Source organism: Artibeus jamaicensis, unplaced genomic scaffold, assembly GCF_021234435.1.
Source record: "Artibeus jamaicensis isolate MK-2021 breed Jamaican fruit bat unplaced genomic scaffold, CSHL_Jam_final scaffold_474, whole genome shotgun sequence".
Lineage (NCBI taxonomy): Eukaryota > Metazoa > Chordata > Mammalia > Chiroptera > Phyllostomidae > Artibeus > Artibeus jamaicensis.
This window is the reverse complement of record NW_026522046.1, coordinates 33,361,403-33,505,581: the sequence shown is the minus strand read 5'-3', so window position 1 is coordinate 33,505,581 and position 144,179 is coordinate 33,361,403.

Below are 144,179 nucleotides of genomic sequence, written 5' to 3'. Positions count from 1 at the left end.
ATTTACCGCATAACAGCCACTACATAAAGAGTTCACTTCTACTTTCTATAATAAGAGTCACAAAAATCTAGGAGGCAGCTATTATTACCTTCATTTTACAGATAATATTACTGAGGCTTAAGGGTTTAAGTAACTTGTGTAGTATATCAGTAAGGACAGAAAAAAGATTACATTCAAACCTGTCTCATTCCAAAGTGGGAGAAATTTTAGAAATATGTTATAGTAGGCATTCTATCAAACTGGTAGATGAGAGGCTTAAAACCTAATTATAATTTTATTTGGATAAAGAAATTTGATGTTTCTTATAGTCAGATATTAAAAAGAAACAAATAGCTTGCATAAAATAAGTTTATTGAAGCTCAAGAAATTTAAGTAACTTAGTGAGTACGCACAACTTAAACCACGGGCCACATCCTGAACCCAAATTTCATTTCTCCCATGCTGCCACATTCTCACATTTTACTTTGCCATAATATTTCATTCGTTTAGAATACCTATTAAACTTCTTTCACAGTCACTGCAGACCTCATTTACCTACCTAAATCCCTACTTCTCCACAGATCTTTTTTTGTTATATTATATGCTTCCTTGTTACTTCTTTTTTTATTAATTTTTTAAATTTTTATTTTATTATATCATTACAGTTGTTCTATTCCCCCTTCATTCCCCTCCACCCTGCACCCCCACGCCCCCATCATTCCCCCCCTTTAGCTTATGACCATGTGTCTCAAGTTCTTTAGATTCTATGTTTCCCATACTATTCTTGCCCTCCCCCTATCTATTTTCTACCTACTGTCTATGCTACTTATTTTCTGTACCTTCTCCCCCCTCTCCTCCTCCCACTCCCCTGTTGCTAACCCTCCATGTGATCTTCATTTCTATGTTTCCACTCCTGATCTAGCTGTCCTTTTAGTTTGCTTTTGTTTTAGATGTGGTTGTTAATAACTGTGAGTTTGCTGTCCTTTCACTGTTTATCTTTTTTATCTTCTTTTTCTTAGATAAGTCCCTCTAACAGTTCATATAATAATAATAAGGGCTTGGTGATGATGAACTCCTTGAATTTGATCTTATCTGAGAAGCGCTTTATCTGTCCTTCCATTCTAAATGAAAGTTTTGCTGGATAGAGCAATCTTGGCTGTAGGTCTTTGGATTTCATGACTTGGAATACCTCTTTCCAGCCCCTTCTTGCCTGTAAGGTCTGTTTTGAGAAATCTACTAACAGTCTGATGGGAATTCCTTTGTAGGTGGCAGTCCCTTTATCTCTTGCTGCTTCTAGGATTCTCTCCTTCATTTTAATCTTGGCTAATATAATTATGATGTGCCTTGGTGTGTTCCTTCTTGGGTCCAACTTCTTTGGGACTCTCTGAGCTTCCTGGATTTCCTGGAAGTCTATTTCCTTTGCCAGATTGGGGAAATTCTCCTTTATTATTTGTTCAAATAAGTGTTCCACTGGTGGCTGTTCCTTTCCCCCTTCTGGTCCCCCTATAATTCGGATGTTGGAGCATTTAAAGATGTCCTGGAGGTTCCTAAGTCTCTCCTCATTTTTTTGAATTCTTGTTTCTTCATATTTTCCTGTTTGGTCATTTTTTCCTTCCTTCTGGTTCACTCCCTTGATTTGAGCCCCAGCTTCCTTTTCATCACTATTGGTTTCCTGTGCAATTCCCTTCATTTCAATTAGTTTAGCCTTCGAATGTTTCTCTAATTTGTGACTAAAATCAACCCGCCCCCACATACAGCGTCACAACCCAGCGACCCTGCTCTGGTGGCCCCACCCCTAAGTCTTTGCTCCTCATACTTAATGGGTGTGAACAGACCAAAAATGGCTCAAGAAGATTTCAAAGCCCCAGAGCCCATAACTCTAAGCGATGAAGAAATAGCAAAACTTCCAGATGCACAGTTCAAAACACTGGTGATCAGGATGCTCACAGATCTTTTTGTATTATGCTACATAACCATAAATTCCCAGAGCACTTATTCATGATACTACCCAATAATTTATTTGTGGTGACATGTCATGTATTACTCTAATATCATAGTGACGTCACTTTGATGAGTTTGATCATTTCAAGAAGATGTGAAGACAAAGAAGTCATACAGGTGACCAACATGTACATGAAAAAATGCTGAACATAATCACAATTAATGGTCAGAGAAATGCAAATCAAAACCACGATGAGATATCGTGGCCTATTTATAGAATGACTATTTAAAAAAACAAGAAGTAGTAAGTATCGGTGACAATGTGGAGAAAAATGAACCTTTGTGTACTGTTGGTGGGAATGTAAATTGGTACAGACATGAAGAAGAGTATGAAGTTTTCTCAAATAATTAAAAATAAAATTACCATATAATGCAAGAACTCTATTTCTGAGTATTTTACCAAAGAAAATGAAAATGCCATGTAATTTGAAAAGATATGCGCTTCCATGTTCATTGCAATATTTACAATAGTCAAGACATGATAGCAACCCAAATGACATACACACCAGGTAGCATTCTAACATATGTGTCATTTATATGTTTCAGCTATAAAAATAATGAAATCTTACCATTTATAGCAACGTGGATGGACTTTGAGGACATTATGCTAGTAGAATAAGTCAGACAGGAAAAGATAAATATTGTATGATCTCACTTATATGAGAAAAAAGGAAATTAAGTTTGCCTGGGGTGGAAGGTCATGGGTAGGCAAAAAAGGTAAAGAGGAGTCAAAAAATCAAAGAAAATATGGTCAATATTACCTATCTTTTACTTACCATAACACTTATGAGTGCGCCTTGTATGTGGAAGCTTATTAATGCAAGAACAGGAAGCAATCTTAAAATGATGATTTAGTCTAGCAAAAATTGCCTCAAGTACACCATGCATTAGTTTCTCAAAAAAAAAATACTGCAAGAGAAAGATAGATATTTTCAATTAGATACAATTACTTAGATATCTTATTTACACAAATTATGCTCTAATGTGCCATAGTGTTCTCTTTGAAATACATTCAAAATATGTATATAAAACATTGCAACAATATTAATTATAAAATACACATTTTAATAAATATATCTTCCCAGTGGTTTTTTCCCCTAAGGATTGCGCTCAGCACAAGTTACGAACAAATTTTACCTACTGCAAACAGTATATTATAGCAACTATTATAATTCTTTTCAAGACATCAGTTTGGTGCTTTAGAAAGACCAGCATATGAATGGAGTTTCACCATGATCATTTGAAGTATCTAGTTGAAGTTATTAGCCTACCTCATCAAGATCTTACCAGACAATTTACTTTAAATTGTTACATACATACTTCTAGGAAAAACCAAAAACTATTTAAACATATTAAAAATGAAACAGATCCTTTTATCATCACCCTCCAATGAAAAAAATAGACATTTCTTCATTAAAAATGCTTGCTTGGAAAATATTCTTAAAAATCATATCTTGGAAAATATTTTTAAATATGTCAAATTAATGCAATCTATTATTTTTTAAATATTTACTTTAGACTAATTAGACATATGCCAAAGTTCAGGATTGCCCCTTGGGTGCACATAAGCAGGTTTGGGGATATCTACACCAGATTGCATTTTTTAAAGTATAACAATTTATCCTTTAAATTCATATGACTCAAAAGCTACTTCATGTTTCATGGGAGTACCCCTTGTAATCTCTATGGGACTTGGACCATCATGACAGTTTTAAGAGCCGTTTAAATCATCCCCACATCAGCATTCTTAGTCCTGCTCTGTTTGATTGGTATCTTGCTCCTAGCTAGCTTCTTTCCCTATGGAACTCAGTTACTCTGCTTAGATTCTGTAAAATTAAATATTCAAAAAGTGAAAAAGGCCCATCCTTCACCCCACAACATAGAAGAAATAGTTAAGGTTTTGTTCTGTGGAAGCATTACTGAAATCATGGAAGATGGGAATCTGAATTACAATACAACAGAAGACATAATATAAAATCGGTTGTTTTGACAGCCATAATTCTTCCCATCCTCCCATTGCACTGCACCCTGCCTGCAAAAACACAGCATCTCCTTCCCAGTCTCTACTATTCCCCACCACACCTCCATTATCACCACCGAAACTGCCATTTCCCCTAAAGAAACTGGTTTTTTAAAAAGCTAAATAGAAATAAAGGGAAAGTTTTCTACTTTTGTAAGCAGAGCAGTTCGGCTCTTATGGGAATGTTGTACGTCACTCTTCTCTTTCACGTGGTGCCTGTGTCCAATCCTCTCCACACCTGAAGAGTACAGCAGCTGACTTCCCAAATCAATAATGTGCCTGCACTAGTGGTATCAGCTGTTAAGACATTTAAATGTATTTTTCTCAATTATATATATTGAACTGTACATTTTGTATGTGACTATATTGACAATAAATTAGGTATATTGTTTCTATATGGGTTTATAAAAACATTAATCCCATAACTTATTTCTTTAAATGTAAGTGAATTTCATCCGTGTTATTCGTGGTGGCACAGTATGCTTACTTTAATAGATTTCCCTGGGGTGATTGAATCTTCAAATATTTAATTAAATTCTTCTTGTATATAGAAATATATCCACAGGTACTTAGGTGAAAGATAATGGTTTTTCATTCATCAAATAGGGTTTCAAGGAAGAGAGTAATGGCTTAAAGTCCTGTTCATTGTCCAGAAAAAGGGAAGTATATGTTTCAACCCTGAAATCAGAGGAGTAGTATCTGTCCAATGAGGAAGAATATGTACAAAACAGTCTTTCTTGTATTTTAGCATCTTTTGTACAAAATATCTTTGACTACACGTGATTGATGTAGTACAATAGCTTTTTTTTAATGACACATGTTAATCTTTTCACCTTTCCATTACCTGAATATATCAGTATGTTTCCTTGTTAAAATAATTTGGGCTACTAATTTGCAAATTCCCTCCTACAGCACTCAAGGCACAATCCATTTCTCAAATCAGTAGGAGCCCTTGAAATGTGTTTTCACTGTGCCTGCTGAAAAGGAAACCAGGGAGGGACAAATGTGCAAATGCCCAGAAAGTCAGAAAGAAGGACTTTCCTTTTTTTCACTTACAGAGCATTGAGGGTTTCCTTTATTATTTGTAACCAAGGGCTATAAGGAAGTTTCTCATTTTATAATTATATTTCACAATCAGATTTTTTCTTCATCTTTCTATGCTATAGTTAATGAATTTGGACTAAAAAAAAAGAAAAACCGGACCAAAACTACATAATTCCTTTGAAATAAGTTTTAAAGTATTTCCCATAAACAGCAGTACATCAACATAAACTTTGACATCAGTGAGTGCAGGTGGGATAAAAAAGCAAAAGGCCCTGCCCACTCGAAGTGTGGAAGGGTAGTAAAGATTTTATTTTGTGACCAATAATGACAATGGCAGGTGCATGTGGCAAAGTATTCAATATGATTTATATTTTTAGAATTCTATAATAATATTTTATGACTTTTGGCCTTCAACATTTTTGTGTTCTTGAACTTCTGCCCTTGGGACATGTGCTGTCGAAACTAAACAACAGATTCTTATGTCAGACAATTGGGCAAATTTCTGCTCTTCTGTTTACTAATTTAGTAATCAATGATGTTGCTTTTGTTTTAACACATAGCCAGGTTTAAATTTTTCAACATTGTAATAATGTCTTAAGTGCCTGAGTAGTTACTTTTTTTTCATATTGTTTAATTCCAAAGGTCAAAGACCTTGAAATGCTCCGATGACTCAATGAGTCATCAGGAAACCACGCACCTTTGATCTGTCTGTCTGTCTGCATATCATCTATCCATCTATCTATCATCTATGTGTCATCCATCTATCCTTCAAAAATGAACTGAATTGCAAGAGGAAACATTCAACATAAAACCAGCAGAAGCTGTGTGCTCTTTTCTAACCTAGGATTATCAGAGAATGTCATTTGAATGCAATCTTCTCCTGCAAGCATACTGAAATCTTCCCAGATTAAAGAGAAGGGAAATTAGATTCCACAATAGTGGGGTAGTAGCATGTTCCTAGAAAATATTATGTTGGGGAAGATATGAAGTTATCTTAAGAAAATTCAATTTCCTACCTTTACAAGTGAGTTGCAGAAAATCTAGTCCTTTATCTGGATACACATTCTACCTTTGTAAAATTTGTGATTTGACTGCTTCTAAGAAAGGTGAAGAGAACAGTTACTCAACGATCTTTGAAACACCTCTGTTTTCCCATTTGTAAACTAAGTAATGTAATGATATCTTGCTCTAAATGTTGTTATCAGTGAAATGATGTCACCTATAATGTTGGTAATATTGTACAGTAATATGGAAACTCATATGATCCCCCACAGTCCCATCTTCACTCCATAGGAATACCATTGGTGACACATTGATTTTTCATTTCCCTGTACATCTGCCAATGTATTACCACAACCCAGTGATTTCCAACCTTCTTCCTATCATGACTCACATAGAAAGTGGTACTATTTATGGAAACTGGAGTGTCACAGGTAGTTCATGGCCTGATGTGTCAGAGCAAAGAACTCTGGGTCGCCCGGGGCCAACCAGGTCCACCTATTGGTTGAGGAAATCAAAACTTTTATATACCATTAACATGCTCAACCATTTATCAACCCTCAGTGAGCCAAAAGCCTTTAATCTATAAATTATTTTTTGTATTATTCTCCCTTTTAACTACAAGTTAATGAGCTACTTCATCAAATGTAAAATTTGTACTTAGGAATTTACGTCACCCTCTCCCTCTCTTTGCCCCAAGGGGACAGAGCAAAAAAGAGGCCTGAAAGCTACGTGCACCAGGTCTGTTGCTGAGATGTAGATCAAGTGCACCTGGCCCAAAACTCCAGTTCTCCTGGTGTGCTGAGCAGCTGTTCTTATTAACTTCATTTTTACATTCTGTGGGTAGAGCACTCTTGAATTCCAAATGGGGCTACAAGTGTCACCAATGGAGGTCTGATTTACAGATGACTGATGAACAGACTGGAGTGTAGAGTTTGTGCTTATTAATAATTTTGGATTTACATGTTCCTTTCATCCTTTTATATTTATGACATTCTTTTTGTGCCTTTATATAGATCATTTATTCTATCTTTTACTCTAAATTACTGGCTATCCATAACACACCTTATGAACTCTTCTGTCTCACACATTACTTACTTACTCTCTTTGTTTAACATCCTATGACTTTTAACCTTCCTCTTTTTTCATCTTTAGAAGAATTGAATATTTTTCAATAATATAGTAGACTAACAGAGCACTTCAATAATTGTTTGAAATATGACTACTTAGTGAGGGAGGATGTGGGAACCAAAAGGATCCTGAAGTTCAGATTGCCTTTTCTGAAATTCAACAATATTTGTCCTGTTTCACTTGCCATGGAATTCCATGCAATTACTTTTCAGTTACTAGCAATAAGGAGAATTTATGTACTTACTCCAAGGGCACTTCCTTGGTTCCTTAAAAAAAATCACTAACCCTTTTGTGAAGTTTGAGGGAGGGCCAATGCACCCTGTTGGGTAATTAGTCTAGTTCTAGATTTCCATTATTTTTTAGCAGAAAGCTAATGTGCAAGATACTTCCAGAAATGTAAGCACTTAATGTTTTCCAGCAACAATACATTCATTCCCACACATGCATTGACTACTATTCCTAGCACAGTAAACAAAGCTACTGTGTCTGAATGGGCAGAAGCAGCTATGGCAGGCCTGAAGATTGTCTCTTGGATGTCATTAGATCTCCATTCAGGAGGAGTGAAATTGCCACCTATGGCTGGTGCACTCCAAGAGCTGTCACTGAATTTGTGACATTTGAGGCCATGCTTTCTGTGTAAATAAATTTTCTTGTCAGTGACTGAGGCTGGAATATTTGGGTGCACCCATTTTTGGAAGATTTGATGCTATGCTGATGGACAATTTGGTCTAAGGCCTCCATGAAGGTTGTACCAAATTCTCTTAGGTGTGTTTGGCAGTCTAAGATGTTTTTACCTCTTCTTCCCTCTCTCCCCCTTTTTTCCTCCCTCCTCTTTTTCCTTTACTCAAAACCAACTGGCATCAAATTCTAATAACCTTTTAGATTCTCTGAGTTCCTTTTTATTTTTTCTCACAGGCATTGTCCCTCACAGACATCCAGCAATACTATTTTTGTCTTGTCTGTATCTCAGAAGAACCAGACTAATCCACAGAAAAACAATAAAGAGATAATGAAATGTATATAATCTCTTACCACAAATAACAGGTATTGATAAGGACATAAAGAAAAGGGAACATTTGTGCAATATTGGTGGGAATGGAGATTAGTGTACCCACTGTAGATAACAAAAAATTTATCTTGGGGAGGTTTTACAAAAAATTAATGATAGAATTGCCTTATGACCCCACAAATCCACATATAGGTATATATCAAAAGAAACCCAAGGCATTAATGTGAAATGGCATGCACACATCTATGGTCATTGCAGCACTGATTTCAATAGCCAAATTATGGAAGCAATGCAAGTGCTCATCAATAGATGCATGGATAGAAAAGCTGTGGCACATATATACAATGGAATATTACTCAGTCACAAAAAAGAATATGGATCAAACCTAAAAAGAATCCCAGGCTCCTCCTGCCTCGGTAAAAGCAAGGGAGGGAAAGCCAGTAGAGGATAGTGACATTACGTCAACAATACTCTCATTTCCCTTTCATATACTGGAATTAGAATGAAGGAAATTCATTGAGTGATCATGGCAATCTATTATAAATGAAGTTACTGTAAATGGTTTAGTGTATGTATAACAGATGGGGACAGCATACCTGTGAATGGGGAGCTAGTCCCTGTTTATTAAGCTATTCAAACAAAAGATTTTCCCTTAAAGCCAGAAGCAGAATTTTGAAGCCTGGACCTACTGTGCAGATAATGACCCAATCCCTTTTGTTTTCATTTCCCTAACTTTAATAAAATGGGATTTGTTCTAAATGATTATATACTACATGTGAAGAATTCTGAACTCTACCTAGCATATTATAAAAGCTAAACATACATTAGCTATTATTATTTAAACTACATGACTTTTAACAATCATGGACAAGAGATTTATCAACAATTCTAAAAGTATTGAAAGTTATTGCTTATTGAACAGCAACTTTCTTTACAATACAGTTGGTTCTTCAATTGAATTTAATAACCAAACTCAATTCAAATATAGATAAAAGTTGTAATTTTACTGTTTTATCCATTTTTATTGAATTTATCAAGGTTATAATGGTTATTAGTTTTTAAGTGCACAATTCAATAGTACATTCTGTATATTCTGTATATTGTATTGTGTGTTCACCACTCATAATCTTCGTTAGCAGAAACTCTCAGAAATATTTTATTGTGTATTTATTTTTTCTTTGCTTCTACTTATTATTTTAAATGGCTTTATAGTTGTATTGTGTGGATGACACTAGGTGTATGAAATAGTTAAGTAACAAAATTTTGTTAACAATCTGAACCATAGGTGAAACTAAAAGATAGAAACTCAACATTTTAATTTCTCGTAATTAGTTCTTCAGAAAATCAGTGATGTTCTCAAGTAAAACGACTTTTTAAAATACATATTTTAAAAGGAGGAGTTTTAAAATGGAAAAATGATGTATTTTATGACCATAAGGTTATGTTGAGTACATATTTATAATGTAAAGAGCAAAGATAATTTGAATTGTAGGAACATTCCCACTATTAATTTGTAGGACTTAAGAAAAAAGAAGTTTAGTTTTATTTTATTATTTGCAACATACATGTGGTATCATTGAATAAATTTTAAGAAAAAAAGCTCTCACAACATGATTCACTTTCCTTTTATTTTTAAGATTCTAGACAGTATTTAAAAAACTTAAAGTCTATGTATAGGAGAATATACTCTCCATACTAGAAGTTCATGACTTTTATATTTAGGGGTTTCTGGATAACAAGGATAGATATAGTCGTGTCCAATTATAATGAGCTAAATTACTGTGAGTCTTATTTTCTCTTAGTAACTGGTACTATTTTTTAAACATTATAAAAATATACAAATATTAATTTAAAATACATCTGGGAAGACCTGAAACTTTAAAATTCCTAGAAGAAAACATAGAAAAGAGCCAATTGACAGAGGTCTTGATGATGATTTTATTTATTTTTTAGATAAACAAAAATAGAAACAACAAAGGCAGAAAATAAGTGATTATATCAAAAAAACAATCAACAAAATGAAAGGTAACATATGGAACAGGAGAAAATGTTTGCAAATCATGCATCTGATATTGGGTCAATTTCCAAGATATATAAAAAACTCATATAACTCAACATCACATATAACCTAATCAAAAGATAGGCAAAGAAAATGAATAGACATTTTTCCAAAGAAGACATCCAAATGGACAAGTATGTAAAAATATGCTCAGCATCATGAATCATCAGGGAAATGCAAATCAAAACACATAGATGTCATCTTACACCTGTTAGACTAGACATCATAAAATAGACAATAGATAGTGAGCACTGGCAAGGATGGAAAAAAGGGAACCCCTGTGCACTGTTGGTGGAAATATATTTTGGTATAGTCACTATAGAAAATAATATGGGGTTCCTTCAACAAATTTAAAATAAAACTGCCATATGATTCTAGCAATCTTACCTCTGGATATAGATCCAAAAGAAAAGAAAATAGTATATTAAATAGATACACACATGCCCATATATGCACATGTTTACTGCAGCATTAGTCTTTTTTTAAGAGACTATCATTTTTTAATGATAATACCCCTAGCAAGTATAATTTATTAAATATAACTTTATTCTTAATAGTATTGGAAGCCAACTCAGCATCTGTGAGTGGATAAAATGATAAAGAAGATGTGTTACATACACAGAGCCTGGAATATTATTTAGCCACGAAAAAGAACAAACTCCTGCCAATTCTGACAACAGGGATGACCAAGAAGCCATTATTCTCATTGAAATCAGCCAGACATAGAAAGATGAGTACTGTAAGATATCACTTACAAGTAGAATCTAAAAAAAGCTGACCTTGCAGAAAAAGACAATAAATTAGTAGTTACCTAGGGCTATGTAGCCAGGCAAATATGGAGATGTTGGTCAAGGGGTACAAACTTTCTAACAGAAGATGAATAATGTCCAGGGAGTGAATGTACAACATTGAGATTATGGATAACAAATTTGTACTGTGTGAGGGAAGACCCAAAAAAGGAATTATCTTTTGGAAGGCAGGCCCCCTGTAGTACAGACCTCCTCTGCTACATGAGTGTTCTGTGAACCTACCTATATCAATGAACCAGCCAGCATTGTTGAGACTGTGCTCAGAGCCACAGAGACTTTGTTTGGAAGATTCTCTCGGTGTGTTTGCTCATTTTCTGATGGGTAATTTACATGTGCACCTGTCCACACCATGCTGAGTTTTCAGCAGTTTTTACCAAAAAGTGCCTGATTCTTGTACCCCACCTTCCCTATCATCCAATCTTGCCTACGGCAACTTTGTTTTGTTTCCCTGATGAAAAAAGCCTTCAAAGGAAAACATTCTGTTGATGTGGACAAAGTGAAACAAAAACCAGCAGAAGCACTAAAACATATCAAAATCAATGAGTTCTAAAACTGTTTTGAGCAGTGAAAAAAATGTCTTCATGGGTGTAGTACATCAAATGGAAAGTAATTTAAAAGCGCTTAAGTTTAACCCTAGCTGGTGTAGCTCAGAGGACTGAGCACAAGCCTGTGAAGCAAAGGGTCGCTGGTTCGATTCCCAGTCAGAGCACATGCCTGGGTTGCAGGCCAGGTCTCTAGTAGGGGACACATGAGAGGCAACCATACATTGATGTTTCTCTCCCACTCTTTCTCCTTCCCTTCCCCTCTCTCTAAAAATAAATGAAATATTTAAAAATAGATAAATAAATAAATGCACTTAAGTTTAAGCATGTAAAAATAAATACACATTTTTAAAATAAATAAACCTGTTTTATTGGTTCCCCCCTCATATACTTGAAAGTTCCTAAGAAATTAGACCTTAAATGCTCTCTTCACACAATACAGAAATGCTAATTATGTGCCATGATGTAGATATTAGCTAACGCTAAGATGGTAATCATACTTCAATATTAAATCAGTATATCAAATCAGTACCACATTGCACACCTTAAGTTTATACAATGTGATAGTTCAACTATGTCTCAATATAGTTGAGGAAAATGATCTGAATAGAAACATACTCTGAATAACCAACTCATCACTGAAGGAGAAGAACAATAGAGAGCAGACACTCTATGACTCCCAGACTTATGTACTATCTAGTTACAGTAATCAAGACAGTATATAATAGCAACACGATAGATAAATACATCAATGAATGGAAGAGTGAACCCAGAAACAAACCCACATAAATAGTAGTCAATTTTTGCAAAGGAGAGAAAATAATACAATGGAGAAAAGATAGGAAGTTCCACAAATGGTTCTGCAACAATCAACCATGCACATGCAAAAAAAAATTACTAAACATGACCTCAAACTCTCCTTTAGTATTAATCCCAAATGTATCATAGACTTAAATGTAAAACACGAAACTATAAAACTCCTGTAGATAATGAAAGAGTAAATGATCTTTAGCATTATGTCTTTTTTCATATAATATAAAATATATGATTCAAGACAAACGATTGATAACCTGAACTTCATTAAAATGTTCAGGTTATCAATTATTTCAGAACTCTTCTGTGAAAGACACCAAGAAAGAGAAAAGACAAGCCATAGACTGGGACAAAATGTTTGGAAAAGACATATTGGATAACAGACTTTCATTCACAATGTGCAAAGAACTCTTAAGACATATAAGAAAGAATAAGGAAAGGAACAGCTGATTAAGATTTTGGCAAAAACCATGAAAAGATGATATACAGATGGCACATAAGCACAGGAAAAGATGTTCTGCATCCTATGTCATCATCAGGTAAGTGCAAATGAACAGGATGAGATACCACTACACTTCTTTAGAACAATCAAAATCTGAAGCACTCACCTCACCCAATGCTGGTGAGGATGCGGAGCAAGAGCAACTCTCTTTCATTTCCAGATTTTGTAAAAGCATAGCCGCTTTGCAAGACAGCTTGTGATTTCTTCCAAAAACAGACTAGTTTTACCATATAATCCAGTCATTGTGTTTCTAAATATTTACCCAGAGGAACTGAAAACTTATGTCCATGAAAAATACCTGCAAGCAAATGTTTATATAACAGCTTTATTCATAGTTACCCAAACCGAGAAGCAACAAACATGTTTTTCAGTAGGTAAATACACGATGATAAATAAACTAGGGTGTACATGCAGTGGATATTATCAGGGATCAAAAGAAATGAGCTATCAGTCCATGCAAAGACATAAAGAAAACTTAAAACCACATTATTAAGTGGTTCCATGTGAGCTGTACCAGATTCTTTACTAACAGAAAGTGAGACAAAAAATATGTGATATTTTACCCCAGTGAGTCTGTGGTGCAGCAAGTGAAAATGAATATAATTGTTCAAAGGCACAGGAATAATTTAAGAATAATATGAAATCCTACTAAGTAGACTTTTACAAACCAAATCAGAAGTAAAAATAAATCCCTCTGATAACACAGGTGTGCCACATAGTATTATATTTTAATTGTAGGAAAATACCTGGGAAAGAGGTAATTCTTTTTTTAAGGTGATTTTTATTAGTTTTTAATTTTTTATTTATTTATTTTTTTAATGTTTTTTTTTTCGAGAGAGAGGGGAAGGGAAGGAGAAAGAGTGGGAGAGAAATATCAATGTGTGGTTGCCTCTCGTGTGTCCCCTGCCAGGAACTGGCCTGCAACCCAGGCATTTGCCCTGACTAGGAATCGAACCAAGATACTCTGGTTCCCAGGCCCGCACTCAATCCACTGAGCTATGCCAGCCAGGGCTATTTACTTATTTTTAGGCAGAGGGCAAGGGAGAGAGAGAGGGAGAGAAACATCAGTGTGTGGTTGCCTCTCCCTCGCTTCCCACTGGGGCCCTGGCCTATAACCCAGGCATGTGCCCTGACTAGAAATCGAACTGGTGACCTTTGGTTCACAGGCCAGTGCTCAATTCACTAAACCACACCTGCTAGGCCAGTAATGATATGGACAAAGATTACATATTGAAGCAATTAAATTCATTACTTAGTATAATTTGCCATGGGAAGGCAAGAATGGTTTGGTATTTAAAATCATAATTGTAAATCATCACATTAACTGATTAAAAAAAACTATCAGTATATACAAAAAATACACCTGATTAAAATGTACCAATTATGACAAATCCTAGCAACTTGAACAGCCTCTGCCAGGAATAAAGCAACAACATACTTAAGAGGGTAAAATGTAGTAATTTCATTTACTGTAAGCAAAGTGCCAGCTTGGTCACTAATAAAACTCATAATCAGCATAATGCTGGAGGAACTAGCCAAAAATGTAACCAAAATTTTTAAGAACAAAACTGGAAAATGAAAAAAAGTGTTTAAAAAAACCCTCCCGTAATTATGTGAAAATTCAAGAAAATAAATATTCACTTCTCTATAGCTGAGATGTACTTAGCAGAATAATTATGTCAAAATATAAAAACAATAACATTCAAATGAATCGGCAAAAACAAATAATACCGAATGGGCAAAAGTAGGTTTACAGTTTTATATAAAACTAATAGAATAATTTAAAAAATAATACAAGAATAAATTCTCACAATTTCACAACTGTTAACCTATTTTTCTATACCCTGTATATACATACATACAAGCAGCAAAAGGAATCATTGACTATGACGAGCAAATTAATATATTATGTAAAGGTACAAAACATTTTCAAAAATTAATGCAGAAATTTGCTAAATCCCATTACATATCACAATTTGACTATTAAAACTGTAAAATTTCTGTGATGCCAAAAGCATAATGAGTAATGTTAAAATAAAGAACAAGGAGTGATATGCACATATAAAAGCACAATTGTCTAATTTAAATATAAATTTTAAAAATAACCAGCTATATATTAAAAAGAAATAAACATCAGAGTCAGAGAAAAACAAAAAAACAAACAATATTTAACATAACAGAAAACCAGAGGTTAATGAACATGCTAATTTATTATATATACAAACATTGATATTTTATTCTAATATGGTTAGTAAATATTAGATGTTTTCCAAATTTCATGTTTTGGCCAGGATGTGGGAAACAGGAAATATAATAAACTGCTAGTGGGATTGTGATTTTTCTAAATATTTAAGAGATAATTTATTAAATAGTGAGATTTCAAGTGCTCACTCCCTAAATCCATTGAGAGTGCTCTGTGAAAATGAAGATACTATGCAGCATCGTTTTAAAAGCAGATATCTGCCCTGACCAGTGTGGCTCAGTTGACTGGGTGATGTCCTGCAGAGTGAAAGGTACCAGTAGGTCAGAGCCTCGGAGCTTATGTCTGGGATCTGACTGATTGACCTTTCTCTCCAACATCAGTGTTTCCCTCTTTTTCTCCCTCCCTTTCCTTCTGTCTAAAATAAAATCTTAAAGAAAAAACCTTGGAAAGAATTAGTTTTAAAAATGTAGTAGAATAGAGTGATAAATAAATGTAAATGATAATCCCATAATCATCATATACTATTCTACCTTTATATTCTTCTGGATAACTTATGTACTCCATAATATGCCTATAAATAAATAATAATAGTGAAGGTCTGGTCATGAAATTAAGCAACCATTTTTGCAAGTGATCATCTAAAATATTCACCTAAACATAGAAAGCTGAAATGCTTCTTGAAATATCAGGTTATAGATCCTCAGGTACAAAACCAAACCAATTTTCCTTTAGGAAAACAAATAAACTAACATTCAAGTTTAAGAAACTAGGAAATGTATGTTATTAAAGAAGAGCATAGCAAGTGCACATGAGACAGTGACGAGAAGTCCCTCAAATATATATGTTAGAATTCTTTAGGAAGAATGAAAGAGATAAAGTTCAAGCTAAATTTTAAAAGTTAATAATAACATTTTTCTCAGCAAATTTGTTTTCTAAAAATCTTCTTGGGCAAGGGAAACAAAAGAGAAATAAACAAGTGGGGCCACATCAAACGGAAATATTTTGCACTGTAAAGATAACCATCAATGAAACAAGAAAAAAATCCTACTAAATAGGGAAACATATTCACCAATGGTACACTTGATAACAAATTAATATCCAAATTTATTTTTTAAAAAAACACATACAATTCAACACCAAAAACTCAAACAATTCAATTAAAAAACGTGCAAAAGACTTGAATAGACACTTCTCCAAAGAAGACATACATATGGTCAATAGATGTATGAAAAGATGTTCAACATCACTAATTATCAGGGAAATGCAAATTAAAAATTCAGTGAGATATCATACCTGTAAGAATGGTTATCACCAATAAATCAATAAACAGGTGTTGGCAAGGATGTGGAGAAAGGGGAACCCTTTTGCACTGCTGGTAGGAATACACGTTGCTGCAGCCATTGTGGAAAGCAGTATAGAGTTTCCTAAAAAAAATAAAGATAGAACTACCTTATGGCAGAGACAGCGATTCTGCTTCCGGGCACATAAATGAAAAAATCCAAAGAACCTATGCACCCCTATGTTTATTCCAGCAGTGTTTACAATAGTGAGGACATGGAAGCAATCCAAGTACCAATCAATAGATTTTTAAAAAGTGGTGGTACATATATAAATGAAATATTATTCAGCCATAAAAAAGAATGAAATCTTACCATTTGTGGCAGCATGATGGATCTAGAGTGTGTTACGTTAAGTAAAATAAATTAGTCAGAGAAAAAGCAAATACCATATTATTTTACTTATATATGGATTCTCAAGAACAAAAAAAACAAAGTTGAAACATATTCATAAATACAGGTAACTGTCAGGCTGAAGTGGGTTAGAGAACTGTGTGAAAAAAATGAAAGAATTAAGAAGTACAAATTGGTAGTTACAAAGTAGTCACAAGGATATGAAGTACAACATAGGTAATATAGTCGATGATATTTTAATAAATTTTAATGGAGTCAGGTGAATACTGGAAATATTGAGGTACCACTTCGTAAAGTGTGTGATTGTCTAACTACTATGATATACACCTGAAACTAATATAAAAATATGGAAGATAAATTGTAATTGAAAAATAAAATTTTAAATAGATCATAAATTAAAATCCATCAAGACAAGTGGTTATAATAAAAATAACAAAGATCTGAATGAAATCTGTAGGAAAACCTAATTTTAAGGAGTGTAAGTAAAAATAGATGGTTTGAAGAAGTAAAAGATACACTCATTTATCTATCTGTGTGCTTGCCCTTTCATATGTATTCATTTCCTTAAAAGTTTTTTAAGCAGATATTATCTCATATCAGGATAAAATATTAGGCTTAAATAATTTAAAAGAGTTAAATGAGAAACTCTTGATGAAAAGACACAAACATAGCCTTTCATATAAACTTATCTTTGATCTTCTAAAAGATACTTTTATAAACATTACAGAAGTGTGGCTTTACAGAAGGCAATAAAGAAGGATACTCAAAAGGATTATAGAAAAAACAGCAATGTGAAATGAAAATTATATGGTTTGAGAGAATGATGGATGGCATTTATAGTATCCCTGAGACAGGCAGGAGGAAGTCAGGACTTGTTCAGTCTTAAAATGATTGAAAAGTGTGGAAGAAGAAATGCTAACTGTGCTATTTTGAGAGACTGCACTATGAAAAAAATGAGAGAATGTTCATTATAAAAGAATTATATGGATTTTTCATCTGAGAATATTTTATGGACATTTAAAAACAATATTATGGTCTACAAACATTCTGAAGGTCATAGACAGTGCAATAAGGAAATACAAATTTTTTAAAATGTGGCATGTGGTATGAGTACTGGAATGCAATACAAACCTGTATTTCTTATACAAATGACATCATTTAATACATATTAAAGAAAATATATAAACAAATCATAATATTAGAATTTATCAATGGCAAAAATACAAATGCCAAGTTCTCTATATGAGAAAAGCAATTAGGAAATGAAAGGTAAAGATCATATTTCTGGTTGCACAAGAAAGATAAAATGCATAGTAATAAATCCAACAGAAGAGGAGCAATAGCTCTCTCCTAAGAACTACAGTATGTGAATAACATTAAAGAAGATTTAAATAAATATGGCATTCCAGGTTCAAGATTTGGAAAAATCAATATTGTAAGCATGTTGAAATCTAGTCTAACTGATATATTGATTCAAAGCCATCCCGTAACCTGGCAGCCTGGGGTCCGGCTGCTGGCCACCATGCGGGTAAGGAGTGCGGTTTTTATTAACAGAGTATGCAGTTTGGGGGGGCAGTGTGCATGCTGGTCTGTGTGCATTTTCTCTGGAGCCTCCTCCTGCTGGAGCTGATGTGGTCTGCCAACTCGGTGTTTTCCCCTGCCCTTCTCCAGGGATGTGCAGCCTCTGTGCCTGATCAGGGTTCTCCCTGACTGGGGCTTCCTCTGCTCTCCAGCTACCTGACCTGACCACCCTGTTGCAATCCCAACAAACAACCAGCAGGTGTCTTAGCAAAACTTGATTTGCTGATTCTAAAATGTATGTGAACCACAGAGTCAAAAAGAGCTTGGCCAGAGACTTCCGCCAAGATGGAGGCATAGGTGAATACCCCTTGCTTTCTCACACAACCAAGTTTAGAGTCACCTAAATATTAGCAACAGAAAACACAGCCAGAACACAGAAAATTGAACTTTTTGGAAGTCTGATAACAACAAATTCTTCAGCCTGACCAGTAAGAGGGGTGAAACCAGCAGCTGGCTGAGTGGAGTTGCACAGGAAGGGGCGCAGAACCCAGGCACAGGGTTTCAATGGAAGGACCTAGTGAGCAACCCAGCGAGCGACCCAGTGAGCTACCACGGGCAACCAGCAAGGGAGCAGGGCCGAAATTTGACTGTGGTCGCGCATTTGTGCGCAGATACGCCAGCAAGGGAGTGGGCAGTTAGATGGGACCCAGCAGGCCCCAGTAGCCAGAGGCAGCCATTTCCCCGCTCTGACCCTGCCTCCACATACAGCGTCACAACCCAGCGACCTGGGAGTCCAAGGCTCCGCTCCTCACACTTAAAGGACGCGAACAGACCAAAAATGGCTCAAGAAGATCTCAAAACCCCAGAGCCTATAAATCTAAGCGATGAAGAAATAGCAAAACTCTCAGATGCACAGTTTAGAATACTGGTGATCAGGATGCTCACAGATCTGCTTGATTATAGCCACAAATTAGAGAAACATATGAAGGCGAAACTAATTGAAATGAATGGAATTGCACAGGAAACCAATAGCGATGAAAAGGATACTGGGACTCAGATCAATGGAGTGGACCAGAAGAAAGCAAATAATGGCCAAACAGAAAAGAGTGAAGAAGCAAGAATTCAAAAAATGAGGAGAGTCTTAGGAACCTCCAGGACATCTTTAAACGCTCCAACATCTGAATTATAGGGGTACCAGAAGGGGGAAAGGAACAGCCACCAGTGGAACACTTATTTGAACAAATAATAAAGGAGAATTTCCCCAATCTGGCAAAGGAAATAGACTTCCAGGAAATCCAGGAAGTTCAGAGAGTCCCAAAGAAGTTGGACCCAAGAAGGAACACACCAAGGCACATCATAATTATATTAGCCAAGATTAAAATGAAGGAGAGAATCCTAGAAGCAGCAGGAGATAAGGGGACAGTCATCTACAAAGGAGTCCCCATCAGACTGTCAGCAGATTTCTCAAAAGAGACCTTACAGGCAAGAAGGGTCTGGAAAGAGGTATTCCAAGCCATGAAATCCAAAGACCTACAACCAAGATTGCTCTATCCAGCAAAACTTTCATTTAGAATGGAAGGACAGATAACGTGCTTCTCAGATAAGATGAAATTCAAGGAGTTCATTATCACCAAGCCCTTATTATATGAAATGTTAAAGGGACTTATCTAAGAAAAAGAAGTTAAAAAAACATGAACAGTGAAAGGACAGCAAACTCACAGTTATTAACAATCACACCTAAAACAAAAGCAAACTGAAAAGAGCTTGGCCAATCTTGCAGAAGTATAAGAAAAGCTGAAGAGACCTTTTATTTTCACATAAAAAGATGAATTATAACTACATAAAAATCATTATACTATACGATTAGCTCAGAAAAAAAAAAACAACAGACAAGCAAGGAAAATACAATTGCCCCAAAAATCTGACATTAAAAGTTTGATATACAATTAAGTGGGGAAGAATTTGGGTTTGGTAGGAGGCCAACTGGTTATCCGTTTGCAAAAATACGAATCTTCAGTTGTTGGTGGCAGTTGTGCCCTGGCCTCACTCTGCCATGGGCCCTCCGTCCCTCACCCTGCTGCAGTCACAGCCACGTGACTGAGAGCACTGGGACCCACAGACAGAAGCAACAGCGTTAGAAAGCTCCAACAAACAACCCAGAGACTGAAGGCAGAACTACCTTGGGATAAGAAAGGCCCAGTGCTGCGCATCTATCTATACAGAGCCCTTTCCTTCCAATAGTCTTGAATGACATTGAATGACATTATGTTGCCCGAAGCCTTAAAATGGCTCCTTATGTATATGGCAATTGTCACTGACAGTTAATTTTTTTCAGAGAATTTCCTTTTAAACCTCCTCCTATTTACACAATACGTCCCGGTGGAAATTTTCTGTGCAATAGGAGGCAGTGACTTTCCATCCAGGAAATTCCTATTTCCGCCCAGAAACACAGAAACTGGCCTGATCCACCCCCACAATCCTGACAGGGTGTCTTAGTTTCATGGTGAAGAAGGGCCTCACCCTGGCATTGCAGACAGGTTGAACTTCATGAAAAGATAACTGACAAAACAAAGATTAGCAAAGTTATCTTTTTTAGTTATCTTCCAATATCATGGGAGACATGACACAAAAGCATAAAGCAAAAGACCCAGGTTCTCTACTTACCTACCAGATGTGGTTCCAGGCTGGAGCTGTGCCAGGGTCTGAACAGGTTCCAGGTCCACCACCACCCGTGACTAACACTGACTATTTTCTTAATTCCATGATGAACCAGGTTGTGATGTCAGATGATGACTCTATCAAGATTAAAGAATTTGAATTACAGCACATTCTATAATGTATGTCTAGTTGTAGAAAAGTTTACAAAACAAAGTATTAGGAAGAAGTTACTCTAAAAAGTTGAAGAGATGATTTCAAGTAAAAGCCATACATCTGCTTAAGTGTGACTCAGAAAAAAACAATTAAATAGAAATATGCTTTATCTTTCACATAAAAGATACTGTCATTTTGTTTGGGGCATAATGACATGATGCCTGAGTTTTCATATTTGGAGGTATTTCTTCCCTCCTGATATTATCCTTCATATTAATTTATTCAAGAGTAATACTATAAGGAATTAAACAGAATACACTTATTATCAATTGTCTCATCAGTAGAAATTATAGTGATATCTAATTGATAAAAATTGTTAATCCCACAGGAGGAAAATATTCTTCGTAATTTTGTGGTTAGTAGGTTGCCTTGTATATATTATTCACTGATTCCTACATTCATCCAGGCAGTCATTTGTTCTACTATTTCTTAATTTTTAATTAATTCCATAACATGTTCATTTATTGTAAAACTTTTTAGTGCCTATTTTGTATTTATTCCTGTATGTACAGGCATTAAACATGTTTACTTATATGTAGCAATTCAAAAAAAAAGTACCCTGAATGCTGAAGGGGATGGTCATCAAGTTCACTTACATCTGCACACACAAAAATTGGACTCAGTATTGATTTTGGAAGTTGTCAGTCTGAGATATGCTAACCATTGCAGAAAAACAGAAAAAAAAAACTTTAAATGAATATGGATGACCAATAACACTGAGTAAATACACTGCACAAATGGACACGACTTTTCACCAGCATTTTTACTTTTATGGAAATAATAAATGCTTTGTGCTTGAGTATATTTGATATATAGAGAAAATGAAACAAGTCATCTAGAAATTGTAAATACATTATTTGTATTTACAAAAAAATAAAAATTTGTATTCGATGTTTTTATATACTAAAATATAACTCTAAAATAAAGACAGTTTTTTAACATTTATTTCTGTTTTCAAAAATGGTTATTGTTTCCTTACAAGTAATAAATTCAAGAAAAGTTAAAGTACACCATTGAAGATGGTTAAATTTAAAAGAAAATTCAGATTTCTTAATATTAAACATAAATGATAGTTATCCTTTACTTCACATTCATTATACTCATTGTGTAGAACTTTAAGACATAAAGTTTCTCTCTCCAAGTCCCTTTTTTATTCTGTGTGTATTAACTTCTATTCTAGCAGTCACTTTTGATAACTTTTTGATGACATGTACTCTTTTTCTAGAAATTCCAAGCCTTCATTTAATAGTAGATGTCTGTGATAAAATGCCATTTTCACTCAACTGTTAGTTTCTTTCTTCAGATTGAGGTTGAAATTACTTTCCAGGTACACAGACATTCATAATCTAACTGTGTCTATAGAAATTGTCTGTGTTATTTCTCTCCTTTTTAATACAAAGTATCATGTTCCTCTATATTTTTGATATTTATAATTATTGTCTATATCAATAAGACATACCACTTTGTAATATCCCTTATGGTATACTGGCACAATTATTTTTAAATGTTACTAATTTTAAAGCTAACTTTTATTTCAATGTAACACAGTACTTACTTTGTGCCCGTTTTATGCCTCAACATTTTTTATTTTCCACTTGAAAAATTACTGTTTTGAACCCTAGGCCTTTCATCATGCTTGTGAGATATGTTTTCATCCCATTTCATATTCTATTCACAACCTTACACAGAGACTTGTGGAGAGCATTTGGGGAAAGGTGCTCTTTAATTCTGTAATTAGTTGAAGTGTGTCATTCCAAGACCTAAACACCTGTCCTTCTGATGTGATCTTATTTGGAAATAAGGTTGTCGCAAATGTGATCAAGTTAAGATGTGGTCATAGAGGAATGTGGTGGGACTCTAATCCAGTACGCCCGTTACACTTATAAATAAGAGATAATCAAGCATCACACACAGCCATGTGGAGAAGAAGACAGAAATTATGCAGAAGCCAAAGAGTGTCAGTAAAGCAACAGAAGCTGGACAAAGACATGGAACAAATTCTGCCTCACAGCCTCAGGGGGAACCAAACATGCCAATACCTCGATCTCAAACTCTACACCTCCAAAACATTATGATAGTAAAACTTCTGTTGTTGACGTTACTGATTTTGTGATACTTTGTGATAGTAGCTCTAGCAAACTAATACAGTTGTTATACCTTTAAAATCCCTTGAAATCTTCCCAATTAGTCATTTATAGAAATGTCATTTCAAAAGATTAGTATTAAATCAATCCACATCATGATTCTTACTTTGGTAGTTTATATGTGTGCTTTTTAATTAAATTTTGGTCCCAGATGCTCATTTCAATACCATACATCATTCTTCATAAGTATAACATGTGGCAAAAGAGGTAAATCTAAAATATTTTATATATCTTCTCTATCAGCCAATCTGCATGCAGTGGATTTATTACAGTAAAATATTTTCCCCTGAGTTAAAGGCTCCTGAACAACAGTGGAGGCTGGGGAGCCAGTCAATCTGTTCACTCAGAAACAGCAGAGGAACCTGCTGCTCAGCTCGCAGGTGATGCCACGGAACATCTGTGAAATCATTTTTCAAGAACCCACAAACAACTTGTAAAAATCTCTACAACTTTTGAGAGGGTGTTATACATACCAAAAACAAAACAATAAAAGTAATCATGAAAAGTAATAGTATCAGTTACGAGATAAAAACATGATTTCCAACTTTAAGCAAACACCAAAAAAGCAAATAAAAGCTGTAGATATTATATACAATTATTTAGAAAGGGCCTGTATATTAAAATAATATCTTGATAAAATACAGCAAATATATAAGAATATATGATAACAACTTTGGAAATAAAATTTTAGTATATGTAAAATATTAACATGCCATTGGTTATTTATAAGTTATATATGTCCCACTGATGTGAAGTTCAGCAAACACAAAGAAATGAAATAGTGGATATCTAGTCGTGCCCTGTGGACGTAAGAACATACACATTAGCCACTCTGAGGGGATGCTGATTTTACCACTGAAGTAACCAAAGTTTCAGATGTCTTACTATTGTAAAATAAGAAGGAAAAAACTGCACTTGCTTTAATAGTATTTGGATATAAATCTATTTACCAGTGACCTCTCTGTTGTGATTGTTACTCAGGAATATTGAATTCAAGTTCCATTATCTATAAAACTGCAGTTAATAATAACTGAACTAGAGGACAAGTGTGATATTTAAATGAAACAGTACACATAAAGTTATCTGGCAATTTTTTCTATCAGTAAATATGTGTGGAAGCTAACACATATAAATATATTATGACTGGATTACTGAGTAGGAGGAATAATTATTCAACACTGTGAAATTAACCTGTGGTCATTCTTATGCAGAAATAGAAAAGTAATAGTTTTTTGCTAACTGAATGTGGGTGCTACTAAAAGAAATATATAAAAGGTTGGAGTAGCTTTGAAAATAGAGAGTGTGTGAAGGCTCAAAGAATTTTGAGGAGTATGGTACAAATAATCCGGGTTGGCTTGAACAAATTATTAGTTAAAACATGGATGTCGAAGATGTTTCTGATGAGGGCTCAGAAACAGGTGAGGGACATTACAGTCACATCTGTAGGCACCTTAGAGAAAACTCGAACTGGTATGAGAACACTGTCAATAAAAATCTGGACTCAGAGAACATTGCCAGAGAGATCCCTGGAGTAATGAGACACATGTTATTTCTTCTGGTGAAAGGAGAATTGTTTATACATAGTTGAGAAAGCTTAGTGGAATTGTGTGAACTTGTAAATGACAAGTTTGAATAAAATAGCTAAGATATTTAAGAAAAGTATTGAGTATATTGCCAGTTTTTTAATTTGATTACAGTCAAATAGGAGAAAGATGAATTAAGCCAACACTTATTTAAAAAATAAACTAGGCTAATGATTTTAGAAACTTTAGCCTCCCCAGATAATGCTGAAAGTCTGAAATGACAACTGAAAGTGTGGCATAGAGCATTGTCACAAAAGATGAAAGATGCACCCTTACTCTCAATAAAATCTGAGGAATTCTAAGAAGTTTAAAATTTTGTTAAAAAGCTAGGATGGTAGAAGCCAAAGATAAAGAAAGTATTTTAGAAATACCTGTGAAAATGTCTCTTCTCTAATGGAATAACACTTAGTCCAATTCACACACAACCAAATAGTTTTTGATGAAGTTGTATCATCAGAAATATTGTCATCTTGTACTAAATAGGATAGAGAGAGTACCAAAATAAATGAAGTATGTAGAATCTCCAAAACCATGCTGGCAGATGTAGCACTGCTAAAGACATGTGCTGCTGTTCAGAAAAACAAAAGACACAGATCGCAGGAGCTAGAACTCAGAGGGCAGAACAGAGATCTCGGAGGGAGAAACAGAACCACAGAAGAATACTTCTGCTGGCATGAAAGTGAATGCCACCCACTGGTAGAGAGTTGCCAAAGAAACAGGGATTTCACTACCGCAAACACAGGGAGCTAAAATCTTCCTTAAACTTGAATGACTTTGGAAATAGATTCTTCCCCAAAGCCTCCAGATAAAAGCCCTGTTGGGTCCACATCTTTAGGTTTAAGATTCTAAGCATGGAGTACAGTCAACACTGCTTGGATCTGAGAAAAAATAGTTGCTATTTTAAGCTTCTATGTCTGGTGCAAGTTGTTATGCAGTAATAGAAACTTGAAACAAGTATCTTCCCGGTAGTGGTATGTTTGTAGAGCAACTCTACAATGTAGAGCAACATGAAGAAAGGTCTAATTTGTAGCATTTGCTGATTTCCATGCTAGTAATATGCCAATTATCAAAAGTTCAGGTAAAATAAAATCACACACACACAGGAGTAAGACCAATGAATCATTAAAGTAGTTCATAAAAATTTATTGTGTGAGCACCAAAAAAGACAGTTTGCAAACTGGGAGCACTCAAACCAAAGCATGAAATGGGCTCAGGGCCATGAAGTTACAGGCTGGCTGATAATGCAAAAATGAGAAAGTTGTTAACCTTTACAGTGATTCGTTACAATATTAGAATTTTCCTAAATAAAAGAGAATTACTTAGTGGTCACCTCATATCAATTTTGGGAAACAATGTATATTTTGCTTATGATTTCAGAGACATAGGCAAAAATTGACCTATGTCAACTCAGCCCTGCTTAACTTGCAAATTACACTGCATATAAGCTTTGCTTGTACGACTTAACTGCCCAGTCATGTTTGTGTCTAGTCATGGACTTTTCAAGTCTGGTCCCTGTTTATGTTTGATTTTGGTACAATGAAGGCTGACTTTACACTGCCCACTTGACTCCACTTAACTTGGAGTTGGAAGAGTTGTGCATAATTGTCCCGATGGGTCTACAGAAGCCAGCAGAAGCAGAACACGGTGCGTTACTGCTGCCCCCCACTATGGATTGGGGCACATGGAAACCTGTAGGCATTTGGTTTGGTTTTAGGTTTAGTCCATGTGCTTTAACTTGTTCTCATGATTTCTCTCTTTTGAGGGGAGGGTTGGTGTAAATAACTTAGGGGACCTTCAAAAAAATGTCCCACTGCATTAGCATATTGTCTTTGCTCCTCTTTTTTATTATGCTAACCAAACCCTGACAGTATTTAACTTATTATTTCCACAGGGAAACATTAATAAAATAATGAATGCAAATTTTATAGGACATATAAGTATGGGCCATCTAAGAAAGCATAACTATATACACAACTTATAACTTACTCATCCATAGCAATAAAAAGTATTTTAACTTTCTATATGAAATCATTTTGTTTTGCTTGATTTTAAGTTTATACACATAATCCCAGAGAGAATTATGCATTTTTCATTTAGTTTATTTTCAAGTATAATGCATTTGAAAACATGAACAAGTATGTTGTATAACTTCCCTGTGTATTGGATAGTAAGAATTTAATAACTTTATAAAGATTCAGGAGAATTAACCTAAATAAATTAGGTCAAGGATAGTAACCAGTAATAGAAATAGGCTTTTGTGAATTATAAGCAAAGACCTAAGGGAGCATGAGTATGCATATGCACACATGTGTTTACAATACATACATAGCTTTAAAAATACAAAAATTGAACGTTGCTTTCTATTAATTCATATATAATGTTTAGTAAAATGTTAATGAATATCATACTCTCAAAGGATAAGATATTCTAAACATTTAAACCATTTTCATAACTTAGCTTTTTCCACTTATGTCTGTCCTCTGTTTTAATCATTGATTCACACTCACACACACAAGCAAATGCACAGAAGTACAGTCACATGGGCAAATAGACGAAGACATATATGCAAGGAGAGCTTTAGCACCACTGCTCCCACAAACACCAGGTACAAACATGTTCACCCTGACTTTTTCTCTCAAACTCAAGAAAATAATTTGTTCTAGTGGGAGGACATTGTCAATCTTTTTATTTAATTGTCCAGATATGAAAGAATAATATATTTATTTTATTTCAAGGGAAAGTTCAAATTCTCTGGTTAAATAGGAGAGTTTAGTTGTTATTCCCTCTCATTGTATTGCATTTAACAAAAACTAAATCTCTGACCCCGATAGTCACAACCAGTATCTTTGGGGCAGGGGTTTTTTCCTGTAAAAATCATTGTAATTGTATAGTCTTTTAAGATGATATTTATAAAAGTAAATGTAGAAAATGAGTATTTGTCTTTGAGTAGAATTTTGTTTATAGAGTGATGAGGAATTCTTGGATTATAAATAACCATCCAAGGGGCCATAAATTTACTTAATTTATTTCTACTTCATTTGGGTGGGCCATGTAACTATTTAACTGAAACATATAAAAATGTGCTGTAATAGTATTTTATTTTTTTAAGATATTATTTTATTTTATTTATCTTTAGAGGGGAAGGGAAGGAGAGAGGGAGAGAAATGTCAATGTATGGTTGCCTCTCGTGTGTCCCCTGCTGGGAACTGGCCAGCAACCCAGGCATGTGCCCTGACTGGGAATCAAACTGCGATTGTTTGGTTTACAGGCCCGCACTCGATCCGTTGAGCTACACCAGCCAGTGCGTGATAGTATTTTAATATTAATTGTCATCTAGTTTTAATAGGATTAAATATTTGAAAGGCACTTCGACACTCATCTATGCAAATCACCAAGCTTCTTCTTCCCTTGATTCTTTAATATTTCTAACACTAGGAGAAATAAGCTCTCCCGAAACTTCATGTGTGGCTAGAGAATAGCAAAGTTCTTTCAGTGAAAATAGATACAATGTCCCATTTGATCTGCTACTAACGCTGAATAAAAATGAGTTTTATAGAGGAAAGTAGAACTTTACCTCTAATTCAAAGGACAGCAAAAATTTTAGATCCACATTTAAATCAATTCAGTCATGATGTTGTATAATATTATGGTTAGAAAATATAATAATTAAATTAGTTCATAACTCTAAAGTATTTATATGTTTACCATGTTCTAAGCATTGTTTTGTGTTTGTTATATACATATTTATTTATTTATTTAAATATTTTATTTACTTATATTTAGAGATAAGGGAAGGGAGGGAGAAAGAGAGGGGGAGAAACATCAGTATATGGCTGTCTTTTGTGTGCCCCCTACTGGGGACCTGGTCTACAACCCAGGCATGTGCAGACTGGGAAAGGAACTTGAGGCCCTTTGGTTTACAGGCCGGCACTCAATTCACTGAGCCACACCAGCCAGGACTGTTATATACATATTTAAACCTCACAATAAAAAATTGCTTAAGAATATATTTCTCAAATTTATATAAAAACAATAAAATATAATTTTCATTCTTAAGTCAATGAACAGAGAAACTATTGAAGAATATTTATTGTCAATCATTACATTTTTTAATTTAAAATTTTATGAAATTATGGATGTCATTCACATCAGTGTGGAACCATTTACTTATGAATAGTTAATATTTGACCATAAACAAAAAACAAATTCAAAATTGTTATTAAGACTTCTTGATAAAATGGACTTTATAAGTATGTTACATGGCTCTGATTTTAATGTGCGATTAATTTTAAGTGATGATTTTCCACTCCCTTTTTAATGGCTGTACATCCAAAGGAAAAAATATTATGAAATTCAGTGATTAGTATGGATTTCAATTGAATGGACAATTTTTGCTAACTCTAATGGAGGCCTTATTGGAACTCATATAGTTTATATTAGCTTATATCGTATAATGTTTTTCACTAAAATGGGTTATTTGAGTAGCATTATGGTCCTAACAATATTATTAACATTCATCACACCAAAAAATCAATTTTGCAAAAAAAAGAAAATATTTTGAAAATTATAACAGATTTAACACCTATGAAGAAATGCAGTTTACATGCAAACTCTGTCATGAAATGATCATGTCTTAGAGCACAAAAATCCTACAATACCAGGACCATGGAGCATGTAATGTGTAACAAAAATGTATAGGCTGGTTTTAAAGAGTCAATATGATAACATAGTATGTTAAGGGCACATTGAAGTAAAAACTGAATAAAAAGGCACAATTATCCAGCTGCTTATATGGTGAAAAGCATTCTAGATAAAGGCTATAGAGGAGGAACATGCTGGAATTGGGAAGAAACAAGGAGGCTACTGTGGTTGGAACCGAGGGAAGAAGGAGAAAATTAGTGGGAGGGGGTTAGACGTATGCAGGAATCCTGACCACACAGGCCCTTATAGAATTTTATGTCAGGATTTGTCTCTGTGAAAGGGAAGCCATTAGGGGGGGTAAAACAAAGGAATGTTTAAAAGGGGGTCATTATTTTGACACTGTACAGAAATAAGGGGAGAATTAAAGAGAAAATTTATGATTATATTTAATCACACACAAGATAATGGTGACTATATCCAAGGTCATGGCCATGAAGATGGTGAAAATAGCTGGAATCTGAGTATATTTTCCAAATGGACATAAGTTGATTTCAGATTATATTCAAATGTAGAAAAAATTAGAAACATGAATTATCGGTGTTAAGATATAATTTAACTTAGATATTTAGTGAATTGTTGAATATCTTAACAACCACAGGATTCTCAATTAAAAATAATAGTTTCCCCCAAATCTATCACTAGAATCCATCCTTAGTCCCTTAGCTACGATACAAAAAGTTCCTCCTGTGCATATCTACAAACATTAAAAACTTCATAAATATTTAAATTTTCCTCCAACAAAAATTCAATGAATTTTAACAAACGTATGTGTTTTATTTGCTTTATAGTAAAAGTGTCCAAAAATTTCTAATTCTCCCAACTTACAAAATGTAAAATAAAAATTAAATATATAGATATATAGAATAATAGAATGATGGGATTAAAGGAAGAAATCAAGAAAGGAAAAAGAAGTAAAAATAGGCACATAGATAGAGAGATATATCTAGAGTGGTTCATAGACATCTATCAGAATTATTGGCCATTAACACTGAAAGGACTTGGTCCACCATCTCAGCAGTGCCCTGAGATGCTGGCATATTGTTCTTTATAAGTTGCATTCTGTATGCAAGTGAACAATTGTGGAATGGCTTAACAAGTTCACATTTAAACTTTAAAAAATTCTGAGCAGCTAAATGATATTCTCAAAATTGTGCACTAGAAAGGAACAATGAATTGAATGCAAGGCATGCCTCTATGAAATTGAAACTGTTGAGTTAAAATGTAATTCAGAGTTTACAAATAGAAGCTCCAGAAACGTTTTTCCTTTCTTTATATGAGATAGCTCTACCCTAGATGATGATGTTTCAGACCTGTATGGACTAAAACATCACCATCAGGCTAGTAATATTTTAGTCCATAAAGATCTAAAGTCACATAGGAAGCTCCAGGCTAAGTGTCTAAAATAAGGGCAGACTGAAAGCGAAGGGGGTCTGGTCCACCATGAGGTCTGGTGTATTAGAAGAAGCCATATAGGTTGAGAGAGAAAGAAGCCATGTAGGTTGAGAGAGAAAGAAGAAGCCACGTGGTTTGGAGTAAGAGCATGCCACAAGGTATGCCATGAAGCATTGCCAAACACAGTTTTGTGGGAGCATGGAGCTGAATTGTGACTGGGAATGCTGAACAGCAGATTCCTGCTTCTCTGAAAGACATATGGAGAAGCCACCCTGGACTCCACCCGTGTAACAGGGCACATGTTTCCCTGAACTATTACATGGAGGCTGAGAACCATGTAGCCCAGATCCTGAAAGAGAGAGCTGCTGCGAGAGGATGGTGACTCTGAAACCCACAAGTGCACATCCCAGAGAGGATGGAGACCTGTTTGTGCAGCTGGCTTGAGAACAGACAAGGGTTTGGGGAACTTCTGGGCGTGGTTTTGTCTTACAGCATTTTGGGGAGCATGGAGAATGCTAGGTATCATGGCAAAATAGGGCTCTGAGCAGGAGTGCTCGCAGCACCCCGGAGGTTGGAACCTGACAAAGAGAAACCTGGTTCCTTCAACACTATTGTTGGGTCGTATGTCAAGGTGCCACGTCACTCAGCCCTGGTTTGCTTAGTTACAAGAACGCTTGAGATTTACTGCCCTAACTATATAACCCATTGTTCTAGGGCTACTATGCTGTACGTTAGGTTTGCCGACCATGTTGTTTCTGAAAGTTTGTACCCTTTGATTAATATTTCCCTCTTGGTAACCAGCATTCTAATCTCTATTACTATAAAGTTGACTATATTTGAATATTGACTATATTTGAAATTGAATACACACACACACATTACATCATGTGATATTTTTCTTTTAGTGTTTAGCTTATTTCATTTAGCCTAATGCTGTCCAGGTTCATCCATACTGTCATTAAATGACAGGGTTTCATTTAGGGCTGAATAATATTCCACTGTGCATATCTCAATATATTTGTCTGTATATATCTCCCATTCCCCTTTTCCATCTTTTTTGATCTTTAAGGGGACTCAATATCAATAATTTTTCATTATAGCTACATATCATTAATGGTAAGCGAAATAATTTATCCCAGAAGGCAATTCTTCATTCTGACCAATTCCCATATTTGCTTGTTTATGCTCTGTACTTTATCACATTCTAGTAACAAATGAAGGAACTTTCCCTTACCAAATTCCAATTATATGACAAGTGGTAATTTTTACTAAAAATAAATCTATAAACCAATTGTAGGAGACAAAGAGGAATAAAACTGCAGAGCATTATGAAAAAAAAGACTAGCACTAACAATTATTTAAAAATCTAAGTTCCAATTTCATCTTTAAATGCCTTTGAACATGTATTAATACAAACTATGAATTAACACCACACACATTAATTATTTAAAATCTTCTTTGTAGTCAAGTATCATGCAATGCTTATTAGTATCATGCAATAGCAGGACTTTAGCTAAAAAAAAAAAACTAATTAAAAAATGCTTTCTGGTATTAGAAAGAACCCAAGGCTCTTAAAATACTTTGTTTTTCAGTTTGTACTAATCTCTCTCTCTCTCTCTCTTCCTCTCTCTCTCTCCCTCCAAACCCCCACCCTCACACATTCATACACAGACACGCAGAGAATGTTCTTAAGTTTGGTTTTCAGGAATTTTCTGATGACTGGCAACAGATACCAAGATTAATTGTCTTTGAATATTTCGGCTACTTATTCTAAGCATTATATGATCAAAATGACTCTTGGTATGTTCTTTCCTAAATAGTCATTTAGTGCATGCACTAAGTAGGCACTTAGAGAAATAAAAAAATAATAATCAGACTATGATCACTTGAAAATATGGGACATATAAACAATGGAATACTACTTAACCATAAGAAAGGATGAAAGGACCTTTCCTTTTGTGGGATGAAGCTCAACCCACTGAACCACCCTGTCAGGGCTCCCTTTTATTCTTGACTTACGTTTTACTCAATAATCTTCACTTTCAAAGATGCAAATATTTCTTTCTCTATCCCACCTTTACTCTAAAAAGAATTTTATTCAGTAAACTCTGCATAGTTTAATTGCTACTTGACATATGAAAATAGTAAGAGACAATCAGGGTCTTGTGGTCTTTAGTAAATCTTAATATTAGTATAGGTGGCAATATTAGTAGGGTGGCAAATATCTGAATAATTAAAATGTTGATAAATTTAACCTTCTTAGAGATTTTAAACTTTTTTCAAAAGCAACTAATCTGTCATGAATTTTGCATAGCCTGAAATAAGATCAAGCTATTAAACACAACCACATTAAAAAATGGCATTATTTATTCCAGTTAAAGACATACAACTACTGTTATGTATGTGTGTATATTTAATATGCCTACTTGCACTGATATAATATGGACAAGTTCAGTAAATTTCTCATAAACACATTCAGTTATAGACACACAGTTAGCATTCACATAGCCACATTTGTGTGTGTGTGTGTGTGTGTGTGTATATATATACATATATATATATATATTATATATATATAATTTGATATATTAGGGTGTGTGTCTCTGTGTGTATATGTATGTGGTTAACTTTACAGGGTACTCATTTTGAATATTGTGCTTTATTTTATACATCTGCAATATGAAAAGACAATAATTTGGGCTAAATTTATGTTTGTCTCAAGCATACCCTGGAAACAAAACTTTATTTTATTTTTTTTCCTCAATAAAATTTATGATGTCAACTTTTTTATTTTAGTCTTTCTTGTTAAATTATTGAAACTCAAAAATAACCTATTATGTTTGTAGCAAGAATTCTAATTAAGTTTAGATACAAGTTATCTATTAAATTGCAGCTGTAGGAAGAAAATATGGAGAAAAGACTTCTCCAAAGCAATTGCTAGTATTCATTGTTGAATGAATATTCCTTATGAATGACATATAATCATTTTAACAAAGCTGTCATAAGGGAGGACAATACAATATTATAAAACAAAGGTTTATCCTGAAGCAAAATATACAGGACAATTTTAGACTATGTAGGAGGAGAAAATTGCAATTGTTCATTCAAGTGGACATGGACTTCTGTCAAATATTTTTCTTGCATTTAAGTTTAAACTTGAGTAAACTTTATTATTATTGCCTTTTAAAAATGAATTGCCAAGAAAATTGCAAGAGACAAAATGATAATCCCAAGCTTTTTCTCAGGAAAATACTGTGATATATTTTATTCTGACAATTGACAAAAGCAAAATAAAGTGTGCTATTTTACAAATGGGAACAGGAAGAAAGCTGCATGCATTGACATGATGGCATATTCACAAATTGCTAATAATTTTTAGCATCCTCAGCAAGATATTAGAAGTGGCTGGCTATAATGATACCAGCCAGCCAGTGCTGAAAGAAAGCTAAATTTTTTTTAAGACTGCAATCACTCTTTCATTAAATATTCCAAGTCAATTCTTTTTGTATACAGGGATTTACTGTTATTAATGAGTTTGATGGCATTTGAAATAAAGAAGGAATGTGAAGCAGCAAAGTATTAAAATTATACAAACACTTTCATTTGAAATAAAGTTATGCTGGATCTGTGTGGTAGTATATAAAACAGCATTTTGATTTATATATTTTATAAAATAATATATTCCAACCACACATTGATGTTTTTCCCTCTATTTCTCCTTCTCTGCCTCTCTCTCTAAAAATAAATAAAATCTTTTTAAAAATTAAAATAACATATACATTACAAAATATCCCTATAACTCAAATAAATCCCACATAATTCTATAATCCCAATATATCTCATTTGTTTTTATATAGCTTCTATTATGTTTTTGTCTTTTTTTTTATCCACAAGGGCTTTCATTTGAGTTTCCTGGGTAAATAGAATCAAACACTGTAATAACTTGTCAGACTAAAAACATATAAAATAATTTCTTTCTCTTACTGTTTTATTTCACTTAGCATGATATTCTCTAGGTCTTTCCATGCTGTTGCAAAAGGTAAGGTTTACTGCTTTTTTACACCTGAATAGTATTCTATTATACAAATGTACCACCGCTTTTTTACCTACTCATCATCTACGGATGAGCACTTTGGTTACTTCTAAATCTTGGCTATTGTGAATAACACTACAATGAACATAGGGTGCACAGAGTTTGGGGCTTCTTCATATAGTCCCAGAAGTGAACTCGATGGGCCATAGGCAGCTCCACCCTGTTCTCCACAGTGGCTGCACCAGTCTGCATTTCTCCCACTAGTGCACTAGGGTCCCCTGTCCTCCACGTACTCACTGACACTTGTTTTTTGTTGATTTATTGATGGTGATCATTTGAATAAATGTGAAGTGATATTTCATTGTGGTTTTAATTGGCATTTCTCTGATTGCATTTCTCTGATTACTGTCATTGAGCATCTTTTTTTTTTCCCCTTTTTAAATGTAGAGAAACATGCCGCTGCACCAGTGAGGGGTGTGGGAAGGAGACAGAGTGAAAGCTCAGAATCAGATTCATATTCCTTTCCCATCTCCCTCTTTTTTTCTTTTTTTTAAGATTTTTTTATTTATTTATCTTTAGAGGGGAAGGGAAGGAGAGAGGGAGAGAAACATCAATGTATGGTTGCCTTTCGTGCGTCCCCTGCTGGGAACTGGCCTGCAGGGAACCCGCTTGCAACCCTGGCATGTGCCCTGACTGGGAATCGAACCGCGATTGTCTGGTTCGCAGGCCCGCGCTCAATCCACTGAGCTACACTAGCCAGGTATCTTTTCATGTCTGTTGGCCATCTACATATCCTATTTAGGATAAGTGTTTATTCAGGTCCTTTGCACGTGTTTTCATTGAGTTGTTTGTTTTCTTGTTGTTGGGTTGTATAAATTCTTCATAAATTTTGGAAGCTAACCCCTTATCAGATGTATCATTGATGACTATGTTCTCTCATTCAATGGGCTGCCTTTTTATTTTGTTGATGAATTACTTTGCTGTGCAAAAGAGAAAGACAGGTACCATTTGGTTTCACCTATGGAACAGGACAAAGGTGGTGTCCTGTATATGGTTCCTGGAAGAGACGTTACCTTGGGTGGTGAGCCCATGGTGCAGTGTGTATATGATGTGCTATGTAGAGCTGTACACTTGAAACCTGTATGACTTTAGTAACCAATGCCAGTGATTCTGCTTCATAGTAAAGTATTGATCAAATGCATCATTTTTAAATATTAAAATTATATTTAAGTTTTATTTTTGAAGACATGGAGTATTGCATTGGATTAGAAAATAATGAAATTATTCTCACTGCAAGAGATGATGAAATTCAAAAAAACCTTGTGAGTCTTCTTGTGATCCATAGAACTAATGTACAATATCATTACAATAAATTTCTTACCTTATAAAACAATAAATAACCCCCAAAATGACCAAATACATAAACAGGTATTTCATAAATGAAAATATATATACAGTTGGATAAAATTCCAAGGATGCTATGGTTTTCTAAAATTAATGTGAATTAGAACAAGATTGAGATATATTTTTAATGGCATTTATTAAAATGTAAGCATTATGATATGAAAAAGTAATAAAATCTAGAGCTGACCAGAATGAAAGAATTAGTGTTTTAATATGCTTTTGTTTGGATTCTAAAGTCGTACATATTTTTGCAGACTTATTTGACTGCTTCTCTATTTAGAATGTTATTTCCTTCGTTCCACAATTTTACTTTTTAGAAATCTGTTCCACGTTGCTTTTATTTATTACATCATATAACTTAAACAAAGCATTTCACTTACAGTGACTAGGCTGTGGGTGTGCTTCAGCTTGTTCACATTGAAATGTCTATCATGTATTGTATATTGTATTGTACTGGTAACAACAAGAAAGGGAGTTCAGAATTAAACAACAGAATTGCTTCAGGACCTCACTAAACTACTGGAAATTTGCATTCTAAGATGCTGTAGCAGAAGTAAAACTGAAATATACTCTATAAAACAGTTTAATGTGTATTGGAGTTATAATTTTATCATTTAGATAAATCAAATATCCCACATTTGAAAAACTAAACTCATATAGTACTTCAGTATAATGTCTTAAAAAACTAAAAAGTGACAGACAGAAAGACAGGCTTTGTAGCACATGAAAAGGCTTTTTGCTTCCTTGAAGAGCCATGAACTCTATGGTTCTAATGTGATTTCCTAAGTAGCTATTCTTAGGAAGTATAACATTCCTTCAGGTTTCAATGTTTCTTTCTAGCCAATTAAAGCTTTCTAGAAATCTGGGAGAAATAGAGGATTCAGCCTCTTATCATGGAAAATACTAAACATTTTGAAATGATGACATATTCTAAATATTAATAAATAGTTCTTTGAAAATTCTGAATATGATTATCTCTTAATGGCCATATTTTCTTTCAGAATTATTATATTTTAACACAGAAAATTCTGAATTCTTTAAAAGGGAGTCAAAATACAAGTTTCACCTTCATGAATTGTGCTCAATAACAATTTTATGAACCATTTTACCAAGTTTTGTGTAGGTGGGAAAGATTATGCACAATATTCTGTGCTTTTTTTATGATAAAGATTAACTTTTTCCTTCAGTGATGGAGTAATGATTTGTTAATTTATAAAACTCTTAAAAATATCAAGCAGAATACATTTAATTTTGTTGGGAACCTATTGAATTCATTTGTTTGAAGCTCAAATGTAGAATGTGTCCCCCTACCCTTATTCTTAAGACTCAGTTCCATAATAGAACTTGAACAATTTCTGTTCAATTTCCTTTACGCTGTTTGCCACTACAGCTATTTATGACACGTCAAGCAACACAAAGAAGAAACATGCTATTAAGCTCAGGCACCAACTGTTCTCATTCTGAAAATATTAGCAGCGAAAGTCCTTCAGCTGGGAGCTCATACTGGTTTCTCCCTTGATCTTATTTACTATGACACCAATGTATTCTTGTCAGAGGAAAAATAACCTATATTCTTTATATTTAGAAAGGTCCATTTCTGATTTTTTTTGCTTCATACTGTGTTCTTTATCAAAAATTTCTTTTTTGTTCCTTATAGTTTTTCTGTCTTGAGATTTATTACACAAATACAAATATAAAGTTTTTTTACAGAAGAATCTGAAAAATAATACTTGCAATTTCCCCTGATAAGCTCACACTTGCATTTTTACCTGATTATGCTAATAATTATTTAAAAACTTTAGTGTAGTTCCCAATTAAACCTGTAAGAATTACTTTTCTCATATACATAAAATTCAACACATATGTACACATAGACACACATACGTATATTCTGGATGCTCTTACTCTAAATATTATTTAGTGTACCTATTTTGTGAACTTGTGTATTGCAGTTCCATAAAATCAGCCTTACACATACAAAGTCTGTCCAGAAAAAGTCCAGCCATTGTTAACATAACAAGAAGAGTTTGTGCAACACTGATTTAACCTGGTAGCTAAGGAGAGTAGGCTGGAAAGCCTATATATACATGAAAACTGACAACTTCACTGTACTAGTCAGTGGGGCAGCAGAGAACACTGAGTGAGCATGTGTACTGTGTGGCCATCACATTTAAAATAACAGAGCAAGTAGAGCAATGAATCTGCATCAAATTCTGCATTAAGCTTGAACATTTCTCCTTGAAAACTATTTAGATGATTCAGAAGGCCACAGCTATGGGCAACTGGTGATTGGCAGCTTCTTCGCTACAATAAGCTCACTCATGCCTCCTGTAGAGTTTTTGGTGAAAGACCAAATCACCCAGATGACTCAGCTCCCGTACATTCCAGATTTGGCTCTTTGCAACATCTAGCTTTTCACAAAACTACAATTGCCTTTGAAAAAGAAGAGGTTTCAGACCTTCAGTGAGATTCAGGAAAATACAACAGAGAAGTTAATGGCAATTGGGAGAAACTTGTGAAGTCCCAAGGAGCCTACTTAGAAGGGGACTGAGGAGTCATTGTCCTTTATACAATGTTTCTTGTATCTTGTATCTTCTCTGTAAATGTCTCTATTTCTCACAGGCCCGTGCTCAGTCCACTGAGTTACACCAGCCAGGGCGCTCTATTTTTCATATTGCATTGCCGAGTACCTTCTGGACAGACCTGTATACCTTGAAATAATCCCCAAAGATTCTACATTCTAGAGATTAGTAATTACACAAAACCAACTTTGAGAAGATTTATGATTTTGCTTGATTACATTATGATCTCAATATTTTACAAGGGTATTTTTATTCCACTAAGGAGTGAAATTGCAAATTACTACTTTTGCTAACCAGTTATTACTTCTTTAGCTCTTACTTTACTTCTTCACAACTAACCAAATAATATTAACAGAGTGTTTGAAGATTTCAACCTTCACTTTGGTTATGCAACTGTGTACCATCCTTTTTGCTCTCTAAAATACAGTGTCATAAGATGCTTTCCCTGGGGGACTATATCTATGTAGTATAAAATAACTTTCCTTTTTTATTGTTATTCTGAGGCTACTGGGAAGGAAATGTGTCATCACATATTGTTGGTTCAGTTGCAACTTCAAATGTTCTATTTTACAAGAATTGTTTACCTTTTTTGCCCCCAAAGTTTCAAGTCTGCACAACTGTGAACTTGACATAAAGCTTAATCTTGCTCCACTTTCCTGTTCTCACTGTTGCATAGGTAGCTGTGATATTCTAGTAAAATCTTGCAGCATCTATAGAATTCTAAAGAATGTTAACTTAATAGAAAAATATCATAGCTACATAATTGGGTGATACATATATAAGAAAGTTATTTTAAAATATGTTGTATCACAAAAATAGTTTAAAATAATTTTGTTGATATTGCCTACCATGTTAAAATGTATCAGCGTTAATGTCAATATTCTTTATAAATTACATTTATAATAATAAAACTTGATTTCATCAGTTTAATGATTTAAATTAAAAATCCAATGTTATCAAAATCAGATAATTATTTGTTTTTGGTAAGATACAAGATTTAGCTTCTTCTCCATCTGTAAAATGAGACTACTGCGCACTTAACCAACACACTGTGAAGGTTAAATAAATCAGTCTATGTAAATCAACAGCAACTGTGCCGATGCTGTTTTCTCTTACTTGTACAGCACGCAAGGACTGTTTGGTTTAGAAAGACGCTTTCGTCATGAAGTTCTGTGACCTAGAAAGTCATCAAATGTCCTTTTGGATTTCACAATCTTTGGGAGAACAGACTTATTTGAACACAAAACAATCCACCTTGAATCATTAATAAAAGGTATATAAGTAAATGCAAGCAGAATATAGCTATTTACAAGACATGGCATAAAATATGTACCTATAAAGATGAATTGATATTATTCTCAATTGAAAATATTACGTTTAAGTATTCTAAATAGAAGAAATATTATAAAAATATGGAGTTTCATTCTGATAGATGATTAGATATAGAAGATGTGGTACACATATACAATGGAATACTATTCAAGCACAAGAAAAGATAAAATACTGCCATTTGAAACAACATGGATGGATCTTGAGGGTATCATGCTAAGTGAACAAACTCAAACACAAAAAGACAAGAAACATGATTTCACTCACATGCAGAATATAAAACTGAAAGCAACAAATGAACAAATAAGGAAAACAAAAACTCAAAGAGACAAGTTTGTGGTCACCGGAGGGAAGGGTGTGGAAGGCAGTGAAATGTAAAGGGGTCAAATATGTAGCCATAAGATTTGGTTTTGTGTCGAAGGCACACAATGTAATATACAGATGATATATTATATAATTTTATATTTGAAACCTATATAATTTGAGTAACCAACACTGATGCCATAGATTTATTTTTAATGGAGTTTTAAAGAATATGCTAAATATCTGAAACAGTGAAATATTTCATTTTGCATACTGGGGAATTAATGGAAATTAAATTGGAAAAGGCCAAGAATATTTTAATTAGAGGAAAATAACTCTGTTGCTTATTAGGCAGATTGGAATAAAGAAAGGCATCAGTCTTTGTCTTGTTCTATATTGACTGTTCTACCCCCTTAACACTTACTAACAGTAACAATCATTTTACAATGCAACAAAATACAAAATGTTGAATACTTAACTAGTATTGACCATTGTCCTAATAACATGTAATAATACACATACCTTTTTCCACATCTTCTCCAACTCTTATTCTTATCTTTTTGTTAATAGCCATTTTAACAGCTCTGAGATGATATCTTGTTTCAGTTTGATTTGCATTGCCCTGATGTTTAGCGCTGTTGGGAATCTGAATGTCTTCCTTATAAAATTGTTTATTCAGATATTTTACCCAATTTTTAATCAGGTTATTTTTCTGCTGTTGAGTTCTATGAGATCTTTATTTATTTTAGGTATTCATGCTTTACTAGATATATAATTCACAAATATTTTTCCCATTGAGCAATCTGCCTTCTCATTCTATCAATGGTCTCCTTCACTGTGAAAAAGCTATATTACCTTCTAGGAATTTTATGTTATGAACATAAGAAGGTCTTATGCTCAAGTGTTTTGTCTATTTTGAGTTAATTTTTGTGTCTGGTATAGTAAAGTAGTCAAGTTTATTCTTCTGCATGTGACTGTCCAGTTTTTCCATCACCATGTATTGAAGAGACTGTCCTTTCTCCAACACGTATTTTTGACATTATATTTTAATCAACATTGAATCCTAAAATCATTTAGTATACTTATTTATACATAGTAAAAATAAAATAAAATTATTTATTGATTGATTAATTAGTTATCAAGTATTTCTCCCTAAAGCCAGAATCCTTCCAGGCATATCAAAGATGTATTTGTTCCAAATAATTATTTTTATGTTTGTTAATGCCAAAATAATTAGTAAAAAGGCAAGAAACAGTCACTGTATTTTGAAGAAAATAATCTCTTAATTATAGTATGGTTTTCCGTCACAAAAGAATTGACTACTAAACATTTTATAAGGCACTTAAAAAATCCCCATTCACTCTTGTTCCAGGCTTTTAATTAGTTCCTGCCATTTTTGTTTTCTTCAGTTAATTTAATTCTCAACATATTGCAGCAATTATCACTGCCTACTCAAGCACATTTGTAAAATTGCTACATGTTCTGAATATTCATAGTGAAACATTAAAGTTAAAGTAAAATCAGCCAGCAAGGGACTTGTACCAGAACAAACATTTACTAGTAGACTAGCTTGTCATATGTAAAATGTAATGATTGACTATCACACACATGCACACACAATTTATGTATGCACAGAGATAACTAAAATTTATAAATATAAAAATGTAAATATTAACATAGCCATTCAAACACAGCTTCAGAAAAATGCAATTTATTTAATGTCATAACATTAACCTAAATAAATATGGTTAATTATCCTCTTATGTAGCTGCTTTTTCTATTGCATAATAGATCATAAATCAGAGTAATTTGAGAAAATACTCAGATGAATTCAAAATATTTAAGGAAAATCTGAAATGTGAGCAGATATTTTGAAGATTATAATTTATCATAAGATTATTAAGAAAAAAAGTTCAATCAAATCTATTTTTCAAAAGATATGTTCTCCAATAGAAGAATTGTCATATCTGATAAATGAAATCACATATATGTTTATTTTAGAAAGATTGATTTTAGGAAAATATATAAATAGTTGGAAGAATGAAAAATGGTTGTGTACAAAAAAAATCCCTGGAAAATATATAGAAAATTGTTTTAGCCTTAACAAAATAAAAAATACTTGATGTGGAGATTTAGGAAGGAAGTTTGAAGGCAATATATGGAGAATCACATATATATTAAGGTTGCTTTATTTGTTGATGAGTAAGCATTTAAAAGTAGGTGTAATTTATCAACATTAAATATAAAAATAAAATTTTATGTCCATTTCAGATGATAAAGTTTACTCTGTGGAAAATATGGGAGATGGGAAAAATGAAGAAAAGCTTGCAAATATGGCAATATTATTAAACAATCAAAATAATAAATGGTAAATTACTATGAAACTGTCAAGAAGAAAATGGCATTATAGTGAAATGGATAATCGTGAGTTAATGCATTCAGCAAAATTATTTTTAAGTGGGTAGGAAATTGGGACTTAAAAATAAGTTTGGTGCTGGAGGAGTATTATTACTTCATTAGTACGAAATTTTTGCAGATCATCAAGATAGAAATGTCTGAAATGTTGTTAGAAACAGAGGTTTCCTGCCAAAAGGTAAATAACTGAAGACTAGAAGTATAGTTGTAGGAATGGTAGCCATTACATTTAATGTATAAAGTGTTAGTATGGTTGGATGTGAAGTTGTGAGAGAAAAAAATCTTAGGGTAGAATTCTTGGGTTTATTGATGTTTAGATGAAATTTGGAAAGAAACAAAGGACAATAGACACTCATTGGAATATTATTCAGTGCTATTAAAAAAAAGAAGCTTTTCAAGCCCTGAAAAGATATGGAGGAATCTTCAATGCATATTACTAAGTGAAGATACCAATTTGCAAAGGCTACACACTGCATGATTCCAACTATATGAAATTCTGGAAAAAACTGAGGAGACGACAAAGAGTTCAGTGGTTGCAAGGTGTTGGAGGGGTGAATAAAGAGATGGAACACAGAGGAAGTTAAGCTATTAAGTGAAAATAATCTGTATTTTCTTTTAATAATGGATACATTTTATTATACATTTGTTGAAACCCATGGAATGTATGAAACCAAGGGTGAACCCTAAAGTAAATTGTAACCTTTGATTTAAAAGCATCAATTAATGTTCTTGGTAAAAAATGTCCTATTCTGGGGAGTGACCTTGATAATGGATGAGACTGCATGTGTCGGGGCAGAGTGTGTATGTGAACTTTCTGTAGCTCCATCGCAATTTAATTACCAACCTAACATTGCTCTAAAAATAAACTCTAATTTTTTTAGACTTACACTGAATTTTTATGAGTGATTACCTCTAAGTAGGAAAATGGAAGTGGGAGTGTCCAAAGTACACATTTCAAATATGGAGAATTAAAATAAGAGTAATGATTCAGTATGTTCTTTCTTTTAAATTGTGTTACTTGTGCAACACAAGGATCACGAATACAAACATATTTAAACTATAAAGTAATATACAACGGACCTGAGCAGAGAAGCTAAGAGTACAGGTTTTAAACAAAGAGAATCGGCACAAATTCCAGTTTCAACTGTCTTAGCTTGTTTCAGTGGGCAAATGGTTAGCCTCTGTGAGTCATTATTTTCTCAAATATAGAATGGACATAATAATCACATTTATCTCATATAGGTGACCTTAACATTAAATAAGCAAATCATGGAAAAAAGGTAATATAAAATATATATTTAACAATGTTACTCCTTGTTATTTATAATGTAAGGTAAATGTTTGTATAAGGTATTGAAGATATCAGCATTATTCTAATGCATAAAGTATACTTCTGAATATTTCAGCTCGTCATCATTCATTAAAAATTTTTATTGTTATTCTATTACAGTCATCCAAAGGGGATGGCCCCTGCTCCCTCAGTCAGTCCCCACACTCTTGTCCGTGTCTCTGGGCCATTCATACACGTTCTTTGACTAGTGCTTAACTCTTCTTTCCACCATTACCTCTCTCCCTCTCCCATCTCCTCTGTTTGCTATTCTGCTCATTATTTTTTTTCATTAGGTTCCCCTTATAGGTGAGATTATATGATATGTATCTTTCACCAGCTGGCTTATTTCACAGCATAATCCTATCCAGTTATGACTATGCTATTGTGAAAGGTAAGAGTTCTTTCATTCTGCTGCGTAGTACACAATTGTGTAAATGTACCGCAGTTTTTTTTAGCCCCTCATTTAGTGATGGGCACTTAGGCTGTTTCCAGCACTTGTCTATTATAAATAGTGCTGCTATGAACATAGTCATGCATAAGTTCTTTTGAATTGGTGTTTTGGGATTCTCATATGATCACATCAATACATGATGAAAGAGCATGTGTTAAAATCCAGCACGCATTTATGATAAAAACACTCAGCAAAGTAGAAATAGAGAGAGCGTTCCTCAACATAATAAAGGCCATATATGACAAACTTACAGCCAACATTATACTCAATGGGCAAAAGGTAAAAGCTTTCTCCTTAAGATCAGGAACAAGACAAGGGTGTCTGCTTTTACCACTCTAATTCAACATGGTACTGGAAGTTCTAGCCACAGCAACCAGACAAGAGAAAGAAATAAAAGGCATCCAAATTGGAAAGGAGGGAGTAAAAGTGTCATTATTTGCAGACGACATGATAGTGTACATAGAAAACCTTATATTCTCCACCAAAAAACTACTCAAACTAATAAGTGAATTTGGCAAAATAGCAGTATGCAAAGTCAATATTCAGAAATCAAGGCACTTTTGTACACCAACAGTAAAATACCAGAAACAGAAACTGGGGGAAAAAATCCCATTTACTACAGCAATAAGAAAAATAAAGCACCTAAGAATAAACTTAACCAATGAGGTCAAAGACCTGTACTTGGAAAACTATAGAACACTGAAGAAAGAAATTAAGGAATATACAGATAAATAGAAGTATAAACTGTGTTCATGAATTAGAAGAATTAACATCATTAAACTGTCCATACTACCCAAAGCAATCTATAGATTCAATCTAATATTCAGCACAATTCCTATTCAAATACCAATGACATATTTCACAGATATAGAACAAATATTTCAAAAATTTATATAGAGCCAGAAAAGACCCCAAAAGCCTCAGTAATCTTGAGAAAGAAGAACAAAGCAGGAGGGATCACAATACCTGATATCAAACTATACTACAAATATACTACAAGGCCACTATAACCAAAACAGTCTGGTACTGGCATAAAAGCAGTCATATAAATCAATGGAAAAGAATAGAGAGCCCAGAAATAAACCCACATCTCTGCAGTCAATGAATATTTGACAATGGGAGTATGAGCATACAATGGAGTAAAAATAGCCTCTTCCATAAATGGTGTTGGGAGATGCAAAAAATTAACAAAATTAATTGGTATGTGCAAAAAATGAAACTAGACCACCAATTTACATCATATACAAAAATAAACTCAAGATAGGTAAAAGACAAATATAACTCAGGACACCATAAAAGTTCTAGAGGAAAACAAAGGCAGTAAACCTGTCATCATTTAAAAAAACAATCTAGAATTTGCCCTTTATTACTGAAGGATGTGTTTGCCACCACGGCTCTTATACTGTATTAAGTATTTGTATCTGCAGCAATAGAGATTTTAAATAACTTCCCAGTTTCACATACTTGAGAAGTAAGGAGCAGAATTTAATTTCAGTATTTTGATGCCAGAGCCATGTTTTAAGCAATACACACACACATACCCCATAATACACTCACTCCCACTGTATACATGTATACATGCACTAACACGCTTCTGCCTTTTCAGTGTTGACTTTTTCTTACTTATCTCCCTTTTATCTCTCAACCAAAATGTGAGCTATCTTGCTAAAAAAATAAAATTTTCTCCAAAATCAAAACATTCTACTTATTTATTTGTAACACTCATCATACATTATACATTTTCCTTATTTTTAAGTATTCAACTCTTCCACTTAAATATGTTTTTAGAAAAGAAGGAGGAAAAACAACTTGCCAGTACTTAAACATGAACCTGGCATAGAGGGGACATTTGGTATATTTGTTCCATGAATAAATGCAAGTACACATGGGGAGGTGGAATTATTCTTTTAGTGGCTTTCCCTTCATCCTCACTTATTCTCACATTCCTGTCTATACCCCTTTGTCATGAAACTACGTAGAACCTCCTACAAGAAGGGCAAGGTAATTTTTACATGCCACTCCTTGGTATGCAGCTCATGACTGGCCTGGGCCATTAAAATAAGACACGTCCGACAGAATGCCTGTCCTCAGCCTCTTTCTTAAGAGACCTTGCAATTTTTCACTTTCAGGTGAACAGTGTCTGCCTTCACCTTCAATCTTCTTTAAGGACATATATATTGGAATCAAGGCAGACTTGAGGATTTGAGTTTGAGCAAATGGAAAGGTGGTGTTACCAATAACTGAGCTGAGGAAGATGTCAGAGAAGCATGTTTGTGGGAGGAGTCTGGGGCTCCAACTTGGAGATGTTATATTTGATATACCTGTCATATATCCAATGGAAATGGAGAGAAGGCAGTAAGATATATATGAGTTTGGAGTGTTTGAGAAAGGTCTTATCACTACACCTTTCCAACTGCACCTCCCAACAGTTTTCCCCTTCTTTACTAATCTCTGGAACGAGGTTCAGAATTTGATAGCCCATGTGCTGTAATAGTGAGAGATCATTGCAACTGTCATGTATTTTGATCTATATGACATTGCTACTAAGAAGTGGAGCAAACCCTTAGCTTTGGTCCTTTCATTTAAGTTTCCTTTTCTCTAAATTTCAGGAATTTGTGTGGTATAGATTGCTTTTGTTTGTTGTCACTATTATTTTTGTTATTGCTTGTGTTATTCTTACTTTCCCTTTGCTATTGTTTACAAGTCTTTGCGGTAGCCACCTGGGAGGCTTCTATAATCATGAGCGTGCACTGTGTGACCCTAACTAGGGCCAAGTAAGCTGCCTCTCTGGCTTTTTGTCCTGATATCTCACTCACTTCTTACAATAATTGTCCATGAGTGTAGTGATTTACTCTTGAACCTCAACTGATGAACTTACATGAACTTCAATGTCTCTGGCACCATATTTTGAAGCTAGACTTGGTTTCAAAATCTTCCTCCATGTTTTCTCACTTACAAATAATTCTAGTAAATGACCAGTATCATCTAAAACTAGGACACAATACAATTAGAAGTCTGAGCGTTGGGTTTTCTCCCTATATGGAGACCCTCTACACAGGTCCTAGTTAAAAGTACATTTAACTTTGAATACAGAATAACCTAAAGGAAAAGGAGAAAATACCCCCCTGTAAGGACTGCTGGGAGTTTAAAAGGAGAGGAGGTGCAGTGTTGGTGGAACTTAAGATGGGACAACTGTTACCATCTTACAGGGGTCTAAGGGGGGAGCAATATTTGGTCCACCGAGGGATGCCAAAAACTGCTACAGAACAACAGGGGCCCCTCCCAAGGATTGTATAATAATACCTACTGGGCTTGTCTGTCCCCACTAGAGGAAAGACATTTCTCAATGCCAGAGATTTATGAAAAGGAAAGAAAAGGTTTATTTAAAGCTATACAGACTTAAGATGTCCCCATCAAAATATCAAAGTCCTTTAAGATAACCACACATGCCCACAGTGCTTCCTTCTCCTCTGCCCTAATTTGGGGTACTGTATTTCAGAAAAAGAAGCACACATCTGTGTTTCCAGGCCACTGGCACCATCAGCTGTGTCGCCATCCAGGCAGTATCTCTAATTACTCCAAAGTCATGTGGCACCTTCTCATGGTCCACTGGCAAAGAGTTCTCTCACCCTTCTTCCAGGCAAAGTCTCTCCTGCTTCCCAGGCCACACGGACAAAGGGAGCACCCAAAGCTATGTGGGCCTCTTCTACCAAAACTGCAGGGGTCTGCACTTTGACCAAAAGCATGTGGCTTTCTTCTTCAGTGACTGCAAGGTCCCCATTCTGGCAAAGCACGTGGTTCTCTTTTACCTGTGCAAGAGGAGGTCCTACCTCTGCTAAAAACCGCATGGCTCTCCCTTTCACCTGGTCAAGAGGGGGGTCCTAACTTTGCCCAAAACCTCATGACTCTCCCCAATAGCTGCCATGTCTGGGTTTAAATCCTCGCTCCAGTCCTCCTTTGCAGCCCTATTTCTGATTCCTCCTACAATTAGTTATACCTGCCAGAACTCCCATATCCTTCCAGCTTTGCTGGGCTGCCATCATGAGTCTGGGCAGGTGTGGCCCCATAGCATAAAGCCAATCAATTCCAAGCTCTCATGCAGGTGCTGTAACTCAGGGGATCAGCCCCCAGTTACATCCTGGGTAGAAGTCACCTTCTCCTCCCTGGCTCAAAGCATGGCCACAGCTATTTAACATATCTATGAAACTAGTTAAAGGTTATAGATATGTTAAATGACCATGCCAGAGGTTAGCTGTGAAACTGTTGCCATGCAAAACAACTCTCCAAGGCCCTGCTCCATTTGTCCCTTCCCCCAACTGACACCTGGTGGGGGGGCGGTGAGGACATCTTAATATTTCCTGAACACCCTGAATTCTGGACCCCACTCCAGATGCTTTTTGGGGCCCCCTTCCTGGCTGCACCCTGTTACACAATTGCTATGGAAGACTGAACAAAGGTTCCTCACAAAATTGAGAATGGAACTTTTATACGACCCAGCAATTTCCCTTCTGGGTAGTTACCCAAAAGAACTGAACTCCAAACCTCAAATAAATGTCTGAACTTTCATGTTCACTGCAGCATTATTCACAATAGCCAACATATGAAAATAACCTAAATGTCTATCAGTGAACGGATGGATAAAAATTATGGCCAACACTTACAATGGGATATCATTCAACCTAAAAACAAACAGATCAAGCAAAAACACACCCAGAATAACCTCAGACCAGAACAGTCTCTCATATGTGGCAATGTGGATGAAACTTGAAGACATTATGCTAAGCAAAATAAAGCAGTCATAGAAGGAAAATAGTTGCATGACTCCATTAACATGAGGTATGTGAAATAGTTAAGCTAATAGAATCAGAAAGTGGAATGGTGGTTGCCAGAGGCTAGAGGGAGGGAAAGTGGGGGTTTGCTGTCCAACTGTATGAAGTCTCTGTTATGCAGGATGACATAACAGAGATGAAGTTTCTAGAACTCTGTTGTGTAGCGTGGTGCTTATTGTTAACAATGCTATAGTGTGCACTTAATTTGCTAGGAGGGTGGTCTCATGATAAGTGTTCTTATCATCACAATCATAAAAAAGAGCATGCATGGACAAGGGCAAGCATGTTATTTGTGATTTTAGCTTCTTTTGCTCCTTTCTTTCTTGTGGGTTTTGGCTAGTACTGTTTTTACAACTTGAAGAGAGAAAATGGCACCCTTGCTACTTTGATCAAACTGCACCAACCATGTGCAGAAAAATCTGATCCCAACTGGGCAGTAAGTTACAATACTATCTTTAAAATTTACTATCCTTATAATTTACTATCTTTAAAAGGTGAAAGATTTATATGATCTGTAGAGAAACCAGAGTATACAATTTACTATCTTAAAAAAGGAAATAATAAAATAAATGTATGGAAACAGAGCAAAACAAGCTTCACATTACTATCTGTAAACACGATAGTATGTTTAAAAAACATTCAATCAATTATAATTACATCATTTAAATACAGAAATATCTAACTCAGCCTTCTACATGCCTCTCCCAATTAGGACAATTTATTTATCTTTAGTTTTGTTATAACTGTATCGGTAAACCTGAGGGGAGAAATGGGTAAGTTAGTGGAAAGTTACTTTAGTTGATGATTTCTTTGTACTCAAAAAGCAGGCCCTTAGGGAATAAAGTTGTGATCTGACTTTTGATGGACATTCATTCAGTCAAAGCCCAAACTTAGTAAAAAAGAAAAGATCATCATGGAAGAACAAATAGCCTTAGGCACGTTGTGGCCTCCCCAAAGAGGCTGCAGTGTCCATAAACACCAGAGAGGGCTATAGATAACTTTGTTGCTGTGTTTACTGATGCTTAAACATCATCCTCAGTTCAACACCTGGTACTCATAAAGATGATTATGTTGGTTCCTACTATAAAAGTGTTCTTTTATAACCAAGCCGTTCACTTTTGCTTCTACGTTTGATGGAATATTCTAGAGAGGGCACTCTTTTCCCTTATCCAGCAAATCCCAGTCTCTGTTGAACCATTTTTAGCATATAAAGGACTGTGAAAATATCATTTATGAAACAATTGATACATAATTTTGAAAATGATAATGTAAAATTTTGTTAGGCTACCTTTTTTTTTAACTTTTACAAAATCATATCAAATGATACAAATTTAAGATGTCAGGAATTTCCTACTTAGAAAATTAACTATGTGTTTATAGATAGTGCTGTTTTATTTACTTATAATGTATTCTAGTTGTGCTTACACATTTGAATCATAGCTTTTCCATGATAAAAATGTTTAGTTCTGGAATAAGTTACTTCTATAAATTACGTCATTCTTATAGTTTTGTGCTAGATAATTTTTCACTTTAGTTTTGGAATACAATTTATTTCTGGATATTTTCTTTTCTGAAAAAATATATTTGTCCATTTTAATTCAGGAAGAAGAATAAAAACTAATTGTTATATTAGATATTAGATATGCATTTATATGTATACTTGTATTATATATATATATATACACATTTGAATTGTTAGCTAGTAGAACAAGGTATAAATGAAGTTTTGAATTTTTAAGACCTTTGATATAAGATGAGTTAGAGATATTTAACTGATGCAAACTCTGCATAGTTATTATTAAAGAAAATAGATTTAAGTTAAAATCACTTGACATTGACATTTAGGAGAAGTATGTGTGGGTACTTCATTAATATCCATACATTTAAAAGGCATAGCTGTGATAAATCTGTTACTTACAAGATTCTTTTTTAGTTCAATTATTTTTTCTCTTGTGATGGAATTGGGGTCAAAAATTTTGGACTGTTTCTGGTCTTCAGAGTTCCAGCAGAGCCACACAGTCCTGGGTAGCTTTAAGATACTGAAAAAACCTTGGGACTGATTTTCATAAGCAGAGATAAATGTCAGGACATATAAAGTTGGCACCCCACACCTTTTGGTACAGTTTTCCTAGTTTCTGGGCATACTGGAGAGGGTCATTTTTTTCTCTCACGTGAGGTGATCTGCCATCATCGGCTTTAGCATCTAGCATCTCAGTTTCCATGTCTTAAATTTCATTTTTATTATTTTTTCACCTACATAATTCCATCTCTTCATCTGTATATATGAGGTAAATATTTCAGCAGTTAGGTTTCGAATTACACATTCTATGTAACCGGATTGCTCATACGTTAAAGTGGTTTTTAATAAATGCTTAATGTGTTTTTATATTTATGAATGAGAAATTATCTAAGAATAGTGAAATTATTTTGTTTATGTTTGAAGAAATAGACTATTGCTTTCAACAAATGTTAGCTATCATTCTTATTTTGTACATGTTTTCAAAAAATTGTGGGCAAGTGACATTAGAAATATAGAAGTGACATCTTCATGAGGTGATCACATTTTAAGATATGTCAAATCACTATATTATGTACCTGAAACCAGTGTAACTAATATAAGATTGTATATAAACCATATTTAAGTAAGGAAAATTAAATAATAGCAGTAGTTAACAAAAAATTGAATGTTTTAAAACACTTGCTCGTAATAGGTTATTATGAAAGTACTTAATTACTCATTTAACCAAAATGACAATAAAAGATTTCAAGGACAAATTTTAAATTAAAAGATTATCAATAGTATCATAGATAGTACAAAATAAGTTATACAACTACAAGAAAAATAAAAAAATAACATATAAGACAAGTTCCATTACAGAAATCAACGTTTAATTACAAAGAACAAAAAGGTGAAAACTGTAGTACAATCAGTGAGATTCAAGAAAACTGTATAAATCAACATATAAAAATATGTAAATAAAAGCTGATTTGAAAAATAGCAAGAGACATGGAAAAGAAAATGAGCACTGTTGCTAAAGAATTACTACAAATATAAGAAAATTTATATTAAAAGAAATATTAAAAAACTTTTATGAAAGACAACTAATGATTAATAGGGAACACTTTATACCCTTTTAAAAAGATGCATTTTAATAATATACCTCTAAAAGAGTATTATTGCACATCCTCACAGAGAAAGAAAATGAGTTATCTTCATGGGTAGATTATCCATGAAGTAAAATGTTAGCTTCATATTTCTTCAGAATAACATTCATCGTGAGGACAAGCTGAGTAAGGTCTATAAAGTGTAATTTATTTTATTTTATTTATAACGTCTTACTAAATACAGAACTTCTAAGGGAAGTACAGAAAGTCAATGAGATAAATCATGTCCATCAACCACAAAGCAAAAGGTATAGAGTTTCCAGTGAGAAATACGGATGGACTTGGCCCAACTTTTAGAGACATGGAAGAAGGTGGCAGATCACAGAAAAAGCAAAAGGGAAATTTAATCATATGTTGAAGAGAAATGTTCCGAATGATCTTCTGGGGGAGATATTTCAACTAGACCAAAGTTCAAGCTCAATATAAGGCTAATTGAAATGCCTAGCAAGATTGACAGAATCAATACAGTAACATCTTTCTGACTTAGACTCGGTTATGAGGTTTTTAAAATGCCAGAGGACTTTTACTTAATTATTTTTAGTCTAGTTCATATATTAATCAAATGAAAACTGTTCCCAAGAATTACATACTTCAGGAAATACTGCTTTGATACATGCTTCCAGAAAAAACACCAATGATAAGAAAAGCAACAAAAATAAACGTATCTATCCATAACACCTTTAACAAATCAGCTAATGAAAAGAACCAGTTGATTATGGCATCTACATACGCACACACATACACACAAAAGGAGCAAAAGATAGTTCAAACTAAAAACCCCAGAAAAAATATCACTTTCAAAACACTTGTTCTGAGTCCTATGGAATTTACTTAGTGATAATGGATTAGTAATTAAGACCCTCATTTGTTTTTGAGATTATTTAGCTTTAGGGGACAGAGAAATTGGCAGACTAGAATTTGTAGGCCAAACTGTAGCTTATCTAATTTTTTCTCAGAGATAGTAATATTTATGGCAGTAAAAATTTTTAAAGATTTTTATTTATCTTTAGAGGGGAAGGGAAGGAGAGAGGAGGAGAAACATCAATGTATGGTTGCCTTTCGTGCATCCCCTGCTGGGAACTGGCCTGCAGGGAACCGGCCTGCAACCCAGGCATGTGCCCTGACTGGGAATCGAACCACGGTTGTCTGGTTTGCAGGCCCACGCTCAATCCACTGAGCTACACCAGCCAGGGTATGATAGTAAAATTTTGATTGTTGTTAGTGGAGGTCATCATGATTTGTGGAAAAACAAAGAATTTTATTTTGCCCATGCCAAGTTAACCTAATAAACATTAATGCAACAATTCAAGTGGGTAGTTAAATATATAGGTCTGAAATTCAGGGGGGGTCCATTTTTATTATAGATCTAGTGTTTCTTAAATGAATAGGTTTTATTTTTCAGAATGTGATTTTCCTATATTATCATTTTAGATTTTTGTGTTTTACTTTCTTGGAGGTTTCATTTAAATTCAGTGTTTCCTGATTTGATAGTTAAAATTGGTTGTGAACCAGCAATTTGGCTTAACATATTTGACAGTAGCAATACATAATTAGATCTGCTTTTTTTTAAATTTATTTTTGGAGAAATGCCTTTTAAGTGTGACTTAACACTGAGAAAAAATTTTAAATGAAAAATCCAGAAACATTCACAGAACTTATTACTAAATAGGTCAGTTCCCGAGATAATATACTTGCTGATATAGACATTAAATTATCTTTAGAAATTTGATTTCTAAATTATTTTCCCAATTATTTATTTTACTACAATAATAGAATTGTTTCTAAAATATTTTGCTGAAGACAATTTTAAATAAACATTAGTGAGGGCCTAAAATAAATTTTAAATGGATGATATTGGTTAATATTTACCATATTAAATATTAAATATTTACATAACAATTTAACAAATAACCATAATACAATCATTGTATAAAAATAACATGCATATGAAAATTACTATTTTTCCAATACAAATATTAGCAAGAAGAGTGGCATCATTTTACATTTTCAACAATGTTTGTTTTAAAATCATTAAATTACAAACACTATCTTACTTTGATCTGTGATATCACAGGTCAGGTAGAATATAAAACACCCTATATTTTTCTCTTGAGACAATGAGTGAATAATATCTTAGTATTATTAGGAAACTACTTTTGAACTTGGAGGACCTCATAAAACCCTAGACTAGTTTTGAGACCTCTGATTTATAATAATACAGTCTTCTCTCATTGCTACTTTTTCTTATTTTATCTATTTTTCTTTACTTACCTCTTTTTTGTTGTTGTTGTTAATTTAGTTCAGCTTTAAGTTGTCACACATGCTTGAAATGATCCTATCACTTTTGAGCCTACAACCTAAATCTGTCCATGGACTTTTCTAGTACTGACCTAAATTGAGGAATTAATTTTATGAGGCTGTCAAAAACTGGGAGATTTTAGAATTTCTCAGGAAAGGGTGTTGACTTGTGTTCTCTGTATTTGTGTGTGTGTGTATATATGTGTTGTCTAAATTCTAAATAACTGCATATTATCAAGCAGAGAATGATCATACCATGTATCATAATAATTTAATGTTCTAAGTTGTATTCAAGAGGGAGGGAACATTTACAATGGAATGAATAGGTGCTCCATGAACAAACAATGAAGTGTTTGTAGTAATTTTTTTCAGATTCATCTATCTCTTTCATTTTGTTTCTGTCATCACTAATTTCTTTCACTTATGAAAGAATTATAAGTAAGAGAATTTCAACAGCAAGCAAGAAATGCACTATGTTGATCATTGTTTTAGAAGCTGCACAGCCTTGAGGCAATATGGAATGAATCAAGATATACAAACATAGTCAGTTCTGCTGAAGTGCTTTTATTAAAACCACAAATTTGTTCCCTCATGATTGATATATTAGTGAAAACTCTGAATGTAAGGAGAATTTTGTGTTGGATTATGCATGATTTAATTTGTGAGAAATATTTGATGAACAGAGAATACTTTTCCCAGCTGAACCAAACTGTGTAGAATGAATTCAACTCAAACAACTACCCACTACTTCATTGAGCTACATATGGTATCTTACAAGTTCTTTTCTATGACTTCGCATTTATAAATATATGTAATTTTAATAACCCAAACATGCCTTAGTATCCAGACTCAAAAATGCTAAAAACTGAAAAAATTAACAAGACACTAGAAAGGCAGATTGTATTACAAAAGAAAAAATGCAAAAAAAAAAATTCTTGCTCTTCAAACATTTTGCTGTGCAATTTACATAAATTTGTCATTGTTCTGTGTGTGTGCATATGTGTGTCTGTAGGCTAGTGCTATCATATTTGTTTTCCTTATATAAATAATCCGTGATTTCAAAAATGCGTAATAGATGTCATTCTCATTCTGGACCACTTTTATGTTAGCTGTTTACCATTTTAGAGGCTATTGATCAGAAGAAACAGGCTGCCAGCATTTTCAATAGAGTAACAATAGCTCCGGTCCCTTCCTGCAGCTGATCTACTATTGACTAGTGTCACATGACATTGTGGTTGGAACCAGTGCTCTGTACTTATAATGAGCTACAAAAAGTTATTTTTGCTTGAAAAGAAGTAAACTTTGTACTTTTTCAGAGTTTTTACTTATGTTTATAATTGGTTTCATGATTAGATGAGGTCTTTCCAGAAAGTATCCAGCCATGTAATATGAAAAATAGAGACATGTATTGAAGAAGCTACAAGATACAAGATACAAGAAACATTGTACAAAGGACAATGAGGCCTCAGTCCCATTCAAAGTAGGCACCTTGGGACGTTGCACAGTTCTCCCAGCCTCTCTTCCACCATTCAAAACACTGCAAAATCCTTCACTGGCATCACCATCAGCTGTCCCATCATATTTTCCTGAATTTCATCTTTGAAGTGTTTGTGCCACACTTTTGTGTGTGTGTGCGCCGAACTCATTGCATCATCCCAAAAAGCCTTCTGAATCATTTGAATAGTTTCTGCAGAGGAGTGTTCATGCTTAAAATAAAATTTGATGCAGATTCATTGCTCTACTTGTTCAGTCATTTTGAATGTGATGATGACACAGTACACATGCTCACTGAGTGGCATCAACTGCCCCCACTGACCAGTTCAGTAAAGTTGCCATTGTTCATGCATGCACATTCCAGTCCAATCTTCTTGGCTTTCAGGTTATGAGGATGTTGTGCAAGTCATTTTTGTTATATTAACCATGGTTGGACTTTTTCTGGACAGACCCCATATTCATGAATCTACTTATACATAAACACATATATGTAGATATGAAATGAGCAAGCTATCAGTCAAAAGAGATAAACAGAGGGAACATTCTTGATTTATTTTCTTGTTATTACATTTGCCCATTGCTCTCTCAGTTGGAAAATACTTCAGGAATATTGGATTGCCTACCACAATAAAAAAATATCTCGTATTGATTTATGCTGATATTTATCATCTTATTCTGCAAATGAAAATGCCCTGTTACCACTCTCGAAGATAAAGGGAAAAATGAATGTCAGTAAGTTAGGAAATCATGAGTTATCGACATTGTAACCATGTAGCATAGGGTTCTGCCCCTTCTTTCCTTGATACATGACCCAAAGATCTATGTTGAAAGAAATAGGTTTTTATTAACAGGGTTCCAATTTCGGTGGGGGAGGGAGAAGGTGAGAGCACTCCTGCTTTGAGTCCTTCTCTCTTAAGGGATCCCGGACTTCTCTTGCTCTCCAAAAGACTACAGGCCATAACTAGGCCCAGAAGTTCTCCATTTCCTTATCTGTTCTTTTTGGATCTAAAGCTGGCCACACAAGCAGTTCTCCATCCTTTCTGGAATGTGTAGACAGCTTTCAGAGTCACCATCTCACAACAGGTCCCTCTTTCAGAATCTGGGCGGGCTGCTCTCAGTCTGCAGGTAGCAGACCAGGACCCATGACACTGCGTCACAGTGTCCTAGAGGCTAGAGCCAAGCAAGGCACGCATCCCAGCGTGGTATCCTGCCTCCAGAATTGGCCTTCCAGCTATGTGGTGCCTGAGCCCCAGGTGGGCAGGCATCTTGCCTGGTCCCAGGAGCAGTCCCGTCCGTGCAGGGAACGAGGGCAGAGGCCCGGAGCATCCAGTACACCTGCGACCAAAAGCCCCAAGTCCAGTGTCCTAAGCCCATAGCCAAGATGCTAGAGCAGACAGCCAAGAGGCAAGAGAGAGCCCAAAGCCTGTCTCAGTGCCAAAGGAAAAGCACCAAAGCCCGAGAGCTAAAGGAGACAGCTTCTCCCCGCCTCCTGTTTTAAAAGTTCTCTGTCCCGAGAATCCTATGTGCACTGGAAGTCAGTGGGAGTATCCAGTTTTCCAGCCACTGAGGGATATTGCTGGCCACATTTGCCTTTGCCCCTCCTCCTTCAATGCTGTTAGCAAGGTCTCCTCCCAGAGTTTCTCCCTGCTGGGAAAGCCGAGCAGCCCGGATTTCTTCAGGCTTTTGCCTGCTGGCTTGTTTACATTGATAGCTGTCTTTGTTATGCAACATGCCTTAAGCACTGTGCCTTTTGCTCGCTGAGCTCCTCCCTGTCTTGGATAAGGCCTTGTACTTTTCCTTGGAAGCCTGGGCAACTCTCCCCCACCACCCACAACCTCCATTCCTGGCAAGAGGGGGAACAACGTTTTCTGCTGGATTTGTGGGGTTCTACTGGATCTCCAGTGTCCCCTGCTTTCTAAGGATCTCTGTTCCCTCCTTTCCCATTACAAAATAACTGATTCTCAACACACTTCTGTTATTTTAGCATTGCAGTAGTATCCAACAGGAAAGCTCAGCTTTCGTGAATACAGCGCTGAAGAATCTAGCTTCTCTCATTCCTTATGAGACATAGGGAATGTCATTCCCTCATTTTACTTGTTGTTTTTTCTTTTTAATTTTTAAAATTTTGTATTTTTTTGAAAATTTTAAAAGATTTTATTTATTTTTAGAGAGAGGGGAAAGGTGAGAGCAAGAGAGGGAGAGAAACGTGGATGTGTGATAGATATACAGATTGTTTGCCTCTCTTACACCACCCCCTCAAACAGGGACCTGGCTGGCAACACAGGCTTGTAAGCTGACTGGGCATTGAACCAGTGACCGTGTGGTTTGCAGACTAGCACTCAGTCCACTGAGGTACACCAACCAGTGCTTATTTCTTTTTAAATTTATTGGAGTGACATTGTTTAATAAAATTATATAGGTTTCAAGTAGACTATTCTAGGATACATCATCTGTATATAACATTGTGTGACCGCCTTCCAAGTCAAATCTTCCTCCATCACCATATATTTGACCTCCTTTATACTTTAGTCCCCTTCTCCCTGGTAACTTTCTTTCTGTCTTTGGAGCATGATTCTCCTTATTTTCTCGGCCCATTGTTGGGTGCACAATAATTTAAAATATGTATTTGTGGAATGACATACTGGAAACTCTGATCACTATCCCTGCCCCTGTCACACATTCCTAATTATTGTTATATTTCAAAAATAATCACTACTTCTGGTTTTCACATTCTGTTCTCTGGGTAACCAGGTTGCTCTTTCCAGCATGGCACACCAGAGTGAGTCGTGGAAACTGCATTTAACAAACATTGTTACCTCCTAACATAAGTACTGCCCGATAATCAGGGCCTTTGGGTAGAACCCTATTAATTTTGATAACATTAAACAATAAAATGCATGAAAAATTTTAAACCTAGTTATATCTGAAACTGCTCCTCTGTCCTTTTTAAAAGAAGTAACAAACTTTCCCAGCAGTCATTTCAGTACTTATAGACTCTAACTTAATGACTGTAATGTAACACTAACTAATGTCTAGAGTCACAATAGATAAAACAAGGAATAGTATCAACCTGAAACTTTGAGTAAGTTGGAAAAGGAATTCAGAAATCGTGGAGACTACTGCAAATATAAAACTTCCATGTTGGGCTAAATCTTGAAGTTAACCTGTGTTTTAGAGCATGATTTACTCTAGTCATTTTTTCCTGTGCATTTCATTTTTTAGTCGCCTAACTAAACTGAATTTGGGCTTTAATTCTTTTTCAATTTTAGTTTGAGCCATTATAGGGAAAAAAAAGTATTTAATGATGGCACAAGATCAAATTAAAATGGCTCAGAAATCCCAGGCAAAAGAATATGGTGTGTAACTTTTCACATATGTTTCCAGTTTATAATGATACATTAAAGGACAGATTTATTTGCAAAACCCTTAGATAACTGACAGTTATGCATTGTAGGGATTAGAAACTCTCTCCAATACTTTTGATCTATTACCAGGGAGTGACGCCAGAATGTCTTACTTGTTAAGGAAAAGAAAAAGACAAAAGCTCAAATATCACTTTGGGACAAAAGTGTAACTGTTGTGTTATCTAATGGGTGAGATTTTATCTTCATTTTTCAGTAATGCAGACATTTTAATAACACAATGACAATCATGCCATACAAGGTAAATGACTTCAATCTCACTGTATGAGAATAATCAGCCTAATTATTTTGGAACCATATTCAGGAATGAAACAGATGTTCTAAAGATATGTTGATGTTCCCAGTCAATTCATTTTCCTCCTATTAAGAAAAGACATATTTAAAGTTTGATTCAGCAAGTCAACACTGGCAAAACCTGGTCGGTATATTTCATTCTGATTGTTTAACCTTTGCTATAGACACATTTCTTTGTCATATCACCACTTTGGCATGTCACTTTCTTCATTCACTTAGGCAAAACTGTGCTTGTTAAGCAATCATCAGGGTAAAATCGATATTACACATTATGCTCCTTGTGCTATAAAAAGGAGAATGGCGTAGAGCTAATCAGGGCAAAACCTGGTGATGTTCTGACCTTAACTCTAGGTTTTTCAGGGCAAAGCAAGCTGCTTAAAGGTGTGGCACTAGATTTTCTCTCTCCTTGTCTTCATTTGTGACTCTGGAGGCTTTGCAGTCTGTCATGCACTCACATATACTATGCATTCTCAGGCACTGCACAAGGCAATGAGTGGTTTGAGATTTACAGTGTTTATTTGCTTCTCACCCTTCAAAGGAAGTTTAATGGGATGAACAAATACAGGCAAATAAGTTATATTGCTAGGTTCATATATGTAGAATAGGAATTAAATAAAAACAAAAGCACACAAAATATAAACTAGGAGTGAGAACTAGCTGAGTCTTTTAGGCCTGACCCAGCTGAGGTAAATGTATGTAAAAGTAAGCTTTGATATAAAATAAAAAATTATTATTGCCACAGAAAAATGCAAATTATTTGTTTCAAACATGGAACCATAGAGTAGACCTGAACACAAAACAGGATATAAATTTAGGTAGAATAGACCATTAATTTTCATTTGATTTATCAGGAAAATAAAAACAAAACTAAATTGTCAATCTCATAAGTTTAAAAAAATTTTAAGTTAAATTGTCCATATAAGATATATTGAAATCAGATATCTCAGATTCAAGAACTACAGGCTGACAGTGACTAGAGGGGAGAAGGGAGAGAATTTCAGGTGAAAAGGGGAAGGATTTACAGGAACTAGTATAAAGGACACATGGACAAAAACTAACAGGGCTGGAAATGGGAGGGAGGTGGGGAGCATGGGGGGGGGTGGGCTGGGATGGGAGTAAAAGACAGAAAACTGTACTTGAATAATGAAATTTTAAAAATATGTTTAAAAAAGAACTACAGCAAATATTGCTATTCTCTTTGGTTTCCAATATCCGCCTGTAAAATTTAAGCTCATTAACTTACAGAAAAACATGATGTAAATGGAAAAGGAAGCCAGGCCAGTACCGGCACTCAATTTTTCTTTAGGCATCTTGATGGGAATAAATTCTTTTGATTATATCCCCTCCTGTCTTATCTAATTTGCAGGGTTTTTAAAAAATTTCTGCCACTTTACTGATTATAAAATTCAATGCAATCTTATTATTATGTTTATTTTAAATTTAAGTGATAAAACACACATATGTAAAATATGTACTTATACAAATATAGTATATACATATAGCTTCTGAGAGTAGAATTGTATAGAAACAAGATGAATTATATTTAAAATTTATTATCACAAAGCAGACAGATCTTATATTTCATGTGAAATCTACTACCAACTAGTTGTATAATCTTGGAAAAATTGTTTGAATTCCAGAAAGATTCATTACTTCATCTGTAAAATACTAATTTTCACAACACCTTTCTCCTAGGATTGTTTTGAGGATTTAATGCATTGATTTCAATAAATAAAACCAGAACGTGCCTAGCACATAATAAACCTTCATCTTAGTCTGTTTGGATGGCTATAATGAAAATAACATAAATTGGGCAACTTATAAACAACAGAAGTTTATTTTTCCAGTCCTAAACACTGGGAAGTTCAAGATCAGTATGTGGGCAGATTTGGAAATCTGGTGAGGGCCTGCTTCCTAGACATCTGTCTTTATTCTGTAACCTTAGATGGTAGAAGTGACCTATATACCTCTGGGGTCTCTTTTATAAGGTTGCTGGCCCTGTGCATGAAGGATTCATTCTCATGAACTAATCATATACAAAGGACCTACCACCTAAGAGCATCACTCTGGTAACTAGGATTCAACACACATATTAGACAATTGGGAGTGGGGACCCAGATATGCAGTCTACTGAAGTCTAACAATTCTTCATATTATTATCATCATCTAAAAATGTGGTCATTACTTCTGTATATTATAATACATTATGTTACCATTCACTATGATATGATATCAGCTACATATAATGTGTCACCATGTATGAACAGGAATTTCCCATTGGACTAGCATGATGTATAGTAGAAATGTAAGAGTAGTACTATGGTTTTGGGGTTGTAAAGGTGAAGAATAAATCCTTAGTTATCTAAAAATGTACAATTTATTTTACTTTTTCACTTGATACCAGGTGTCTTAACTACTCTTGCTACATCTGCATGTCTGATGCTTTTCCTAGTGCCCAGAAAATTTTCTCATGGCTCTCAGCCATAACCTCTTCAAACATGCTGCCACCAAAATCATCCAGCTTCCTCCTATGCACTCCATTGTGGGAATCATTTCTATCCATTCTAGTAACCCTAACGGAACACTGATAAAGTAAATGACTATACAACATGTTTGCTTAGAACCTTCTTTCTGTTTAGGCTGCTAAAATATGATAACCATGGAGTGGGCAACTTATAATGAGAAATTTATTTTTCATAGACCTGGAGGCTGGAAGTCTGAAGTTAAGATGCCAGTAACATCAGTTTCTGATGAGAACCTTCTTCTGAGATCCTGAGAGTGGACCTCTCATTGTATGCTCACATTGTAGAAAGAGCTAACTGTCTCTGTGAACTCTTCTTATAAGGGCTCTGCCTTCATGGCCTAATTACCTTCCAAGACCTCACATTAGGGTTAAGGTTTAAGCACGTGACTCAGGGTGAGCAGGGAGGGCATAAGCATTCAGTTCATTCCAAATTCCAAAGCACTTCTCAGAGCAATGCTGCATTATAATCCACACATAGCGTTACCTACTACTCCCTGTAACTGTATGAATATATCCATTTTACATTTTCCTAAATACAAACAATTCTCCAGTGAATAGCCAAGTACACATCTCTTTGTTAGAGAGGACCTGATAGTTTCACTGAATATATTTCTAGGAGTAGTTTAGGTAAAAATCAAATAATCAAGCTTTCAATTTTACTGAGACTGGAAAATTGTTTTCTGGAGTGGTTGTAATGTTTTCATCCCCACCTTTAATGGAAATTATGCTCTGCTTTAACATTCTCAGAGTAGTTGCTCAGTACATTTCAGTTAAATATTAGATAGAAATAATTTTGTGAATAAAGAGGAGGTAACATAAGGATGGTGGAGTAAATTGATGCAAGATTTTAATGTGGAAATTATAAATATTGATGCTAACTTATTGATTTATACAAGGGAGTTATATAATATATTATTTTGTAAATTTAAAACAAACAGGTCGAAGACTTTATTAACAAATACACAGTAACAACAATCCAAAGTAAAAATTGGAATACCGTGGACAAAACTGTTCTGTGCAAATGAACATGTGCTGAATAAGAGTGTTTGGGAAAACCTGTTGCTGGTGATGGTAAACGTGTTTTTGATATTGACTAATATTTATCAATATCTACCACATGGCACCGCCTTACATTGGTTTCAAATGGTGTTTAATTTCCAACATCTTATTTCTTCAGATAAGGAAACTGAGGCTCAGTTAGGTAACAGTACAAAGAAAAGAAAAATAAATTTTTTCTACAACAGTGTCCATGTGGTAAAATAAATGCTGTTGCCATTGACAGGGATGAGGATTCGAAGAAAAGGTTCAAGATTAGATATGGAATTTAGCTTCTGAGAGGATGTGTTTTCTCGGTTTTCAGAAGAATCTATTCAATTTCAGGGGAATGAATAAATTCCCCTAAAGGATTTAGATATGTCCACTCAGCTTTGAGCATTCTTATTGGAGAAGTGTAATCATATTTATTTTGAGAAAGATTATACTCACTTCACTGTTTCTTATCAAAATATTAGCAATCTAGAAAGATGAGTGAGAAAAAAATGAAGAGTAGATGAATAAACATCAAGGTATTTAATATTTAAATTATTAGAATTATGCTTTCAAAAAGAAATAATATATAATTTGCTTGGATTAACTTCACTGTATAATTCTTTTTCTTGATTTCAATGATAGAGATTCTTGCCATACATCATGCCTATAATTGGAACTACTTTCTCAACATTGTTAACTTTTGAAAGGCAAAATGCTATTTTTCTGGGATCATTAATAACACAACATATCCAATTCTATTGTTAAGTTTATTTAGCATTTAATATTCATTAGAGTATTAATTAAATTTTTCAAACTGTGGTAAATGGTCAAAGTTTACTCTTCTTTCTAAATATATATATATAGATAGATAGATAGATATTAAATTTAAAATGTTCACATAATAATTCAGCTGTGCATTTTTATTGGTATTAATACTTGGCACCAAATCTGTCATTTGAACAATGTTATATATGTGTGTGTGTGTATATATATATATATATATATATACTTATAAGTGTATCTGACTCATTTTAAATGAATAATTTCCACAAATACGGCATTCTCTAAGCATTCTGAAACTGAAACCCTAACATTTGCTGATCCTTAGATGCGTATTCCGCTTTAGTTTTATCATTTAAATCAGTGATTTCTCACTACATAAAATTTAATATGTTCCTTATTTTAATTCATTTTAACACATTTATTGAACCTAGTTTTTAAGCTGAAAACCTTAAACCAGGGCCAACACATGCTCCACTCAAACGACTATGACATGCAACATACAACCTCTCTGTCACCTGTAGCATGAGAAGCATGCGAAATGTGGATTGAAAGTACTTAAATACTATAATAGACAAAGGCCAACTGTACCAGCCATTGCACAAGATATTTAAGTTAGATGTCAGGGAAATTTGTGAAAATTTTTTGGAAACTAGATTGTAAAATATTTCATTATTAGGCAGTATAAAAAATACAATATAAGTATTAGTGGCTGTCTTGTCAGTAATACATTGGGGGCACACCCTTTAGAATGAAGCGGTAGGGTCAGCTGCATTATCAGGAACCATGGTAGACAACCATATTCAGAGGTTGAACACACTGCTAAGGACAGCATGAAGAAAAGGTAAATGGCTCTTGAATTTGTAAGAAAACCTGATTTTATTTTGAAGTCATTAGAGGCTGCTAAACATATATAAGAATCTTTGTTATATAATCTATATTTTAGTTTCATTATGTGAGATTACTAATACACAGAACTACAGGAGCAAAACAAAGAGGGAATGAGTAATGCTCCAAATTTTAAAGTTAATGCATTTGCTGTTACTTAGCAAAGAAATGATAAATAAATAGAATTTTTTCATCAACTTTTCTTTATTTTAATATAATTAAAAGCTAATATTCTGGTTGCTTTGTGCCTTTTTTTGAAGTAGAAGAACTGTAGTGAATAAGCCAAAGTGATGGCTGGATGTGCCTCTCTTAGTATTTTAATGGCATGTGGAAGAGTGCAAAATGCACGCATCTATCGATTTGTAAGATGATCATGTAAAAGAAATGTTCCTGAAAAATATATTAAAGCTTTGTTAATCTGGTAGAAATGGATTTATTATAAAAGAGCTCCAGACTAAGAGTCAAGATTCCTGGGATTGAAGACAGGATCAATCATTGCGTAGTGATGTCACTTACATTGAATGCTCATGATTAGTAAAGTAAAAACTTCTAATTGAATAAGTTTTGTGGTTTTTTTTTTTAATAAAGAATGGTTGTAGAGTTTACAACCCAAAGGCCTTTTTTCATTCAGATAGTGTTTCAGAAGACTGAGAAGGATCTGAAAAAGAAATAAATCTTTAATAATTGAGTTCAGAAACCATAACAGGTTGCAGGGTGTAAATTTTGCTCACTTGGTCTTCCTGGTGCTCATAAAATAGCAACATATAGATGGTCTCTGGGTCCTGCCTTCTTTCTAAGGTCATTCCTAATCAGAGATTAAGCATGGATGGTAAGTTAATGAACGCAGTTGCTGTCAGCTGGAAGTTATTTTCAGGTATATGTTTAATGTGAATTACTCTTTAATCTCATAATGCGATTATTATTATGTTTCTTTTCCAATTGTTATTTTCTGAACCCCCTTATTAGTAAATAGCTAAATATTTTTCCTTTATCACACTAAGGAAATATGAATGCTAAGCTATTATTACAAAGGCTTTTATATTGAAAAAGTAATATACAGATGTCTAGAAAATAGCTTTCCAAATTACTGTGGAAATACCATCAGTATTAACTCACATTTCCTATTTTTTAAATATTAACAGAACAACTGAGAACCAGACAATCGAGGTTCGATTCCCAGTCAGGGCACATACTTGGGTTGCAGGCCAGTTCCCTGCAGGCCAATTCCCAGCAGGGGATGCACGAAGGCAACCATACATTGATGTTTCTCTCCCTCTCTCCTTCCCCTCTAAAGATAAATAAATAAAATCTAAAAATAAATAAATAAATAAATAAATATTAACAGAACAATGTTACAGATAAAATGGTCCCTTTTACTTGCATCTCCAGAACTATTACATCATTTTAGAACCAGAAACAAGTTTTGTTAATAATTTTGTCATGTAGCTATTTAGCTCTTATATTTATATTTAACTATCAAATGTCTAGAAACAGACACAGGCACAAATAGAATCTTGGTATGCTATGTTTGGTGTATTTTATGTCTTACAAATTAAAGGGAGAAAAATGGATTCTACATGAAGTCACATTGGGATGATGGTTCTACTGGGCAGATAGTATGTAGATCACTGTTAACAGCCATTAACTTGAACTACATTATAAATATATATTTGAAACAGAAACCTTTATTTTGAGCTTTAAAATTATTCAAAACAAATAGTAAAGGTAAAGAAAGTAAACAATGGAAATTATTTCTGCATTTGTAGATGTAAACATTTTCTTAAACAATTCAAGAAAAGCAAAATTTAACACCTCATAAATGTGATTGTATAGAAATTTAAAAGTATGATTTTTAACATTAGTTTTATTTAAAATATGAAAAAAGAAATGATGGTAAGGAAATCATGTAAAACTGTATCTTCTCATACTTTAATGACATCTTTACACAGAATAAAGCTTTTTTTCCATTATGTAGTAGAAAGCGCTGTAGAATTCACAGTGGGGAATGAAATAGAGGAAGTAAATGCCTTCTTTGGTTTAGATTTCTACTTATATAATCACTGATTAAAAGTCTAATTCTTTCAGATATTTTTATATTCTTATTTTTCTGCCACTTGGCCCAGGTCTCATGAATTTATTTAGAATCCTCTAACTTTTCTTTTATTAAATAAATCTAAGAAGTATATTGTCAAACTATAGAAATATACATTAAAAATGTTAATTTTGTCTATTAATCTATGTGTCCATCTACCATATCTACCCATCTACTGATCACCATCTACTTTAGTAATCTACAAATAATGCAAACCAACTTCTGTAGAACAGGTAGAGCAAATATGGTGAACACAAGCACAATACAATATTTGGGAACCACCATTGTTAAATAGAGGCAATTGATCTCCTAATTTTCATTCTGCTCTTTTCTATTTCCAGTGATTTTAATTTCCAGTCTACTATTATCAATACTACATATCAATATGACGTTAATTCTAATTATGAATAAATCTAGCACTGTTTATTTTCATAATTCTCAATCAACTGAATTTATTATTCAAAATGTACAAAAGAAAGCCATGAATATGGTTGATTTTTTCAACTGTACTGTTACAAATATTATAATTAATATTGCCATTTTGTCATTTGTATAACTTCTTATTACTGTTTATTTTGGGGGACTCCTGATGAAAAGGCCCTAAATTGCGTTTAAATTTTTGATCTTATTAATTAATGTTTTAAACATATCATATAATAATAACCTATTTATACCTTCTATACTTGAGCTAATATTAGCAGAAATATGATTTAATAAAATAATAAAGGTACATAAATATAAACAGTGTCACTAATAGCATCTAAATTTCATGGTTAAAATGATCCTAGTAATACTACTAATAATCCATAGAAAGCTGAAGGTGAAAGAGAGGCATATTTCATATCATGTACAAGATACTTAATCCTCAAATTTCTACCAATACAATAGAAATCCACCAACGCTGATATTTGGACTAATTATTTTTAATATATTTCAATATTAATTATTGGCACTTGGAATGGATAATATTAAGCATTTCGAGATATGCCAATGGAAATCATAATTGAATTCTGCATTTAATAAGAATGGATAATAAGGATGACTTTTATTATACAATAGTTTTGCAGAATATTCCTCACATATTCGAAGAAGCAAATAAAGAGAAAAGAACAACTCTAATAACATCCTTTTAAAATTGACAGATGTAATAAATATTTTCCATGAGATGAAACTCACAGAGTTTATAAAACTTGCTTAAGAGATCAGAATCAACTAACTGTACAATATAAATAGCAATGCACAAAGTAAACAAAACTGTTATCTCCAAACTGCTAACACATGTCTGATTTTTCAGAGCTTTATAAATTTCAGAGTCATGTTTTGCCTTAAAGATATGATCAAGTATATTTCCACAGAAAAAGTAACAAGTTTGTGTATTGTGAACCAAGGCATATGATAATTACATTACCCAAGATTAAAATGAGGGAGAAAATTGTAGATGCAGCAAGAGATAAGGGGACAGTCACCTACAAAGGACTTCTCATCAGACTGCCAGCTGACTTCTCAAAAGAGACCTTACAAGCAAGAAGGGGCTGGAAAGAAGTATTCCAAGTCATGAAATCCAAAGACCTACAACCAAGATTGCTCTATCCAGCAAAACTTTCATTTAGAATGGAAGGACAGATAAAGTGCTTCTCAGATAAGATCAAATTCAAGGAGTTCATCATCATCAAGCCCTTATTATAAGAAATGTTAAAAAGGGACTTACGTAAGAAAAAGGAGATAAAAAAGATGAACAGTGAAAGGACAGCAAACTCACAGTTATTAAGAACCACACCTAAAACAAAAGCAAACTAAGCAGAGAGCTAGATCAGGACTGAAGCCACAGAAATGGAGATCACATGGAGGGTTAGCAACAGGGGGTCGGGAGGAAGAGAAGGGTAAGAAGGTACAGAGAATAAGTAGCATAGACAGTAGGTAGAAAATAGACAGGGGGAGGGCAAGAATAGTATGGGAAATGTAGAAGCTACAGAACTTATGACACATGGACATGAACTAAAGGGGGAGTGTGGGGGGAGGGGATGTACGGGAGAGGGGAATGAAGAGGGGGAAATGGGACAACTGTAATGGCATAATCAATAAAATATATTAAAGAGGGACATATAGAATGTCCCTTTAATCATTTAAGGAAAATGATGATTCTAATCCATTAGCTTAAAATCAACATATAGTTTTTTCTTAGATTGTAAAGATTTTGTGTAAGTCTCTATTTCCTTTACTTTTCAGTTGGAATTTTAATGAATTCTCACATGCCAAGTGTGGGCCAACATAGACATTATTTTAAATTTCTTGAATTTTGGTCCTGGCTGGTGTAGCTCAGTGGATTGAGTGCAGGCCTGAGAACCAAAGCATCGCTGGTTTGATTCCCAGTCAGGGCACATGCCTGGGTTGCAGGCCAGGTCCCCAGTATGAGGTGTGCTAGAGGCAACCACACATTGATGTTTCACTCCCTCTTTTTCTCCCTCCCTTCCCCATCTCTCTAAAATAAATAAATAAATAAATAAAATCTTTAAATTTTTTTCTAGAATTTTCATAATTAGAGCCTGTCTCTATTTCTTGCTTACTCTTTTCTATGGCCACCAATAATTGCCCAGAATGTTGATTGGGGCAGGGCAGGGTGTTGGGAGTCCTTTGTGGCAGAGGTATTCTCAGCCAGCCAAAGTGCAAGGAGAAAGCTTAACAGTGTAAAGAAAGTTGTCTGAAATCCAAGTCCTGCATTAGTCCAGGTCTTACTGGAAACCTCACTAAGCACTTCCTCAAACGTGGCAGGGAACTATTCCTTATCCAATATGATTTAAAAAGCTGGGCATTTCCAATGAGAAAGAAATATGTTTCCCACTTGAGACATATAATCTTTTCTTTTTAAAATGTTTCTAAGAACACGACCTGGATAACTGGACAGATAGTTCCCTAGAGACTATCAGTTATCCCAGGAAGAAACATATGGAGGAGAGTCGTACGGGGAAAATAAAGAAAACTCACCTTCAGCTTGAAACTTACTTTTTCAATAGTAACAAATGTTACCACAATGAGGAAAAATATTAATATTCCCTTAACATCAAATTTTCACCCTTGTCTATCAGTGGAGAATAGGATAAATTATATAAACTCTCCCTAACGTCATGTTACCAGAATTTGGAAGACTGCTTTACTTTTCTATGAGATTCAGATTCCCATAAACCCAACATATTACTTTTTGCAAAGTGTATGAGATACAAATGTGGAAATATCTATACTTCTCATAGAATAAATTGTAAATCCCTGAATACATAGCTGCTGGATGTCTTCATTCCCAAACGAACTTCCAAGTTCTTTTGGAAATGATTTTCTCATTCCAGAAGCGCCACCATTAGTCTCACAAGAATGCTGACTCAGTACTGTCTGCAGTTTGGATGAAGTTCACCACACAGGAGTGCCTTGCCATCTATGCAACAGACCAAACAACTAAACTAGTCATAGTCTGTAAGGTATACTGTAGTATAAGTAATGGGAAAGATACCAGGTTTTAAGTCATAAAGCAATGATTCATAATGTTTTTGTGGCACATATTTAAATGTGAGAATCTAATGAAGATACAGACATCTTATTAAAATATGTGCTCTTCTATATTTATGTATAATTTGCCTTAAAATTTCAATTTGAATATATCTCTAAAGCCTACCTATTGACAATAACAAAAAACTTTCCCACAAAGCACATCGTCTCATAACTATTCCAGATTTGATTATTAAAATGGAAACCGGGGTAATGCATTTTACTAATTCTTTTAAAATGTGACTTTGAAAGGAGACCCTGTTAATTTTGTGCTGTGGTCATAGGACTACTATGAAAATGCTAATGACTATAAATGCTTAAAGAACTTTAGAAAGTACCATTCTGACTTTTTATATAACAAATTAGACTTTTACTTCTCTAGAGTTCACCATGGTTCTGCTATTATAGCAATAGAATTATACTTGGGAAATTATTGTATATTTAAAATAGACGTCATTATTCTAATATTAAATATACTAACCGATAATAATTAATTTACATAAAACAATCCCAAGAAAGATAAATTTATGTTTCATCCTCTTCCTGACAAAGCCACATACAAAAGTTTAAGAACCGTGCCCTAATGTAATTAAAACATACTATATAATATGTGTTGAAATAATTTGCTAGGGCCAAGATGGGGGACCCTCCTGCCTGAAGTCCCATGTCCAAAAACTCAAACTTAGATAATTTATGTGCCCCTACAAATGCTCCATTTGACTAGAAATATAGGATATCCACTCAGCCAATCCTCAGTTGTCAAGTCAACATGGCCTCTCACCCCACAAAAGGGTGAGTATGTGGTCCCAGCCAACCAGATATTTTCTGTCTCTTCCTTATTTGTTCTTTATCCTATAAAAGCATCCTTCCTTCTGCCCCATTTTGCAGATCTGCAAAATAAGAAAGTTGTTCACTTTATGAAGTGTTAAAGTGTGTGTGTGGTAGATGTGTGCTGTGCATATATGAGTTTATATGTGTATATATATGTATATATATAATATATATATATACGTATATATGGAGTATGGAATGAGTGGCAGCCATTAGAGCTCTCACAAAGCCTTGAGATAAGTCCGTAGTGTAAACTGCTTGGGATTTGAGATGTCATTAGGGTATTCACCACCATAAGGAAATCTCATGAAAAGAATAATAGATATATTACTAATGGGAATCTCGAAAGCCAGAGCCCGGGAATTGTTGGGCACAGGTTGAGCACTTAACTGTGTTAGAGCATTTGCCACCTAACTCTAGGGTTCCTGTCCTCACATGAGGTGATCACTGAACAGCTTAGTTTCACAGGAGGTGACACATTAACCTCAAGGAAGTTTCCATACAATCGGATATGCAGTAAAATATCACAACATCCCCAGCCCAAGAGCATATGCCTCTTAGGTATTAATTTACCTCTGAGAGGGCCAAGACTCAGCTACAAAAAAAATTTCAAAGAATTCAGTAAGTTACCTTCCAGGACACCTGCTTACTTTATCCTTAATAAGTGGTCCTAGGGAATACAGATATATACAAAATTTGAAAAATCTCACTAAAACAACTTAGAATTATGCTCACCATTATGGGGTTATTTAAATTAGACAAACTTGTTCATTTAAGAAGTGCACTTGAAAGCAAGGGTTCCCAGACCAAACAAATGATATAAGTTACCTACTATCATTGGTGTGCAGAAGCCTCCAAAAGGTTTCAAGATTCCAAAATGGCTTCATTGAAAGATTTGTTGCAAAAGACTAATGAAAATTAAAGACATGGGAGCTACCAAAGAAAAGTCTGTAAGACTGATGTGACCACTACTACTTTCCTGATCTCTAAGGTGACTGTGATTCTAGCAAGGATAAAGAAAGGTTTTCAGGTAGTAAAATCTCTTAACTTATGAGTTTACAAACATATAATTTAAGAGTAATAACTACAAAATTATTGATAGTAACACTAGATTGGAGGTATTTACACTTTTATCTCATTGGCCCTTTTGTATATAAAGTTTTATAACTAAAATTGCTATTTTTCCTTTAAAACATAAGTTTGATGTCATATAATGACAATCCTTGTTTCACTGACATAAAAAGTGAGATAACTTTATATTCTTTTTATATTTTATTTCAATTTGTTTTGTTTTTCTTAAATATATTATGGAAAATTCCTTATGTTGATACTCATAAAATTAATAGAAAATTTCTAGCATTTTTATTTTATTTTATTTTTATTGCGTATGCTGTTATAGTTGTTTCTGCGTTTTCCCCCTTTCCCCTACCCAGCCTCACCCTCTCCTCACCTCAAGCCAACCCCCATATTGTTGTCCATGTTACGTCCATTGTTATTCATAAATGTTCTTTGGTTAAACCCTTCACCATCATTTATCCCGCCTCCCCTTTTTCCAGAAGCTCTAAGTCTGCTTTATATATCTAAACTTCCTTCCATTCCTATCTTCTTCACTGGTTTATCATATTCATTATATTCCACACATAAGTGAGATTGTGTGGTAATTTTGTCTCACTTAGTATATTTTTCTGCAGGTCCATCTATTCTATTATAAAATGTAAGAGTTTCTTCTTATTTACTTCTCTGTAATATTCCATTGTGTAAAAGTACCACAAATTTTCATCCAGTCATCTACTGATGAGCAATTAGGTTGTTTCCAAATCTTGGCTATTGTAAATAGCACTGCTATAGACATAAGGGTGCATATATGTTTTGCATTGGTATTTTGGGATCCTCAGGGTATATTCCCAGAAGCGGAATCACTGGGTCAAAAAGGAGGTCCCTTTTTAACTTTGTAAGGATACTCCATATTGTTCTCCATAGTGGCTCCACCAGACTGTATCCCTACCAAAGAGATCAAAGAAGATATAAATAAGGGGAAACTTGTATCATGCTCATGGATTGGAAGAATTAACATCATTGAAATGGTTGTTCTACCAAAAGCAATTTATACATTCAACACAATTCCTATTAAATATCAGTGGCATACTTCCCAGAACTAGACCAAATAATCCAAAAACTTGTATGGAGCCCCCCAAAAGACCCCCAAGTAGACTCAATAATCTTATGAAAGAAGAGCAAAGCTGGAGGAATCACAGCTCTTGATATTAAACTACATATCAGCCCACTGTACTAAAAAAGCCAGGTATTGGCACAAAAACAGACAAATGGATCAAAGGAACAGAACAGAGAGCTCAGGAATAAACCCAGGCTTATATGAGCAATTGATGCTTGACAAAGGTGGCGAAAGCATGCAAAGGGGCAAAGACCATCTCTTCAGCAAAGGTGGTTGGAACAACTGGACTGGTACATGCGTAAAAGTGAAACTAGCCCACCAACTTCCACCACGCACAAAATAAACTCAAAATGGATGAAAGACTTAAATGTAAGTCACAGAACCATAAAAATCTCAGAAGCAAACATAGGGAGTATAATCTCAAATATTCAATGTAGAAATATTTTTGCCAATGCATCTCCTAAGGCACTAAAAACAAAACAAAAATAAACAAATGGCACTACATCAAATTAAAAACTTTCTGCACAGCTAAAGAAACCATCCACAAGATGAATAGGGAACCCACTGTTTGGGAGAATATCTCTAGCTTTCTGATCTTCATCTATACCTAATATTCTGAGGAATGATTTGTAGTGATTTTGAGCAATTTATTCTCTGCACAACATTCAATATCATACAGGGAGATGCATTCAGTGATTCTACGATTTATTTTTTCTTCGATATTCCTTGCTCTAAAATAGAATATCAATGTTTTTCTCAGGCAGGCCATCTCAGCATGGTTTTGTTTTTTCTTTAATATGTTATTTGGACTTTAAATTTGTAACAAATCTTTGTGGCAAAAAAATATGTATTTTGAAATGTCAACAATTATCTTTCTCCAATATTTAGGTTTTTTTTTTTAATCTTCATTTGGCTATTCTGAGGTTCCTATCTCAGAGAAATGATGTCACAGCAGAAATTAGAGGAGGGAGAAAACCAAGTGTTGGCTGGAGTTTACTGTTCAGGGGCCTTGAGTATTTTAAAAGAAAAATAGCAACAAAACACTTTTTAATAAAGATGAGGAAAGGCAAATGTCAATAAGAGCAAGGCTTCCCTCTGAGCTCTCTTGCCTCTCATCAGCTCCTTTACACACCAGGGTAGAAGAAGGGATGATTCGGAAAAGCAGTGGATTGGGAAAGAGGCACAGAGTTGGCATGGGAACATCTGGTCTCAAGAGGTGGCACTTTCCTGAACCCCTTCCTGACCTGGGTAATTACAATGACCCTGCAGGGGCAACTGAAAGCTATCAGACTAAAGGAGTTTAACAAGGTCATTAAAAATCAGAAACAGCATCTTCATAAGAGTTACTACAGTATTAAAAATGAGTCTCAGAGTAAACAGAGAAAAAATGGTGAAGGTCTATGGATTCAGACCACAATTTAATAAAAAGTTTCTTTTTTTTCTACTTAAAAATACAGTTAAATTAAGAAACTGGATTTTAAGGGTCAATTGGTGCAACCACCTAATTCTTTAACTTTTTTTCTAGGCTTGATTTTGAATGATTTTAATGGGAATATCTTGAGTCTTCATTTTATAAAGTAACAGTTTTTCATATTAACTGCATGTAACAAGTATTTTTATTATGCCTAAACTAGACACTAAATTTTCTACAAGAAATGTTAAATTTTTCATTTACATAAAATAATGATAATGATACTAATATCCTTGCATATCCTTACTTAGTCCTTTATCAATGTGAACTGAACCAGCAATTACTTAAATATGCCTTGTTCCATCTGGAATTACTGGCAAATCTGAAAGCATGTAATGACTTACTGTGGGGCTTCTAGATGCCCATGACTGGCCCACTCACTTAAGCTTAAATTCCCATCATCCTCTGGGACTGCTCTGTTTCTTCCCCTCAGGAAAGGTGGAACTGCTGTGAACAGAGTCAAGGCTGCTTTAATATCATAGTAAAGTGCTTTGTAGCTGAATTAGAAATCTCATGTCTTCTTGCAGTATCCTAGAATCTTTGGCATGCTAACCTGTTAATCTGCATGTGTCTTAAAACAGCAGCTGCTTAAAACTTCTTGACACTGACTATATCAACAAATACAGCTTATACCAATGCCTTTATTTCTCTCTGAGGACCACTCTCCCCAACATGTTGTCAGTAATTTCTGCAGGTGAAAAATTCTATTTAGATAAATAAAAAATATATGACTCAGTTGAAAACATTCAGAGCACTAGATTTTATTTAACATAGAGATTCAGTTAATGATAGAATTATATAACACAATTTGAACTCTTAAGAGTGAGATTTAAGACTTTTTGTTCAAATACTTTGAAATTATGTAATCTATTCTGTTAGGTGTATATTAATAGTGGTTATTATAAGGTATCCTAATATCCTGTGCATATATTTCTTTACCTATAAAATGAGGATACTATAAATTTCCACTTCATGTGATAATTGCAAAGATGAAATGAACTAATTCATATAAATTCCTTATAGGAGTGCCTGATACACTAGAAGCACTTGAAGATTGACTATTGCAATTATAATTGCTCTTTTAAAAATGTAGGCCAGGAACAGTTGGCAGCCACCATGTTACCACATGGATCTTGACAATCAACCTAAAACTGAGTAGAACTGGAAAAGAATTTGTCCTGGGGAAATTATTTGATTCTCAGATTTTGTTTGTGCTTGAAGCTCATGAATTGTGTGAATTATGTATAGCTATAAATACCCCCACTCACTTTATTTTCAAAGCATTTTGCTGAGATTTTTATGTCACTTTCATCGAAAAATAATAGTTGATACTATGGCATAAAATGAAAATAACTATCCCTACAATTCAGAATGAACTGAATAAAAGCAGAATGAATAAAAATAAGACCCCTGAACTTAGGTCTGGAATGATGAAACAGATGTCTAACTGCTCTGACTTGCACGTTAGAGGTAATATCATGTATCGTTCATCCTTGCTGCCTAACAAACATCTCCAGAATCTACGTGACTTACAATGACACTAATTTCTTGCTCACACTACAGACTGATGACAAAGTTGAGATTTTGTCTGAGTTTAAATTGTCTCTATTTCAGGACTTAAGCTGACAGGGCAGCTCTTAAGGGGATCACACCCTTTTCTGTGGCAAAGAACAAAACAGAGAGAGTTAGTTGAACCGTCCAATAGTTCATAACTATGGTATAAACCTTATTTGTGCAAATCTCATGTTAATCTCAAAGCAAGTCGCAACACTGAGACTTCATCAGTGCAATAGAGGAGTAAGATCATCACCAAAGGCACAGACAAGCCATTTGGCAGCGACAGTGTATATGACCGTCTACAGAGCTACAGGGAGTGACTATCTGAATGCAATTATGAATGGAACATTAAAGTACTTGTTAGAAAAAATATTTGGAGCGTAATGGTTTGTATTTTCAGTTTCAATCACATCTAAGGAAGATATATCAGACTTAAACTACCCTGTTGAAAAGCAGATGTGTTTGATAGGAAGTCCTTTCTACCTATTGCCTATAATTTGAAATAGATGATAGCATGATTTTCTAAAGAGAGATTAGGAAAATGTGAAACTGGAGATAGATTGGAAACTATAAGAATTTTTTCTTGTTTGTGCTTTGATACTTCTCTTTTAAATGCACTTTCAATGTTAAAAAAAGAGACACTTTTATCAGTTTTAAAGAGGCAGCTATTAAGCAAGGGCCAGGGGTGGATGCCAGGGGAGACCTAGGTATGATTAATCTAATGCAAATAGTTATTGAGCATTTAATATGTGTTAGGCATAGAACAGTTCTATATACTTTATATAAATTAAATAATATATTTAGTATTGCAACTTCATAAGGTAGGCATTATTAATATCCTCCTTGTGTGGATAAGGAAAAGCAGATATAGTTTATTTAAGTAATTTGCTTGCACGTAACCAGTTTATAATTGGTGGGGCTGGGTTTCAAGCCTAACAGGCTGACTTCTAACCTACTTTATTAACTTTCAAGATGAACTATTAAAGTGTCAACAACTTATTGCTATTTTTCTGAAATCCTCAAGGAGTCTCTAGATTCACATATTGTACACTTACTTTACAAGAACGTTTGTAAAGTAATGAACTCAAACAAAAAACTGAGTGATTCTTTTTTCCCTGTACTTTCATGTAGGTGTTAAGAAGATCCACATCTGTGCCGATTCCCTGCCTCCAGGCTTTATTCTACAATCAGCAGATTCAGGGAGATAACTAGGAGCTCAAGAGAGATGACCTTAAACCAGTTTCCACACTTTCACGTGCAGAAGTCAGGGGAGTCTTACTGAATCATTTCCTCTAACAGTCAACTCTCTCCCCCACACTATAACTAGTGGGAGTGGAGAAGGCTCCGGAACTCATCCTACTTCTGGGAACCTCCCACCATCCACTGTCACTAGTTCTCAGGGATTCTTTCTGTCAATACAGGCACGCCTCATCTTATTGTGCCTCACTTTGTGCTTCACTGATATATTTTTTGCAAATTGAAGATAAGGCACTCTACCAGCAAAAAGACTGACTCACTTTATTACACAACTTGCTTTATTGCAGTGGTCTGGAACCAAACCTGAAATATGTCTCAGGTATGTCTGTATTTGCTTAGGACTATCAGGCTTATTCACAATATTCTCACTGTTCTGGTTTCTTTTAGTCAACATAAGAAATGTAGTAGTTTTAGCAATCCATGATCCTTTGAAGTTAGACCCAAACGATTTTTTTTACCCTCTGGACTGGATCAACATGGTACAAGTCTCCAGCATGAGCTCTGAAGCTCATATTCGGTCTTCAGTAAAGTCCTCTTGCCTGTTCTCCCTCCAGTCCATTCTTCCATTGCTATGTTTCCCTATGAAATTAAACTCCTCAATAACTGCTGCTCTCAATGTCTCTTCTACAATGTCCTCTCGAACTCACTTCACTGAAGCCTCTTACTCCCTAGTGCACACATATCTTAGGAAAATTATGCTGGTCTAGACAAATTACGCTTACTTAAATGATGCATTCTTACATGATTGATTCTTAATCTTCAAATTACTTAACCTATCAGTTATTGTTGATGCTATTCATCTTCAAAACTGTTTTTTCATTAAGTTTGTAATGAATATAACCCTTTCTGCTCTTTTTAAAAATTGTATCTTCTAGATCTCTTTTGATGTTGCATTTTTCTCCACAAAATATTATGGACCTGATAGTCACATGGTTTTAAATACTATCTTTATACTAATAATTCTCAAAAGTATATCTCTGGGACAGATATCACCCCTGAACTACAGACTTGCATATGCTGATTCTGAATCAACGTCTCCATTTGGATTTTCCAAAGGCATCTAATAGCTGGTACATTCAAAGTATCTTCCACTAGAATCTGCTTGTGGATAATCTTTCCCATTCACTTAATCAAAATTCCAATTCACTAAAAGTACTCTGAAATCGTCCTTGTATTATTTTTGTTTTTTTTCTCCTGCGTCCCATATCCAATGTGTCACAAAGTCATATCGGTTCTAACTTCAAGTAACAACCAGAATTTAAGACCTTCTCCAATTAAAGATACAGTACCGCCTGCCTATAGGAAAACCAAAGTGTCCTTACTTATCTCTCTGTTCTTACCCGTCCCAAAGGTCTATATTCATGAGAGCAACCAAATAAAATGCTCTTAAAATCCTTTCATCGTATTACTTCAATCCCTCCAGCAGCTTCACAATTAACTCTGGATAAAAACCAAGGCCATTTAAAAGGTTCCCAAAGCCATGTATATTCAAGACTTCCATTATCTCAGTCCTTCCCTGCAACTACCCTTTCATCTGATCCAGCCCCTTGGCAGTGATGGTATATTTTCTTGATACTTTCTCTTTTACTGCCTGAATGTGTTTTAGTACTTCATCTGGGTTATTTCAAAGAATCTATTTACCGGGTAAAAAGAAAATGAAAACATTAGTTAAAAAAAGAGGTGGTATTCAGTGAGTAATATTTTTCTTTTCCTTTTCTTTTTCTTTTTCCTGAGCTTAAATACTGGAAGCCCTGGAGCTGGGTCTGCTGGCAGCTGTCTGAACAGTATACGTACCCGAGAATAAACCACGTGAGGGAACGTGGGGCTAAAGGTCACAAGGACAGGTTGTAAAGCTATAATTTGAGCTCCTCTATTTACTACATTGTGAACATAGATTATATTAATAGTAATAGGTAGTATAGCTTGGGATGAGTTTGTAAAATTGTCCATAATAAAAAAAAGAAAGCAAATTTGATATAAAAATGTAAAACATATTTTCATGAAAAATGTAATTTACATTATTTTTATGTTGATATTGAAATTCACAGTACATGTCCAATCGAAGTTAACACTAGACAGAGAATGTTGTCATTACTAGTTGAGAACTATCTGCAAAGAAAAGGTAAGTACGTCTAGCTTCTTTCTGATGATTAGACAAAAATAATTTGTTAATTTTTCCAAGGTAATTCAAGAAATCAAAATGGAAAATCTTCAAAGTAATGTAAGAACTGAATAGAAGAGTAAAAACATAAATGAAGAAATGAAGAACTGAATGTTCGGATTATGTTTGGATTTCCTACCTCTCCAACAACAAGGACTTTTGCAAATGAGCTATGGTTTCAACAGTTAATATTAAATCTTAAAATGAGAGAAATTTGCTACATTCCAAGACCAAAACATAAATAAAGAAAAAACATAAAATAAGAATTCAAATTTTAGTTTGTTATTGAAGGTACAGGATCAAAATATAAACTAGGAAACAAATGTTGGGGATTTAATATCTCCATAGAAACAAGATAAGATCTGTAATTCAGGAAAGGCAGAGAATTACAAAAGAGAACACACAGTGCCAAGTAGCTCAGTAGACTATGGTATTCATCAAAATAACCTAAAAATAGTGAAGGTGGAATAACACACAAATTAGATGAATAATGAAAGGACCTTTTCAGGAAGTATTAGAAGTTTACAAGAGTTAGAAGTTTATCTTTCAGTACAAAGAATACTGAACTCAAAAAATAAAAGAGATACAGAGAAAGGCAATGACAAAAAATGATGCATATGGAGAAATATTGTACGATACTAATTTGTTGTGTAGCATACCAATTTAATTGTATAAAATAAGTTAAAGACAGGTAAAAGTTAAATGATAATTTCTCACTTTTAGAGATATCAGAAGAGCAGATATACAAGTAAATATTTTTTTCAATGTTCTTTTTTTAAATAATTTTATTTAGTTATTTTTCAAGTACAGTTTTTTTGTTTATTTCTCCCATCGCAGGCCCACCCCCCCATGCTCCCCACCTCCCTCCCATTTCCACCCGCCTTAGTTATTGTCCCTGTGTCCTTCATACTTGTTCCTCTAAATCCCTCCCCTTTTTCCCCTTAAATTCCTTCCCCTCTCCCCTCTGATTGCTGTCCCCTTGTTCTCTATTTCAGTGTCTTTGTTTTTATTCTGCTTGCTTATTTGTTTTGTTGTTTAGCTTCCTGTTAAAGGTGAGATCATACAGTATTTGTCTTTCAGCCCCTGGCCTATTTCACTCAACATAATGCTTTCCAGTTCCACCCATGTTGTTGCAAAGGGTAGTAGCTAGTAAATACTTTTAAAATATTTAAAAATATTGTACGTTGATTTTGAGAAGAAAAAATTTTAAGAAATGTACACAGTTTGAGCACACATGTTAAAAGTTTCAGGATATTAATTCATGTATTTATATCTATTTGTTCATTTATTTCTGGTCCTAGCTGTAGATGGAACTGGGGGTGAAGGACGTCTAAGTTGCTTTCATTGCTTGGCTATTACTGGTAATGCTGCAGTGAATATAGGTGTGCTCTGGGTGTTAATTTACAAACATGGAAGTAAAATATAAACCATTTAAACAGGACAATGGAACCATTGAGAGGGTAACAGCACTATATCATTCGACGTCTCAGAATAGTTTGTCTAAAATGTCTAAAATAGCAGTAATTATTCTAAAATGATCAATAATATATATACATATATATTTCCTTGGTTTAGATTTTTAAAATGCATTTTATGTTGAATACCCTTGCCTAAGGTTTTCTCTCTCAATGCTTCATTCAACCTATATTATTTGTTTTTCCCACATTTTTAACTTTTTAACTGGAAAATGTAATTTAGAAAATGTCTGGCTCCAACTTGAAGATTGAAGTTATAAATATCCATCCACTTAGTGAATTGACTGCAAATTGTATACATATATATATTCATATATACATATATATTTCCTTGGTTTAGATTTTTAAAATGCATTTATAAACATACTCCTTAAACATTAAACTGTAGAAAAACTGTATATAAGAGAATAAAAATACTAACCAAACTCCAAAACTGATAAGATTTTGCCAAAATATTAATATCAGACACAATGGATTATTTTTTTAAAATGTTTATGAGAACAAAATAGCCATTGTTGAATCATGACAAGTAATGATTACTAAGAAGATAATGCTATAGTGGTTATATATTTCACCTAGCTTCTGCACTGATGTGTGAAGCAGAAAATGAGAGACAAACATAAAGAACATAGGATTTAAACAACATAGTTCCAGCCTAATCTAGTCTTATGTAATCATACTTTATCTAGCAGACATAATATCTTTAAAAATCCTAACCACTAATTATACTAAAGAACTTATTTTAAGATACAATATAAGTATACAAAACAATCTATAGTCATATTTCTCTGGACATAAAAATGCAATATTAGAAAATATTACATAATATATGGAAAGAAATAAGCTGGTCTGAGAAAGATAAGTACAATATGATTTCACTCATATGTGGAATCTAATGAACAACTTGAACTAACAAGCAAAATAAAGATGGACTCAGAGAGAAGGATGGAGGCAAAGCAGGTAGAGGGATTAAGTAAAAAGAAGAAGGACTCATGGTCATGGGTGACAGTGTGGTGATTGTGGGAGGAGTATAAAGGGAATAAATGGTAATGGAAAATAAAATAAAATAATTGAAAAAGGCATGTTGAACACACATACACACACACACATAAAACCTATACTTTTTTTAAGAATTAGAAAATATAGATTTAACTATAACATGGTTAAAGAAAATTATCTCATTGCATATCATGAAATATTAAAAACTGAAAAGCATATAAAATGTATTCCCTAACTACAATTTGCAGTCAATTCACTAAGTGGATAGAAATTTATAACTTCAGTGTTCAGGTTGGAGCCAGACATTTCATAAATTACATTTTCCAGTTAAAAAGTTTAAAATGTGGGAAAAACAAATAATATAGGATGAATGAGACATTAAGAGAGAAAACCTCAGGCAAGGGTATTCAACATAAAATTGAAAACACACAAATAATGTTAGGGTTAAAAAAAGGGAAAAAACTGTAAATAAGAAGAGATTAATGTATTAAGCTTGGTCCAATATTCTAAGAAATGATTAGATTTTTAATCTTGCAGAAATATTAATTTCTAAAATTGACTTTTAAAAAATAACTCAGAATAAAATAAAGACTATAAAACAGAAAATCATAAAAAATTCCACAGAAAAATACAATAAGAAACACTACCCCCAGGCAATTTAGGCATCAAGTTTTATCTGCTGTGCAAGAAGCTTACATTGCCTGTCTCTCTCACAGTCTATCCTGTGAAATGGAGAAGGGCCATCTACTGGAGCATTCCTGTCAATAATACATGAAGACTCAAACTAAAACTTAACTCTATCTTGTTGACATTTATATACCTTAGATAAATACCTTACTAAATTCAAGTGCTTAAAGTATCTTGTATGTGTAATATAGATGCAACACATGTACTTATACTGTGTGTCTCTGATCATTGGATCTATTGCCAAACAGGTAATGAAATTTTATCATGAGCACATCCGTTAATAACATTCACTGCATAAATTACAGAAGAAAATGATTATGATTTCAATAAATAAAATGCATTATTCTTCTCATCTATAACATATAAATTTAGGTAAATTTAAATAAAATTTTTAAAAAATTATATGAAGTATAAAATAAATTCTACAAAAATTATAGTCAGTCTAAAAATCTTAGAAGCATTTCTTTTACAAATATCTAGAAAAAATAATGCCTACTATAAAATATCTTATTTAAAAGTGTGATATAGTTTCTAGGCAGTGCAAAAGAAAAAGGAGGTAGTAAAGAGCAGAATGAGTGAAAGAAATGAGGAAGGTGGGACAGTAAAGTCTAAAGAGAGTCAAATATGTGGCGTTGGAAGATTTGACCTTGGGTAGTGGGCACACAATTCAATATACAGAGAATTGTATATTTAAAACCTATATAAGTGTATTAACAAAAGTCACCCCAATACATTTAATTTAAATAAGAATAAAACAAAATCAGTTTTGTTGGCAAATATAAAATGCACACAGTGAACCTTGCAGCCTCTACAGAAAACAGTTAAAGTAGAGTAAGAATGTTATTGGGCCAATTGTGTAAAATTTGAAAACAAACCATGTTACATTTACTTTGTGGCCCCGTTTTGTGCTTTACTTTCTGTTGTCGACTTAGCACAATCATCACTCTGCTGAAACCTGCGAACTTCATCTTTCCAGAATAGCCTTCCCTTTAACGTGTCATGTTAAAGTATACAAGTGAGAGAAGCTCACAGATTTAGAAGCTACAATGAAGTGGTGACCAGACGCTTCCGATTGCCTGGACATGGATTCCTGCTGGGCACCACAGGACCGGCAGCGTCTCACGCTGCTCTTCTTAGTTTCCCATGACCATGCCCATCAACCTCTCCATCCCTGCTTTCTTTACTCCAGAGCTTCAGGCTAACTTTGATTACGATTGTTATAAGACTACTTGTTTAAGAGTAGTTTTAGAGTGACAGCAAAATTCAAAACAAGTTAGAAAGCATAGATTTTTTAAATTGATTCTCTGGTGTCCGTTTTTCACCTACTGCTGCCCTGTTTTTTTATATTAAAACTCGTTTGCATAGCATGTGATAGTGATTCCATTTTTCTGTTTGATTAACACAGATACATAGTAAAAAGTAATTTTAAATGGTTTGGAAGAATATATACCAACATCAATATATTGGTTATTCTAAGGCAAAGGGGAACAGAATGAACTTAGCAAGGGATGAACAGGTAAATTTCAACTGACTTTTATTTTATTCTAGGAAATAGAATCTTCAGAAAGTATAGACAATGAACTAAGAGTGGTTAAACCTTGATTACATTAGGTAAATCAGTGTGTGTTAAAACATTTTGTGCATTTTTCCAGATTTTAAAAATATTTCTTTAAAAGAATAAGATGTGTGCCTTGGCTGGCGTGGCTCAGTAGATTCAGCACCAGCCTGAGAAGCAAAGGGACACCAGTTTGATTCCCAGCCAGGGCACATGCCTGAGGGGTGGTTCAGGTCCAGGCGGCCAGTTGGGAGCATCTGAGAGGCAGGTGATCGATGTGTTTCTTGCATATTGATGTTTCTTTCTCTCTCTTTCTTCCTTTCTTCCCCTCTCTCTAAAAACAAATAAATAAATAAAATCTTAAAAAAAGAGCAGCATGTAAATCAGTCTCTTTACCTGAGATGTTTCTCGTATTTCCTTTGAAGTCATCAGATTTCCTGTTTAACATGCTCAATTATATCCAGAAAGTATAATTATTATGATGAATAAAATTGATATAAAAGCACTGAAATTATCATCATCTTGTCTGGCATTAGGTGTCTAGACACTTTGCTATTAAAATGATATATTATTTCTGTAAGAGGATTTCATGAATGAACTTAATTTCCATTTCAGATTTAAATTTTTGTCAACCATAAAATATGAGAGCAATGTTTACTAAATAATGTCTCTGAAGTGCTATTTTAAACTGCCTTGGAAGAAACTTGAAATCTGAATCTCAGCTGAGAGAAGAAAATGAACACATCCCCATCACATTCCCAAAAGAATGTCACCAGGCTCCTTCTCCTCACTGTGCTCACTTTACAGTGCAAGTTCAAGATTGTGCAGTGCAAGTGAAGAAGGTGAACAGAGGAGTCTGTTCAAATGTTGAGCTGCACTTCATCCTAGCGCTATCCAATAAACTCTTCACAAAAGAATACGAACTTTAGCAAAATGAAGGTCTTGTATACAAAGTTTGAAACTATGTGTGAGTTGTACCTGTGTTGTGGTTTTGTTGAAAGAAGGAGTATTAATACAAAATGAGGGCATCAAACACCATTTGAGCCATGGCCCCCTGTGCATCCCATGGTGGCCTCAGTTCTTACTCCCCCTCTGGCTCCTACCCATCCATTGTCATTGCCGTTCCTAAGAATTAGCATCTCTGTATCTTAAACAGGTCCCCGAGAAGTCCTGCATGTTGTTTTGTCAACTAAATTTGCAAACAAGCAACCCATTTTCAAATACCTCCAGTTGAAAGACTTGTAACACTTTCAGTGTTGTGTGAGAGTTTTCAGTCTTTAGATATATATGGACCATATCCTGGGAATCACATTTCATTAAAGATATGCACACAGTCATACCCGTTGTGAAAACACCTGAGTAATGCCAACCTATTCTTAAATGTATCTTTCATTAGTACCTCCAAGAACTGCAATTAGAACGTGTTCTCTCTCATGCTTTGGGATAGGAGAAAAACTACCCCCGCTCCTGCAGAAATGCTCCCAGATAATTATTTTGACAATTGTCAGATGGGGAGAATGAGATTTATGGTTTAATCTTTGAGAGAATCTGAGAGTTATTTTTGGCCCCTTCGCTTCTCTACTCTCTTCCCTCACCTGGTGCAATTGAATCACGGAACAAGTATAGGGCCACTCAAGTCGTCCTGCATCATTCAAAATGTCAAGTGTCCTAGTTGGGACTCCATGGTGCAGCTGCTTCACAGAAGCATTTCACTTCATAGCCTGAGCTTAGGAACTCGGAGAGCCATTCGAAGGAAAATCTGATGGTTGAAAGAATAGAGACACTAAGAATTTTGTTCCTTAGAGACACGGACAGGATTTAAAAAAAAAAGATATTGAAAGAGATGAAAGATTTTATGTGGAAATACTCTGAGCTGAGAAAAAGAATTGAGCTTCCAGTAAATAGTATCTGGTCTCTAACTGAGTAGAAATGAGCACCAGGAACTGGTGATGCTCACTGAGTGTGCTTGGTGCCCCTGTACTGCAGTGACAGGAATATAGCATTAGTCATTTCATGGCTATAGCCATTTATAGAAAATTACTTTATGTGATGTGTATAGTGCCCTGATCAGTGTTTTAGGAGTAGAAGCTTATTGAAAAAAACTTGTGAAACAGTGCATACAAGTAAGGAAACAAGAATAAATACTCCCCCGATGCAATATGATTATACCTAGAGAAAGAGAAGTTTGAAAATTTCCTTTATTTATTTATTTATTTATTTTAATTTTAATATTTTATTGGTTATGCCATTACAGTTGTTCTATTCCCCCCTCCATTCCCCTCCACCCTGCACACCCCCTCCTCCACCATTCCCCCCCTTTAGTTTATGACCACGTGTCTCAAGTTCTTTAGATTCTATATTTCCCATACTATTCTTGCCCTCCCCCTATCTATTTTCTATCTACTGTCTATGCTACTTGTTTTCTGTACCTTCTCCCCCCTTCTCCTCCTCCCACTCCCCTGTTGCTAACCCTCCATGAGATCTTCATTTCTATGGTTCTGCTCCTGATCTAGCTGTCCTCTTAGTTTGTTTTTGTTTTAGGTGTGTTTCTTAGTAACTGTGAGTTTGCTGTCCTTTCACTGTTCATCTTTTTTATCTTCTTTTTCTTAGATAAGTCCCTTTAACCTTTCATATAATAAGGGCTTGGTGATGATGAACTCCTTGAATTTGATCCTATCTGAGAAGCAGTTTATTTTAGAATTTAAGTGAAAAGCTCAGTGTTCTGTTTCTTCAGACTATGGTTTTAATTTGAATATCAAGTAGAGGAAACTACTGAATGCATTTGAGAGTTTAATTCCACTTGCAATTTTGATAACTTTTAGACTCATCAGTGTGTAAGATGACTGGAGAATTAGGAACAGGAATAACTAGCACCAAAGATTCAGGTATTCAGTGTAGTGTGGACAATGCAGAACACAATGAAAAGAACCAAATTCTCCACTTAATAACCCAATTAATTGCCCTTCTCTTGTTTTTAACTATTACACTAACCACTAATTTTATGGAGATAAAAGATTCTCAAAGTCTCTGACTTAACAATGTGTGAGGCTTTTCATTTCTTGGACATATCCATTAATATAGTGTGTGGAGTAGTTTGTGACAATTAACTTCTATAATAAATGTCTCCAGTAGAAATAACCATTCTTTTCCTCCCACTAGTCACTAAATGGGTGACTGCTGTAGGTCAGAAAAAAAAGATCACTCCCTTGTGAGAAACCTACAATTTCTTTCACAGATAAGTAATTTACTGCTGTTATATTCTTACTATGCATAGTATTATTCTTGGTTCTGCTACTGAGACTGCTGCTGCTATCACCAGTAGTACTACTGCTAAAGGTGTTGTTACTTTATTTTCTAAGGAAAGAGACAGAGTTGCTCAAACACATGTTCGTTCTTTTTTTGCCTTCGGTTTTGTTTGCTTCCAAAGCAGCAATGTAAATGTTCCTGGTAATGTGTGGTGTCATGTTTCTCCTTCTCTTTGAGAGAGAGGGGTAGTCGGTGGTCGGGACACATGATCTGTGATGTGAGGCTCTGGTAGAGTGCTTCAGAAGACATTTTAGAAAAAGAAATGTCTCAGGCTTCCACGATTCCAGAAGATGGATAGAGATTATTTGGTTTCCCAGGACTGGCCATCAGGAGAAACGATGAACATGCTCTTCTCAGAGAGTTTCCTCTTTGTGACACCTCCCAAAATATTCATTTACTTTACACTTCTCTGTGTGTTTCTCTCTTTGCCCCTCTCTCTCATATGTATTTATTTTGCAAAAATCAATATGCAGCTTACATAATGACATTGAGTTTTCTTCTATAAACTGATTTGACTAGCATCTTGACCTTCAGAAAGCATTTGTGCACTGGACCAGAGATGAACTTTCTGGGGTCTGTACAGATAGTGATTCATATTAGCCCCTAGTATCAACCTTAATATTTCCAATTCTGGGACTTGTCTTAAAATATCTGTGGGGCATTAAGTATTACACTCCTCGATCGCCTGTGTTTTTCTTCATTTATAATATATTTGTCTACTTGCATCTTGTTATTCGGGCTTCCTAGCACTTCCCCTTTTACTTATATCTAAGATAAATTGTGAAAATCACAAAATAGGTAACCAGGGATTTTAAGTGTGAATAATGTTTTTAGACAAAGGAAGCAGAGTAGCTACAAGGCTTAGGACTGTGAGTGAGGCTCAGAGCCATTGACTGTGAGGTTAACCTGAGCTTATTCTGAGGTTTGGATGACGGTGCATGACCTGCTATAAACTTCAGGCTTTAACCTTTCATCATGAGCAGCCATATAATGATTTTGAGTTTTTGAGAAGAATAATAATCACATTTGAGTTACAGGGAGATAAACTTAGATCCAAAACAAAGACTACAGAGAAAGGCTGTCAAAATAACTTCAAAGAGAAACTGGTAGTTTAAAATAAAGGATTTTGATGTGGATGTCAGATACAGAGTAATTAAAATGATCATGTAGTCATTGCCTTACACTAGGCTCCCCAGAACACAAAGCCTGAAGTATAATCTACATACTCGACTGTGTCAGGCAGTGCAATCCTAGGGTGCTGGGTTGAGGGAAAAGAGGCCAAGGCAGGAGGGAAAGAAGGAGAGCCAATCAGAAGGGGTTTTAACGATCTTGTGTGATGATGCTGGCAGAGAGACTATGAAATAGAAAAATGAATTCATATTCAGAATAAGTAGAGATTCAAGTGAGTATGTATCATTGTCCTTTTCAAGAGGAAGATGTTTGAATTGGGTGACATAACATGACTAGTTTTCTTGAAGGATGATGTCACCCTGAGCCCCATCGTGAGTCTCTGCTAATGACAGATGGTTACACAGAGTAGCAGTTAGTTAGATCGGCCTCTGAGTGCTAGTGCATGTCGTGTACACCCATGTATTGATTCCCTTGTTCACCTAACTGTGCAGTTTATGGACCCTGGCCCAAACTTGGGTGGGACAACAAGAAATTAAGTCACAATATTAGTCATTCTGGCATGCATTAACATAAAAATAAAGGCCCAGATATTTCATGGCCACTCTTATGGGTCTATCCACAAGTCTCTTCCCCAGAAAGCCAAATTTTTACCTTCTAGGACTTTTTTCCCCAATCCAGATCAATCAATCAAATCTTTTAGCTCTATGTTAAAGTCCATGTATACCCATGCTTCTGGCCACTTCTCACCCACAGAAAGTGACAACTAAGCTAAGTCATTTCAGGCAAATTTGCCCACTGAAGTAAAGTCCCCATGTGCTTTAGCACCACCCCTTTGTAGACATGTAATGAGCCAGCAGTCTCTTTTCACCCAAAAAACACAGTGCAACAACCCATCTATAAAATTGGGCTAAGATGACCCACTCCATCAGTTGGTCATAAGAAAACCCATGAGATGATAAGTATGAGTTGAAAGGAGGCATTTGTCCAAAGGGACAAATGACCCGGTGTCATGCAATTTAAATAAGTAATCTGCTTGGGACAAATTTTTACTGTGACATTCCAGTTTAACAAGAGATCCTTTTTACTTTGCCCTATAGATGCCTAAAAATGGACATAATAAAATATACCTCAAATGGACAACTCCAGTCATACAGCCATTTGATATCTTTTGTCAAGGACCAATATGTATTAGGACCACTGAACTCCCTTTAAATTTATTCCTTAGTATTTTATTTAAAGGAGTATTTCTAGGCAATTCTAGGGATGATAGACTTGTAGTGGCTTCACAGTTCTAAAGTATTAAATCTATTTTACTTTCCTATATTCTCTGAGCCTTCTGATTTTATCTTCACTACTATTTCAAGGGTATTTTAGTCATCCTTATAATAGATTTCTCAAAGTAATTAAATTGTCTCCTATTAAACCATAATTTCCAACCCTTGGATAAACACACTGAAGAGCTATGCATAAATATTGTCCAACCATTACTGCCAACAAATATTTGCTAGGTTCCATTCTTTATTTAATGTGTAAGCTGTTTCCTTCTAGAACTGGGATTTTATTTTATTTTTTATTATTTGGACTGTGCTTAGTCCTGATGCTTGTAATTGTATTAGAGGCAATAAGAGAAGCAAGGGAAGATCTTTTATGGAAACAAGTTCTATCTCTATAAGCATTTGATTCAAGTAAAGTCACATCAAGGTCACCATTCAAGGGGAGACACTTTTCTCTAATAAGGGAATGAAAGCAGATTCAGCTGAAATGAAGGACTCAGTAAAATTTGGGATTCAACTTTATCAGACTCATCCAACCATATGCTCTATCACAGACATCAGACTCTGATGCTATTCTGTTATAAGAGTCTTAAAATCGACCAATGAGATTTGTTGAGATTGCACATTTAATAATCAATGGTAAGTACGCATATAAAAAGTTATTTACATCTAATGTCATCAAGAAATTGCAAATTAAAACCACGAGATACTACTACATACATACTAGAATGGCAAAAATCCAAAACACTGACAACATCAACAAATGTTGGTGGGAATTCTCACCACAATGAGAATTCGCACTTGTTGCTGGTTGGGATAGAAAATGATACCACCACTTTGGAAGACAATCTGACAGTTTCTTGTGAAAGTAAACATACTCTTACCATACAATTCATCAATTGTGCTCATTGGTGTTTATTCACAGGGATTGAAACCTTATGTTCACACAGAAACCTGCCCATGAATGTTGATAGCAGCTTTATTCATAGCTGCCCAACCTTGGAAGTGACCACAATATCTTTCAGTAGGTGAATGGATAAAAAGTGGTAAATTCAGACAATGGAATATTATCAATACTTAAAATAAATAAACCATCAAGCCATCCAAAGACATGCTGGAACCTTAAATGTATATTATTAATTAATTGAAGTTATTAATCTGAAAAGGCTACATACTGTGTGATTTCAGTTAGCTAACATTCTAGAAAAGGAAAATTGTAAGAACAATAAAATATTAGTGGTTTCCAGGAGTAGGAGTGGTGAAAGGGATGAATAGGCAATTTTCAAGCAAGGGAAGCACTCTGTATATTATCAAAGTGGATATATGTAATTATACACTTGTCCAAACCCATAGACTGTACACCAACAGTGCACCCTAAGTAAGGTAAACTGTGGACTCTGGGGAATTATGGTATCTTTGTGGATTCATCTTTGGTGTCAAATATGCCATTGTGTTGAGTGATGCTGAAAATAGAGGAGTCTATGCATGTGTGGGTAGAGAGGATGTATGAAAATTAATGCTGCTTCCACACATTAATTCCCCAGTGGGGCAAACAGCATCACACTCAAAGGCTTGGACTTCATGCCTTATGTTCTGAACACACTTGAGGCAGGATTGATAATCCCCACCCCAGTAGATTTGCTGAGCAAAGCCCACTCCTCACCTCTTAATGGCTGGGGTCATGATCCTTTGTCTCTTCCAGAATCTGCTTGTCTTGAATTAAAGGGATGATTCTACACCCAAGGTTTCACTAGCACTACCCTGGTCAGGCTTCTCCTTGATGGCCCCACTCCTGCATCAGGCCACCACCATGGCTTCGTGCCAGTGACCCCTGGAGGCTCCATCCTCTGAAACCTAGATGGGAGTAGTTGTGCACTTTGTACTTTGCTAGATGCTGCACAAAGCGACACCGGGGCCTGCTGGATCAGAGGTGAAGAATGGTGAGGTGGTGAAGAATGTGGCACAGGAACGCAGAGAGTGGGATCCTCAATGTGAGGCTGACCAACCGCAGGCAGTTCTTCCTTTGAAATCATTCTGCCCCACAGGCTTTTGCTCCTGGGCCTGTGACAAGAACAGCCCCAGGAAACTATGAAATGCCTTTGGATTCATTCTCCCATTGTCTTTGACAATAGGTGCTAGCTTCTGTTGAGACAGCTGACTGATTTATTCACTGCCTCAATGAGTAGTTTCTAGCTTCAGTTGAGATGGCCAATTCCCATCCTTATCAAAGTGGGCCTATCCTTCATGTTCTCTCACTAACAATATTTTCTGCTCCTTTCCTATTTTCTTTCTGTTGGCTGAGGATTTGCCATGTTATAAAGTTCTGCTTCCTTTATTTTTATTTTTAAAGATTTTAAAAATCACATTATTGTTGTTCAATTACAGTTGTCCACATTTTCTCTCCACCACTCCCCCCCAACCCAGCCAAACTCACCTCCCTCTCTTATTTATCATTTACTTATTTACTTATGTATTTATTTATTTATTTAGAGAAAGGGGGCAGGAGGGAGAAAGAGAGAAAGAGAGAGATCACTGTGTTGTTGCCTCTCCTGCGCCCCCTATTGGGAACCTGGCCTACTGATGCAGACTCTGTCCAGCAGAGTCTGCCTGTTGTGGTTACAATGAGAGTGAATGCACAGGTGACAACAATCCTGTGTGGAAAAAGAGAACAGGCACGACTACTCTCTCAAGGGGAGAGTGCCTATGGTGCCTCGGCAACTCCCTCAAGCGGGGGGCGCCTGGACCCCTGCCTAGACAGGCTTTTATTGTTTTTCTTGGGTCTGACATCAAAGAAAGATTTATTATCTATCACATAGAACATTATTGTCTACATTTTAGCTACAATCAAGGAAATAAAAATAGCATGCAGAGGGGTATAGCAATGAGCTGATTATCTCTGTCCTTGGGGGAGCTCACACAGGCTTTGGAAGTTACCTTGAGGATAAACGATATACATTTGTGGCTTTAGACCAGGGTGAGGGATTTTTAGCAAGAGCAAGCCATAACAGTCTGTAAGCATTTTCTAGGCCCGATTCCCACGGGAAAACTCAGTTTGAAGGTCTGGCTCCTGCCCCCCACTTCGCATCTGTAGGTTTTCCATACAGAGCTGAGTCACATTTGCCAGGCCAGGACAAACCGGTCCCCTACAGCCTACAACCCAGGCATGTGCCCTGACTGGTAATTCAACCAGTGACTCTCTGGTTTGCAGGCCTGCACTGAGCCACACCAGCCAAGGCTTTCTACATCTTTTTAACATTTTCATTTTTAAATCATTTCTCTGTTTATATTTTACTACAAGCATTCCAGAGAAATAAGCTGCTTCATCAATGCTTTACTTCGATATTTCCTCAGCAAAATATCTAATTTCATCACTCACGATTCTATTTTCCACAAAACACTATAAATACCATGCAATCAGCCAACCTTTTTGCCACTTTGTATCAAAGGATCATCTTTCCTCCAATTTCCAAGATGTTCCTCATTTCTGAGATCTCATCAGAATAGCCTTTACCATTTCATATTTCTACTGACATTCTGTTTAAACCACTTTAGTATTCATTAAGAAAATTGAAATTTTCTCTACAGCTCTCCTCCTCTTCTTAATTCTCACCAGAATGTTTTCAATGATCCATTCACTGCAAGGTAGGCTTTTTCTAGCCTGTGCCTCAAAACTCCCTAGTCTCTACCCATTACCCAGTTTCAAAACAACATTTTTAGAAATATTAACTTAAACAAAATAGCAAACATAATTCTCAGCAAAATGGAAACAACAAAAGAATTGCAAACTGAGGCATCCAACCATTAGTGGGCCATGTGCAATCCTTTAGGATAAAGGAGAGGCAACTGCTTTGCAAAGGGGGAAGGGGGAGTTGGAAGGGCTCCCACAGAGTTCTCCCTGTTCGCTCTGAGATGAAAACAGGAGTGAGAACTCTCCCTTCAGAATCCTCTACTTTATTTTAAGTGAGGTCTCTATTTACTAATTTTCTAAATGATATTTGCTACAGAGCACCCCCCACTCCTCAGTATCAACAATTATATTAGTCAGGATTTTGCAGAGAAACAGAATCATTTATATATATATATATATATATATATATATATATATATATAATTTATATATCTAAATTATATCTGAATTTTATATATATATTTGGACTCTGACTAAGTAAGAACAATAGATTTGCTGGGGGCAGAAAGATATCCATAAAGAAGACTTTGAGATGCCATATGGGACCATAACAAACTCATCATTCAGTGACTGTTCTCATGCATGCCCATTCAGAGCTATTAAGCAAGAGAATATCATGTGAAAGGTTGTTTTAATTAGTTTTCCAACATAAATATAATTGAAGTTATCAGGTCTTTTATCAAAAATTAAGTAGAGTTGCAGTCACAACCTACAGTTTTGTCTATAGTATCGAAGGTCCACAAATAATAGAGTTTTGTTCAATACCATCTTGTAAGAAAGAAGACAAATTGATATCTGACTCGAGCCCCACTTTGGATTTTCTCTAGATACTTTTGTTTCCTCCTACATCCCAAAGAGGTCCATGTTAGGGGAATTGAAGTGTCTAAATCATCCTAGTCTGAGGGAGTGTGGGTGCATGTGAGGGTGTGCCCCGCGATGCAAGAATATGGTGTCCAGGGTTGGTTCTGGCCTTGAGCCCTGGGCTGCTGAAATAGGCTTCAGCCACCTGCGACCCTGAATTGGAGTAAATAGATTGGAAATCATTATCTTGCTTCTTTTTTTTTTTATATTTTTAAAATGTATGCATGGTGCACACTTATTTTACTGTTTTATACTGGAAGTGTTTTGGTCCTTTACCTGGAAGTTTAATAATGCTTTCTGTGACCAGAAATACAACACAGGAACTTATTTCTTGTTTATACCAATTACCCTACAGTAAAATAATTTTGATTATGTATATATATTTTTTAAAGTCAGAGTTTCTAAGAACCTAGCAACAAAGTTAAGTGATGATTAACCATGTTTGATTAGAATGCAAGTGAATTTTTTAAAAAATATGTATTAACAACTTGTTTTCCTAAACATATCATTAAAAGGTAAAAATCCACATTTAACATACTTATGTAATGTGCATCCTTCCACGGTTCTCTGGTATTTCATTTCGAAAATCTAGTTTTCTGAAATTTTTAATCTACCTGGGAATGTGATATGGAATAGAATGGGCTATACTATTATACAATTTAGTACTCATTATTTAAACCTTAGAACAAAAGTTATTTAACTGAAAAAATAAAAATTGAATATTACCAATGTTACAGACAAGAAAACATTTTTATGAATTCTATCTAAATTAAATGTTATATTTAAAGACAGAAGTGACTTTTGAACATTTCAACAGCGTTCTTAAATTTTAAACATCCCATATCTTAACTTTTGGCCTTTCTCTATGACCCTGGTAATCTTCCTTATTGTAATAACTTAGTTGTACATTTATTCTTGGCTTTCATTTGAACTCCTTCCTATCAATAATTGATTCATGAGGATTCTGGGGTGAATTGCATTTAGTTTTAATAATATTGCTTAGAGGAAAACCACAACTTTATAAAACTGATTCCAGTAATTCCTTTCTCTTGCTTTCAGGTAGAAACCCAAAGAGTAGTTCCCGCAAAGTTGCCAAATTTGACCAGTTTCTTAACTAATGACCCACCAAATGGATAAAATCTCAAACTCCTGGGTGAAAATTGAAATGTAGAAACCTAGGACTATATGCAACATCCTTATTATAGTCATACATCGTTTCTTTGCTCAGGATCCAAACATAAAAATATAGTTCTCTTGGGAAATTCATTTTATCTGCACATTCATAAAACTGCATTGGCAATTTATACCCCAAAGAAATTAACATTGTTGACACATTAGCTAAGCCAAGACCACTGTTTGGGAAATTTAACTGCTTAGCTCAGACTATAGCTGGCAATCTGTCATCAAAGAGAGGTTTTTGGAGCCTGAGTCGCCTAGGCAGGCTAAGGATATTGATGGAATCCCTCAATAATACTTAGTTTTACATGTCATTTTTAAGTAGTATGTACACTGTATGAGGAACAAAATACAAGTTTTTCCTATGTATTAATGTTTATCTTGCATGTCTATGAAGTTATTTATTCTAATAGAATATTTATGTTTCAGATCTGTGTGTATGCATGTGTGTGTGAAGATACTGCTGTGGTAGTTGAAGTTCTTTTAAAAATAATATACACAATTTAATTGTTAAGTTTAGAACAGTTTGAAAACACCAACTGAACAATTATTTAGCAAATTGGTTGAGAAAATTAATGTTTGGCACAGTTTGCCCTGAATTTTGGTTTATGTTCAAAGAATAAATGCCTCAAAAGAAAAAATATAAAAAATATATAATTTGATTATGCAATTTAATATTTAAAAATCTGAACTCCTCTTTATTGTGATAAAAATAGATTTTAAAAAACTGCCAACAATAAGAGTGACATTAAATGGTGAGTATTAGAATAAGTTAGTTAACTGATCATGCTTTTTGAAAATCACAATTAGAATATTAAAGCAGCAAGATACCAAAAATAAATTTTAAAGTCATTGCATTAATTTCATCCACTTGCTAATGTGGATGAAATTAATGTGGATGAAAACATGTTAATGTGGATGAAATTCTTCTTTGATGGTTAGTTATAATTATATAAAATACTGTTTTTAAAACTTAACTTGGACCAAAGAATTATAGTGTTTATGTAAATATATATATTATTGCATTGTTATTATAAAGAAGTCAGGGAAAATACTTATTTTGCTTGTTTTCCTGCTTCTAACATGGTAAGGTCATATATGTGGACAGTAGGCAACCAGCTGTTTTATATGAATGGGTATTCTGCCTCATTTTCCTGATTATATGCCAAGCATCTATCAGAGACCTCAGGAAAAATATTTTTAATAAATTATCTGAATACATAAATGAAAAAAACAAAAACAGAAGCATTTTAGCTATTATTGTTGCAAGAGAAAATGGGCCTTTGGAGTCCGAAGTAAAGAATTTCAAATGCACACAAGTGAGGTAAATTTAAGAAAGTGGCAAGATTTATTGGGGCAAAAAGAAATAATGTGCTCTTGGGAATGTAGAGAGCTGGCAAGCTCTAGAAGAAACTGCTCTGGGGTCCTTGTTAATCCTCCACATAGTTGCTTGGTTTTGGAAACAAGCAGGCTGTCCTTCAAACTGCCCAACCTGTTTCACAGGTTTTCTTGAGCTTGTTTCAGACCCTACCCCTATCCGATCACTTTTCTGGTTCTTCCGAGGTTTCTTGCCCTTATCCTATCCAATCTTTTCCCAGATTTTCCCAGACTAGACTCCTCCTATTTATGGTCATCATTTTGGTCCTTCTGAACATGCAGCATCGTTTTGCCTAGTCATCTGTTTTCTATTGTGCATGCAGTCAGCAGAAGAATTCCCCTACTGATAACTCCCTATCTCCGGTAATCCCAGCAAATGGTCCGGTTGTCCTCTGGAGAAATTGGAAAGCTGGATTTTCCTGTCTTCTGGGATTAAGTCCCTGTGGTGGGGGATTTGACTGTCCCCTGGGGTATATATAAAGTTTCCCCTTCCTAGTTAATCAGTCTTAATGTCTGATTCTGTTTGTTTCCTCCCTTAGTTGACATTTAACTACTGAAACATTACCTTGATCTATACTTTATAAAATGCTCATATATTTTTTATTGCTGTTTAGGTACAATTGTCTCCATTTTCACCCTGCCCTACAGCCCACCCCCTTTGGCTTTGTCCATGTGTGCTCATATTTTTAATGATGAAGTGATTCTGTGCAATTCATAAAGCAGCTATTGCCCACCTACACTGGTGTTTTCCTTATGTGGGGCCTGCCTCCCACATCACACCAAGAAGAAATAGTAAAGAAGAAAAAGCAAGAACATGAAGGTGGAGGATGGCATTTCCTGACAATGGGTTCCAATGACCTGATGTGTTACCACATCCAGTCATGGCAATGGTGCCAAGTCTTGCTCCTCAACAAAATTGTACTTTCTTTCATAATTCAGATAATAGATTTTATATGAAATTTTGAAAAATGATTTACTTAATTGATAAGTTTGTGACAGTTTCAGAAAATATGCCAGTTAAAGAAAAGATAAAGCTGCTTCGATCTTTTCACTAAGTAGCTAAAGATTCTGATGTCATTTGAAAAGACTTAAAGGGATTTTTCATATGAAAAATAATTTTTGGTATCATGTTTTTATTTGCATGGTATTTTAAGTTCATAGTGATCATTTTTTGTACTATTTAAGGTCATAATAAATTTAAAATAGTTGTGACATAATTTTATCAAAAGGTTTAGTTCAAATATCTCTTTTTTTGTGATGTCACGTTCTTTCTTATTTGTTTAGGGTTTTTTTTCTGAGATTTAAGTTCATGATGGATACACACAAAAATAATATGGAAAGAAACATAGTGAACAGCACTATGGAAAGTGTTGATTTTGGACAGAAGAAAGAATGAGATGATCTCATATACTTGTTACAACAATAGATGAGAAATTAGTCTGCCAGACTTAATAATATGCTCTGTCCCTTTGAATCAAAACTATTACATGCAAATTTTAAATGTTAAATTAATAGGCAGTTATGTTATTATGGTATTATATTCTTACCAGTATTTTGCATTATTTAAAAAACTAAAACTGTACCTGTTTACTTAAAAACTAAAACTAAAATGTAAATCACCTTATAGGTTTATAATGTTTAAATATGTGAAATATATGTAAAAGGATATCACGCGTTCAACCCAACTTATTAATTAAACATTTCTTAAATTGTTCTGCTAAAACTTTGATGGGCTATGTGACCTTTATCTTGACAGCAAGTGAGTGTCTGCAGGTGACATTTTTAAGACAAACAGACATACCCACATTCTTTTCACAGGTTGACTATTGAAGACAGATTTAGAAAAAAAAAACAGAATTCAACTTCTATTCCAAATGAGCAGTAACTAAGACAAACTAATATTAGTTAAGTGATAAATACAGTTTATTAACATTTGTAATAAAAATATAGCGTATGTTTAACAAAATTGTTAATAAACAACCAAATAAACAGTGTTTTCAAACATGAATAATATGAGGATATTTTAGAAATATATATTTAAAGTATAAATGCAAATAAAAATATATATTGGTCTTTCTCCAGGTAGCTATAGCTCCCAATTTGTGAAAAACTAACTTATGAAACTAAAATCTTTTTAGGTAATTGAATCAAAAGAAACTAAAATTAAAACTGGAGGTTTGTCTTTATACTTGATTAAATAACAGCAATCATGAAATGACACTGTCCTAAGAGGTACAATACAAAACACATTCACATACAGGAACTCACGTGACTTCAAGGTTGCTCTCGTGTTCCCTGGAGAAGATTCATTTCACAGATTCCATTTTGCCTCAATGTTATCATCAAACCCTTTTGCCTTTCATTAGATCACAGGGGTTCTTTCTCACTTAAGTAAGACACTTTTTACCTGGTGAAAATGTGAAGTGTGTGTGTGTGTGTGTGTGTGTGTGTGTGTGTGTATGTTGGCTGATTCCTTTATAATGTGCTATGTTACATGTCGAGATTAATGTGTTGTTATAGACTGAATATCAACTCAGTGAGAGTGTAGGGTATAGTTAACAACGATGACAATTGTCAAACTGTTATTTTGAAGTATTTCCTGCAGGGTTATGGCGTGCCAGAGAGGATGCAGAGCAGGGAGAAGCAAGTATATTTAGAAGAATAGAAGTTAAAGAAAATAGTGCCTCATTTTATGTGCAAGCAACAAATCTATGAAATAGAAATAATCAGTTTTTGAAAAATGAAACTAAAGTTCGTAAAGATTAAGCCATTCATCTAGAGTCATAATACGATATCAGAAGCAGATTTAAAATTTTTAACATCTGATACCATTGAAACAAATCACATGTTCAGCAAAGTTTAAAAACAAACAAAAAAAATCTATAAAAACAATAAAATTTCCCTTCAAATTGGCCTTGCTCCTCTACCCTGGAAACATGTTTTTTATTATTTCTTGAAAGCAGCTCTGAGATCATAGAAAAATACAAATTGGTCTTTGGCCCTGGTTCCTGACACATGGCTCTTGAAACCCTTGCAGTATCAGGTATGATAAAGCACTGGGAGCATCTTTTGATATTTGACCTTGGTTCCCGACACAGGGTGTTTTTTTTTTTTTATTTCTGGGCAATAAGGGTATTGTTCTATTGAGGTAATTCTGGGTGGGCTCTTGTGTGAGGGTTGGTCTCCTGAAACTCCAAGCCATGATTAGAAGTTTAGAATTATCAGGCCTGCTCCAGATTATTGAGAAGGAAGAAGAATGAAAAATTCAATTAAAGATCAATCATACCCATGTGATAAAAGCTTCATAAAATCCATGAAGTACAAAGATCAGAAAACTTTCAGGTGAGCAAATGCATCCACAATGGGAGAGTGACACCCCAACTACCCAGGGACAGACAGACCTTGCTCTATCTATCACTTCATCTGCCTGCTCCTCTGTATTCTTTACAACCTTGTAAATATAAGGAAGTGTTTCTGTGAGATGTTCTAACAAGTTGATTGAAACTCAAGAGGGGTTCATAAGAAACTCCAGTTTGTAGCTAAATCAGACAGAGTTGTGGGTTATCTGGAGGCCTACAATTGGTGATGGGCATCTGAGATGTGGTAGGAACAATCTTGTGGGACTGAGCCCTTCACCTGTGGGATCTCAGTCTCCAGGTAGATAGTGTGTCAAAATTGAGATAAAAGGTGGGACACTCGGCTGCTGTGGAGGATTGCTTGGCATGGAGAAAAACTTCTTCACATTTGATGACCAGAAGAGTCAGAGTGAAGTGCTTTGTGTGAGTGGTAAGGGAGACACACAGAGAAGAAAAACAGAGCAGCAAAGAACTATGCAGGAAGGAAAACTCTGAGTTTTTAACTTTACAGTAGACAACCAAATGTTTTATTCCTCATTTTTGTTGTCAATCTAATCTTCTCCATTCACTTTTAAAAACAAAGACTGTATTACTTATCAACAGCTTAAAACATGCATTAATTTGGAGTTGTGCAAAGTGTAAGGGAGTATAGCTTGCAAACAATTAAAAAAAGTTATGCAGAGGAGATAGTAGTTCCAAGGAGATGGTCCAATGCATGTTTCTCAATGATCTATATTCTTATGCACTCAAGAGAAAGAAAAGGAAATATCAATATTGTAAAATTATTATTTCTTATATCCATTCTCCAGTTTTCTAAGATTTCTCTTCATATTTCATAAAGAATATAAAACTACAAACTAAATAAATATAAACTTTAGGTACTTTGCTAAAAAAATAAGATGTTAGTTATGAATAAAGTGTAATAGAGTCATTTCATAAAATGTTTATTTGATAGCAATAGCTTAGCAATTTTACCATGTTTATTGGAGTTTGTTCAGTTATCTACAGTGTGAGAGCAGAGAAAGGATCTGGAGGCTTGCCACCTGAAAGAGGAAAGGTGGCAGATCTATAAATCACTCTTTATTATCAAAACTAGAATGTATAAAATGACTTTCACACTCTTGAGTAAAACACACACCAGTAATTACCACTAGACACCCTCTTACAGCTATGACTCACTCACTTGAGTTCTCACTGTGCCTGACTTCCTTGGCCAACCTGTTTTTCCCTGTTACTCATCATCCCTATTATTCCTCCGCCACTGACTCTTTAATTGACACATTTTCATACTCACCATTATGCTTACAAATACTCTTGTTAAAAGAGTTCAGCTCACCGAAAACAGCACTTGTTACATCAAGCATGGAGCTGACATTAGCCTCAGTTCTCCAGGGACAGTATTCAAGTGTTTTGGTTGAAATATATGCTCATTTGCAGATGCTTCTCAATGGCTAAGCATGTAGCCACATTATTGAGATCAATTATTGTCCTCCTGAGCTAGAAAACAGTTTACAACATGTTGAGAGGGTGAAAAGAATCGTGCTCATTGAACAAGCCATTGAGCGAAATATCAAGTACCTCTTGTATCAGGGTGCTAACAACTAATAATCTAACAGAAATAGTGTTTTAAGATCATATGCTGATTACCTAGAGGTATTGATTCAGCATAATATGATAGATCTGTGCAGTCTTTGTGACCACAGGGACCTGAAAGTCCCAGTCTGCAGCGCAGCCAAGAAATTAAAAGAAGACAAATGCTTCATGATTAAATTTCCATTTCCCAGTCTCAGTTCTAAGTGCCATTTGATCCATTTTTTCCCTATACACTTTAATGTCACAAGAATTAGATGCACTTGGAAAATGTTGAGTTTAGTTTGAAATGAAAAACACACCCACCAACAACCTTGGTCAAACAACAGCTAACTATCAAAGAAAGAGACACACATACCTCCTCATTCACCTACCTTCTGCCTGGAGAACCAGGGCTCCCTGCCTGCTTAGATAACCAACCAGTGCGCAGTGCACCTGCACTTCTGAAGAGTGGGAGGCAGTGAGGAGAGAGCAGCAGAAATGGAGGGGGGTTGGGAAGGATTCTTGATTGAAGGCCCATTGGTTAGGAGGGTCCAGAGAGTGGTGCTTGGCCCAATGTGGAGCTCACCTTCACAGGACCTGAGTTAGTGGCAGAAGGAAGAATGCACAGTTCTGGTAAACTTATAATTTCCTGTATTGTGCAGTTGTAAAATTACATAAAAGTACATTTTACTTCATAGATTCCTACTGCCTAATATTGATTTTGGTTTCCATGTTCAAAAACAGAATTTTTCCTTTCATTAAGCTCTTACTCTCTATGTCGAGTAACCCTTTTTATAGACTGAGTGTCACTTGAGCTTTAAAATACAATGTGTTGCTTTTTTCCAGGAAGAAATGGTGACACAGTGGTGAAATTATTTCAGCACTTAAACATGTGAAAAAAGCCAAAGTACTAGGCTGATTCCAGAAATACCTTTCTTAATAATGTAAGTGGAGAGAGATATATATTTTGTAAACACATCTGGTTATCTTGAGGAAGTCATGAAATTTACCACTATCTTAAAACAACATTTAAGATTAAGTCTATGTCTCATTAATAAGGCAATGTTAATTTAAGGCATATTCTTTGCAATAAATTAAAGTCTGACAATTAGCAAAAGATTTTCAAAGAAAATTTTGAATCGGTACTGCTAATATTATTTTTGTAGAAAATGATATAAAGATGAATAAGCAACTGAATATAAGTTTCAATATTAGTTTGAAAAGAGGATTGAGCTCTTTACTTCCTATGATTCATGAGTAATATTTGAATAACAATATCTTAATTATTATAAAATATATTAAACTCTGACTTTACATCTAAATGGTGTTAGCCTACAAAATTTTTTACAAAGTATAGGACAATCTCCAAAACAAGAAAATAAATTGGTTACATTTGGATGAGAAAGAGTGATTACTTCCTTTTTCTCTAGCCAAGGTTTTTAACTTTTAATAGGGATTTTTTTTACAATAACAATGGAACCTACAGTCTATTAATTAGTTAGTTACCAATACTACTTGGTAATCAGGTTTACTCTCTCCTAAGTTTGTTAGGATTTCCCCTAATGATGATTCCGGAAAATGGAGCAATCCCAAGCACATTTCTCTTCCAGAAGAAAACCTGCTTAGTTTCTCCACTGAGAATGCTCAGAATGTGACAGAAGACCTCAGGCACCATTAGAACATACACCAGTGTAAATCCTAATGGACATAAGCATTCAGTTACCAGCGCTCTTCAAAATTCTGATTTAAAACATTCTATGAATGATTACTGTGAATTGCGGTTTTTCTTTTTAAAGTCACTGCTTTCATTCAAAAATTCATTTTAACAGAATAATGAATTTGTATTGCTTCTAAGTCCATTACGATAGTTACATAATTTTTATCCAAATTATGTAATTGCATCTGTACTTATTTCTATCATATAAAATACATTTTTAAAATATTTTATTTATTTATTTTTAGAGAGAGGGGAAGGGAAGGAGAAAGAGTGGGAGAGAAACATCAATGTGTGGTTGCCTCTTATGTGTCCCCTACTGGGGACCTGGCCTGCAACCCAGGCAGGTGCCCTGACTGGGAGTCAAACCGGCGACCCTTTGCTTCACAGGCCTGTGCTCAATCCACTGAGCTACACCAGCCAGGGCTGTACAATACATTTTTAAGTTACAAAATAAAAATTGTATTTTTGTTGACACTCAGTAATTTCACAAAATTTAGAATCAGGAGTCCAGTAGTTCCTGGGAATGTTGACAATAACCTACCATGAACACAGTCAGGAGGCAGGAGCAGGACTGCCACTGCAAGGCATCAAGCACGTACAACTGCGGTTTGTGTGCTGCTCAGCTGCACCTCTGGGCTGCGGGTTAGGACCTGAAGTGCAGTTTGTGTCCTGGCCTGATGTGGAATTCGGCTTCTTTCATTAAATACAGATACCTTTGCCTCTTCAAGCCATGAATCTTTCCGACTGTCTCAGGTTCAGAAGGTGGGAACTTTTCTTCTGCAATTAACTTAAAAGCTTATAGCAGCCTTGAAGGAGGATGATTATGAAAGACACTATTGTGTAATCACTAGTACACCATGATTTCAAGATGTTAAAACCAGCAAGGCTGTTAAAACATGCATCAGTGTGAGTACTGTGTGTGTATAATGTACTTTTGCATATGAGGGAGGACCCCCCCCCACCCCAAGAAAATGGAATTATCTTCTGGAAAGCAGGCCTCTGTAATACAGGCTTTCCCCACTAGGTGAGTCTTCTAGGAACCACTCTGCACCAGTGTAGCAGCTGGTGCTGTTGTGAGAGGCTATGCTCAGTTTCAGAGAATTTTTGTTTGAAGACGCTATCAGTGCATTTTCCCACTTTCTAATGGGTAAGCTGTAAGCACAACTGCCCACACCACACTGAGTGTTCAGCAGATTTTGACCAAAAATGGCTTGACCCCTGTGCCTCACCCTCCCTATTTGCCCAATCTCACCCCAGTAACTTTTTTGGTTTCTCTGGATGAAAAATGTCCTCAAAGATAAATGTTTTACTGATGTGGAAGTGGTAAAACAAAAAAGGGAAGAAGCACTAAAAGGCATCAAAATCAACAAGTTCCAAAATTGTTTTGAGCAGTGAAAAAAACATCTGAATAGGAGTAATGCATCAAATGGACAGTACTTTGAAAGTGTATGAAGTTCAAACATGTAAGAATAAATACACAATTTTTATAAATTTTGGGATTTGGGGGGGTCTGCCCTCATAGGTATATTGTGCTATTTCCTACCAGAATACAATTTCCTTGAGTTTAGGGTATATAGCTTCATACTGGTAGGTTTTTACAGCAGTAAGCTCAGATTTTAAAAAATTATGTATGAATTTCTGTAAGCAAGAATAAATTAAAATATAACATTTTTAAGTACTCTCACATGCTCTCATATTTTAAAACTATGTTCTGACATAAAAATTCCTAGAATAACAATTACTTTCATCGTGTGTCTTGTTTGACAGCTGTGTGATATATATGTACAATAGTAACCCAGACTGTTTATAGTTTTGTGTGAGTTCTCAGCTATCACACATACCTATAACAATGCATCAGTGTCAGTTATGCTTAAATCATGCAAACTGTCTTTAAAAAGAGAGAAGCATTAAATGTATTACCAGAATACAAACACAATTGGAAAGAAACTGTTCTATTTCTAAAATGAAGTATAATTTTTAAACTTTTCTTCACATTGTAATGGTCAACAGTAATTGCATATTGCAAATGACAAAGAAATGAGTTCATAATAAATCCACCATATCATCCTTTTATCAACCCACTCATTGTTAGCATCTTGGGTTTAGTTTCTTTAAAAATTTTTTTCTCTGTGGGTTACTAGAATAAATGGGTCATTGCTGGCAGTAGGAGAGTGGGTTAGAAGCAGAATGAAAGCAAGTAAAATAATTTTGTGAAGTTGGGAAGAATCAATGCATTTAAATTTGTAACCAATGTTTATCTAACATTGTAAGAATTTCTTAAAGTATTGATCTTCAAAAGTAACATTTTACAGTGATATATCTTTTAAAATATTGTTTATGTTATCATTGTTATTTTTTGAGCTCAAACGTGTGTTGATAATATTTTCTCATGATTAATTTATATTCAGGAAAACTATAGGTTAAAAGACAAATTTGTTTAGAGTCTTGGTATGTAGAGTTAATTCACATTTTGGGAGACATTAGGGATATTTACTGTTTTAGAGAAATGAATGGGAGTGTCATTCACACCTGACGCATCCAAGTGCCATCAATGTCATGTCACCCCAGCAGAGTTTCATACTCAAGACTCAGTATGTAACTGTATTTTATTTGGGATAGTTTTGTAGATTTCTTGTTGCTGTTATTGTTTCTTTTTCATAAAGAGCATTACACACGGGGGGGGAACTATTTTGTTATTGTGATGTAAACTGCTGCTTAATATAATTATGTTTTATATGTGAGAAACCTGTTCAAATCCTACTTACTGAAAATAATTTAAGCAATAGCTTTCACTACTAATGAATATATTTAAGGAATTTATTAATGTTATAACACAAGAGCTTAATAATCGTGTCATATTTTTACTCACCATGGGAGCTCTACATGTGTGTGATGTCCAGATTTTTATTTTCTAATGTTTTAACAATAAGTCTACATATAATTTTATGTCAAATTGTTCTAACCTGATAGTCTTTTAAATGAGAATTTTGCCCATTCAGAAAATAAAATGGCAAATTTCATCATTTTTCTATGCTGTCATCTTATGTCATATTTAGCCAAAATTAAAGTTGGATGAGTAAAATAGGAAAATGTAGGTCTTGCCACTTCAAATGGCATTTTGATACCCTTTTATCACCATACATATCAGATACTCAGATATTGAGTCAACTTTGGTACCAGAAACATGTCCCAGGAAATGGCCTATTTAATTGACCATTTAAGAGTTCTCAACAGAAATGTCAGGGCCGGGTTCATTTGTTCATTACCTTTTAAGAAACTGCTTCCATTACATGAACTTTCTTTTTTTCTCTCTATTCTTGTCATTTAAAAAGTTCACCACAGATTTTCTAGATGAATATGTTCATATTTTTCTCATAGAGTGAGAAAAACGTTTAACCTTTGCATTTATACGTATATATGTATATCTCAGCATATATATATGTGTGTGTACATATATATATATGCTGAGAAATAATATCTAGGTATTTATTTAGAAATCATTTTAATATATTTATTTGAACGTATATCTTTTTAAAATTTATTTATTTTAATTATTGTTCAAGTACAGTTTTTCATTGTTTACTCCCACCCCAGCCCACCCCCCCAGTGCCCCCCACCTCCCTCCCATTTTCACCCCCCTTAGTTGTTGTCCATGTGTCCTTTATACTAGTTCCTGTAAATCCTTCCTCTTTTCCCCTGAAATTTCCTCCTCTCTCCCCTCTGGTCCCTGTCAGCCTGTTTTGTATTCCAGTGACTGTGGCTATATTTTGCTTGTTTGATTGTTTTGTTGTTTAGGTTCCTGTTAAAGGTGAGATCATGTGCTGTAATATTTTGAGGTGCTTATACTTTAAAATAGATAAGATTAGCATGGCCAGTTAGAATTCTAAAGTATTTAACAAGCTAATATTAGATTTTTGAACAGTTGAATTAAAATGCAGTTTACTTGCACATTAAGTTTGAAGCTTATAATAATAGTATCCCTTTTTTTTTGTAGAGTGTTAAGTAAATAATCTAAATTCCTTTGTAGAGTGTTAACTTAATTAACTAAATAAACTTTGTAAAATATAACAATTGTTTTTGTTTCTATTTTTAAGTATGTGCAAACTTTAAAAATATATGTGTTTATATCTATATCTCCCAGAAAATATATTTGAATATATAAAATTTTAGAAAAATATGTTATATATAATAAATACCTATATAGGACATAAAATGCATAATGTATATTACACATTATATGCTTACACCAGATATTCATTGAGGACTGCATTTACATTCCTGTCTACTAAAATTCTAGTTATCGCATTGGACAAGTTAGGTAACCTTGCAGTACCTCAGTTTCCTCTTCTATACATGAGGAGAATAATAGTATCTAAATCACAAGGTTGTCGTTAGAGTCCAATGCTTAATATTGTTAGTTTTGTATGGGACAATAAGTTCCAATAAAATTAATGGTGTTTTGCCATTAATTTTATTTCTGTGTCTTAATTACTTTATATTAATTGCTATATTTGGTGAAATGATTAGTTCATTAGACCTATTAATAAGCAAGTCACTATTTTATGAGTAATAAATATATTAAAGTTAACTTTTCTTATATATTTTACAGAATAAAGTATATTCTTTAAAATAAGGATATACTTTAATATATTCTTTATATAAGTATATTATATATTATAAAGTATATTCTTTAAAATAAGAACATATTTCAATGTGTTAAATATACTTGGTGTAAAATGAGAAGTCCTCCACCCAATGTTGAACCATCTGACGTCACCGTATATTTGACCCCCTTTACCCTTTACTACCTACAATGTAATGTACAAATCTTATACCATAGAAATGTACACTTGAAGCCTATGTAATCTCATTAACCAATGTAAGTGCAATAAAATTAATTTAAAAATGTAAAGATATAAGTCCTTCAGTAATTAATTTTTACAAATGAATTTTTTAAAAGAACAGTAGGTAACTCAACAATGGTACAAAAAATAGGTTTAGGTATCATGTAGGAAGACTACATCAAAAGGCTTAAAACATGAAGTGTCTAACTTCATATGTAATTAAAGAAATTTAAATGTAATTTAAAACTTTTACCTATCATAGTAGAAAAATTAAAAAATATTGATGATAATGTTAGTGTGGTTGAGAGGAGGTAGATGCAAGCACACACAACACAAGTTTTCATTACTGAAGCATCAGTGATAGCAAATCACCAATATATTTCTAAAATAAAACATCAATACCTCTTTTAAAAAGAAATTTCATTTTTAGAAATTTTAGCTTTAGAGAAGCTAGTTTCTTACATTTATTTTTAATACTTAGCTTTTAAAAATCTTTAGGGTAGACAGGTCTCTCTTTTTTAATTTAAAAACACCTCCAATAAGTTAAAACTATAACTATTAAATGATCTGGCAACCCAATCTGGGTATCTACTCAGAAGAATAAGATATAAGCACCCAATTTTCACTAGAGCACTATTCACAGTAGCCAAGATATGGAAAAAGGTGAATGCTCATCAGCGGGTAAACAGACAAAGATAATGTGAGATGGATATATGTGAATATGATTCACCCTTAACAAAAGAAAATGTTGCAGTATGTGACAGCATGGATTAACCTTGAAGGTATTTTACTGAGGAGAATAAGCCAGTCACAGAAAGACAAAAACTTACATGAGGTATCTAAAATAGTCAAGCTCATAGGTTGAGAGAATAAAATGGTGTCTACCAGGGGTTGGGGGTATGGGGAAATGGTCAATTAACCAACACAAACTTTTGCTCATGCAATATGAATGAATTCTAAGATCTTCCCTACAACATTGTACCTATATACAGCTAATAATAGTGTAAGGCACACTTTAAAATGTGTTAAGAGGGTAGATCTAAGGTTATTTTTACCCCAATAAAGTAATTTTTTTTAATTGGCATGAAAAATATATAGCTCTTCTAGAAAAAATTAAACAAAAAGAACATAACATAATCATAGGAAAGAGTCTGCTGTTAATTCTACCTGGATAAAAGACAGAGGGGGGGGCCCTGGCTGGTGTAGCTCAGTGGATTGAGCGCGGGCCTGCGAACCAGACAATCGTGGTTCGATTCCCAGTCAGGGCACATGCCTGGGTTGCAGGCCGGTTTCCTGCAGGCCAGTTCCCAGCAGGGGACGCATGAAAGGCAACCATACATTGATGCTTCTCTACCTCTCTCCTTCCTTTCCCCTCTAAAGATAAATAAATAAAATATTTAAAAAAAGACAGAGGGGGGACAAATGGATGGCTGGAGAGAGGTATAGATGCATGGACAAAACACGAGTTTCTAATGCATTTATGATCATGCTATTCTTAATAGGGCATACCTATTTTTTTTAAATTGTGTGGTAAAAATTTCCCAATGTCGATGAAGTATTTTTAGATGATAATATTTTTGGCTAAAGTGTATTGCAGCTGATAGATGTACCATAATTTCTGTATTTGAGGTAAAAGAATAAACTTTGCCAATTATTATTTCAGGTAGATTATGCAAATCTAAAATTTTCATTGCAATTAAATTTACTGGGGTGACATTGGTTAATAAGTATTATGTAGGTTTCAAGTGTACGGTTCTATGGTACATCATTTGTATGTTGCACAGCATGCCCATCACCCAAAGTCAAATATTCCTTCTGGCACGATATAGGGGACCTCTTTTACTACCTTCCCACCAGCCTTCAAATTGGTAAATGTAATACATTTTAAACTAGAAACAAGTTTATGAAAATACAGTTATAGTTAAAACATGGTTTTTATTCTAAGGCACATTTAAGGACAAAATAATAATGGTACAAGCAGGAGATACAGGTAACAGATGAGAGAGTCAGATTTCAGTTATATATAGAGGGACTACACAAAGAGCTGGAACCAAGTATAAATTAACATTGAGCCATTGATATGTTAAGTGCTGCTGTGAAGGAAATGTATTCCCAAGGGTCACTGAAATAAAATCAGAACAAAAGCTATTGGATGTAGGCTCATAACATCTGGACATGCTCCAGTAAAAGTTTAAACACTTCAAATTCTCATTTGTCTGGTGATATTGACTGGTTTCATTGCCATTTTACTAATGCAGTCAGAGCTACGCTTTTCAATGCCCTTCCACGCAATGCGCATGTGGGATTATTGCATCTGAGCACTGACAGGGTGTTTTGGGTTTTTTTTGTTTTATTTTATTTTATTGATTATGCCATTACAGTTGTTCTATTCCCCCCTTCATTCCCCTCCACCCCCACCATTCCCCCCCTTTAGTTCATGTCCATGTATCTCAAGTTCTTTAGATTCTATATTTCCCATACTATTATTGTCTTCCCCTATCTATTTTATGCCTACCATCTATGCTACTTATTTTCTGTACCTTCTCCCCCCTTCTCCTTCTCCCCATCCCCTGTTGCTAACCCTCCATGTGATCTTCATTTCTATGTTTCCACTCCTGATCTAGCTGTCCTTTTAGTTTGCTTTTGTTTTAGATGTGGTTGTTAATAAGAGTGAGTTTGCTGTCCTTTCACTGTTCATCTTTTTTATCTTCTTTTTCTTAGATAAGTCCCTTTAACATTTCATATAATAAGAATAAGGGCTTGGTGATGATGAACACCTTGAATTTGATCCTATCTGAGAAGCACTCTATCTGTCCTTTCATTCTAAATGAAAGTTTTGCTGGATAGAGTAATCTTGGTTGTAGGTCTTTGGATTTCATGACTTGGAATACCTCTTTCCAGCCCCTTCTTGCCTGTAAGGTCTTTTTTGAGAAATCCGCTGACAGTCTGATGGGAACTCCTTTGTAGGTGACAGGGCATTTTGAATGAATTTACACCTCACCTTTGCTAAATATGCAAATATCCTTTGATTTCTGATTGTTGTGTGCACATTATTTGCAAGTATATGTGATTTTCAAATTGAGCTCCTCTGTATTGAATCTCATGTAGTAATACTGACCATAAACTCAGTGTTTTAGTGAAAATATATCCCCTAATATAAAAGGAATTAAAAGTCATGCTGTCAATCCAACACATTTTTCTAATGCCTTGCATTTTTGTACTTATTTAGAAATATTTAATATGTTTTATTCTATAATAAATCACTATTGAATACATTGATGAGACATATAGGGAAAGTAAAATAACAGTATAATAAAAAAGAAACATCACCTCTCAGACTTTTGGCTGAGATCAAGTGTCATATCTGTTTTTAGCAGTTTAATAATAAGAAACAAAATCTTGAAGATTTTAAACTTGCTTTATTCTAAATGGCTAAAAACAAAAGAATCAACTGTGATATTCATGTCTTCTAACATTTAATATTAATTGTTATTAATCAATATATTTACTTGTTTTACCTTTGCTTAAAACTTTTAATTAGTTATGATAAAAATAACTATTATTACTATTACTGTTATTATAATTAAGAATAACAGCACACTCTATTTTTACCATTTCACAAAGCTTGTAAAAATCTTCTTGCTGACTATCCATCTTTATTGTCTATCATTTCATTTGATTTTCCCAGTCACACTCTGGTCTCCAGTAGTATGGAGTAACTGATGATACCACTTCACACTTTCTCAGGCTGCTACCGCCTCTGACTCAAGCCTTCCCTTTCAACCTCTTCAATTCTGTATGTTGATTATTTTCAACATTGAAAGTAAAATATTACCTCTAATAGAAAATCTTGATTTATCTCTCCTAGAAAGGTCTTAATTTGCATAACATCTCTTTCCCTATAATATCATATGCAATCTATCAATACTTACAGAGCATTGGGATATTTATTAAAATATTTATGCTTATAACAGCTGGATTCATTGTTAAGTTAATAAATCCATAATTTTATGACTCGTTCCTGTCAGTAGAAACTTTGGGGTGACTGGATGGATCCTAGCAATGTATTTACACAGTATTTTAAATTAATACCCAACTTAGATAGTTAACTCATTAACCTGATCCCAGTGTTATGCTTGCTGCTTTTCCTGTTGGATAATATGCCAACTCTTCTCTTACAAATAATGGAGGAGAGAGAAACTCCTATGCAAGTAGACCACAGGAGTGACCACAATCACATGCAAATTAAAAATGGTACCCCTGGCTTTTTGTTATTCTAGAATATAATGTTCAAGAGCTTCCATGGAAGTAGAAGCAAAGAAGTGAGTCAGGTACTTGGGCTTCCGATGGATCACCTGAAGGACACGAGGTAAATAGCCAAGTAAAAGCTGAAAAAAAAAACTAAGGCCAAATTGTCAGCAGTTACATGTGGCTAAGGAAACAAAATTAGAATTCACAAATCTAAAATGAAGTTGGTCTTGAATATAAACAAACAATTAAGTAAATAAATAAATAGAAAAATAAAACATGCACACACAAAACAAAACAGAACAAAACAAATCAAAACTAAGTTGGGGCCCACTGGGAAATATTTAACAAGTGCAAATGAACCAGACTACAAAGACCGTACTCCAGAAAGGAGTCATTAAGATAAGGTGACCCACTCCTTGGTTGCTTGACCAAAGATAGTATCAGGAGAATGCTTCAACCTAAGTGTTATTCTTGTACATATACATTTTTTTCATGCAGAATATCTTGCATTCATTCAAAATTTTTAGGATTTACTATGCATGCCACAAGAGTACAAAAGATGATGGAAGCATACTCAAATATATTCAAGATATTGACATTGTAAAAAATAAATTAAAAAAGCAACAAGTAAATAATTAAACATCTCAAAAAACTGGAGAATTTTACCAGAGGACAAAAATCAATAGAAAAAAATCAAATGAAAATTCTAGAACTGTAAAAAATAATAAAATAATTTAAGAAACATCTAAAAGAAGAAAGATCATATCAAAAAAAAATTTTATTATACTGAATGTTGTATCAGCAGAAAATAACCAAAGAGAAGTACAAAGAGGAAAAAAGAATGTATATACAGAAAAGAATGTAAGAAAGTAAGTTACGACAGTGGGCAACTGTAACATAATTCCATTGGACTACTTAACAACATCAGGTAAAACAAATTATTCAGAGGTACTCCAGCTGACAAAGATTTTCAGTAATGTTGGCACATCCTTCTCTAATGCATTTTTAATTTCATGAAGAGAGTAACCTTGGTCCTTCTGCTTGAACCTGGTTAGCAGTTGTGTTATATAAGGAATCCATTTCAAAATTTCCACCTTACTGAATCACTTGACCTCTCTTCAACATTCTACAAAGACAGGCAGTAGACTGATTGGGGCAAGATTTCAGTAGCTAGACTTTCTCTTTTTCAGATTCTTACTTGACATTTGCCACTTCCAGGATCTCAGGAAACTTACCTAATAAACTCAGTGTATCTCAGTGTTTTCACTTGTAGAGAAGGCATAATGATGTAACCCATGCCATACAGGTTTCAGAAGGAAAAAAATAAGTTAATGCCTGTGATGTGGTTAGAGTATTACTTGCACATATGAAATGCTCAATACGGTTGTATCTTCATCATCATTATTGTCGTATTTTAGCACCAGTACTATGCACAGATTACAATATAATATTTTAATAACAGTAAAGACATGCAGAGTCCTAATTACATCAAGGCATTTTTCTAAGTAGTTTGCTATATTAACACATGTAGGTCTCACTATAACTCATAGCAATGAGGACAGTAGAAAATAGAAAAGTAAGGAACAGAAAGGAATTGTGCTCATTGTGTGTTTATACAAATGAAGAGAATGTAATTGGAATAAAGAGAATTAATCCTTCTTTATTGCTTAGCTCTGATTGATTATTAAAAAAATATATCAGTATTGGAAAACATAAATGCACTGGTAACAGGATAAATAAGTACAAATTGTGAATCATTTCATTTAATTTATTAATGTTACTGGAAAGGCATTTTTCATTCCTGCACTGTGGTCATTTCACAGTAATATTATTTCCCAGTAGAGGAGACTGGTATGTATACATGGAATAAAGTTATAATAAAGTTATAATAAAGAGGAAATGAACATATACACAGAAATGGCCACACGAGAAAGGTCCATTCAAATGGAGTATAGAAAATGTAAACAAATGGAGAAAAGTAAATGCAAATCTTTTTGTTACCACTTTAGCCATCAAAACAGTAGCTTTCTAATGCATTTACATCAAAGATGTAGCTGATGCTTCTCATCTCAGGAGAGCCAATTTGGGGTATCTCTCCATAACTCTGCAGCATCGTCAAACTGGTAGCATGAAGTTGGTATTTTTATGTACATAAAATGAAAACATGTGTCAGAGCAACACTGGATGCAACTCTGATAATTTAGAAAATATGGACATGCAGTAATTTTCATTAGTAGCACAAATTACAAACTAGAAGTGAAATAAATAAAGAAAAAGTAGCTTTCAGTTTATAATTCTATTGTAAGTCACATGATAATGTGTTTTCAAACTGTTTCTGAAAATATCACCATAGTTAAAACATTGCTTTCATTCTAAGCCAAACTTGTTTTTTTCTAGGAATTTGCCTATACATAGGCTAGAAAGGCTGAGAGAAATGTTCCTGGCCTGTTCACACTATATATCCTTTGTGTATCTAAGTTTTTATGTGATTGTTTCATATCCCCATTTTCAAATATTCCCTCTGAACCTATTTCATACTTTGCCCGGTTTATAAATTTAACTCGGTATATAAAAAAACAAGTCAATATGTACACTTTAAAAGTGATTCTCAATACTTCAGAATAAAAGTTTGTGTACACAATCTTTAATTTCTCACAGCTTTAGCTAATTCCAATTGTTGTTTGTGACTTCACTGATTATGATAATATTCATAGCAGAAGATGTAGATTTGTTCTAAAAACATACTAATTTCAGCAGTAGAATGTAAAGTTTGCGTGTACTATTGGAGGAGTAGACGTTAATCTCAGGTAAATGGAGAATTCAAGTGCAACATTAACCTATTGATCTCGAGAAATTAAGAACGTCTGACTAAAGTTCAGGAAAGAAAGTCAATAGAGGGGCAATGCTTTCTCAAGGAAGAACTTGAGACATAAGAAAGCATTAACAGAGGAAGACACTTACATCTGCAACTAAAAAGCTTGTAAAAGTCTCACCTGTTATTTAGAGCTTATTCCTCAAATGTTATATGACGATTCTTCCTTTAAGATGTGCATCAAAACATAGCAACATAGAGCAAAGGGTGCTCAAGTGTGTTGAGAGTATAATACCTTTTCCACAAGAATAAAATGCTTTTCACCAATAAATGCAAAAGTGCATTATACTTTTATTCAGGGAGTTCATTCCTGGAAAACTATGAGTACTATAAAGAATTATGGGACCAGGCCAATATGGTTTTGGAGAATAGCCCAATAAGAAATTGATCATTTAAGAAAACTAGAAAGAGTATTTACTGTGATAGGCCAAGGGCTCATATTAATATCAGTATGTACTAGATATAAATATTATCCAAGATTATTTGTAGCAATATACAGAGAGGCAATTGATGGTGACCTCTGTAATAAAATAGTAAAACAAAGCTAAAGATGTTAAAGGAATAAACTTTGTTATTGTGTTTCAATGATGACTGTACAAATTTTACAGTATTACATAGTCCAAAAATAGCATAAGAATTAGATCCAATTATTAATGTTCTCTAAAAATATAGCATGACATTTAAGAATAACAGTTCAGTTGACTATACACTAGAATATAAACATTACCAACACTTTAATAAGTTAAAGTATAACTATATAGAGGAAGCTAAAAGTAGATTCACATATTTTTCTAAGTAATATACTCTTCATTTTCCTGGAAATGTGATTGCTTTTCTGTGAAACATTATAACATTTGTCTGATTCTAACAAAAAGAAGTATGTGATGCCATAGGAATATGAAATTAAGCTCTGATCACATCACTGTATAAATAAAATTACAAAAGAAGTGTAAGGTCATTTTATAAATGGAGCTAAATGAAAATTATAACCTGGATTTTAGTTTTTAAAAGAGCTGTAAGCACAGTTCAACATTTATCAAATTTAGCCTTTGGTATCTCTCTTCATGGACAATTAATTTTCCCTCCAAATATGTTTATACCATTTGAGAGGATAAGACTTAAAGTGAATTATTAATATATAATGTTAGTTTATCTTCATAAGAATTTTATATGGTTTACAAGTAACTGAAGAGTTTGTCAACTTTACCAAGTTTCTCCAGAAAACAAATGAAGCTCTCTATTTCCTTTTTCTTTTTTTTTTTACTTTTAAGAGCTAAATTAAAATTTACTTGGCTACATCACATATAATGCAGTTAAATATCTCTTCAGTCAATGGTAAAAAAATCTAATGATTGGATGCAATAATTAGTTGGGAAAAAAGAGGCAATTGAAATTATTTGCACATAGGACACATTCAAGTTATCATATATTTTAAATACTTAGGAACAATGTAAGAGAATGTGATTAATAGATTTAAAATAAAAATTATTATTACAGAATGGGGAGATTTGTTCTGCTTTGTGGCAAAGTAATTATCCCCTATTGAGAAATAAGGTATCTAAACTTGAGAGAAAGTATGAAGTATATACACAGATTCTGAAATGGACCGGCATTTCTAAGATTACTATCAGGTAAATGGATCCATGACATTATTAGCTAATGCTAATCCCTCATCAGAGAATGCAAGTGTAATCCATCCATCAAAGTATCTCCTTGAATTTGTTGGAAAGGGAGTTTTGATAAAAGTCCAGTTCCTGTCATATGGTTCACGATGGTACTTGAACCCATCGTGTTAATTCATCTGGGTGCATGTGTGTGTGCTTTACTCATTTGGCAGATGATTTCATTTCCTTCACTGCTCCTTAGAATGAGAATTGTAATGACCAAAATAGCCATGAGAAAGCTCCTGGAAGTTCATTTCCTATACAGGCAGAAAACTAATAATGATGGTTCCTGAGAGAGACAAGATTGAGAATTTCTAATAAAACTTTATTCTGCTTGTGAGTTAGCTAGTGCAGAATGTGTATGTGTTATAAAAAATACAGTGGACTTTTTACAAACTTAAACATAAGATGAACCCAACTGTAGCTTCGTTATAGTGTGGCCTATTTACTGGACTAAATCAACATAGACTTTGTCAATTGGCATATAACTGTCAATGTGAAAAGTTATCTTCCGTCTATCCCAGGGATTTTCAAACTTTTCACTTTATGGCACATATAACTAACTGCAAAAATTCTGAGGCACACCAAAAATAGATTTTTTGCTGATCTGAAAAAAAGGCATAGCTTTGATTCATTCACACCAACATTCACTATAGTTGTGTTGGCTGTCATCTTTATTTTATCTGACAGTCTAAGGAAAAGGAGCCACTGCTCCTGACTAAATACTGAAGTATTGCGTGTTTTAAATTTTTTTACAGGACGCCACTTGAAAAATCACTGGTCTACACTAATGGTCAAAGAGCACAAAAAGCAAATTGTGTTTAGTTGGCAAGTTTAACAGCTTTCCCTGTTTTACCTAGTGGCTATATATTCTCTCTATTCGGTCATAATTTTGCCAATAACAACCTTGCTAAACTCGATGTCCCAAAGAATGACATTTTTGCCCACTGTATAGAGGACATAATTCAGTTAGAAATAGTAAGCAAAAAGTAGAAACACCCTAGGTTTTTAAGAAAGAGACATGCTTGCCAGAAAATGAAAGATAAATTTGCAAAATGTCCGTGTACCACCACATAATAATATTTTCAGGCTTCATGATTTGCTGAATAATGGGTATGATTTCCAAATTGAACAACTAGCTGTTCTGAAGAAAAAGGTACAGCATTAATGGTATACTGTAGATTTCTGAAGGCAAAATGTATTACATCTAGCATGCTGTCTGCTACCCGGGATTATAACTTAATCTGAACTAAACTGTCAGGAGTTTAGCTGAGCTGGGAATAAGAGAGATAGACTGTCAAGGGTGGCAGTAGCTAATTAAAGAAATAAGCTAAAAATGACAGAGTTCAGCCTTTAATATGTCACTGCTATAGTATAAGCAAGAGTCTAAACTACACAAAGTGATGACTATCTCTCTTCCAAATCAGCATGGATGTGGGTCAGGAGCCATGCCACTTTTGAGGCAACTAAACAAAGAGGGTCTGGCAGATTTTTTTTTTATGCTAGGATTAAGAGAGAGACTAGAAAGGTTGGGAGCTGAGTATGGAAAAACACTGTCTGCTGAGTTAGAGTGGGGAAAAGTATTTTCAAGATTTTCTCCTCCTTCCCCTTTAATGAGGCATAAGCGGAGGAGGTGCCTAAAAAGGATCTCCATGCAAGGCGTCAAATAAACAGGCCTTGGGAAAAAAAGGCACCTGGCCCTGGAACGTAGATATGTGCAAGAGCATGGCCAGCCAGGGTGGCCTGAGTCCTTGGGCGCCACTTCTATTGGAGGCTGCAATGCTCAAACCGGGTGCTAAAACTGACATGGTGAGGCAGGTTTTCTCTTTGAGGTTTACCAGGCAAAGCCTTTGAAATGGCCTATAGTCAAGCTTTGAAAGTCACATACAAGTTTTTGACCAGGAATCAGACTCTTCAGTATCAAAAAGGCATTGTAATTCCAAAACAAACTTAATTATTGCTATATACTGATTACCAACAATATTGTGGTCTCTGTTCCCTTAATTTTGTCAATAAATACATTTAGAACCTTATTATATTTTCTTAGATCCTTATATTTTCAAGATTTTTGTTTCTTGTACTGTATGAACTAAGCCATGTTGTATTCCTGAAAAATTCCTTTTATATCTAAGACTAAGCCTTAATGACATTCACTCTGGAGAGCAGCTACTGACCTTATTAGAAAAAGTTAAGCAGCTTACCATTTGGGTTCACAAAATATTTTCTTATTATGCTTTAAAACATATTATATAGTGACTAATTAGTTACTCAATAAGTTTTACTTCATTCAGACAGAGAAAAATATTGTAGAATAGAAAGTGATAATTAGAAGCCATATAATATCTAAAAATCCCTAGTACAAAGAGATATATACATAAAAATATAAAGGCTAGCAGGTCATGCACCCCCAAATATGACGCTTTGCATAAAGATTATTTTGACTTGAAGGCAATTCAAAAAAACAAAACAAAACAGAAAAGATTTCTGCTTCCCTTCCCCACTTCTCTGCCAGGAAGACCAAGAGGATTCTTAATCACCACAGACAAGTCAAGACTCTTAGAAACAGCACCAGAGGCATCTCTCTAACAAATTTTACTAAGTAGTTTTCATCTATTTGCCTCGCCACAATTTGTTCTTCTAGACATTTTGTCTTGGCACTTTTCAAAAACTATTGTTCTTTTGTTGAAATGCTATATAAATCTAAGTTCTAACCACCTCCTTCAGTTATTCATCAGTAGGTGTCCCATGGATGGATATCCAGAATATACATAATAAACATGTGTTTTCTTGTTGTTGTTGCTGTTAATTTGTCCTTGTCAGTTTTAATTAAAGGCTCAGCCAATGAACCCAAGCTGGGTAGAGAAAAAACATCCTTTCCTCCCCTACAAATAAAATCATTTAATCTAAAAGAAAAAAACTTTAAAACATGAGTCCTCCTGTATTAGTAGACAAGCTAGGTTATTCAACAGTAATAGATTAACTCTGAAACTGTTACCGTAAGTAGTTAGCTAAGTATTAACAAGAAAATGACAGCAAAGGGACTTAGACAATGAGTTTAATAAACTGGGGATCATAAGCCTGTTTGCTTCACCTGGAAGCTACAGCTTCTCACTCCAGGGGACCCCAGCATTGCTCCATCAATCTGGGGAGTGGGCGTGCAGTGGGAGATGCTTGACCACAGAGGCCTGTCAGTCCAAGTGGCTAGTGGACCTTTCAAAAACCCATGAAACCTTGGGAAGCCAATTGGTCATTTTGAAAAAGCACCTGCTCTGTCAAACCCAAGAGAATGTACTCCCAGGGGCACAAAAAAAAACTGTCCCTCTCTCCTTCACTCCTGACCCGCACTTGCCCCATGCATTTGTGCATTCTTTCTTGCCCAGGAGCCCGTGACCCTGTGGATATAGCAAGTACCGGAGACCACAGTAGACTATGGAGGCTTTAAAAGGACCAAGCTTTAATATGAAGCAAAAACCCTGGACACTGGCTTTTGTTTTGGCCTTGCAGGAAATACAGTTGTTTTTTTCTTCCTGGTGGGACAGAGGGAGATGGGAAAATGGAAATCTATCAAATATTTCCACTTGCCAAAATCTAGTTTTATGTTTTATCATTGAGTTGGGCTAAAGTATCAGCTGTTAAAATTATTGTCAGTGTATTTAAAAATCTCATTCCCTTCTGAAATGATAAACTATAGTTAATGGGGGTAAAAATATAGTTTAGTAATGAAAATATATGCTAAAAAGTAAAATAAATAAATAGTAAGCTAAAATATATAACTTATTATCTTAAAAGTAATAATCTTATATATGTTCCTATGCCTACAGGAATAAGGTTAAGCATTAATGTCACAAACAAAATAAAATAGAAATATCTAATTTACTATGCATTTATGGAGCATTCTATCATAATGTAATGGATTGAATGCATATGAAGATTTTTCATATACAGTTAAATATGCAATAGCTTTGATGTATTATTCTCAAGGTAACCATTTATTGATTTTGTTAAAGGTGTATTGAAATATTGTATTTCTGGGTCATGCAGTCAAATTAATTTATAAAGATAACAATTAAGAATTATTTGTCCAAAAACTTAGAAATATTATGTCAGAATCATTATATTGTAGAATACACAAAAATAAATTTCATAATATATAGCTGTTACTATAATATTTTAATAACATAAAAATAACATGGAAAAACATCAGATTGTAGTTATTTCAACAAAAATGAAGTGAGAACTATTTTTGTTGGTTTTTTCTTCAAATATTTCTTATTTTTTCCTATTTTAAATGTACTGAGACTTTTTGGTTATTTTCAGAGATGACAGAAACATGCCTTTGGAATAAGGGTCCAATCTAATAAAAAGTAAATTAAATAGAGAGAAAACAATTTTGATTTCTGGATATAAAGCCCAGTTCCTAACAGCCATATTTACTCAACAAGCTACTTAAATATAATTTCTAGCATAAACACTGGACCTGACCTGATTGTAACTATTTGTCCTAAGGATTTTTGCAATATTACAGAAATGAATAATATATAAGTGTCTCATCACTATGGATTTGTAAGTTTCCCATTGTTATGAAATGAATGGAGGAAAGGAGAGAGACATGCATAGATAACCTGGCAAATAAGGGACCAAAAGAGGTGTTTTAAAGTTAAATTTAAGGGTGCTTTTAGAAATAGGGATAGTTACATATCCGATCAAACAAGAAATTCCAACAACAGGAAGAATCTCAACCTCTGATATCAATCTACATCTAGAGAGAAAGCAGAGTATGTGAAAGGGAGTTTAAGCAGCTGAAATGAGATGGTGGTGAGGCCCAGAGAAGGGGCACCTCAGGAAAAGAAGTAAGCAGATTAAAAGGAAGGTGGTTTACAACCATTTTAGAAGTACATTACAAGTGTCAAATGGAATAATGAGACGAGATGTTTATGGCCTCAGTAAGTTCATTTCAAGAAATGATATGGGGCAAAGATGGCCATTTGCAGGTAACTTGAGGTCTGCAATATAAAAAAAATATTCATGATCTTTATTTTAAAAAGCTTTCAGTTTTAAAAAGCCCCTGAATGTGGTAGAAGGTAAGTCATACATATGTGCATGACTTACATGTACATATGCATACATACAGGCAAGAGTAGGTTTACATGGTTCATGTAGAAAATAATACAATAATTGATAAACAATATGGGAATAAATTCTGTGTTTTGCATACTCACAATTTTAAAGTGCTTGTGCCCAACCCTTTATATATATATTATACACATAAGCTTACAACATCAGGGATTTTCCATTTGGCTAAAGTTACAGTTTTCCAAAATACAGTCATACTTCAGTATATGTTAACTTCAGAACTCATCAAATCCTATACTAGTCACATTTTGACAAGAATAAATGTTTTACTCCTCAATACTTTCTGGGGACTCATGGCACTTTCTAGAACTTGTATGAGTCCTAACACCACCCACCCCATGAGAGAAAATGCTTCATCCTTTGGTATTTGTTGGTTTCGGCACTCCTCAAGAGTTCTGGAATGAATTAACAAGCACAGAGATACCCCTGTACCATGGGTTTTTAAATTTTTTAACATGTGAATTATATTTGAAAACCCTTTCAGGAGTCAAATGTTAAATATAGCTTCACAGAAAATATCTAAAAGCCAAATTAAAACAATAGAAAATTAATTGCACTTACTCATTTGTTTTAAAATAAGATTAAATTTCTCTTTCAATATTTACGGGTTATTAAAAGATCACGCTTGACAAATGAAATTGTGTTTTCATTTTTGCTTTGCCTCATGCACTGGTGATTCTGAACATGCACAAAAGGCTCCCTATTTATAAACGGATTATGACCTCCCTGGACAACTCAATTAAAGCACTAGGGGAATATAAGAGTATTGAAATTCATTACAGAAAACATTGCCAAGGTTAGAAAGTAAAACTCCAGAATCGGAATACACAGTTTATTTAAATAGCTTTGAAACACTTAACAATGGATCCAGCACACCCGCCCACCGTATTAGGCAGTGAAGCATTCAAACCACATTTCTAATGAGATTCCCAAACTTTATGGTCATCGCATTTATCAGCATTAGAATTAAAGATGTATTGAAAATAGAATTTTATGTCTGTGCGCCTAGTTGTCTCTTTTTTGCTTTCTGAGCCCTTAAATATCAAAGAATGAGGATGTATAACACTGGGAATATCTTTGAACTATTTAATGAACATGCTTGTTGGCCAGTTAATGACAAAAGGCAGTTATTCACATTTCTTTTTATTTCTTTATCAAATTTCATCCTATCAGTTTATATGTTTTTCCTCAGACAAGATGATGATGATGACAGTAATAAGAACTCCCCACTAATGAAAAAAACAAAGCACTCTCCAGATCAGGTTCATCACTCTCGATATTCTTGTTTGAGGGACCGCCCTGTACTCTAGTTCCTTAGTAGGTACACATGTTGCCTTGTTGTGCTCCCCCCCTTGTAGTTCCACTGTCTTCCTTCAGCAATTTCTAATCTAGGAGCCGTTCTAATATCCATCATCAAACATGAGCATCTTACCCGTTGCTATCTGAAGGTCTCCTAGTTTCATAGCAAGATGAACATCCACCTCTATTCCTACCCACTGGGCATTAGAGTATTTATTTTCCTACATATGTGAGTGACAACAGCAGCCAAATAATGAGCCAAATGAAAAGTTTTAGTCAGTTTTAGGGAGACTGTTACAAACTGCTTTGCTGTTGCCACACACAATAGAGAGCCACGTTTATTTCCTATGCATCAAGATACACAGGGTGAATGTTTTTCTTTGAAAATGTGGACTAAGCAATCTGTGCTTTCTCAAGCAGACAGTTCCTGACATTCCAATAAAGTGCTGTTTAATCCCACAGTTTGAGGGCCATGCTGAGAATAATCTCAATTTCTGTTCAGTTAAGAAATACTCCTCCTTCAGCAGTGTGGGGTAGGTAGAGGAAGGTTTTAGGGGGATAATGGTGATAGACTAAGACTTGATTTGAGTGGTGAATACACAGTACAGTGCATGGGTGATGTGTTGTGGAGTTTTGCACCTGAAACTTGTATAATTTTTTTAGCCAGTGTCACCCCACTAAATTAAACATAAAAATAAACAGCAGAAGTACTCTCAAGCTTTTGGATACTTATCAGTTGAGTTACTGTATTTTGTAATGAATTCTATCACGCCTGCATCACAATAGATAGAAACAGGCCATCCATAAAGTGAAAAATTTTGCTTACTCCACCAAGGGGCTGCTTAATTCCTCATAGGATATGCATAGGTCTTACTAAGATATTGTTGGATCAATGTGGATATATTACCTAGTTTGGGGCTGTAAGGTTCTAGAGACAAAAAATAGAGATACACATAGGAGTCTCTTGGTCTTGTCAGCCAAACATTATTTTCATTGATTCCATTAATATTATTTTTCTACCTTAAAAAAATAAAGACTACTTTCTATATAATAGTATATTAGTTTCAGGTGTAAAACACAGTGATTTGACATGTATATAGACCTTTGATCACCAAGGTAAGTCTATTTTTTACTATCTACCTGTTTACAAAATAGCTCTCGGATCTTCCCTAAAACCCCAAGTTTCATACATCACTCTCAACAGGATCAACTATAAGGCATAATTATGAGGCAGAATGGTTCTCTACACCAGAGCTCATCAATAAACTCTCACTTCTATATCCAGGTAAAGTTGTTATTCCTGCGAGAAACCACATTCTCTTCACCAGATGGACGACATGTTATTTCATTAATTCCTGTAGCTCCAAATCTTTTAGTTTTCCTGAGCCCTGAGGTGAATCTACATCCCAAAGTGGAGTTGGTTATCAAAATCATTACTTCTGTACAAATTCTCAGGCAATAATCTCCAGCTGTCAGTCACTTTCCTCCTTCAGAGATTTGGAAACTTCAGAAAAGCTCACTTCTCCCTGATAGATAGTATTTTCTTGGCTGACTTCCCATAAATACTCACGCGGAGGAGAATAGGGAGAAAAAGCAAGTTCTCTAGTGTCTCTTCGTATAAGGACAATAATTCCATTATGACGGCTCCACTCTCAGGACCTAAATACCTATCCACATCCTTACTTCTTAATACCATCACACTGCGGGTTAGCATATCAACATATAAATTTAAAGAGACACAAACATGCAGATAGTATTCACATTATTTGTGTATTCTATAACTATTACCACTAGTATTTTAGCAAAACATATTTGTGCTATTATAAGGAAACACTTTTATCTTTGGGGAGACAAGAAATTCTGATAAAACTAATAGCTTTTTAGTGATGTTTGGATAAGTTTTTGTAGTAAAACAACCATTATTCACCCAGTCTTACCAAAAATGAATCATTATTTTACCTTATTTTCCAAAGATCTGGTGCAGGATTGGGAATACTTACCATAATGAAGGAACTAAATTAATATTTCCTGTTATCAATGGTGTTACACTTAACATCATATATAAAGAAATGTATTGTCTGTACTTTGAAACACAAATTACTTTGATAAAAAGTAAAAGTTATAAAACTAAATATAAATTAGATACATTTAATTATTTAAATTTAATTAATTCAATATATGAGAACATTATTATTAGCAGTGAAACTATCTAGAAAGGTCATACACTGTTATAGAAGAGTTAAAAGTAAAAAAAGTCTTTCAAAGAATGTACATTCTTTGGGAATTTCTGTTGGGAATTAAGGTAGTGTGATTGGAATGTTTTACATTCTTATGGAACTAGATTTTAATGTGCATGAAATTCTCAAGGGCTAATTCATTATTTTCCACTTGAACATAGGCTAATTCTTTTATACTGTAATCTCACTAATGTTTTTATAAAGAAAAGGTCTTTGTTTCATGAAAAAATCAAGGAGTTCATGCTAGGGATATTGACTACATACAAGAGAACTTCCTGCTATAATCCATACACACTTTAAGGAAAATATAATGGATAAATTATAAGTTCCATAATGTTGTAAAGAGAAGTTTTCAACATTTCAAAGTGGATTCAAAAATCAATCTAAAACACATTCACATCTAGCTGCAGCTTGCTCTTACCTTGATTTAGGAAACATTAGTCACCTAAATTCTAGTAAAGGCTGATTTATCATAAACTAAGAAAACAGCAACAAAGAATGCAATAAATGAAAATTCAATGTGTTAAACAAAAATACTGTGATTTCACATAAAGGGAAAAAGCTAAAACTACTTCAGGCAAATATCTCGGGTTCGGAAAATTTCATCTGTAGTATAACAAATAAATTAATTTTACAGTGTTATTGTATCTATTGACCTGGGGAGGATAAGACACTTTACATGAGCAAATTTGCTTAACAGAGAAATCTATGACAACATTAACCACAGGCTTAGCAACTGTGTCTGTCAAGACTTAGTGAAACATTTTGCAGTGAAAGCAGAACACAAATGAATTATTGTATTTTCCCTAACCTGACAGTCACTGCTATTTCTCACAAAATTGTGAAGAAAACAAAAACCCAAGAAGAGTGACCTTCATCCAATCTCAATGAGTTAATAACCATGTCTTAGAAGAAACGTGTAATACTTTATATATTTTTTCACATCATTTGCATTAAGCATGCCCTAATTGTAATACAGGGCACTACATTGTAAAATTCAATTAACTTTTGTTGCCGCACACTATAAAAAATGTAATGACAAATTAAACTCTTTATACACTTTAGCACATGAATATGTATACCACAGTAGTGAATACATGTTATTTAAAATGCATATCAACATTTTAACTGTATCTTTCTACTTAATGTTAAGGCCAAACATAAAGACACAATGGAGGTTACCTGTAATTCAAGTCAGTGTAAAGTTATCAAGAACACATTGTGTGCTAGGTTTTTTGCTAAGTCCTTTCAATAAATATTGATTTTTACTCTCACTGTTATGTTGAATAAAATACATATGGTTTCAAATACAGATATAGGGGCTCAGGGAAGTTTCATTGGCATTGTGAAGATCATGTGTCAGATGACAAAGCTAAAAAATCCAATCGAAAACTTGGACTCCAGGTTCAGCACACATTTTGCTACGAATGTCATCTCACTCTACGAGCACCCACACTCAAGGTTTTTAGGTACTTGACCTATTTAGGACTGTGGCAACAGCTGTGCCCGTGGAAATTCATATGTAGATAAAGGTTCCAATTTATTCATGAATGGAATCAATTTTGAAGCTTTACTGAATTATTTCTTTGGTTTTGTAGTCTTACTTATTGTCTAAGTAATATTAAAAATGTTTATACTTAATAAACATTTACCAAAGAGCTTAATAAATGACTATTTTCCTTATACTCTCCCTAGCTTTTTTTCCCTGTATACCACATTTTAATTGTTTATATAATCCTGTGATTACTTCTGTATTCATATCTCAAATTGATAATCTCCTTGGTAAAAGGCAAACACATTTGTCTAGCTCTAAATATATCTCATTTCATTCACCTCTGCTCTATCTTATATATGTGCCAATTGTTTTATTCACCTGTAGTACCAAAATACTTTTTAAAAATGTCTCTCCCCTCAGCCTCACATACCCTTGAGGACAAGGTTTATGGACTTTTACAAATACCTGGACTTCCAGTCCTTCACATTGAAATAGCACATGTTTGAGGGATTAATGAACTATTGTAGTTTATCTTGTTTACATTCTGACTATGATAGTGTAATGTGATATGCAGAAGTTAAATAAAATCTGGATGCTTTTGGTTGCAGATCCCAAATGGGATATTCTAATGGATTTATCATCCTGTCCAATCACCTGTCACCCCAGTGAGTGGCATTTTACTGTCCTGTGTATGAAGTTGAGAGTGAGGATTGCCCGAGACCTTCTCTTCTTCAGTGGCCCTGTTTGCATAGCTGCTACTGTTTAAAAACTAAACAAAATCAAAGTCAGACACATGATACACTCTTCTCTTTTACATCTGGAACTATTACTAAGTTTTATTAGAATTATACAGTGATCCCTCACCTATCATGGGAGTTACATTCCAGAGACCCTTGAGATAGATGAAAATCCATGAAGTAGCGGCATTATGCTTCTTTTATTATTTATATATCTTTTAAGGCTTTATAAACCCTTCCCACACTCCTATAAATCTTTCCCACTCTCTTATTAACCTTTCCACACTCTTATAAACACTTCATATGATCTTAAACACTCTCTACACTCTTAAGCCTACGTAATTTTAACAACTTGTAAAATTCTGTATGGGTACTCACCAGTGAAGTATATAGTCACCTCTTTTCACATCACAGTTCTCAATATAGTGAAGCCACAAGACGTGAATTGTGATATAGTGAGGGACGACTGTATTTTGTTGATATTTTAGTAAGATACTTGAGTCATATATTTATGAACAGGAGAACTCTCTTACAGAAAACATTCACTTTGATACACCATAGCCAATTTACTTAAGATATTTGAGTTAAATTAAATAAACTACCATGGGAATAAAATTATACTAAGATCAATGTATTTTTCCTTTTGAATCAGAATGTTTCCAAAGTTTAGGGTTTTCTTTTTTCTCCTCAACATGCTGACATGCCAATTGTGTGTGGGATTCTTTTTGCATATGTGATTGATACCTTATGAGTTAATTTAATATTGATCTTTCATGGTGTATACTCCAGAAGTTTGGGGAGAATTTCAGGCCCTATACAAAAACCATTATTTTATACTGAGTTATAATCTATGAATATATAATATGATTTCCAGAATACATATTGAACCTAAACTTTTACATTGGCTTATATTTGGGTTTTACATAGTTGGAAAATATTTTATTTTATTTTTATGATAGCATGAGGGTATATTTTAATTAAATATCAATTTTCACATACTTTACCACTTGATAAAAAAATATGGATTTCACAAAAACTTCATCTAACTTTGATCATAGGTTAATAATTGGACAAAAATTAGTCATTTGGACAATTGATGGCATTCAAACATGTTGTGAGAGACACTCGTGCAACCAAGAGTGTATTGTAGTACCCAAGAAGATACCATTGTCCATGGCGATAGACCAAAGATCTTGCCCAGTAGTTTCTAATGCCATGCAGACTCAGCTGACTAACTGATCAGTCAGTCCTACCAAGCTTTTCTAGTTAGTAGGTCTTCCTTCTAAGAGACATCAGTGTGATGTGGTGGCTTGCTGTATAGGTTCTGATGCCAGAATTTCTGGGACTGAATCTCAGTAATTCTATTTGCTAGTTAAGACATTAAGAACTTAACTTTTTTACTGCTTTGTTTTTTTCTGCTTCCCTTACGTGAAATAACACTCATATTGTACCTCCCTCAAGAATTGTTGAGAGTTTAAATAAAATAATTCCCATAAAGCACTATAATGATTTCAAGTATGATGAGCACTCAAAATGCCTGCTAATACATAAAAATATTCCTGCCTAGCTTTCGTTTACCTCCTCACCCCAATGTTTGACAATACCCAACTGCCATTCTATACTTCAGCGACAAGAAACTGCCTAAAGATCCCTAATTCAAAATGTGCTGATGATTTAAGTTGACATTAGTTTTGTGAATTCTTATCATTGAAATTTCTCAGGCTGCTTTTGAGCTAATTTATTTAGCTCAACCATGTTTTTGGTATTACGCTGGATAAAAAGACTTAAGATGTACCTCTTCCCCTTAATATGCCTACAACAAAGTAAAAACTGCAAATATTAAATGATTTGGAATGTAATTCAGGAATGGTAAGGAAAGTATAGAAAATGTGTTATCCTATATCCTCATAATTCTCTTCTGAAGGTACTGCATGCTTTCTTTAATTTGTCTTTGTTATAATCTGTATCTGAACCTAAAATATCCTGTTAATCTCACTTTCGTTTCTATTTTTTCAAGGAAAAGTTGGAATTCTTTCTCCAAAAGGATACTTCATGCATCTGTCAGTACTCTTTTTATATTCCAATAGCACTTATTATCTGAACTTTTGTTCAGATAAGTGCTTCATTGAGAAGTCTCAATGATTTTTTAATTCATATTTTAATATTTCATGTATTAGGTTGGACACAAGTACAGAGACTATACTTCACAGGTCTTCGTTATTTGCTCATCTAAATAAAACTTAGTAATGTGACTTGTAGTAGGAAAATGCTTTAATTGATAGTTTATAAATAATTGTTGTGACATACAAATTATTTTATGGATAATCCTCATGAACTAGAAGTATGGTGTGAACACCTAACACTACTGGGCAAAGGCCTCTGTTCTCCTAAGCCTTTTGTAGCTAGCACTGTTTTGGTGAAACAAAATATATTTTGGTATTCTGATAAAAATTTATGTATTGAATTGTGAAACTGTAATCAATAATTTGTATGACACAACAGTGGGGTTTTTGAGATATGATTAATTTAAAGGTTTCAAGATGGAGAGAGGTTGACCTGGATTATGCTGGTGGGCACTATGCTATACTCATCCACGTAAGAGAGAAACTAAAAAAGGCTTTACACACAGAGAAGTTAATGTAAAGATGGAGCACGGAGAGACTTGAAGACATTGACTTTGACCACTAGAGTGACATAGCCACAAGCCAAGGAACTCCAGGAGGCACCAGGAAAGCTGGAAGGGGCAAGGGAATGCTGACATGCAGATTTCTCCCATAGAACTTCAGAAGGGATCAAGGCAATGCTGACATGCAGATTTCCATCTAGCAATGTTGATTTTAGACTCCAAACTCCAAAACTGTGAGAAAGCACATTTGTGCTGTTGTAAGTCACCATGCTTGTAGTTACTGTTGTAGCAATAGCAAAAAACTACTATAGACAGAATTTTGTCAGAAACTTCTGATCAACATGTTGATATCTATAAGTATGTTACCCTACAGATAAGGAAAAATTTTCTCTCAATAACCCGATGATTATATGAGTATTTTCTCTTAGTGATTACTTTCTATTATAAGTAACTTGAGAATAATAATATTTTAATGATTTGCATTAGAAGCTCCAGTCATTAAAATTGTGAAATTAAAAAAAATTACAAATTCTTAGAACACTGGATTCACAAAATGTTAAAACATCAAATATAAATAAAAGGGCACTAGAAAATACTCTTCAAATAAATCAAGGAGTTAAATCAGTAGTGCATATAGAAATGATGCTCTTTAAATGTTACTTAATACTTTTTAGTGATTAGGTTTTCCAAAAATGAAATTTAAATAATAAAAAAACATTGTCAATTGAAGCCCATACACGTAAATTTAGCTGCAGTGATTATAATCAAATCACAAATGGAAATTAAATTAAATCTATTTTGACTTATACCTGAGGTGTCTCAATCAGAACATTTCATCAAACTAATCAAGCTAATTTTCACCTAATGTTGTGAAGGTAATTGGTGCAAAGCAATAGAAAAACAAATTTTCAATAGGCATTTTAGTAGCTAATTTCTATTACTATATATTCAAAATCAATTGAAAGAGATGATATCTATGCATATGTATATTTGTTAAATATATTACATTATCAAGCCATGATTCTCTGATATCTGGAGAGACAACCCAACAACTCATTTTAATCAAATTTTAACAATCAACACTCCCTTTTTAAAAATAGAACCAATCCTTATATATATTTATTTATTTAAGTTATTTATTTTTTTATTTATATAGATTTAATTTTGTTTTCGGGAACAACTATAAAGGGCACATGGACAAAACCAAAGGAGGGTGGAATCAGGGGAGGGTGTTGCTGATGGCCGGGGCCAGGAGGAGAGGTGGAGGGAAAAGGCAGACAACTGTACATGAACATCACTAAAGTTGAAAAAAAACAATTCAATAAGACTCTCAAAGGTTGGAAATTTATTTATTTTCTCATTTGACTTTTCCATCAATACATATTAAGAAATCTTATAAAAGAGTCGAGCAAGTGTTTCCCATTTCTTATTTTAACAATAGGTAGAGGTAGTAGTTTCCTATACCTTTTAAACACATGAAAAATATTAAATCTTTGTGTTTTAATTATTTATTTATTTAATTTTAGAGAGAGGGGGAAAGAGGGAGAAAGAGAGAGAGAGAAACATTCATGTTTGATTGCCTCTTATGTGGCCCCCACTGGGGATTCGCCCTGCAACCCAGGCATGTGCCCTGACTGGGAATCGAACTGGCTACTCTCTGGTTCACAGCCTGCACTCAATCCACTGAGCTGCACCAGCCAGGGCTTAAATATTTTCTTTTTAATTTAAATTTGAAAATTAATATTAAGTGCATCCTGTTTAAATAGGCAAAAGACATGGTAAAGCTTCTTTCACATATACATTAATATTCTTGAATCACCAGATCCAACAAATTTTAATGTGTTTTTCTTATGCTACTTACTTATTTTTATCAATTTATTTTTATTGTGGTTTTCTTGATTCTTAACTTTTTAATGCTATCTAGTGCCTACGCCTTGTAAAAGAAGAAAGTGTAGGCATCTTACAATATCACATAAAACACCACAGATACTGTCTTCCTTTTCTATCCTTCCAATATCTTTATACTAGAAAGTTTATTTGAAACAATAGTGTTATTATTATTATTATACACATTGTTCCTGTCATTTTTATTATATTTCCTATTTCTAAGTTATACTATGTTCTCATGTACTCAGCATTAATAACTTACTTCTTTTTTAGATTTTCCTTGCATATAAGCATTTGTTAATCTGAAAATTCCCATTAAGTTTTAAAATTAGAATGCTTCTTTCTAAAGGGGAAAAAAAACACTAAATAGTCCTGGCTGGTGTGGTTCAATGGACTGAGTTCCAGCCTGTGAACCAAAGACTCACCAGTTCGATTCCCAGTCAGGGCATATGCCTGGGTTGCAGGTCAGGTCTTCAGTAGGGGGAGCACAAGAGGCAATCACACATTGATGTTTCTTTCCCTCTCTTTCTCCCTCCCTCCCCTTCGCTCTAAAAATAAATAAATAAAATCTTTTTAAAAAACACACCAAATAATTTACTAGTTCTACATTTCTTCTTAGTGACAACTCCCCTGTTGTCACCATTCTAGAACCGTCGTACTATGTCCACAGATCCCACAACTTTCTTCTCTTTTGCTTTCACTTGGTGAAGAATATTTGCACACAGGTTTTTAAAAATGGTTCTTGAGAGCTAAAATTGCTGTGCTGTTGAATTTATTAAAATTATTTTCTTTACAAAAATGAGTAGCTAATGTTGGATATAAAACTCTAGATGGTAAGTCATTTTAGTTTGGAATTCTAAAGTTTGTGGTAGTTTTTACTAAATATCTTAGGAGGCTTCTGTACTTCTTTTTCTGTTACTGTGATTTTTCAGCTGAATTCATATCCAAGTAAATACATATATAACTGTAGCAGCATTAATGGACTAAGAAAATTTCTGGCTCTGCATTTCCAGTTTTTGCTAACATATACAAATAGGATCAAAAAAGAGCACACCCTCAACATCTATAAGAAAAAATCAAGAATATGTCAATAAAAAATATTAGTGAAATAAGACAGATATAAATGAGATGCAGAAGACTTTACATGGGGCATATAACAAATATCTTTGACTCTATTCACAAGAAAGTAATGCATTCTACTGCTCTTCAAACAAATTCTGTCATCCTTGAAATAGACATCAAAGTTAGTATAACCTGGTACCTACTTTCCTTTCTAGCCCCATCTCCTTACTCTGGGTGGACTGTGTTTACCATTCCTTTTCCCCATGGACTTAGTTTTCTTGACTCTATAATCTCCATTTGTACATTTGAAACTTAATTATGCTTTATACCATTGAACAATTCTCTCTCATAGACACCTCCAAGGTTAGTTTGGGTCTTATTATAAAAGCCTTGATACTCATTTCTAAACATTTTTATACACTTATTTGTTTAAATTATAGAAACGAAAAGTACTCATTTCACCTCTTTCTCATGTTAGAGGAACTCTTTTTTTGTTCAGTATCAGTGCCCAGGATTCTACACAGTGCTGATAACATTGTTGGGGCCAATAAAATTGACCTTCTAACTCCCTAATTTTTAACACATGTATAGGCACACACATACTATCTTTGCCATACACTTGACCATTAAACTGAAGTATTATCATTGGGACCCTACAAGCATGAAGTTTTTTTTAATATAAAATGCTTTTTTTATATTTTATTGTATAAAAGTGTCACTATTATTTTAAAATTTATCTCTGCCTCACAGTAAAAGCACAGCAGGATTTATTGCCATTTGCTAATTTATTTGTATTTGTTTAAATACTCACTCTGCTTCAATAGCAAATCAGTTTTGAATCTGATTTCCAGGAAGTGCCCCGAGCCTCTCAAATCTTGTTTTACTTACAAGGTTTGTTGTCTCTAGAATCAATCATAAGAGTAGTCAGGTGAGCAGTAACAATACAGAAATCATGTCAAATTTTAAATTGTTGAGCAAAACCCAACATGAGTCATAGTTTCTGGACCATGAAGATAGGGGTACAGGTAGACCTTTCTTTCATACTTCCATGATATATCTATGATGAATTTAAAATATTGAAATTAAAAAAATAAAGCTTGCTATGTTATTTTTTAAAAAATGAAATCGATTCATTTAGCCTAGAGGACATAATTGCCTAAGTTGAAAATTATCAAGTCAGATAAGCAGAAATGATAAATAAACCTACTGAAATCATTTTGCTGAAACAAATATAGTCTATCAAATTGAGGAAAGGAAAAAGACAACATCTTAAAATATCAAATATACTACATGATTTAAATTTAATTATACTGAGGGAAGAAAATAAATGAGTAAGTATAGAATTATATTAAAACAATTATCTTGTTCTTCCCCACCAACATGCCAGACAATTCATAAATGATACTTATTTCCAATCTACATTTTGTGAATTCAGTGAGAGATACTATCTCCTATTAAACAAAATAAGTTTATTTGGAGATAATTGAATTAAAGAGAAAAAATTGGAGATTATAATTTTCTTTGGTTATTTTATTTAGTCAGTACATATCTCATAATATAGATTTCATTATTTGTTTTCTAAAAGAAGTAATTTTCTCCCTGATAAACTATATTTTATACTTTAAAAATTGATGACACATTTTGCATAGAAGATGATTTAATTCAATTTCAGCCATTTCAAGTTAATGTAAAACACTTTGATATACATGTTTATTTAATAAAATAAATCTCTAGAATTAAAAATTTTTAGTAAAATTCAACATTTCAAAATAATCCTTGTTAAATAAGAATAATAAATGCCTGGTAATTATATTGAAATTTTTTCATAGATTTAATAGATATTTTAACAAGTGACAAAGATGTTTATTATAGCAAAGAAGGCTCGATTTCTTTAAACTTCTTTGGTCAAGGTAGAGATATGTGGCTATCATCAATGAGAAAATCTTATTGGCTTAATACTGTGGTTAGTTACAGAACAGACACACAGGGGCCCGGAGTCTGGAGGATGGTTTACTGATACTGTACTATACTTTGAATATTTCTGGCCAATCCCTCCCAGCCTATAAAATTTCTTCTAAGAAATCAGCTGACAGTCTTATGGGAACTCCCCTATAGATACTAACTTCTTTTCTTGCCCCTTTTAAGATTCTCTTTTTATCTTTAACCTTTAGTATTTTAATTATGATGTGTCTTGGAGTGGGCCTCTTTGCATCCATCTTGTTTGGGAATCTGTGTTTCCTGGATTTGCATGTCTATTTCCTTCACCAAATTAGGGAAGTTTTCTTTCATTATTGTTTCAAGTACATTTCCAATTTCTTGTTCTTTCATTTCTCCTTTTGGCACCCCATGATGCAAATCTTGGGCCTCTTGTATTTGCCCCAGAGGCTGCTTATACTATCCCCATTGCTTTGGATTCTGTCTTCCTCCTGTTGTTCTGATTGGTTGTTTTTTGGTTTCTTATAGTCCAAATCATTGATTTGATTTTTGGCTTCATCCACCCTACTGCTGTTTTGTTATAATTTGTCCATTATTTTAATTACTGTATCTTTCTCTTCTGATTGGATCTTTTTTTATACTTTTGAGGTCCTCACTAAGTTCCTATAACGAGTGTTTTGAACTCTGCATATGATAGATTCCTTATCTCTTTTTTGTTTAGCTCTTTTTCAGGAGTTTTGATTTGTTTATTCATTTGAACAACATTTCTTAGTCTCCTCATTTTGGCAGCCTCCCTGTATTTGTTTCTATGGATTAGATAGAGCTGCTTTGACTCTATGTCTTAATAATGTGGCTGCATGTATTAATGTCCTATAAGGTTAAATGGCACCACCTCCCCTATCACCCAAGTTGGGTACTCAAGGTGTGCCCTAATTACGGGCTGAGTATACCCTCCTCTTGTAGTTGAGACTTGGTTGAAGTTGGCAGATCAGTGGGAGAGATTTACCCAGGCCAGTCAGCTGCAAGGATTGGCTGTTACCACTGACAACCAACCTCCGCCCTCCGTGGAGCATCAGCTGTGCAGGTGCAGGGTGCTCTGTCTGTTACTGCCCACTGGGTGAACTGGCCCTGGGTTTGTCTAAGTGGTGCAGGTCAAGATCAGTGCCCACCTGTGTTTTTCCTGGGCCCACCCCGCCTGAGCTATAAAACAATCTGAGATGGCTGCTAATTGTCTGGGCTTGGAGATTCCCAGACAAAGCCTAGCTGTGGATTTAAACTGGCTGCTTATGTGCAACTGGGGCTTACTGAGACCAGCTGTTGCTTGTTGGAGAGGATTTAGGAAGTTGTGAGCCAAGACCAGCCATTCAGATTGAAAAAAAAATAGCATGGGTGGGCCTGTAAGTTGGGCTGGGGGAAGGTTCAGGAAAGAGATCTTGGTCTCTGCTTGCCTTGATGCCAGAGACTTCAGTTCCTCTCTTTACCCCATGGGTGGTTTTCAAGCTGCTACTCAGTGTCGGAGCTCAGAAGGAGTGAGTCTGAGTTGGTGAGTCCATGTGTGAGATCTTTAAAAGGTACTGCTTGGTGCTCCACCAGTGTCTTCCACTGACTCAATCTCTGCTGGTTTTTGCAGCCAGAAGTTGTGGGGACTTAATGTTCCTGGCAGTGGAACCCTGGGGTAGAGGGCCTGATGTGGGCCTGCGGCTCCTAACTCCTGAGATATCCCTCCCAAATTTTTAAATGAAGAAAAATAAAGTAAAAAGAGTAATTGTATTATATTACTCAAACTCAGTTATTGATTAGTTTTGCATAGGTATGCTGCAAAGATTATCTTTCCATCAACTATTGTGATTTAACTGGGAGGAATGATGAAGATGAAGATGGTAGAAATATTTAAAATTTATCACAGCTCTCATGGAATTACATATAAATATATAATCATGAAATAGTGTCTCAATCAGATAATCTAGAAATACAGATTAGTCCAGCGAAATATTGGTCCGATTTATATTTCAGATTTGAAATATTTAAACGTGAACATGTTTGTATGAATGCACATATGTTTTAGCTATCTGCTTGGTTTGCAGACCATCCTGAGTACACACATGTCTTCTCAACCTGTAGTTTGGAACTACAGTCCCATGCCTAAGAATTTGACAGAAAACCATGCACTCATGAGAAAATGGTGTATCTCTAATCTCTTACAATTAGAGTATTTTAAATTTCAGTTGTTTTCTTCATATCTCTTAGTATCTTAGGGTATCTGTCCTGTTAAGCCCAAGCCATATGAAAACATGGCAGATAAAATTATCTTCTTTAAAATATGCTAGATTTTAATCCCTGTGATTAAATGCCTGTGAGTCAGTTTACCATTTTAAGCAATAAACACATTAAATTTGGCAATGAAAATGACTCACACCTGAGCAATAGTTGTTTCATTAGAATTACAAACAGAAAGACCATAAATATTATTTTATACCATCTATGATCCATCTCTTTTATAGAAACATAACCCTTCAAAAGGCGATAGGTAAGTAAATGTTCTCCAAGCCATGTCATTTATCAGTGTGACTATATGAAATACTATCTTAAAAATTCAAATTTATTTGTTAAAATATAAAACTCTATTAAAGGAAGACATGTAAAAAGTCAATTATTTTGAAGTAGAATATGTAAAAAAGCATGAGGCTTAAGGTCTTAAGATTTCAGTGATGAGATTAATATGATGATATATAAGTGTATAATCTTTATTAGCCTCATAATTTTTGGCTGATGCATCTGAAAGTGAATGTAACAGAAAATGAAGCAAATAATTCCTAGACACCATTAATAGATTTCTAGCCCGTATAGATTTTAAACCATTTCTCTTATTTTTCTCCCTTTTGCTATGCAGTGTCTTATTAATGCATGCATAATTCAATAACATTTCAGGCTGTTGAACTTTAGAACATAGCAGAGATGTGCAATTATGTTTGGGTAATTCACTCTGAGAAATTGCTAGCATGTACTATAATTCTATCATTTAAACCTTCTCCTTTAATTTTATCTGTTGATAATTTCAATTATTTTATATTGCCAATAAGTCACTGATGACTGTACCAGTGAGATTTTGTTATAGCTGTTAGTCAGAGAAGCAAATTAGTTTAAATTATGTACTGCGCAAAGCCAGTGAATTTTTTAACACTGAGAATTGGCATTTAATATTAGATTTTTACATGGATTATTTGGGTGTGCTATTTTTAGAAGTTAATTTGTGTCAGGTGCTTTTCATCAATTTAGTGCACACAAAGCTGTGCATTCCTGAAAGACATTTTTAAGCCCTCTCTCTCGCTTGATCTCTCATTGGTTTTATTTTGTTTTGTAGATTGAAGAAAATTCTTATAAACATATTGGTGGGACTGAATATATCATAAGGTTTTCTGTAATATCTGGTCAGTATTTATAAAGCTATCACTGTGTCCTTTCCATAATTTGCAGAGTTCTGTTTTCTCTAGAGACCACCTGACACCAAATGCCTGTCTTCAACATTGTCTGCACAGTCTCCCATCATGGCTTTTTGCAGGCTCTGATTCTCTACACAAATTCTTTAAATAGTTCATCAACTGTTTGATATACTTTTGGAATACAGTGTCTCTGTTTTATTAAAGCACACCATCATGTATTGCCTTATTTTGAATAATATAAGATAGAAATTTACAGTATCATTAATATTCACAATGCTTATTAGTGCTTTGTGTATTAAAGATTGATATCCAGTGTAATTTAAAAGTTGCTTGTAAGCATGAGCTCTATTTTCTTTTAAAAAATTTATTAAATATATATGTGACATTGGTTAATAAAAGTATATAGGTTACAAGTATAAAATTCAATACATCATTATATACTGCATTGTTAAAGTGAAGCAATGTGGACAGCAAAACTGAAAACATATATACACATGTTTTCATATATATGGTTCATATCCATGTGTGTTTTCATATATGTGTGCACACATGTGTATGAACATGCATGTGTGCATGTGTGTATATGTGTATGTATATATGTATATATACATATATATAGATATATACAGAGAGAGAGAGACTGTCTGGAAAAAGCCCAACCATTGTTAATATAATAAGAATGGTTTATGACACATCAATACTACCTGGCAGACAAGGAGAGTGAACTGAGATGCGCCTGGGATGCACATGTATGAACAACAATAACTTCACTGTACTAGTAAGTGGGGGAGGTAGATACCATCAAGTGAGCATGTGTACTGTGTGGCTGTCACATTCAAAATAACTCAGCAAGTGGAGCAACAAATCTGCATCGGATTTTGCATTGTTTGAATATTCCTCCACAGAAACTATTTGGATAACTCAGAAGCCCACAACTATGGGCAACTGGTGATTGGCAGCTTCAATACACCAATGCACAAGCCCATGCATCGTATCTCCTGCAGAGTGTTTTTGCAGAACATCAAATCACCCAGGTGACTTCAGCCCCCCTGTAGCCCAGATTTGATTTCTGGCTTTTCCAAAAGCTAAAATCACCTTTGAAAGGGAAGAGATTTCAGACTATCTATGAGACTTAGGGAAATCTGATGGGGCCGATAATGGCAATTGGGAGAACTGTGTGATGTTTCAAGGAGCCTACTTTGAAGGAAACTGTGGTACCATTGTCCTGTGTACCATGTTTCTTATATCTTGTATCTTCTTCAATAAATATCTTTATCTTTCATACTACATGGCTAGATACCTTCTGGACAGTCCTCATATACATGTATTCTTTGTCAGATTGTAGCAGACTGTGATAGTTAATTTTATGTGTCATTTGGGGTAGGCTAGAATATCCAAATATTTGGTCAAACCCCAGTTTGAATTTTTCTGTAAAGTTATTTTTTAGATGAGATTAAATTTAAATAGAATTTGAGCAAAGCACTTTAACCTCCATAATGTGTATGAGGCATATATTATCTGTTGAAAGCCTTAAGATAAAAAAAGAAAAAACAGATTCTTCAAGGAACAGAGAATTCTACCTCCAGACTGTTTGCAAACCTAAGCTGCAACATTAACTCTTGCCCAGATCTCCAGTCTGCTGGGCTACCCCGCAGAATTGACTTGTCAGTTCTGTAATCATGAGGTAATTCCTTAAAAGGAATGTATCCTTTTTCATTTATCTGCATCTATATCAATCTACATATCCATCTTCTCCATCTGCCTAACTACAGATATAGATCTAGAGATAGGTAGAGGAGAGTTAGATAGATGACTGATAGATATTTAGATGGATGATAGATAGATAGATGATAGATAGATGAGATCAGACAGACAGAGAGAGAGAGAGAGGGGCTCCAGGAACTTGTTCTTCATCTTCACAGGAAAGTCTCCAGGAATGGGCAGCAAGGGAACAATGGTCTCCTGGGTCAATTTTAAACTCTCTGTGGCTGCCAGCAGGAACTAGCCCAAGGACGCGCAATGGAACATGTTCAGAGTTCTGAGACCTTGAACTTCAAACATCATATTGGGCCTCCAGGCTTCTGCACCAGAGACCTGCATTGCTGCCCAGGACCTTTGGGCTTCTGAAAGTTTGCAGATTTGCAACCCCCCAAAGCGCACTTCACTCCAATGTTCTGGGCTCGGGCAGCCCCTCCCCTTCATACTGCAGGAGCCCATTGCACAACCTGACCTGGCCTCTGACCCTGGTGCCACAGCACAGTGACTCTTCATTGTGAGGGGCTTGGAGGAATCCACGAGTATTGGAGTTTTCATGACAACTGGTAGGAACCATACTGCTTACTGGCCTATGAGGCATGAGAGGCCTATGGAATCAGGAACCCAGCTATTTCTCATGTCAGGACTCCGCTTTAGCCATTATAGAACCCCAGCGATCTTGCAAGATCAGGTTTCATCTGAAAAGAGCATTTGTGTCTGCAGCATCTCACGCCTTTTTCCACCACTCTCTAACCTGTGCCTGATGCTCAGTGCATCCTGCCCATATTCTCTCCCTGTCTGCTGGTTCACCACCTCGGCACTGCCCTGGTGAGTGTTGAAATAGGTGTCTGTACAGGGAGAGACCTAAGACAGAAGCAGACTGTTCCAGATTGGCGGATGGCAGTTTTAATAAGCAAGGGAACTTTGGAGATGTGTTTTAGCCCAAGACAGGTAGATCTCCTTACCTGCCTGTCTGAATCTTTAGAGTTTATATATAAGCCTTAGTGGGATTCTGTGGCAGACTCTGACCAGCAGGTTGTGGCTGAAGGTGAGAACAAATGCACACAGACATCAAAAGTCCTGTGGAGAAAAAGGGACAGTACAGGTTATTCTCATCTTGGCCACTTCTCTCAAGGGGAGAGTGCTCCAACCCCTGCCTGGACAGGCTTTTATTGTTTCTCTCAGGTCTTATTATCTATTACATAGAATGTTGTTGTCTACATTTTAGGTACAATCAAGGCAACAAAAATAACAAGTGCAGAAGGGAAAGGTGGTGAGCTGATGACGCTCTGTCCTTGGGAGAATTCACACAGGCTTTGGAAATTACCTTGAAGGAAGATAGGCAATAAACATTTACTGTTTCAGACCAGGATGAGGGAGCAGGAGCAAGCCAAAACAGTCTGGATGCATTTTCTGGGCCTGGTTCCCACAGGAAAACGGGGTTGAGGGTCTGGCTTCTGCCCACCATTTTGCTCCTGTATCAGCTTTCGATACAGGGCTGAGTCACATTCACCAGTTTGAAACAAACTGGTTCCCTACAGGGTTTTCACAGGTATATTGTCCAGAGACCTGCCTCTCAGGAGCATGTCCTCAAAGTGGCTCCTAGTGTGAGAACAGGGGACAGGATACACAAGCCAAGGACAAGGGGAGGCTATAAGGAGCCTCCGATTGCCCAGGTATAGCTCACTGGTTCACTAGAAGTTCAAGTTCTCTTGAAGATCTCCTCCAATACTGCTGCAGACTGGCTCGTCCACTTTTACACACATCCTGTCTTCTGAAATGTGCCCTAAATAATCAGCAAAGGTTATTCTTACCATGGAGGTAGCTTGTTTGGCAGCTACCTGGCTGCATTGGAGGCAAAAGCCATAGCAATAATATAGGTAGGTGCAAGAAACAACACAGATTAAAATAGTAATTCTCCAATTAGTGACAACTTTTTCCACCAAAAACCCGATCATCCAAAACAATGATTTATTAAGTCCCATAGGTTGGGGTACCAGATAACTCAGGGCCTTCACTCATTCCCTTGTCTAATTTAATAAAGATGATCCATTAGTAGAGTCATCAAATTTGAACATGCAACATTCTGTTTGGGTAATGGCACAGGT